Raw genomic sequence first — 144179 nt, forward strand, 5'->3', positions numbered from 1 at the left:
CCAGCTATGCCTTGCTGGAGCTCAGAGTCAGCTCTGCAGGAGGAAATCCTTAAACAACATAGACAGAGAACATAAAATCAACACATGGTGATAGGATGGGTAGGGAGCTACCTGGGAAGAGCTGAGCCCTTTGCAGACACATCCAGTGACCGAATACTGTGTGAGAAACTGGCAGCTGTGGTGCATGAAGTGAACAATGGGCTGACATACAAGTACTGATACAGTTCCAGTTCTGAGGTACTCACGGTGACTGCCCTGTCCCCAGCCAGCCCCTGCCTAACAAAATCAAACCAAGTGTAACTTGGCACATGGGGCTGCATTTAGAAAGCTGCAGCAGCTCTGGGGTATTTCAGATATCTGCAGTGAGGACAGGAGAGACAGCTGGGGTGGGAGTCTTGTTAGCTAACCTGATATAAATTGTCTCTTCTCATGAATCACAGATGTCAGGCACCAATGGGATTTGAGAGCCTCTTGGGTGAGGCTGCAAGGAGAAACTGAATATTATGATTTTGGATCCAGAAATCTAGATTTTAGAAATATTTCAGAAATTTAGGAATAGAATGCATGTCTCCATCTTTTTATGTGGGCCTAGTCTTTGAAGTATATGTTACACCATCCTTTAGCCTGCCACACTTCCACACAGAGCTGATGATATTTGCCTCCTAAAAATTACATTCAAGGGACCCTTTATGAACTGGCTATGGGTTTATGTGTTGTTTAGTATCCAATAATTCCTGAGATCTAAGCCCAGATCTTGTCATCTATCTGTTCCATTGCTCTGAAAGGAGTTCATAAAAATAGCACCCGGGAGCTCTGTATCTATTGGAATTCAATATTTCAGTCTGGCAGCCTTGAAACCGAGAGTGAAGCATTGCTCTTTTAGCCAGTACATTGTTGCCAGCTTCTGGGTCAGCAACAGGGAATGGGCACATTCCATATAGTTCAGGTGGTGACCTGACTCTCCTAGGTCAGTACTGCTTCAGCAGTGCAAGGAGAAAGTGTTATTGAAATCAGTGGAATTATGTGCAAGAATAAGAATAAGCAACTTTGCAGGAGTTTACATTTTTTTCCCTTTCTTTTTCTTTCTTATTGTACAGTCAAACATCCAGGGGACTAGTCACCATCCTGCTGAAAATTACAGCCTGTCTGGTCTTTAATGTCTGTTTTCAAAGATGATCCCATCCACCTGTTCATTTTCCTACAATCCTCATTCTTCACTCTGAGTGCATCCTAGTCTTTTCCTTATGTCCTATATGACGCAGGCAATAATACCAACAATGAGGCAAACTGGTTTATGGATCTGCCGGTGCGGTTTGTGCTACTTCCAACAAGCGCTGCTAGGTGGCAATATGTTACCTGGAAAATCACGAGCTTCCAGCCGCCGTCGCCTTCCTCTGCTTCTGGCCGAGCTGGGACGTGCCTGGGCATCGCTCCGCTCCAAAGAGGGGACAAGCCCTTGGAGCAGGACCTGGTGAGAGCAGCTTCACTCACACAGATCTTTATTGAGGTTTTCCAGACACAACTGCAGGGCTGAATCCTACTGGAAAAATTCTTTGTGAACCCAAGAGGAAAAACAAGAGGCAAGCCTGCTTGTTGCAGAAAGTGTTGTAAAAAGGAAATGTATCCTTCTGTTGTATAAAGATAGCACTGCCTGGAACTAGACTATGTCATATTCTCGAGTCTCTGAATAATACAAAGTTGAAAGCACTTGTTCAGCGTGTAAAACTTTTGTTTTCCCCACATAAATGAATAATTGGAATCCCTACATATTCAATCATAATTTTTAATGAACTAGGCCAATTTTGGAACATTTGTATTGACAGTTGGGTTGAAAAACAGCTTTAATAAAGATGAAGAAGATATATTTCCAGTTACATATTTCAGCCATGCTACAAATACTTAAAACTGAGTTGTCTTATGTATATGTCTCAACAAGGACACAGAAAGATTGGCTCATATTTGCATAATGTTTTGAATTTGCAAAGCACTATGCAATCTTCATTGAAACCATTTATTTCCCTTGATCTGGCTGCTGGCAAAACCGAGGGCAGGGTTGTGTGTGACAGTGCCATTTTATGCCAGCCTCAAGTTTACACAATTCCAGTTTGATGCCAGGGTAGCTTGCGGCTTGCTCAGCACTTTGGCCCAGCTGTCAGAGCTGGGTACAGGTGAGCGGCACCTGAAGCCGGAGAGACACAGCGGCCAGGAGCAGGACAGCTGGAAAGAGCTCCCACTTAGGCTGACAGGTAAAACAGATGGATGTGAAAATGGGGAGCCCAAGTCTCTCCTTGTGGCGACGTGGACAGGGAGCTGACATCTCTGCTGCCTGCTGCGCACCCCAGGCACAGCAGGTGGGGGCCCCGCCGCTCCAGGCTGGATGCTCCCGGCAGCGATTCCTATCCTCGGGCGAGACCTTGTCCTGAGCCAGCGGAGAAACAAGGATCTCCAATTCCCCGACTAGGATAGAAACACGGGGCTTCGTTTTCAGAGATGGAGGCGATTGGTGCAGAAAAAAACAATAATGACGACCTGCTTAAGTAGTATTTAGCAACCTTGGAGCTGACAAGTATCGTCTGCTTCAAAATTGCTTAAATTCGGGCAGAGTTCTCGCTGCTCGGAGTCACGGCCTCTATGGACGCGGTGTGAAGCCCTCTCCTGCCGGCCCCAAGTCAGTCCCAGCTCCCGGGGGCTCAGTCGGCTTTTGATGCGCTTTGGTCGGCCCGGGGCTGCCCCGACACCGCCGGGCCCGGGGCTGCCCCGACACCGCCGGGCCCGGCCCGGAGGCCGCGGCCGCGGTTCCCGGCGGGGCCCTTTCCCCGCAGCACCACCCGCCTCCGCTGCTCCGCCGGCGTCGGGGCCGGTCAGTGCCGGGCCCAGGTCAGTGCCGGCCGCGGGGCTCCGCTGCCCCGGCCGCCCGCGGCCCTCGGGGGGAAAAGGGGCCTCTGCGGGCGAACGGGGCCGCCGAGGCGGCGCTGCCAGGGCGGGGCAGGCGCGGGGCGTCCCGGTCCCCGCGAGGCCTCGGGACGCCCCCGGCTGAGGCGAGGTGGCTCCTTCGGTGCGGGAGAGGCCGGCGGTGCTTCTACTCAGCCCTGATACCTCGGGTCCCGCTTTGGGAACAGCCGGTCACCGCCCACTTCGGCCCTGCTCGGCACTGAGCCCTGCCTTGGCGGTTGATTTAACATAAAGTCATTTTGTTAAAAAAAAAAAAAAAAAAAAAAAAGTGTCAGAAAAGCTTCCCTAGGTCAGACCGCGTGCATCAGCGCGCTGCTCGGGATTTTGGCATCGCAGGTTAGCAGCAAGAAATGTCCGCTGGGGAAGTAGCTTCCACCCCTCGGTCTCTTGAATCTTGACATCTTCCCAGGGTGCAGGGAGGCTGCCATTGCTTCCCGGGACTCAGTGTGTGGAGCCAAGGAAGCCGGGGACGGGCCGTCCCGGTGTGGTGCTGCTGGTCACCACTGCTGTGACAGGGGTACAGGAGAATCGTGGCTGCGTGGTCGGTTCGGACCTCGGTATATGTTTTTTTTGGAGTTGGCAGGAGCATTTATGGGTGGTGGTGGTGGTAAGGTGAGAACAGTAAAGAACAGTGAATTAAGTGGAATTCAGAATACTTCTTGACTATAAAAGTTACATTTTTCAAGGAAATACTTGAAATACTTTCATTGGGAAAGCATCAGTATTTGCGATTACAGCAAGAATTGAATTCATGCATTTATGGTTCAGGATTTGGTGACTGAAAGGCAAATGATGAGTTGGTTGTGGTTGTTTGCATTCGTGTAAAGTTGTGCATCTGCCCTTCTTAAAGGTCTCTAAAACACACCTAGTGGGCAGTGAACTTAAAAGACTTTTCTGTCATTGTTAAAAAAACTCCTTTGATGACAAGTGTGAAGAGAACCTCTTTGGATCAAAGCATTAAAAAATAAAGGACCCGAGTGCCTTTTGCAGAAGATAACAGATTCTTGCTCTCTGCTATGAAACTCAAAATATTTCACTCACCATCAGACCAAAATCAAATGTTTTTAGGTAGCGTCATCTGTATTTATGGAACGCTTTCTTTGTCAGCTGTTTTGCATCCTTAAATACGATTGTTTTTCAGTATGTATCTTTGTGATTTGTTTACTATTCTTCAAAATAATTAAGATGTAATTAAGAGAGAATGTAATTGTTTAGCTATAGAAGGACAGTTCACATCTAAACTCTACCCTACAGGGATCATTAAAAAACTAAACGACGAACACATAATTTGGAAAGCCATAGCTTACTATGCCCAGAATTGAACTGCTCAGAAACGATGAAATAACAAGAAAAAAAGAGAGAGAAAACCAGAAATGAGGTGTAAATGGTCAGCCAGCTTAAAACTGAATCTACAGAGAAGGTTTTTTTTTTCCTTAAAGGGTTAAAAGTTTTTTCTTCCTCCAGTTAGTTTTTATTTCCCTTGCACATTATTTGATGCTATTTCAGTTAGTTAATTTGGACATCGTCTCATTTCTTGTTTTCTCAGCTTCTGGATGGATAAACTTTGTTTCTAATGCTGACATCTAGAAAGTAGCAGGCCCAAATCTTTTGTTCTCTCAACAGTAATACAGAAGATACAGAATTGTCCTTTAAAATACCAGCCACTTTTAAAGCCTGTTTTTAGAGGAGTCGTAAGGCTTTTCAAGTAACTTGATGAACTGGAGAGATTGTTGATCCCATCTAATTTGTCTACAGTGCAGGTACCAGAGAGAATGTAGTGAAATTTTGAACAGGGCTCAGCAAGTTTGAGAGCCATGACATTTTGAGAAAGACATGAGGGATCTGTTCCCTAGTTGGGGAGGCAGAATCTCCTCAGCTTCTGTATTTGCAAATTATGTTTTGTCAGTAGGTTTTCTGCTGCTGATCCTTTAGTATGCTTATGATCTGCTCACTGATTGCTTTCAGCAGTGAGGAAGCCAGCTGGAGAAGTGACTGCCCTCAGCTTGCTTCATCTGGTAATTATTAGAGTGGGAGAACCTGTTGAACAAGGTGTTTAAGTTAACCTAACCCACGCATCATGGAAGGAAAGTAGAGAGATGGATAAGTGGATGGATAAGTGGTGGAGGGCTCTGTAACCTTCAGGTGAGGGGTGGTGGTGACAAGCAACTGGCAACAGAGGAATCCGATGTGTGAGTCCACCCTACTACACCTTTCTTGTGTCTGAAGGCAGGGTCTACTGACTCCTTGTCACTGTGAGACCAAGCTGGCTTCTTTTTGTGTTTGAGTCTCTTCTCTTTGTCCAACACCATAATTTCTTTTTTTTTTTTATTCCATATAATCACCCACCAGCCTACTTCCTAGGGTTACAGACAATTGTTATTTTCACTCATTTTCAACCTACTTTTTTTTTCCCTACAAATTGGCTATCTTCATGCTTTGTTTCTCCATCACTCTGCCTTTTCATCTGCTTTCATGCTTTAGGGTCAGTTGTGCCAGCCCTCAGTACTGGGCCACCACTTGCTTTCCATTAATTGGCCACTGCAGGAACCTGTTGAAGCATCTGCCAGTCTTGGTGACTGCTCTCTAGTACAGGTTAATGCCTTTTAAATGACTGGTAAGCCATCCACAGGGTTGATTTGTGAGTCATCTCATCATTATCCTCAATTCACATCTTCTAACCTTCCTTCTCTTCTTTGCACTTCTGTGCTTCTTGCTGAAATTGCAACTGCCAAAGGTCTTCATCAAGTCAGATTTTCTTCTTGACCAAGTGCCCTTGATACCTTTGGTAGTCTTACAAAAGTGCCTAATTGTTTTTTTAATGCCATTTGAATATTTTCTCCTCCCTGAGATTTATTTTGTGGATTTTGTCTGTTGAATCCCTTTATTTGTGTTATGCTTAATCTCAGTATACCTTCATCCAAACCCAGAAATTCAGTTGATGGGTTTTTTTTCCAGGGCCTATATCTGCTCATCACACCTGTCACATCCTGCCCCAGATGAAAGGGCATGCTTGTTTCTCTGATGTATTGAAAACACATCCCTGTATCTTTTTTTCCCCATTTTCTTTTTCCCTGACTTGTGTCAATAATTCAGGCACCATTTTTGAACTGGAATTTTCCTTGCTCATGTATTTTAACTTGCTGATTTAGCTTGCTATGTAGTGCAGTGTTTCTTGTTTGAGCATACAGCTCCTAAGATTCAGTTCTCTGGTTTGTATTAGCTCTTCTGCCCTTTCTTCCAGAAACTTGCTACATACAGCCCTTACCTCTTACTTTGGCCAGGTGTCTTAATGTTCAGTGATGATTGCAACTGGCAGCATTGCTGGAGGTTGCTGTTTGATACATCATGTGTTAGGAGACATTTGGGTTGCAACAGAGTAGTGGTAATGGCTAGGGCAAATACCCTTGTTCAAGAGTTACAAATTTCCCAAAGAATCTACTCAGAGAGTATTGATGTTGGTGTTACCCCTAGTATTCCTATGTTTTATTAACATTGTAAGGTCTGAATTTTACCTAGACAGTTGCCAGAGGCTGTCAGAAGGCCTCTGATAATCTGCACGCACAAAAATACATAGATTGTGGGTGCCTGCATGTAGATACATGTACTGCTCTTGTAGATACATGTGCTGCTCTTGCATAATGTGTGCTGGTCCTTTGTACCGAAGTGCTGGCACTGGATGTGTTTATATTAACCCACAGTCTGCTGCCCCACAGGCAAGGGTGTTACAATATCACTTGAGTGTCCAATGGGATTTAAACTGTTGGCATGTAAGAGGTAAAATAAATATGGAATGAACAACTATTGATGTTCATACTGTTGGCTTCTCTCTTAGTTGTCACCAGTGATATATAAAGCTGTAGCACTTAAAACATATGAAAGATGCTAATTGACCACTGTTATTCATATACTGTCAGGTTGGGCTTTTTTCATTGTAGGAACTGTGAATAAATTACCTTTGCTACAGAGGCTAATGGGTATAGCATGTTGCCTGTTTAAAATTAGACTAAGACTCCATTTCTGTAAGTATGTATAAATAGATGTGATTATGCTAAACTGAAAATCTGAAAATTTTAGTGTTACTAATATCTCTTGGCTGGTCCTACAACATTGTAAGTGTTATTGCAACATCTTTCTTTCGCTGCTTTCATGCAAAATACAGAAATAATCTCAGTCATGCAGTGGATTGTGAGCTCTCTGTACTGATTGAAATTCTGGGTGTTGTTTGTCAGATATCACAGAAATCCCTTTAGACTGAGAGAGCTCTAGCTCTTCCTATCATACTTTTCTTGAGTGGTTAGCTCAGTCAGACTGAACTATTAAAATAATCTTATTTTTATTAAAAAATTGCATTGGTCACTGACCGGTACTGTAGGAGATGGTTGTAAGGAAAATAATTCAAAGATTATACCTTGCATGAGTCATTAATCATGAGTCATGATCAGCAGGCAGTGGTATCCAATTTGTTTTCTAATCCTGCACTTGCTGCTGTTCTTTATTACCATAGTGATAATATTAAAGAGCTGTTAATGCATATAACCACGCAGCTGAAAATGACAGACTCTTTTTTCATTGGAATAAAATTTCCATATCTTAAGTTTGTTTTGCTCAGTATATTTCTTGTCATGAGAAATTCAGTAGTGTATAAAAGCCATAAAAAAAGTTTAAGTCAGCAAGTGGTTAAGTTAGCAGAAAAGCCTTTTTCCCCCCCTCCTTTTTGCTTTCAAGCCAGTCATTGGGGCTTCCTAGAGAATTCGAGCTAGTCTGTTTTAGTATGAGAGCTGGGGACACTTTGTATTCATTAAAAATTGGGAGTTGGTTGTTCAAGGTACACTTTACAAGGAAAGGCTGCACTGTCCATGTATTTCATGTTTGTTCTCTCCTGAGCAAAAGCTAGCAGCTGGATGGAAAGTTTTATTGCTTTAATATGCTGAGGAATGACTACTGAGGTTTTAGAGAAATGGGGAAGGCTGTCTCTCTCTTGAGAGACTGAATATAAAAAGAATCAATTAGGAGAAATGAGCTTTAGAAACCCATTTTCACTCTTTAAATAAAATTTTAAAAGCTCTGAAAGGTGGTAGCAGAAGTGTTGCTGACTCTTAGAATGTGCATAGATGGAGAGTGTTTGGGTGCAGCAGCAGTCAGGGAATGTTTTTTAATGAAGTAATGAATCTTGTATTCAATTTGATTTTAAACTTGATCAAACTTTGTAATTAGTTTTATTAGTTTACACTTTGGAAAAGTTCATCATGACAGATTAAAGCCTTGTTTGCCAACAGATATTAAAAAATCATCCCTTTAAGTTTTCTTGTGCAGATGATTTTATAATGCATAGATTTGTGCAGGCCTTACTAGTTTCTTTGTGTTGAGCTTGTGAGATCCTGTGGTATTGCTGGGTGCAGTTTGGCAGGACAGGTACGAATCTACTGGCATAGATGGCTCTTCACAGTTGCCTGGTATTGCTGCATGTACCTTCACATCCCATAGTGTGGTTGCTCTGCAAACTCCTCCCCCCTTTGAATGAGGACTATACCTGCACCAACAGAAGCATTTTCAAGTTTAGTGTAGAATGGTACAGCCAGTGACAAGATAAGTGTTCACCTGACAGGGCTGTTCACTTGTTTCATTAGGAGCTAATTGTCTGTAGTTTTTAATGTGCATTTACTTGATCATGTGTAAATAATAAAGGTTTTCAAAAATGTTGAGTCTGTAAGATACCCTGAACAGAGCATACAATATAGCTGTCACCAAATTCTGTCTCAATTAATGTGTTTGTATTCTGAGTTCACCTTAGAAAAACTTACCAACACCTGCTTGTCAATATTGAACGTATCTTGTTTCTGCCAAATATGATTCTGAAACAAAGAAGGTCTTTTCCCAGTTATCAAAAAAATGAGCATCTACCATGTCTTCTGAATGGCCAAGCCCATTAAAAAGTAGGCCAGGGCAAAGGTAGGACTACTCTATCAAATTGCAAAATAACAAGCATTTCTTTTCCCATGTCCCGTGGGGATTCTTTTGATTCCCATTCTGATTGGTGTCTAAGATGGCTTTATTTCCAGATCAGCTGTTTTCAGTTCAGGCTTTACCCAGTTTCTTTTAAGTCACTTCTAAACTGCTTTCTCCAGTAGACCCATTTCCAGAGTAAATAAATTAAGGCAGAGATGCAGATCAAGTGATAATTACTTTCTTGTTATTTCTTGCTCTACAGTCGTACACTGTAGAGTGGAAATAGCAGAGGAATAAGCCATGGGTATACTGGTACACAGAAATACTTTACCAGTGTTATTACCTGTATAAAAGGCAAGTATGGCGCTCAATGCATAATACTGATGTACACTTCTCATCCTTTGGAGCACTGCACAGACTCTGTGCCCAAATGAGATTAACTCAAGGTGCTACTGGGATGACTGGGAAAAGCACATAGCAATCAAAGGCTAGGCAGACTAATTAGTTTTAAGATAAGTTGTGACAATTGTGTTAATGGAATTAGGTGACAGGGAGCAGACTTCGATACAAGAATGATTTTCAGTTCTTAATTTTTAAGTTCCTCAGGTATTTCTCTGGGTAAGGTCTTGCTCTAATAGTTGCTTACAGAAAAGCAGGACATCCAGATCTTGAGAGTTGTGGGATTTGATAGGATTTTTCCTCCATTATAGGTGTGTTTGGGGGTCTTGGTATTTTTTTTTGAGCAAAGGGTGAGGGAGGATTTGGAAGAGTAATACAGAATAAATTGGTCTAGTGGAATATGTAGATTTTTCTGTAGTTTTTGATCCTCTTTTGCTTTCTGCACACAATAACTTTTTTGGTAAATTTTAAAAGGAAATATTTTTAAAGGTGCTAATACCTGGCTTAACTACTAAAATCACTCTGTAAAACAACTTCTGTTTACTTGTGACGGTAGATTCAAATGAAGAATTTTGCTAATATAGTTTGCAGTGATTTCTGTCAACTGTTATGGTTGTACCACCTTTATATTAGTTGCTGCTGTCATACTTCCCTCTTTCTCAGAGGACTGAAGTGGATTTCAAAAGAAGTTTCCTAATTTTTTTTTCCCCTCACTCCTTGTATTTCCAGAAATGGCCCTTGCTCTGTGGAAGAACTTTCTTCAGATTACAATGAAAAGGATACTACAGCAAAGAAGGTTGTCACTGTATAATGGTGCTCATGGCTATGAGGAAGAATTGATAAAGAAGAAACTTCAGCAGTTTTCTGGTGGATCTATCAGCCTTTCGAAAGAAGACAATGGCATTGCAATACTTACTTTGAATAACCCAAAGTTAATGAATGCCTTTACAGGTATTAATTAGTTGAGGGGATTGCTGTTTGGTTTTGGTCTTTCTCTTGTTCAGTTACCTATTTTGACATTTTGCCTAAAGAAAGAGAAACACTCTGCTTTACCACGCCTTAGTTAAAAGAGTAAATGTGTTTATTCTGATGTGCAGCAAATGTGTCCAGTGTTTTGTAGTAACTTTGCTGTACATGTCATAAGAATCTAAGAAATTCTCAATGACACAAGGACTGTCTTGCAGAAGGTGCTTCTCCCCATGTTGTTTAAGTGTTAGCACAATTCTGCCACTGAGCTCTTTCTTGCATCTCCTCTCATTTTGTCATCACTGCTCTGGAAATATGGAAGGCATTTCTGTGGGTATGAGACAATGCCACCTCCCTTTTGTAGGTGATATAGAAAGAAAGACTGAGTTTATTGCTTGGTTCTTTACCTAAAGCCTTCCCTGTACATTAAACTTCTGTAGTTTGGTCTTTTCCACTTACCCAAACTGGCTTCCATTTGTTCTTCATTTGCCTTATGTCTTAAATATCAGTGACTGGTTAATTAAAGATCAGATGAGCTGCGTATTCTCAGCTGTTGCAGGTCAGTGATCTATTTAATATGCTTTTACACTGGGGAATACTTAGCTATCAAAACCAAGTGCCCTATTTTATTAATCTTGTATTATGAGAGGGTTTTGTTCTCCAAGTTGAGTATATTTGCTGTCTCTTCTTAATTATCTAGATTATTCCAATTTATGCCACTCTCTTCAGATATGAGTGGCACAGGTCCAGGGTGTGAACCTGCTTGAGCTGGAGCTGTGCATAAGCCTTTACTGTAAGAATTATTTTGTCTGTTAATATTTTGATGTGGATGCATTTGTGTCATTTTGCTAATTTCTTTGTTGCTGTTCTGTCTTCCTGCCCAGTTCTCACTGTTCCTTTGCTGTGAGCAAACATTTTGCAACATACTAGCAAAGTGTGCCCTTTAGATGCAGAGTGCCAATCTAGTCTTTCCACTAGTGATTGTTATCTGAAAGGAACCTAAGAGAGCAGCAGAATTGGTGGTAATGCACCCAGGTGTTTCTGCATTCTCTTTTTGTTTTGCTTAAAAAACTCATGTATAAAATCATTACCTAACTTAAGAAATTGTAGCTAAAAGATGTTAGCATAGGGATTGTCCTTCTGCATGCCTCCCTGTCAGCATACATGCTGCTATACAATCATAATTACATGGTTGTTTCTCCTTTTTCTACAGATTGGTTTCTATTTTTGACTCAAAACTGTGCAAAGTACACCCTGTAGACTGAATGCTTTTAGCTTATTTGCTGTGGAAGTTGAAAGGGGCATGCAAAGTGAGCTGTAACAGCAAAAGGAGAGAGCAGACTAGGTTTTTCTGCTCTTTGAAGATCAGGAGTAATAAAAGTAAAATTGCTTAACCCAAACTTCCATAGAAAGTGGCAAATATGCTCTCTGTTTTCTATGTGCTTGCCAGGAGGGGCTCAGAAGTGATTGATTGGTAGCCATGCTGAGCAGATGCAGCTGCCATTTAGGCAACTGATAGCTGTTCTTTGCCTATACAATGTTCTGTGTAATGTTAATGTGCTGAAATCATATCACACATCTGGAGATGACCACCCAAAATTAGCAGACATTTTCTCTCTGGCTCAGTTAGTTGTCTGTAAAATAATCTCTCCTTACAGGACTGCTGTGGAAATAACTTATTAGTGTGTGTCAATTAGATGTTCTAGTAGCAAAGACCTACAAAAACCACGGAGGAAATTAATAACTCTGTCTTTGTTACAGATCCTCATTAGCATATAACAAATGAGCCATGGGATCAGGCAGTTCTGTTTTAAAGTAGTGTGTAGAGAGCTGTACTCTATTTTGCTAGGCAATAGCTACAAAAAATTCCTCAGGCAGATCTTGCTGTCAATTCAAGAGATGCTGCTTCTTTCTGCTGTACACCTCTGCTAGAGACCTTTGTTTTCAAGGGAGGGAGAGTAGAAGCAAAATCAGGCTGATCCCTTTGCTGCTGCAGTGAATGGTATGGCATCTTAATTTATACTGATCTTAATTTCATTTTTAACATTATTATTTGTAAAATGTAGTTGCTGAGAAACTACCAGGAACTTAATCCTTTGCCTTCAGTTGTGTATCAAATAATGCTCTTCAAGGGGCAGGATGGGGTGTGCTACCCCTGAATTGCCTCAGCAGAACTTGGTTGACTTCATCAGCCAGAGCCTGCAGATACAGCTACCTCCCCATCAAATTCTGTTGATTCTGTGTCTCAGAGCTTCTGAATAGTGGCAGATGTGAATTTATATATCCATGCATGCTCCCTCTAGAAAGCTGCAAAACATTATTAAACTGTTGAGGGAAATTCTATTTTCCAGGCATTTCCTTTACACAGCAGTTTTTTATCTCAAAGGAATTATGTTTATTCTAAGCTTGAGCAACTCCTGAAATCAAAAACAGAACAGAATTGTTGGCAAATTGCTAATGGGCGATATGGAGATTGTTATGCCTTTTTTCTCTTCTTAATTGGAATCTAATAGCCACCTGTTTGAAATGGCCTCTCTGGAAACAAATGCTAATATGTCAGTTTAAGTCTGATAGAGCCAATTTCAGCAACTCAGCCTCTCACTGAACTAAACTTGAATGTAGTTTAAAAGAGAAGAAAGCTGGCCTGTAGGAATTAGAAAATAATGATGATAGTTTTTATTTTCTAGAATTTACTTGAAAACATTTATGCTCAGATTATAATTAAAATGCAAACAAATTATTTATTATTAATTCTGTAAAGAGCATGAACTTAGTGGTATCACATACTGAAAGACTAAGATTGGCAGAATGAGGATTTGCTTTAGTGTTGTGCCTTCTTCATTATGTCAAACATCAGGAAATATACCTGTTGGTAAAATACTAGTTCAGTGTTGTCCGGAATAGAAAAGAGCCTCTCACAGGAGGGTAGAACAGGCTCTGGCCAGTGTCTTTTATCCCCTGCTATTGCATGTAACAAGCTCATATGGATCCTGCATTTTTTCAGTTAACTTGATTTTTTTCTTGGAATACTCTGTGGAAAGACTCTTCAATACCTCACTGCTTTGCCTATTAAAAGAACCACAAACAGTGGTTCTGCTGTATTTGACTCTAGCAATGCTTGGATGCCATCCCAAATGCCTTTCTGTTAAGAAGATTTAAGAAGGAAAATATGCAAGAAGTGCAATCCACAGAGTTAATGCACACCTGTTTGAATGGCAGCATTTGCAGAAAAGTTGAGTGTGCCACCAGGCTGGAAAAGCATTTCAAGTGAAGACCCACAAAAATCTCATCTAGGCCGAGTTCTGCTCAGTATTTTCATTCTTGGCTTGGATGATGAAACAGAACGTGAACTGCTGAAATGGTCACATGACCCCATATTAGGAGAGCTTGCAGAATTATTTTTTGGAGTAGAGGAGAGGCATTCAGTGATCTTGATTAGCTGCTGCAAAGAGCTCAAGATCAACAGGGTGAAATTCAGTGAAAACAAATGTAATGTGCAACATACAAAAAGCATGACCAAGTTATAAATACAGAAGGGAAAGCAACTGGCAAAACTGCTGGGATTTTTTAGAGGATCATAGTAGGGACTTGACAGTGGGTACAAAAAAACCCAACTCTATGCTATTCTGGTATATAATATGTAATATATATAATATGTAATGTCCACTTGATTATTGGCTACCTCAGAAACATTGTCAAACTGTGTTATTGTAGTGTCTGACACCAAGCCTAAGGGATAAATACTTGACTGAGTGCTCACTCTTGATGTGGGACTGGGAAGCTTACTTCATAATGTACTGTAAGGAAAAAAAACATAAGAAAGAAAACATAAATGTCCCCTAGACTAGCTGCTAATGGGAGATTTCAGAAGAGGATGAGTCATGTGCATGCATGCATAGGGTTAAAAAAGCAGCACTGTTGGCAGAGGAGAGAGTCCTTGAAAGTATTAATCAAAAGCACATTTCTTTCTGAAGAATGTAGCCATGTCCATCTGAATTCTTGTCAAAGAAGGGTAAAGCTGAGAGTGTCATCAGCCCGTACTCTGCTTTCTGAAATTAGTTTCTGTACATGTTTTCTCTTAAGTATATAACTGGACAGAGTCATAGGCATTCAGAGAGGAAGAGCTTTGAATTAATGCAGGTACATTCCATCACTGTGGAAGATGCTGCTGTCTAGGATGAGCTCTAGAAACAGGAGTTTGTAGAGTTCCATGTCAGGAAGGGTACTTAAGCAAATGTGATGTTTATGACATTTTATGATGAATTGGATGTTTAAACAAGGAATAAAAATCTAGTACTGTATGATGATATGCTCTATAAAGAGAGTCTTTTTAGAAGGGAACCTTTGTTAACATTGACTGGTTGTGCCTTGAGTCCACCTGGACACGATTCTTTTCTATTCTCTGTCAATTGTTTGGGCAGAGAAGAATGTCAGTAACTTCAATATGACTAGTTGGACAGATCTGGATGGATAAATATAAATTCATCTGTCCTGAATGTATGCAATTGCAAGCAGAAATAAATGAGGCAGAGGATTTTGTTTGTTGGTTTTGTTTGGTTTTGTTTTGGAGCTTTCTTGAGTATAACACAAATATCCTTCATATAGAATATCCTTTGGAATTTTGGGAACTGCATACTTGGAGAACAAATATATGCCAGTGATTGTGTGCAGGATTTAAGATGATACTTTCTGTTGTGATTTTAAGCCCATCACTTATTAACTGTATTTACTGTACCTGCATTAACTGTAACTTGGTTTTGCTAGTGGAAAATGTAACAAAAAAACATGATGGTGATAATAATTTCCTGTTAAAAATTTTGTTTCTCCCCTCTTGTGGCAGGCACTATGATGGTAGAACTCCAGGAGAGGGTAACTGAACTGGAAAACTGGAAGGATGGCAAAGGTCTTATAATCCATGGTGCAGGAAATACTTTTTGCTCAGGATCTGATTTGAATGTTGTCAAAGAAATATCCAATTCCCAGGCAAGTATTAATACGCATTAAGGTTTTGGAGAAAATTAATTTTTTGAGATTCTTTTTAGACAGAAATGTTGCACTACACTTCTGCAACTTTACATACAGGTCACAGAATGGAGTTTTAATGGTCAAAAAAAATGCTGTCAGCTCCTTCAAGCTGTGATTTAAATGTTATTGTAAATGATTCATAACTCTAAATTCCTACACTAGATATTAATTTTAGCCTTTTCTTTTAAAAGTGTCATTTCAGTTTCTCACAGCAGTATATGGTGAATTTTCATGTCAGATAAAATGTGCTTCTGTAGTTTGACCTTTAGAAACAGATGAAAGTAATAATTTCTCATATTCTAAAGTAAAAAAAAGAAATTTAGAATGGCTGCTATTAGAGAAAGGTTTCTATTTTATCAAAACTGTGCTTGGACCTGCATGAAATGGAAGAACAGATGCAGTTCTTGTGCTGTACTTGAGTCATGTGAGTCTTGTGTGTATCTATGAAGTTGCAGAGCTTGGGGTTTGATGGCAATTTTTTGCTCATGCCACCCATTGGACAACTGTCACAGTTCCAACTGTGCTACAGTTCTTTCTGTGGGTTAGTATGTGGATTTGGCAATGTGTGTAATAGGACTTTGCCAACTGCCAGGGAAGAGGGTCTTCCTGTGCTGCTCTTAGACCTGGTTTGCAGTTGTGGTAAGTGCCAATCCTGGTGCTTTTTTGTGGCCACTGCAAGTTTCAGGGTTTAACCATGTAAATGAAACATTTAATTGGCCCTTCCAGTATGACTATCAACACAAAAACTGGTTAATCTGATATTTGTCTTTAGTGATGATTTTTTTTTTCTGTTGATAAAACTAAATATCATAAACCCCACAATGTCTTAGATTTTATTTTTGGCCTTGTAAAATAAAAAGGACAGTCCAGTTTTCAAAGGGTATAGGACACTTTGTTTCCTTTTGGGAACACCATAAGAGAGATGCTTTTCTTAATACAGAAATGTCATGCTTTATAGTTAGTTAGTTAATCCACAGTTAATGGATTTGGGGGACGTTTTCATCTGGATATGTTATAAAAACTGGCAATTTAAAAAATATAGATGTAGATGTGATTTTTTTCTGAATTGATCTTTTTTTGATCTGCAATTTTTAACTTCTTTGAGCATTATACCAACAGAAAAGGAGGTGAAGCCAAGCAAGGTCAGTTCTTTCCTTATTTGCAGTCTAGACTTTCCTTCAGAGTTCTGCATTCAGTAAATCTCAGTGATTCTGCTTCCGTACATTTCGTATTCTCTCTTTATGCTTATACAAATTACTTGGAGCCACTGCAGTGGCAGAGAGGGCTCTTGCAAGGACTAGGTTTGATAACAGATACACTGGACAGAATGAAGTGTGTATGTGTTATAACTTTGTTGAGAATTCTCTACACATTATTTAGATCTCATGCTAGTATTGAAATTAAAGCCTGAGTCACCAGAAATGCTCCAAGAATAGTTAAACATAGTTGCTTTTCTATTTCCATTGGAGAGTTCAAGCTATTTATCTTTTACTGAGAGTTTCTTTATAGTAGCTCCTAAAGCATCTGTTTGGTGGGATTTAATAGTCTTTATTAAATAAAGCTTTACTAGAATATAGAATAGCATTTGCTGTTCTTCAGTCTTACAGAACTCTTCTCTCTAACTTGACGCAGATGAGAGTGTTTGTCTGGTTTCAGGTTTAAGTTTTCTGTCCATAGGCATCTTCAAGGCAAAATCATAAAAAAAAAGGGTGAATAGCTTCATGCCTGAACTGGTATGTCTTTCACAGTATCACAGAATATTCTGAGTTGGAAGGGACCCACAGGGATGATCGAGTCCAACTTTTAAGTGAACGGATTGGACCCACAACCTGTCGTTATTAGCACCACGCTCAAACAACTGAGCTGTCCTTTACAATTTTTTCCAAGGCTGCTTTAGCCCATATCTTTTAGTAATTGCAGAAAACACTTTAATTTTATCCAACCGGTTGGTTGAGGGAGGACTGTGTTTTTCATAATTTTCGGTACAGTTTGCTTTTCCCTGTGGTGCAGAATCGGCAGAATAATGGCCAAGAATGCTGAAGGATTTTCGTGCCCCCTAGTGGCTCTTTGTCCTCCTCTCCCATTTCATTCCTTTCCTCTTTCTTTGTCCACCTTCTCCCATGTTCAATTGTTCCTAACTCTGAAGCAAACCTAGGTCCCCTGCCTGTTTTTCTTTTTTGAGTGCTAACAGTACACCACCAAATCACAAAAGGTAAATGAATAGTGGAATTTAAAATAAAAAATATTTTTTCCTTCTGTCTTTATAAGGCTTTGTAAGCTGTTCCCAGAGCAAGAACCTCATTCTGGAGTGAGACTTGAAAAGTTGCCTAGCTGAAAAGCAAGAATAGCTCTTAAAGCAACAGCTCACAGGAAGAAGCACAAAGGATAATTTTGCTTTCCTTGTCCCTGTCTAGAAGCCCTAGGACAGAGGTTCCCAAACATAAGCTGTGGAGGGAGGACTTTGGAGCAGTTGGAGATAATATGTAAATTATGTTCTGTCTGTAGTGCAAATGGATTCAAAGCTCTTGCAGCAATAAGAGTCAGCATTACAGTTTTCTACTTTATGAAGGTGACTTTCTTCTTCCCTGCCTCTCCTAGGCCCACACCAAACTATTAATCTTTTTCTTCCATGTGTAGTGCATTTTACTGCATTTTACCTCCCTTTCTGCTAGTTAGATATCTTCTTATTTCAAGGACAGCATTAGAGCTGCAAATATAATTATTCTACTAGATTGCAGTGAACACTCTTAGTCAGAGAATTTTATCTGAATAGTAGCCTTATTTTTCTTGTCAGGAAGGTTTGAAGGGTTTATTTGCCAGGACTCAAGCAATTGCTTTTTTTTTTTTCCCTTGGTTTGTTTTTTTTTTTTTTTTAAGGAGTGTTTTCTGTGCAGTCATTTTTTCCATGGGATACACAGTAATCTCTCTACCACCTGAGAGAATGAAGACTTTATTTTTGTCTGCTCAGACATAAATGCATTTTTCAAGTTTGTCAGTTTGTCTGTTCTGGAATTAATCTTTAATTACCATTTTGGATTTTGTCATGAGTTGAGAAGGCCAGTTTGAATGCAAGGATTCTGCTGTGATGAAGTGAAAAATTGTGTTCTCTGAAGAGCTTTTGTGCAACTTCATCCTGACAGTTGTAATATGGGAATTGTGCAAGTCTGTGTCTGAGAATGGGTACCTTGTATGTTTGTGTGGCATTTGAACTTAGCTACTAAGGCAGCTATCACAAAGGGTTTGAATGTTCTTTAATTTGAAATAGAAATATTGCAACTGTTCTTAGGGGGTGTAGGCGATGGCTACAGTGATAAGTAAAAGCCTTTTTATAAATCGACAGGTGCTAAAATTTTCAAGCAGCCCTTTAGTGCAGTAAAACTAACTACACTGGTTCTTGTGTAACAATTGTCATGGCACTCACATCTGCCAGAGATGTGCACCTAAACATCATAATGCTGGTTGGCTTTGGGCAGAGTAGCTCTTGGGAATACACAACTAAATGGATAGTAAATCACCTGAAATTGGCCTACTGTTATTTCAAGGTTCTATTCCAAAGATGTACTGAAGACTTACTGCATATATTTTCTTTCCCTGAGTCAGAGGCTTTTAATTTAGGCAGGTTCTCTACATTGCCAGCTTTTGTAAAACTGTGTTTTAGAAATTAGTAAATTCTGGTAAAGAGATGTTTGGTTTGGTTTGTTTGGATTTTTTTTCTTTATTATCTGAAAGATGTGCTGAAATTTTTACCTACTGGTTTTTTATTTCTGCAGTGTCCAAGCATAATGTTTTCCTTTTATCTGGGATAAATAATATGTGTTGTTCAGTTCAGTATGTGTATGAACATGGTGCTTCTAGATTATTTAGCCCAGTTACTTGTCAAGTTCCTGATTAATTCTAGATGTCTGAGAAAGAGCATAACAACAGAGAGGGCAGATAGATAATGATTTTGTCTCAAAATATTTTCTTAGCTCCCAGCAACTTGTGACTAAGACTTCTAGAGCTGGAGGTGTTGCCTTCTATGTAGAAATCTTTTGTTGATGTTCCTGTTATGAGTTTATGCAGTTGTTCTTGAAATCATGTGGAGGGTGCTGTCAAGTGTTCCACATTTTAACTACGTGTTGTAGGAATAAATATTTGTTATGAACGTATTTTTTTTGGAGCTCTTTAGTTCTTGTACTAGATGAAAAGTAAATGATTGTATTTTTTTCACTGTTGATTGCAAGGAAGTGTAAAACACAAAGGATGTGAGACATAAGAAGAATCTTCTTTCTGGTTTGTTTTTTAATTTGTTTCAGTGTTTTGTGGTTTGGTGTTTTTAGTTTCCTTTTTTTAGCTGAAATGCTTTTGGCCCAAACAATAAAATATTAAATTGGTAAATTGTATCTTGTCTAAAACTTTATGGATTTGGGACAGTAAAAAGTATGTAGTGCACTGTGACTTTGTACAGAATTTAAAAACTCATATTTATGTGTGTTCAACTTGAAGTGAGAAGAGGAAATTAAGAGGAAACACAAAAGTTTCACAACATAGAAATTCAGTATTGCAATTACTTTAACAGTGGCTTGATTTTAACTGAAATTTATATAAGTCAGTTGAGTTCTGATTTTTTTTTTTAACCTGATTTATACTAGGTTTTCTATTTGTGCATAGCAGGGTTGGGCTAGAATTTGGGCAATATGAACCAGAGACAAAACCCAGCTGAAGTAAATATAAAGAATGCTTACTCCTGTTTGCTTTGTCTGTGTGTTTAATTGCTTCACATTAGGATCACATAACATTTTTTAATTTCCTATTCATTGTAGGATGGGATGAATATGTGCATGTTTATGCAAAACACCTTAACCAGGCTTATGAGGTAATATATTTTATTTACCCATTTATGAAGTAATTATAAGTATCAGAATGTATTTTGGCTAATTCTTTAATGAGATGTTTAAAGATAAATATGTATGTATGTATGTAAATATGTATGTTATATATGTAATTTTGAATCCCAGACCTTGTATTCACACATGTTAATCAGGTAGGTATTTATGGATTTAAATTAGACCTTAACATTTTGCAACTATTGCACTTTCCAGAGATTGGAACAGGAAAAAAAAAAAAACCCAGGCTTATATGTGTAGATACCAAGAATTAAGGAAATACCAAGGAGAAATACCAAGAAAATATTAGGAAATACTAGGAGATACCCAGAATTAAAGAAATCTAAGCCTTCACATTTTCTGAAACTCAACCTCTCTAACTCATTGGAAATCGGTAGCTCTTAAATAACAAGCAGTAACAGGTTATGCAGCCTACATAGGTAACATTTATTTGATATATTTATTAAATCTTCCCACTTCACAAGAGGAGTGTGTCAGTTCTACCATCTGGTAATTCTGAAAACAACACCCTTTCCTTTAGACTTAGCTTCCCTTTAGAAGTCACGTTTCCATTAAATCCATTTGTGGTAGAGTCTATGTTTTTTCTGCTTAGAGCTCTTTGAAGATGAATATTCTTTATTTTCAAATATTCATTCTTTTCAAATAATCTGTATGAGAAAATGTTATGAATTAACATTTTTTCTGTAAAATTACCCAGGAGACTGGAAACTTACATTAGTAGTATTGTAAGGAATCCTCAGGAAGGATTGGAAGCCATTTGCATAAGCTTGTCTCCATATAATCGATATTGATGGGGCAAAGCTAAGAGGAGGAAGATGTGTGAAGATTAAGTCCCCACCTCAGGTGTGTAGACTTAGTGTATCTTTAAGCCATGGTTCAGGGGGAGCACTGAGCTGCTGTCCAGAGACATCTGTTGTAGATAGGATTAGTCTCCCTCAGAGCTGAGGCTGACTGATCCTGAGAGAGGTGCCTCGAATGGATTAGAGTGTGGATGTAGCAATCTTGGACCCACATCTTCTGCTTTCTCATAAAGCACAGGAAAAATGACATTGCCCTCTTCCAGTGGGTTCTCTTGTGTCATGTATTGTATGAACTGTGCTGCAGCTTGTAAGGGAACTTGGGAACTTGTAAGGGATGTCAGAAAGTGTTGGTGCTTCTGTTGAAGGAGAACTAAAACCAAACATGTGGTTATGATTAGGATGCTGACTTCTGAATGTGGTTTGTAAACTGCTCAAAAAGCTAAATGTCTCTTCATAGTAAAAGATGAAACAGCTGTATTAATGTGCAAATTCTGTGAGTAACCAGCTGCCTTCATTTCTTAAAGAACTTGCCTTATCCTAAGTCACTGCTCATTAGTATTCATTTCACATCAGCAGTGGGGAAACTTTTCCTTTCCTCTGTCCTTTGAATTACCTTGAACATGATTAAATACCTTGAACATGATTAAATACAACACCAACAAAGGTAACAGATTGCTGCTTTCCTCAAAAGGTTTTGTCTGCAAAAAAAGTTTTGTTGATGACTGAGATAGTAGCACTGTTTGAAGAAGCTGCTGAAGCTGTCATGGCAAATCTCATTAATTTTAGATAACTCAGCCCTTCAGTTCTTTCTGTCTTTCTGCTGCTTTCTGTGGTGCAGTGGCATAGAGTAGAATCTTGTGTTGCTATCCTGTCACTCCTCACAGGTAGTCGTTTTAGATATATTCTAGAGCAGGTATTTTTCATAACATGTGTTTTTCAGTACATGATCTTTATTTTGATTCCATTTAAAATATCTGGGATTCTGTATCAATTATGCAATTGTAATTTTGACATAAGTGGAATTGGTGTTGTGCCAATTGCCCACAAAAATGTAGTTATTTGATTAAATTGAAACAGTATATTTTTCTCAACTTTTACTGTAGAAATGGTTTTGTTGAATTGTTTTTTTTTAATTTCTGAAAGGCTAAAAGCATGAATTTTGCTTACTGAGGTCTCTTGTGCAGGTTGCCTTTGATCAGTGTTGCACTAGTTCAAGGAAAAGCTTTTGGAGGAGGAGCAGAACTTACCACAGCATGTGATTTCAGGTAAGGCTGACAAGTGTGTAGCTGTTATGTTCAGTCAGTGATTTAATGACTGTACCATGAGGTAGCACTTCTACCAGGAGTAACTTTCCTGGGTTCCAAGGCATTTGCAACAAGATTTTGTCATCAGACTTCACAGGAAGAGTTGTGGTTTCTGTCAGGTTATGTGGTTTGAATCACTGTGTAAAACAAGAGCAGTAGGGAACTTTAGCAACTGACTGTTCTACACACCAAGTGTGTCCAACTCACCCCTGAATGAGAGGTAGGAGGCTTGCAAAATTGTGTATCTCCCTGTGTCTCTTTTTGTGAATGTCGTAAATAAAAATAAATAAATATGTTCATTACTCTTGTATTTCTTGTTCTTTGTTTATTATTTGTAACGTAATTTTGTGCTGCGCAGCTGTTTAAACAAGAATTTGAGGTGCAGAGTAAACAAATGAGGTTTCATCCCTGGTTTTTTTTACATGCAGGTGCAGGGATTTGTTAGCAGAAACAACTGGCAAAAAAAGGAGTGCTTTAATTAAACAGGCAGAACAGGAATGGGAAGACACTAAAGTAATAAAATGTCACTTTATATAAACCATTGCTAATGTGTAAATAGCCTACAGATGTAGCAGGATAAGCACAGTGGGCAGCATCTCTGAAAATGAGAAGCTTTTAGTGAGGTTTTCATCTAAGGAAAGGAAATGTGCTTTTGAAGAGGGCCTTAGTGCCTGAAGTGGGAAAGGAATTGCCCCAAACAAGCTGAAAAAAGGTACACTCAAAAGTAAAGTAAACTAGAATATTACAGTGCTGTTCCAGGTATCAAGACCAGGCTTTGGATAGAGGAGATGGTATCTGCATTGTCTGAGCCACTTGGAAGCAATCTTCCTTTGCTTTGAAAGTAGATGTGGCTGGATCTTTCTTCATCTCTGCTCAGCACACAGTGAGCTGAAGCCCTAGCTGTGATGTGAGTCCAGACTGTGTTACAAATAGCAGAGAGGCTCTGTGTTTGACAGCTGCAGTGCTGGCAGGAGAATGCACCTGGGAGACTCAGCAGACCTTTCTGTATCTGTGAGCCTGTCGACAGAAAGTGTTTCTTGTTATCGCTAAATAGGCATTTAGGGAATGGGAATATAATGAAATGGAAATCTTTTGGCTTTTTAAAATATGTACTCTCTACTTACACTCCAGCTATGCTGTTTTGACATGCTGTGTAATTATAGGCATTATCAAGTAGCTCTTATTTGCATGAATTGAGCAGCTGCAATTCCTCTCATGCAGTGCCATAATTTTCATAATAACTACAGCTGTTGATCCATCTTCCATTACTTTCTACACACCCATCCAGTGCAACTAAATAACAGCCATTCAGGAGCAGCAAATGGGACTTAATTAATAACAGCAACAAGACAGAGAAACATACTCTGTGCTGTTAATGCTCTTGAATTTGAGAATTTTGATACTGGTGGACAAAATTCCAGGGTTTTTTTGAGGACTGTAAGTAGATATTAGTGGAATAGGTATTCTTTCCACAGTCACTAGATGACAAAAGATGAACATGAGACAGAAATCAGAGATTTGTTTTCTTCATTGAATAATCTGTTTGAACGTTTTATTTTTAAAAAACAAAAATGAGTTTGTTGTGGTTGCTTTTAATTCTAGATTTTCAAATACAGTTCTGTTTTTCACAGTCTCTGTTTAAACTACCAAACTGCTTGGTTTTGGCCTGAAATATTTTCTTATTTTTATCTCTTTCACTTTGTACTACATTAACTATACTGATATAGTTTGAGCAACTCACTTAAACCAAAATGATCTAGGTTCCTCCTCTGAAATGTGGTCTGGCAGCATGATACATATCTCTACTAAAGTAGAGGTGTGGACAAGTCCAATTTTAAGATAGCTGAGGTGGTTTAAGATATTACTGATACATTCTTCCTGTAGCAGTTCTTGTGGCTAATTGTCTCAGTCTGTTTTAAGCTGGCTCTTTTTAAATTGGATTGGGGCTTGTGTGAACTTCGGCATGTTTATTGCTGAAATAAGGACAATGATAAAAAGTGAAAGCATCTGACACCTTTAATCTAGAGGAAGAGGTTTTCTCCAAACATCTTCTTCAGTCTTAGCTGTTTTATGTGTTGCTGCAGTATGGCTCTCCAGAAAAGCAGTATCCTTATAAAGATCATAAACATGTTACTGGAGGAAAAAAAAATCAGACCAGTCCAGACAAGGGCAAGGTAATTTATTTCCTTTCAGACTTTTTCTGATATGAAAATTGGAAAGATAAAGCTTCTGACACTAGAATTATTCATCTCAATTATTACTACATTACTCAATTAAAACTGGGTAATGTAGAAGGGTGCAAGTATGAAACTTGTTCAGACAGCTAAGCATTTTAGTAATATTTTCAAGAAATACTGACTTTTTCAATGTGCCACAGTTGAGCACATGAAGGTGGCTCGCGTTTTCTGCTGCCAGATGTTAATGTATTTTACAGCTCTGCATGACACTGTAGCCATTTCAGTAAAGTGCAGAAGTGAATGTGATGTCGGATTTACTGATGGAATTTCACAAATAATTGATGTGTCTGCTTTGGGTTCCTTTATGCAGAAACTTGAAATGTGTCTTGTACTTACACAATGTGCCAAGGCAAGGAGAGCAGATTTGGCAGGATTGGTTGAGGACTTTGGACAGGAAAACAGGAATGGTCTTGGATTGTTGGACAATAAGCTGACAGATACGGGCAAGAGACAGTTAGTAATTAATCCTTTTGTGCAATTAGCAGATCACAATAATCTCTGAGTGCAGTCACTGCAATGCGCTACCAGATAATAGCCAGAATAACTAACTTTGAATTCTGAGCTGTCTTGTCTTCTATTGCTTGTTGGTGCCTTTGAGAAATCTCGCTGGGACAATGTCTGTGTAGGTCTTCTACACACAAAAATTTGGTCCTACCTCGCCTGGCAAATGGACTTCCATTGTATCTGAGTGCTTCTGAGACACAGAGTCTCTTTCCCCCTACCTCTTTTTTCCTCTCTAATGCTGCTGCAGTCCAAGTAGAGGTGTGTCTGTGTCCCTGCCATGTAAATCAAATTTAAAAGTTGGTGTCTTGAGGCAGAGGTTGAGAGTGCAGAGATGGAAAACTGCCCATTTCTCATATCATTGATCTCAGAATGGGCTTGTAGATAGAGACAGTAGTGATTTCCTTTTCTTCTTTAGAAAATAAATTCATGAACTATAGTTTCTTCAGCTGTAGTTGATGTTGCACAGTTAAATTGCAAAGGGCCAGTTTCATTACTGTTATAAGTGCTGAGCTAACTATTAGCTAATGCTAATAATATTGTATTTATCAAATTGGCCTTCTTTCATTTTAGCAGTGTGTTTTCTGTATTTCTGTGAAATATGTAGGCATGCTTAGTATTACATTTTAAAGTGTTAAATATGTTCCATGAAACACTTAGTAAGAGAAGAAATGAAATGTTATTAAATAGCTTTTGGTGTGTGTGTTCCTGTGATAATTTATGTTTATTTGATTCTACAAGTTGTATTTAGAGCATTAAATGCAACATATAGGAAGTCAAAGCAACAGAAGATAATCTAGTCTCTGCATAGATGTAGCTACACTATGACCAACTTTTCAGTTGTTTCACCTTTCAAAAAGGAGAAGTGGAGGAAGCCATAAAGACTTTCGTTTTCTGCTGTAAACTTTTTCAAAAATAGGTTTCAGAACATCAGAGCACAGCACATGAGCTTCTTTGGAAATCTTTTACTCTGTACAAGGACTTGTGCTTTTAATTTTATCAGGAGGAACATTTAGGTGCACAAGATACCACTGTTTGAAATAAGGGTGCTTCAGGACATAGTAACATTTTTTATTGGGTAGAGCCTGATAGGATGTAGCAACATGGGGTTCACATATTCATGAATTATTGCAGAGTCCAGGCTCACAAAGCACTTTTCATTCATATGACTGTAACATTGCTACATATCATCAGAGAAGAGTCAGTAGCCAAATCTGAGTGGTTTCTCTGTAGAAGCCTAAAAGATAAGGGACTTAAATGTGTGTGGTTCAAAAACTGATAGCTGGATATCCATGGAACCAACCAAGAATTGTTGGTAATAACACACTGTGAGAAAGAACAGGATGTGGGTGGAGAAGAGGCCCATATAGAGTTAGAGCAGCACTTTTCTGGGACAGATGTCTTTGTTCTGGCGCAACAGAATAAGCACAACACAGTACAGGGCAAGTGCAGCAATGAGATTGAGAAATGGACATGCACTACAGATTATGACCATCAAAGACCCTTAAAGCCTCCAACCTATTTCCAGAAAGATCTAGAAGAAAGAACTGTGCATGATAACTAATTTGCATAGAAAGTGAGAAGCTTACCTCCAGAACAGGGTTAACATATCTATAAGAAGGTATCCCCACAAAGCCTGGGCATGTGTGCGGCCCAGGGCCCTGGATACTCCAGCTGGATCAGTGCTGGGGCTAGAACAGGTGATCTCTCTAATTCTCTTTCTTCCTTCCTTTCTCTCTCACACTCTTTAATTCATATCTGTCTCTCTCTTCCCTTTCACTCTACCCCTTATCCAAAACCCAGTGCTATATGCTTATGCTGGGAAGTCAGGGACTTGAATAACAATGTCCTTGCCAAGTGTGTAAATTATTAATAAAACTCTATAAGCTTTTGCAGAACCTCTGACTTTTGCCATTCCTTTCAACCACAAGCATCTATGAATCTTGGGTCTCCCTTCTCCTTAAGGGTGGGACACCACATTCTCACACCTTCAAGTGCTTGCTGTGTGGCATAGATCACTATTCTAAACTATATAAATTTTGGTCTCATATGTATATGTGTATATATATATGTGTGTGTGTGTGTGTGTGTGTGTATTTAAAATCTCCTGCAAATCAGTTGGCAATTTTAGAATTCCAGTGCAGTTCTACATCACTTCCCACTTTTAGAGCCCTGGGGGTTTGTTACTACAAGTGTCTGCTTATGATTTTAAAAGTCTCACATTGCCTACCTTTAAGAAGGCTGTTTTTATTTTTGACATGGTACATTTGACATCTGGTTAAGTTAAGCACTGCCAGAAATGGGCTCAAGAGCTTGCGTTATTTGCCTTGTATTTATGGGCTGCTGTTGGGGGTCTTTTACCAATTTTCATTTGGGATTGAATTTTGTGTGTTTACATTCTTTCAGGAAGAGGATTTGTAGATGTAGTCTACAATTAAAATTTACCACTGTTTGATTTTAGTAGAAATTTAAATAACATCAGCAAAGCATGAATTTGAGTTGATGCTTTCTTTCTGAAGTTGTCTTTTTGCAGGGATTTACTTCATTCTAGGTTTTTAAATTTGTTTTGGGTTTGGTTAGTTGTTGGGGTTTTTTTTTGCCTTTGGGAGGCAAAACTATCTTATCCTGGGTAAGTGAATTTTTTCTTATCAGCATGTGTCTATGTTTTAGACCACTTGTACCATGCAATCTTACATCCTTTCTGTTGAACAGTCCTGCCTGCAGCTGATAAAATGTACTGCATGATAATAATAAACAGAGATAGTCCAGATAATGGAAAACTTAGATAAGGCATATTTTAGAGAATATAGGTCTAGACCCATTCTGATACTTGCTGATACCCTGAGCTGTTAATTCATCATAGAGAAGTATTTAAGTGTCAAAGAATTTGAGGAAAAGAGTACAAATGCACTGGAATTCTCCATTCTGCTTTCATCTGCAAAGTGACTAATTCTCAGTAGGGGTAAACTGGCCTTTGAGATTTTTGAGTTTGATGCATAATTTCTGATCTTCACTACTATTTATATATATATAGATATTATCAGATAGCTCCACAAATTTGATGATATAAAGTGTGAGAAGCACTTATATATTCCAGTCTGTTGGTTTTGAGGTGAGGTTATACTGAGCTGTGGCTTCATGAGGACAGTGTCTGAACAGCTTCCTTGGATATGGGACGAGGGTGTCCCTGTTACATATTCTCAGCTCACTTCTTACCTCTGGTTTGCCAAGCACCAGTGAAGATGCCTGTATGAGTCAATTATCTCACTGAAAAGTAACAGGAAGCCTGGATTTTTCTGTTTTGAAGTTAACTAGAGTGACTTGTAAGGTCATATAATATTGGCTGGAGCCAGTGTAAGGGAGGAGTTAAGTCTCTAGGAGATGGCAAAGAACCCAGGGGGTGAGAATACAATCTACTCCTTTTGGCTCAAGGGAGATGTTAAATACCCTCAGTTTCCCTTGAAGCCACAGCTTTCAAGTGCCTAATTTTGCACTGGATCAGCTTCCAGAGAATGTCTTCCTGACTCCTTCTTAGCTCTTTCATATTTCAGCCCTGTCATGTGCTATTGAAGGACTACAAGAAAGAACTCTTCCTCTCTGTATCACTCCAAGGAGCAGTATAGTTAACCTTGTAGATCTCTGAAGGGCAATCATCCACATCAGGGTTACTGTGCATTGAAATGGCCCATGTTCCCAAAATAACTCCATTTCCCTGGGTGTAAGCAGGCGTTGTATAGATCTCAACCTACTTTCACTGTAAACATTGCCTTCAAAATTGCAATTTCCAGTCTTCCTCTTTAGCCTCCGGTTTTATTTTTGTCTCTGATCCAAAGCAACCCAAGGTCTTAGTGAAGACTTGGAGCCCTGCAGGCTGGACCTCTGTGTTCCTCTTCCTTCCAGATTTATGCAAAATTGTATGAAACAAGTCTGTAAACTGCTTGAACTTGTTAACCTTGGTGGCTTCAGCTTCCTACTTCCTGGATTCTCTAGTCAGTAAGAAATTAATTACTCTGTTGTGACTTGGAAGTCTCAGTAAGAATAAATCAAATAGTAAATTCTTATGTTAAATAGATTCCTATTTTGCTTAAAGTTGTGTGTATAAGAACTTCTGCTGTGTCCATGGTCTGTTATTAGGTGTTATATTCCAGTCCTGTTTTGTGTTCTAATGATTCATATTCATAAACAAAAAGCAAATATATAGACTGAGGAAATGCCAATAATTTAAATCAGCATGGATTTGCATATGTGTGAAAGAGACAATGATTAGAAATAAAAACATAGTAGGGGAAATTATAATTTTGGCAATAATTGGTCACACTCTTAGGCATATCTGTGGGATTTGTTACAGTTTGCTGAAAATTTGCCTGCTTCTAGTCCAGGTAGTCTGAACATGGCATCAGTGATCTGAAGTTGGTTTGAGATCAGTATAATTAATACTCTATATTAAAAAGTAAAGAGGAGAAGCAGCAGATCCCTGTGTCAATAAATTATCTATCTCATTTTTGCCTTTTTGAGTTATATCATTGCGCTCTTCCCCTCTCTCCCAAACAAATCTCTGAAGACGTGTATCATATCTGGAGAACTTAGGTCACAGTCACTGCGATAATTTAAAAAACCCAAACCACAACAGTCAGTATTTTTTTGTTTGAAATTAACATGGTATCCTGACAAAGTGGCAACATTCCATTATAATTGAATCACCAGTGATTTCAACTAAGTATGTGATCTCTCTCTTTGCTTTAGTCAGAAATTGTGTAGGAAGTGCAAATGCAGCACTGTGTGCAGAGAGAGCTGAATTTCAAAGCGTGTCTTGTTATCCTGTGTCTTGTGAAGGGTTGCTAGTGTGATGTTACGTTGTATTTTAAGTTCTTTAGTGCTGTGAGTTGCAGAAACCTGATACATCAAATCCATCATAAAGTATTAGAACAGCTTGAAGGTTGCATCTCTCATGACTGATGTCAAGAAATGCTGTTCCTTTCCAGTCAGCTGAATTCAGGCAGCTGAGGTGATCCTTGTGTTTTTTGACATTTTAGATGCCAAGCTCAGCCACTGTTGGGAAGCTCCTCCTCTCCTTTGTGTATCAGCAGTAGAGATTAGCAGAAAATGTGATTGAAATGTTCCTGCCTTAAGAGACTCATGAATTTGGTCTGGGAGAATTTTTTTCTGCACTCTATGGTTTTGTTAAACATACATGATGAAAATAAAGATGTGGGAAGCCTAAGTTATAAACATGGTTTGCATATGCTGCATGAAAGTGTGCACATAATTTTAGAAAATAATCTTTCCTCTTTGAAAAAAGCTCCACTTTTTAATTTCTAGTGGAATACTGTCATTTAAATTTGACTAAAAATTTATAATCAAACACCTTTGCCTCCAGGTGGTCTTTTTCATCAGAGAATCTGGTAAAATATCACTGGATCTTTCCTGACAGAAATTTTTACTTTAGTCTAAAAGGCATATCTGTTGTTGAAAATGTTTGCTTGAACAGAATCCAAATAGCTCTAGTTTCTTTTTTAGGAAGGAAAGACTCATGTAACATTTCAGATTTCTAGCATGAGTAATATTTCTGTGAGCATTATTTTGGCATTCACTCACTTGTGTACAGAGACTTTGGCAGCCTCTAAAGAATAGCTTAAACCTGCTTCATGGGTAAGGCCCAAGTGCTATGACAAGATGAAAACTGCTCTGAAAATAATTGTATGGTAACTGAGGTACCTGGGACCCACTGACACCAGGGTAATTCAAATGTAGTCATAACTGGGTATTAGAAGAGAGTGTTAATGAGATATTGGTCATTAACAGGGGAGGAGAAATAGGGCAGTAGCCCATGGATTGCTGTTGTCATCTGCAGGTAGTAAGGAGGATCCAGGCACTGCCTCTTGAATGATGGGACATCAGTCCAACTTTATGGCTCTGGGTGATTCATGCCATTTTTAGAGTTTATACTGCACACTTCAGGGGAATTAGAGCTCCCCAGTGTAACTATCTGTTTTATTCTCAAGGCTCTATGTGTTCTTAAATTGTGATCTGAGCCCTGTGTGTGTTCAACAAGCCTTTGTAAACCCATGCTGCTCCTCGCCAGTGTGCACACAGGGGGTGTTGCCCAGGTCCAAGGCAGCACCTGTGGACAGGGCAGTCTTTATTGCTGTCTGTGTAATTGGAAAGATTTGTCTCTCCTGCCTAAGAAAGACCTTTTAATTTACTTTTCCTGCTGTTTTCTGAAACTACACAGCTCACTTGGATGCTTAGGCACAAGATGGAAACAGGGATTGATGTTTGGCTCACACAGCGTTTATGTCACACTGCAGATTGAGAAGTGTGTGTGTGTGCAGCACACAGGGCCTGGCTGCATGAGCCCTCTGGCCAGCCCTATCCCCATCTCCACCAAGTCCTCCTGCATGGTGCTGCCCACCCCCAGCACTGTGGTGGGGATGGAACCTGTGGGCATTGCATGGGAGCCTAAAGAAGTGTCATCTTAGAATATGGGGCAGATTCACCTGGTGGTTTGGCCAAATAATTTTCTTTCCTGTCAGTTTATTGAAAAATGACTGGGAAGAGGAAAACAAAATAAAAAAGCTCATCTTACTTCTTTTAATACTGCTAGTGGAGTTTAATCAGTCATGCTTTTTTTGGGCCCTTATTTCTTGCCTTGTGATCTGCTGTCTAATTCAATTTTTCATTCCTGCTGCAGAAAATGTCTTTCTGCAGTTTCCAATACCCAGCTTCATTTATCCCTTTTAGAAGAAATGTAGCTTTTCATGGCATGCTTTTTTCTCTCTGGCTTCTGTGAAGCCATGGGTGAGAAAGTGTCAAGCCTGAGGTAACAAATTCAATTGAAACCCCCTAATCAAGGTCTGCTGTGTGAGCCTCCATCTGTACCTGACTCTTGGGAGATCGGGTCCAGAATGAGATTGAAAGTCTGTGTGGATGGCAGCCTGTGTGACAGCAGACATGACCTGCAGGAGACTTTGGGGGGACCTTACCTACCTTGTCTTGATTGAGACCGTGCTACTCGCCTAGCAAGGTATTAGCAGCAGTCTTTCCCTGTATTTCATTCTTTTTATTATCCCTCTCTCAAACTAATGATCTTTCTGGCCTTTTTTTAGCCCCTCTCCTTAGATCAGGGAAGTGTTTAAGGAATAGACCCTATTTTACTTCTCTGGTTGTTCTTACACAATCATGTCTAGACCAGTTTTAATCTGGGTCTTGCCAGGGCACTCTCCCAGAGGGTCTTCTCTGCTGCCTTACTGAGCTCCTTCATGCCGCTGATAGGATTTTTCTTTTCTCTTTCCTTGATTTTTGTCAGTACAGACTTTGCTTCTGATGAGATGCTCTTTTTTCAGGGACATGCAGTTCTCTGTGTCTGTCTATTATTATTTAATTCTGGTTATCCAAGGGATCTTTTTCTAGTAACAGTGTATTTTTTGTGCTTCCTCCCTGGAATGGCTTCCTTTAGAATTGATAGTCTTGCAGCCCTTTTGAGTTGACTTTGTAGGTTTTGGAGGCTCCTCTTACATTGAATATCCCAATATTTGGGCAATAGGTGGTGGTTATCCACACTTTAAATTCCTGTTTATTCCTAGAGACCACATTCCTCTTAAAATGGCTTATGTCCATTTAGCAATTTCTGCCCTGATATCCCAGTGTTCCAACTCTTCCTCCAACCCTTGATGTTGCTACATATTCCATTTTTCAGATTCAGGACTCCTCTTTTCAGAACTTTAGCATCAGCCAGATCTTTTGGGCTTATACATGAAAGTGTGACTTTGTCATTCATTCTTCTGCATTTCATTTGACTCTGGGTGATGTGAGAAAGCGTGATAGAATTACATTAAAAATGGCTGGTTTAAGGTCTCCTTTGAAGAATGCAATTCTCATTGTTTAGGTCCCCTTGCTTCCCTCTGGGAAGTGCCCTCAGGTTTCCCAGGCAACTCAGAAGAATATTAACTCTTATTTTATAAAAATACTTCTGTAATTAGGAGTCTGTTTACTTGATCTGATTTTTATCCTGATCCTTAGAGTTGGAAAGTCTGACTGGAGGACAGCAAAGGTAGGGGGTAAAGGCAGTATGTGCTAGGGAGACACGAGAGATTTTTCTGGGCTACTTAATGTAAAGTTTGATTCTTAGCTTTTGTGGTGAGCGGGGGGAAAATGGATGCACCAAGAGTGTTACAAAATAATTCAGTAACTAAAAATAAAAGTCCATACAGGCTCTGTAAAGCAATTTGAGAAAAGCTGTGAGAAAAGCAAGCTTTTGTGTTGGTGAAATTTCTTAGGATGGCATCAAGCCTACTCCTTTGACATTGCGATTTAGAGTGTGCCTAGAACACTCTGTGCTTGGGAGGCTTGATAGGATTTTTTTTGTTGTTTTGCTTCTTGGGGATCATTTAAATTTATTTAAACCTCAAATAAAGAAGATATACTGTTTTGTGATTTTAATTGGTGGAGTGTTTTTAAATCAAGGGAAAGGATTTGAGTGGGGTGACTTTCTGATGGGCTTGTTAAAATAGTAGCTGGACCTACTTCTTTCCATTGCTTTCTTGTAGAAAAGGTTATGGATTAAAGCTGATAAACAGGAAAGATTATTAGTTTGCACAGTCTTCTTTTAGCCTATTGAAACTTAGAATTGCAGGGCATCTTTTAGCAACTGTATCTAAGATAAGCATAAGGCATGCAGTTCCCCCAGACTATCTTTAAACTATTTTGTCTTCATTTTTATGTTCTTTAGTAGTTACCATTTAGTCATCTGTCAGGTGAATATCTGTGACTAAAGGACTTTCAGAAAGAGCAAACATTTGGGAGGGTTTGCTTTTATGATGCCATAGTGGTCTGCATAGACCATCACCACAAGCATGTAATATAAATCTGTACTTTCATCAGTTTTACAGTATTTTCACTTTGGAAGTCTCATTCGTGCTGTTGCAGGTCTGAAGTAGCAACTGCTGCAATATCTAATTGCCTTATTATTTCTCTGCATAGGACAGGAACATGAGAAGCTCTCAGTGAGAAAGAAGATATGGGAGAGATGCAGAGGGAATTAATACTAGCAAGCTGTGTTGGGAAAGCATGTAACTATTATGGCTTGCCAATATTCAGTGCATTGCTCCAGTTCAAAAATCTGCTAAATCGAATTAGCAAGGAGTTTTTGATTAAATGTTTAATCTGTGTCTTTTTGATTCTTTAAAGCCTATCTAATTAATCAAGTGAGATTGAAAGATAAGTGAAATTATTACTAACCCTTCTCAGGATTAATCCACTTGTTAACATTTTTAGAGAACTAGGGTGGGTTTTTTGGTAAGAGGGTGTAGTAATATGACTTCCAGAAAAATCTGTAGCCATTTTGTGTAGATAATCCCCTCACAGAGTATCTAGATAATTATTTGATGGTGTAGTGATAAAGAGGCTGCCAAGACACTCCACTGGATAGGCAGAGAGGGATCATTTAGTCCCAGCTTGCTTTTTGGAGGAGGCTGTCTTATTCTTAAGGGTCTAATTCTCAAAACATCTGTCATGAAAATTGAAGTAAGGACTGGAAGCTGCTAATCAGCAACTTTGCTGACTGGTTAAATTATTTTAGTGTAGTACTGCATATTTCTTCTGCTGAATATTCTTCCCACAGTACCTTGCTCCTTCAAAATTTATTTTTAGTGAAAAAAAATGACTGGTTCATACATTTGTTGTTTTAAATGGGTTTCTGTAATAACTGTGGAAGGCTTGTGTATTGGAATATTGAACAAGACTTACAGAAGACAAGATGTCACTACCAGAACACAATGTTGTCATGTAATTAACTTTTTGGTGTTTAGGTTTCCAGGTCAGGTCTCTGCAGGCACAGACTGTAGCCTTACCTGTAGTCATTTCAGGCTTTCTGTGGCTTTGTGAAAATATCAATGCAGTAGTTCATATTCAGATAGTGTTTTCAAGGTTGTACTCAGGAATTACGTCTGTTGTAAAACATTCTGGAGAAGGTAAGGATTGGTTTTGCAGCAATTGCCAAGGAGCATTCATTTATAATGCGTGAAGAATTTGTATCTTATTGCTAAGGAAGTTCTGTAGTTTCTTACACATGCTTTAATATCTGTCTTTCCATGGTGGGGAGAAGAGGTATAGGACATATTAAATGGGAAGGTGCATGATATCTGGTGTATCTTTCTGACTCTGAGATTTGGACAGATACCAAAGGTGGATTGAGCACCAGGTACAAGTTAAACCTTGCAAATCCAAATGACATGCTAAAGAAAACTTGGAGAAGGCAGTGAGCTTGGAGGATTCCAAACCGCTTGATATGTGCTACATGAACTATTTAAAGTAGTGTGAAATTCCACAGTGCTTGACTGCTTATCTTTGTGATTATCTTTGCCCAGACCTCAGGCTGACAGCATTTGCAGTCCCAATTAATTGCTCCTTATGGTCCAGCTTTCAGAGCTACCACTTGCCCGTGGCATCATCCCTTAGTATCCCTGCCTGAGCCAAGGAACTGAAGATACAGAATTATCTGGGTGCATTTACAGCAAACGTGATGTTTCTCTCTTATGGAATTGCTTTCACATCCAACTACCCACTTCTGCCTTATCCAAATAGTTATTGCATTTCAGCCATTCACTTTAAAGCTGCTTTTTTTTTCCTATTTAAGAAGCTTAAAATGCAGCCTAGAAAAGATTACTTGATTTATGTGGTGCACTGAACCAACCTGAAATAAAGGACTTCTGTTTAATCCAAAATCAAGGTTTTGCTGTACAGATAAAAGAACAGGTAGTTTATTTCTTGCTCTGATGCTACAAATTCAGCAATCACAACTCTCTCTTGCTTTGTTTTAATGTATTGTAACAGTTTAATTGACTAAAAACATACCATCACTGCATATGTTCAGCAGCACTTTGTATGTAAGAGAACACTTTATTTTTGCTGGATTTTTTGTGCCTCAGCAAGAGAATTGAGATCAGATTTCAGATAGTACCTGTGTAACTTCTGCCTGAGTCCCATTCACTTGCTTCAGGAACCCACCATCAATACTGGGACCTGCTGTGTCTGTGTGCTGGGATGCTGAGGACAATGGAATGAGATTGAGGTGCAATTTGCCAGTGAAGTGGTGGGACAGGGATTGTATTTTTAGTGTTGAGAAGGTGCAACTGGAAAACAGGGAAGAAGTGGACAGTGGACTGGCTTTCTTGCTCACTTAAGGTCCAGCATACATGTGAGAGCTGCTGCAGTCGTGAATTGTGCTACTAGCACTCACCAAGAAGAGTTACAAAATCCTAAACCAGTTACACATGAGCTTTTGTCCACTTGCCAGCAAGATCATTAAATTTTCATGTCCACCTGGCAAAGGAAGTTCAATTTGTATGATAAACACCATCTGCAGATAATGTCATACCTGACCTCTCAACAAACTCTTTAACTTGCACTCCCCAGCAGTGTGTATTTTAAAAAGCTCTTTTGGCCATGTGTCAGCATAACACTGTTGTTACTTAAAAAGAGTTTAATTAAGCTGATGCCATATTGATGAGTGTATTAGAAAGGCATACATGTTGGGCAGAGTATGGCAGCATTGTACATCAACTTTGTTCTTCTGTTCTTTGCTGGTTAAAACAAGTGTTTGACTCTTGATAACCTTCCTTCTGTTACCATTTTCCTGGTAGTTTCCTTTTTTTCTTTAATAGCTCTCTTTTCCTGTGCCTGCAATAGTTGTGCATGTGGTTTCGGTGATATTTTGGTTTCATACAGCCAGGTTTTGGTAGCAGGGGGGCTACAGGGGTAGCTGTAGGTAACAACTTCTATGAGAAGCTGCCAGAATCTTCCCCCATGTTGGATAGAGCCAATGCCAGCTGGCTCCAAGAAGGACATGCTGCTGGCCAAGGCTGAGCCAAACAGGAATGATAGTAATGCCTCTGTGATAGCATATCTGAAAAGGAGAGAAAAGTTACTGTACAGTTGAAATGGTGGCCAGAAAAGAGCAGGGTGAGAACATGTCAGAGGAACTGCCCTGCAGACACCAAGGTCAGTGCAGAAGGAGGAGGAAGAGGGAAGGAAGTGCTTCAGGTGCCAGAGCTGAGACTCCTCTTCAGACCATGGTGAGGCAGCTGTGCCCCTGTAGCCCATGGAGGACCATGGGGATGCAAAGCTCTACCTGCAGCCCCTGGAGAAGACCCACATCAGAACAGGTGAATCCCTAAGAGAGGGTTGTGAACCTGCGAGAGGCTCATGCTGGAGCAGGGTCCTGCAGGCACCTGTACACCTGTGGAGAGAGGAGCCCATGCTGGAGCAGGTTTTCTGGTAGGACTTGTGGACCCACACTGGAACAGACTGCTCTTGAACAGCATCCTGTGGAAGAGTGAATCACACTGGAGAAGTTTGCAGAGAACTGTCTGTGTGTGAGGGGCCCCACCTTGGAGCAGAGGAAGGAGTCCTCTCCCTGAGCAGTGGCAGAAACAGCACTTGATGAACTGACCATAACCCCCACTTCCCATCTCCCTGTGCCAAAGTGGGTGTGTGGCTGACCACAGACATTGTTTTTTATCTGTCTGGGTATCCTGCATCTATGTTTTGCAAAATATGTAGTTCTTCTTGAAGATTTATTATTACTTCTGTAACTTTTGCTCTACAGCATGCTAAAATCATGGATGTCTTTTAATTGTATCCCAAGGCCTTTGACTCTTGTTTTTGGAGAAGTTTCCATTTTGTGTTGATTCAATCACCTTGCAGATAGGCATAAATGAAATTTATGAAAGAAAGTAGCAGATTTGGTGAGCGAACTTTCTGTCACCCTAAGACACAAGCTCTGTTTATTACTTATATTAATATTGGTGGTTTGAGAGCAGGATGCCAAAGTATTTGTGGGGGAGATAAAAGTCATCTCCTGCAGTTCTGGCTGCCGTGTCAGGGCACAGTCATAGCTGGGGACCAGGTGCTGCACTGGGTGATGCCAGCTGCCTCCCTCCGTGGAGTGCCAGTCCACGCCAGCTAAAAGGGGAGGATGGGAAGTCAGGAGCTATGTCCTTATGTGACACTGGGAGTTAAGCAGGGAATGGGAGCAAAATTCAGGTTGCTGACAACACATATAATGTTTTAGATGTCTTTTTTCCCTATAGTGGCTTTCAAAAGCATAGATGTAGGAGCTTTTATAAAGCATAAAATAGAGGATGGTATCTGTCCCTCCCTAGTAAACTTGACTAATACCTTTGCCTTGTCAAAATGCTGAATATAACTCAAACCTTGAAGTCCAGGAAATGATGAGGTAAGGGCCAGCACAGATCTTAATATAATCTTAGTTATGCCAAGGAACTGCTCAGTAACATTAATATTTATAATAAGCAGGTATGAAAAATTGAGAAAGTATATTTTTGTTTGCATTTTCAGCTTTTATTGTATATGCTGTGGCTTCAAGTAGCTGGGAAATACTTTAGCAAAGGAAAGCATAGCTGTTAGCTCACAGAAGTGCTGCCTTTGGGGAGCAAGTGCACCTTTATAAGGGTGGGATTTGTTAGGCTGCAATGTTAATGACAAGCAAGGTTTCTTCTCACGTGCATTGCCAATGATGTGATGAGATGCGATGTGACAGTCAGTTGTTTGTGGGTGCAATGAGATGTCACAGAATGGAGAAATCCTCAGATCAAAGGGGGAGGATTTGTAACATTTAGTGCAGCTGAGAACATTTTAAAATGTACAGCAGCAACATTTGCTGTAGCTCGTTTGCTTTAGATGACTAATGCAAAATTGGATGTGGCCCATGGTGACTGTACTTTCTTCCTAGGGGGGTTGTAGTGTTTGTAACATGGAAATAAAAGGTTCTCAAAGAAGGTTTCAACTGCACTTTGGGGCTTAAATCACCTTAACCTCTTATTTCCAACTTAAATTGTGAGGATTTTGCTACCCTTCACATTTCTGAAGGATGTTCCCCTGCTTACTGTAAGGTCTTCTGACACTTTGTACATTAATTACATTGAATAAATATTTTTTTCAGTACTGTCATGCAACAGATTTTCTTTATTAGGGCAGGGAAGGCATATGTGTAGGAGTTTAGCAATGTGACCTTCCCTTGTGATACAGGGGACCCAGATTTTAATTCCTTCAATATGAAAAACAAAAACGGGCATAGTGTTGAAATCAGGGTTAATTTTGTATTCATCTGCTACTCTGTCTCAGGCAGGGCCAGTACTAGTTGAATAACGTATAAACAGCTCCGCAATAGTGCTGTGGTCTTTCCAGCTTTTTCCTGTCTGCCTCTTTATGTTAAGTAATGCTTGATGTGCCTTTCTTACATAAATTCTTTTAATGGGAGATCAGATCTGTCATGTCTCAGAAGGTAGACTCAATTCCTTTCATACAATAAAAGGGGAAATATGTATGTGAGGCTGCAGCTGGTGGTGTTCAGAGGCTGATCCCAGGCTGGCTTGGCAGCTGCTTCCTCCTCTTCAGACATGAGCTCAGGTCTCCATTGCTTCCTGGGGCATGGGGACTGCAAGTGAGTGATAAATCTAACAGAGAGTATGATGGCTGCTTTCTGTAATGGTGTGACTTCAGGAGAGGATTCATTGTTGAAAAGTCTGAAAAAACAAAAATACCTTTCATAAGCCTGAAGGCAGTCCAATACTGCAGTTACACCTTCCACTGACTACCACTTATCACAGTATTTTCTGTGGAGCTTGTTCAAAGGAGCCTTGTGGGAAGAGGTGAATCCCAGTGAGGTTCTGGAAGCTGCAGCCTCACAGTCTCTCTGTGAGTTAAGCTGTCAGTGGTTTACTTTCATTGTGTTTGGTTCAGTTTTCTCTGACGGGAGTGAAGACTTCAGGGAAACAGAGCCCTTCCCACATACTAAACATTGTCTGAAACAATCTCAGATTCAAGGTACAAGTGCAACTTGGCCTCCCTGACCTGTGGTGGCTGTCCTACAGGTTGTCTAGCATCAGATGCACACCTGCCTATGACCCTTTCTTTTCTAGTGCCTGACATTGCTCAGCACAGCTAGAATTAAATCCTTAATAATGCTTTCATTAGTGCTTTTCCAGTAAGACACTGGGTGTGAGCAAATTGCAGAGTAAGCTGAGCCAGTAAAGGAGTTCTGGAATACTTGCAAAATCATTCTTTTGAGAAAAGAGACCTGAGCTCCCTGGGATTTGCTGGGTCTGGAAGCACTTGATAATGTTAGCTTAAAGCCTTTCCTCCCCTGCAATACTCTGCTTTCTTCCTTTTGTCACACAACCTTCCCCTGTTATCTCTACAAAAAGGCTTTCATGCAATCTGGCCTGTCAGCTGTTGCTTTTGTGCATTGTGCTGGATCTGGGATAAAGCGTAAGCTCTTCAATTCTGATGCTGTACAGTGTGGCATGAATGCTGATGGTGCTCGGTTAAGAATAAGGCAACCAAGCAAATGTACAATTAACAATAACTAAGCAGATGTGAGAACAGTGAGTTCCTAGAAGTAATTGCATTTTCCTTTTCTTTCCCCTTTCAAAGCTGCTCAGCTCGGTATTTTCACTATCAAAAACTGCATGGGGTTAGGAAATAGACTTGTGTGTAGACATCAGTATTACAAGATTTGTCTTCAAAAAGCCAATTAGTGCTTGAAGTAGAAGCTAATCTACTTCACAAATGTAATTCCCATCCTTTGCCTTACAATCAGCAGCAAGCAAACACACTGCTGAACATCACTTTGAGAAAGAGCAAGCACTGGTCTGTTTCTGTACATCTTTTCTGTGTGTTTCTATTTCTAGAGGTTTTTTCCATTAACCTCACGTGTGTCAGTGTGACCACTGTGTGAAGACAGAACAATCTGCTGCAGCAGAGCTCCTCCGGGGAGATAGCTTAATGAGCCCTAGGATGAGTTCTTAAGTAAAGGAGGTGAGAAAAGAAGCATAGAAAAGAAAGATGTGACATCTTTGGAAAGAGGAATATTACTTACCTTGTAGAGAGGAGCAATCCTATTACACACTGCAGACATAAATAGAAAGCAATTCTATTGTGCAGTGTGAGACAGAAGTTGAGCATCCATCCTGATTTCCCTTTCTGTAATGAGCAATTAGAAATCAAACTCACATGGATCTCTAAAATACAGAACCAAAAAACCCCACCCATGCTGTAATCACCATGGTGCTGACAGAACCTCCCCAGTTCAGATCAGCACTACGACCACATCTACCCTCTTGAGAAATGTTTTGTACGTTAGTTCGCTTGGGTTTTACCCAATACCCGTTTGGTTTATGGATGAATTAGCAAGGCCGTGTGGCTCTGTAAATAAATGTAACATGTCCTCTGCAGCTCTGTTTTCAACACTTTTTTAGAACGGACTAGATGTATCAGTATGGGCACTAAGAATCTTTACTTGTAGCAGCATCTGTATCTAATTTTGAGAAGGGCCGAAAGCTGCAGTTAGGACACCATGTGATGTAAAAATTGAGATACTCCAGCTCCAGCTGTAATGAGCACGCTGTCAAGTTGTATCCACCTCTGGAAGCAGAGGGGAGGAGAAAATAGAAAATTAGGGGCTATCGAGCTGAAAACAAAAGGCAGTGCATGCATGGATTGACCTCTGTGTGTTCTTCATTGACAGGTTGATGACGCCTGGAAGTGAGATTCGGTTTGTCCACAAGCACATGGGCCTGGTGCCAGGCTGGGGAGGCGGTGCCCGGCTGGTGCGGATCGTGGGCAGCGGGGCAGCGCTGCAGCTGCTGGGCGGCGCTGCGCGGGTGGGCCCCGAGAGAGCGCTGGGCCTGGGGCTCGCCGAGCTCACCCTGCCCTCCGCCGATGAAAGCAGAGCGCTGGGAGAGGCCCGCGCCTGGCTGAGTCAGTACACAGAGGGTCCGGCCCCTGTCGTTCGGGCTGTGAAAAAGGTGGTGACAGCAGGAAGAGAGCTCCCACTGGAAGATGCCCTAAGGACAGAGAAGGACATTTTTGGAACTGTATGGGGTGGGCCTGCCAATTTGCAGGCATTGGTTAGAAGACCAAAACATAAATGATGGTTTATGCATAAGAAATGGGCTTGACTTTTTTGCAAACAAAGCTTTCAGTAAAGCAGCCGTTAAGCTGAATCATTTAAGGACTTGTCCATTTAAAATGGCATTAACATTCCTGCCATTTAGGTCAGGCAGGCATATTTGGTGTGCAACCACAGAGAAATCCCAGGCAGATTCTCTGCTGTCCTAATCACCCACTGAATCGAGATTAGTGAAATTACTATGTAAAGGTAAATACTGTGCTGAAAATAGAACTATAATTCATTTGGAATGAGGCTGAAGATTATTTTATTTGGTGTTTTGTTTTGGTTTTTAACTAGTATGGAAATTAATTACTTGAAAGATATGTTTATTCATTTGCAGAACAGGTGCATCTAAAGCTGCAAAATATGAGTTCCCCAACCAGTGTCTTTAAGCAGCTTGGAAAAGATGATTACTAGTGGGAGGATAGCTTTTATTTTTTCATTCTAGTTAGTTCTTTGGGCAATTGCTGAGAAAGTATCCTTCAATTTTAATGGTGCTTTTACAGGAGAAGCTTTGAGTTACTGAGAAACTTTTAGCACTCATTCGCTATCACTGATTCAGGCTTTAAAATGTATTTTGGTGTCTTCTCACTGCTCAAGGAATCAACTACCCACACATGCATCTGCACATTCCCATATCTTGTACCTGTGCAAAGCTGCTGGCCTGGTTCTTTACACAGAATCTGGTTGAAATCTTGGAAGGCAATGATGTATCATGCCCCAAAAAGGTTTGTCCTTAGGTGACTGGGTGATGTGAGTTCTTCAGCACTCTGGTAAGATGTGAGTGGATATGTCTATGTCTTTCTTCAATGCATTTTTACTGGTAGGGTATATTTGGGCTTACTAGATGGTTTGGAACTCAGCCACCCCTTTATGCCAGTGACTCTACACATAATTGGATAACTCAGTGGGGAAAGTCTTCCCTTTAGAAATTAGAAACTGACACAGAGTGCCTGCTTTAAAAATAAACATCTGTGAGAGCAAAACCATACCGACATATCAGTGACTGAGAGTTTCCTGCACTGTTGGTTAGGATGCACTTGTCTCTAAATCCAGCAGGGACTGAGATCTGAGCCAAGGACCTAAGTACTTTGTGGGAACATGTAAAGAAGGAAGCTCTGGGCTTTGTGCCACTGACATGCCTTCTTGCTCTGACCAGGCATAACTAGCTCAAGATCATGGAACGAGCTCCCTTAAGAAAGTAAGGCAGTATCTTGGATGGAAATTCATGTTACAATTTCTAGTGTGGCAGGAGTCCTGAGTTTCAGACAGTGAGGTAACTGCATATGTTTGAGGACTTGGGGAAAAATCAATGTTGGGAATTAGGCTTGGATTGCCTGTTAAGATTCTGCAAGTTTCGAGCAGATTCTGTGATCTGCTGGGGATGTTTTACTGTGTGGTTTTCACAGCAATGAATATAGTGTGAAGCAACCAAGAGAAATGCTGAGGAAAGGGATGTGTTTTGAGTTGGCATCTCAGAGAAAATAAGAAAGTTACCTCCACCCTGTTGATCCTGCACCTTTGCCTTAATATCTGGAGCACTAATGGAGGAAGATTTAACATCTCTCTTCCCTAAAAATAAAGTTCAATTTTTCCTTTCAGGTTAGAGAAGACACAGGAATGAGAACATGGGGAAGAGAGTTTTGGTTTGTGCCTTTCTCCCCCTGGCTCCTTTTTATCCAGTAGCCCAGTGGTTTCTCCTGTGTAGCCAGATTCTCTCCCATGCCCTAAAGCACTTCAAAACTATTACCTCAGAAGAGTGAATGCTTTAGTATAATCAGGCAGCACTTGACTGTTTAGTAGTGAAGCTGTTCTGCTTTTCATGAAGTTTCTCAAGACTCATGAGGGATTCCAGACTGCAGCATCACTGAACCTTAAGGCACACTCCAGTCCATACTCATCCAGCTTTTTGAAGCAATAGCACATAATGTTGTTATGAGTCAAAAAAAATGTTGTAAAGGGCAACTGATTATGTCTTTGCTTTTAGCAAGAACGAATGTGCCATTACTAATACTGTTATTGTTTTTAAAATCGATGTGAAAATTACTTAGAACCTGAGTAAGAGCCTTGAATCTTTTTTCTCTGGCATATTAGGCTCGTAAGTGTATTCAGTGTACTGGGTTATAGAAATTTGAGAGGGAAGAAATTGTAGGACAAAGGCAGAATCTGGTTTCTTTCACATTTTGAACCAGATCTGTGCTGGCAGTTAGTGAATGGTAAGTACACATCTGGGAGATCTCTTTCCATTTTGATTTATAGACAATGAGCTTAATTCTCCTTTCAGCAAATGTATTTCCCCAGCCACCCTCTCTGATTTGTATCAAAGGCTAATGTTTGCTTCTAAAAAAACAGGACAAATAATTAACTATTACATACCAAGATACACTCAGAACAGTTTCAGAGAGGGTTATGGAAACCCATATTGCTAGTATCATAATCGTACCAAGCATAGGTACAGGACATTCTGAAGAACATTAGGATCAAGGATTGTGTGAGTAGTGTTATACCATATTCTCTTACTCTAAAAGTAAGTAGAGCCCTTCATACAAAAACCAGCCTAGCTAAATTACCATGAGTGCTAGGATGAAAGTTCCAGACTGAGATGAAATGGAATCCCATTTTACCCATTTGAAAGCTAAATGCTTTATTTCACAGAATACTTTCTTATCATCTTAAAGTGGGAAATATCTTTAACCAGCAGTTGTTAAATGTTTATATTTTCTTTACAACTGTTAAAGATGTCAAGCTTCATCTCAGGGTTTTTTTTCCCTTCTGAAATGGTTTAAAAACAAACAAGTACTAAATGCGCAAAATAAATTAGAAACATCAAAATTGATAGTCCCAGTCTCCTAATTAAACAGCATGCCAGCTTTTGTATTTCCTAGGGGCTAGTTTGCCAGCTTCCTCCTCAGCAAACTAAGCTTCCCATTGCACTGTGAAATGTCTGTCTTATTTTTCTTCTGTGTACTGGGCCAACCCAAGGGCTTAATGGGAGTGTGGATTCTGTACCAAGCCTGTAGGGGTTGGATACTGGAGATCACTTTTAGCAATACAGATACTTCTATCTTATTTGCTACTGATAGAAATATATTTACCAGATGGTCAATCTAGATAAGCATGGTGTTCTTGCAGAATGCTTGGGTCCCTATCTGATTTATATCTTTTTTAGCCATGAAATAGGATTCCTTATCTGTGGTTATCTGTTCTGGAAATGATGAAATGCTATAGATTTTAAAGTATTTAAATTTCCTTTCTCATTTTCCCTTCTGCTTCATTGTGCATTTCTCTGGCTATGCTGCACAAGTTCAAAATCATTTAGTGCATGGAATTACAGTCAACCACATAATGCAGTGTGGCTGTGGCTTTGCTAAAAGGGACAGAGAACATTTCCTACTCAAAATAATGGTTTAAATATAAGATGGGAATTACCAGCTACTACTTTTCCCTAGCTTGATCTGGGGAGTGCATTTGCTGCTCTGATGGCTGGCTATTAAGGTCTTACCAGCCTTACTTTAACTAATTTTAGTGTTTCACAGCTGCAGTCAGCCAGCAGGAGCCAAAAGCAGCATCACAGGTGTGAGGCTGAACTCTCTACTTGGGTCAAAAACCCCAAGGATAATCACCGATAGAATTATTTGTAGACTGTTTGGGCTGTAAATCCTAAAGCATATAGTGAGTCCTGTTCTTTATTTTCTTTCTTGCTTTTTCAACCCATACTCTCACATGAAGTGTGTGTACATAGCTGAAGTGTTCTTAGTGAAGGCTTTTGCAGTACTAAGTCATACGTTGGTTAGAGCCACTGTATACTAACTCAAATCAGAGAATTAAGACAGGTAGCAACTAACAGAGAAAAAGCATTCCATCCAGTTTCCTTCCTGAAGTCCAGGTAATTGGCATATTTCCTTATGGGACTGGAAGATGATAGTGAAAATCTCTGATTAAGAGCATTTATTCCTGAGAATGGAAGAAAACTTCCTTATTCCATCCTAGTCTCACCTGCATTTTTGTGACCCACTGATCACAGCTGTAGGCAGCAGAAGAGGGGCACAACTTTCTCCAAGATCAGACATGTCATCCATCATTACAGTAAGAATATTATAAGATGTTCAAGTCTACCATTTTTAAAAGTCAGCCTTTTAATTCCCTTCAAATCATTGTTTCCTTAAAGCAACTTCTGTCTTAAGATCAGTAGTACCTATGTATCAACTACTGTCCCTTTCTATTCTGAGATACAGATACTAAGAATTGGAGTTTAATTAGCTTTATTTTAAAATGAAGTCCAGAATCTGCTAATGCTGTTTCTCAGTCTGAAAAAAAAATGTTAAAGAACTGCCAGAGAGATAAAAGACAAGCTGTGTTTCTCAAGATCTGGCTTCTAACATTCAGAAGTCTGTTGAAATGCAGCTCCTACACTGCTAATACAAGCACAAAACTACAATTTCTGTGCTGCCACCATAGTTTTTCTATGAACAGAAAAACAGCTGTAATATCCCTGTCCTTTGTTATAGGGTCAACTTGATAACTTACCCTCTTTTATGAACATTTCTGCTGTTAAAATAATTCTGCCTGCCATCAGCAGTCAAGTGAGTTAATCAGCTCTTCAGATGTCTGTGTGAGAACTAAGCTTGCAACTGAAGATTGTTCAGTAAAAGATGAGACGCCTACGGCCGTTGTGTTTGAGAGACAGCCAGTCAGGGATGGAAGGATGTCAGGATGCCACTCAGAACTAGTCCTCCCCTGTGGTAAACTTGGGAAGCTGTTTTACGATCATTTTCTTTGAAATTCCTTCAGTGAAGTTCAATTAAACTGGAAACTTATCTGAGATTGTTACTGATAAAATGTAGTTTTATTAAATTATAAATTCTGTAACAAAACAAGACAGATCAAGAAAGATCTCAATAAACAAAACCACAAGGACTAGATGGCAAAGCCAGTGAAAAAGCCATGGAGAGTGTAAAGGTAAGGATTTCCAACACAAGTTAACAGCATTTTTACATTTCCATTGAAAGAAGGTAAATGATTGCTCTTGTCTAGTAAAAACACATTTTAACTCCAAACTCACATCTATTTTCTCATGTTAAATTAAGCATCCTGCTCACACCCAACACCTTGCCTGATTCCACATAGCTTTAGTGTTCTTTTCATACATCAATCCATGCAGAAAGTAGTAAGACACTTAATGCAACAGTCAGATAATGAAGACAATTCAAGTTGTACAGTAGATATACATTGGCCAAAAAGGGATAGGGTATCTTCAAGGGGAAAATGCTACAAAATAAACACAAGACATTTTCAAGAAAACTGGGCATTGCTAAACAGCTTTCAAACCATTAACAGGACAACCCAGTTTCCTAGAGTTAAAGAGTCTTCCAGCTGAGACATGTTAAGAGACTTAAGTTAAAACAGGCCAAATCTGTTTTCTCCCCTTCACCCCACCCTCCCACCAAACACGCTGCTAGGTTTGAGTGCAATGCCAATGTGGACAGAAAATTTACAGAAAATTACAACTGAGTATTTTTTTTCGCATGGCTCTAGATTTAAACTTCAGTGACTGTGCACTGTCCATCTGGCCTTCTAGATCTTACACTTGTGTTTGCCACCCCACCCCCTGCCCCTGGTCTGTCTGCTCCTGCCTGGCTTGCACCAGCACTCAAGTGTCTCTGCTGACCAGAGGACAGGTGTTGCTGAAGGTGGGCAGACACATCCTCGCTGTCACTGCTGGCATCCGATTCGGTCTCCTCCACAGAGGTGTCGGGGGCTGGCACCCTACCAGAAGATGATGATTCGTGGTCTTCTTCTCCCTCTCCCCTGTGACTCCTTTCAGCCATACTGTCTCCATTTATTTGCAACTGGGCAAAAGAGTTCTCTAGAGAATTGCTTGCATCAGGTGACGGCGTCGAAGGGCTCACGAGCTGACCATCTAGTGCTGGTAGGGGCCTCACAGAAATGGATGCTAGAGGCTGCACAGCTGCAGCCCCTGGAGTCATTGTGCTGTCCGCACCGTCAGCGGAGCTCTCTCGTGCCAGGTTGACAGTGTTGGTGTCACAGTCCAGCCTCAGCCCAGCCACTCCCTTCTTTGGTATATCTATTATGTCCCGTTTTATTTTTCTGCGACGTCCATGCTCATTTCTCCTATACTGAACCATGTTCTCAAGGTCTGCCACGTATAAAAAACCAGCAATTAGCATTTCAGTGCTCTTTTTACCCTTGGAAAAGGCATCTTCCAGCTCTCTGCTGGTACGTTCATCGTACTGCCACCAGCCATTTCTACCTTCATAGTACCAAGCATATTCTCCATTGCCTCTGCTTGCTGCTTTGAGTTCTTCAGGTGACAATAAGGTTGGCTTGTCAAGGAAATCCTCAGGAATCTCTTGCCGGCAGAGTGCGCATCGTTTCCCAAGCCAAGAAGCGCCCTTAACACACAGATAGCAGAAAACATGTTTACAGGGCAGACTTACTGGATGGACACACGTTTGCAGACAGATAGCACATTCAGGGACTTGCAGGGAAGGTGCTGCATTGGTACATGACTCATTTGTCTTCCTGTTTGTGGGAAGCATGTTGATCGAATGATCTATTTCGCCACAGCCAGCCATCCTGCAGAGGATCAAAGAAATTTAAATCAGTTTATTATGTCAACTTAAACTAGCACCTCGCATCACATTTCACTCAACAATCCACACAATGAGATGTTTACTTCAAATTAAGATAAGTTACTGTTTCCTGAGATGATGGACTACACTGAGATTTCTTTTGCTGATTACCAACCTTTTATCTGTTTAATTTGCAGCATGTTAACATACCAAGTCAGAAAACAAACTTTGGAATTCCCTCTGTTCACTCCCTGAAGTAGAGTTGATTAATGGACCATAAGCCAACCAGTTACTTTGGTACCTCCTCAGGAAATTTAAAGAAATTTTGGATCTTTCCTCAAGAGGTGACATAGCTGCAAACTGAACTTAAACAATCTCTCTTCAGACTATAGGTGATCATCTGTTTGATTAAGGGACTCCCTGAACAGTATCTCAGACTAGGTTTACACAATAGAAAATAAGCCTGACAGCAGCACCCAGCTGAAGAGTTCCCCCACTCTGTTTCTCAGTCCCCTTCCACCATGGTACACTACCCTCAAACTGAGCTCAGAGCAACCACAGGGATGCAGAAAGAACCAGATTTGAAAACTGAGGTGGCCTTTTCAGAAGATACCTTGGACTCCTTTTCCTTAAACATCAAGTGAACTCCCTGATATACAAGTACCTCTGAAAAGGAATCACTGCAGACCAGCAGAAGCAGCAGTGTATTAAAGACACACAACTCTGATTTGACTGGCTTGTGAAGTAATTGCCTTTAATTTTTCTGGCCATATCTTATTTCTGTTACTAAAGATGATTTTGTAACTGTAAGAGAATAGGGAATGCAAAACTGCATCACTTTGGCATCATGTAGGATTTAAGTAGTTGAAAAATTCTAGCCTAAATATGCAAATGCCTTCTCAACTACATTTTTGCCATGGCAATCTTTCACGGTCTGTTTCATGGTAATTTTTCTTTTATTTATTAACAATCAAAACCAAATACCAGATACCAAATGAGGGAGGAGAACAGGCTTTGGGGAATGGGGCCTAAAAAGGTGCCTTTTTTATTTAAAATCCCCAAGAAACTTCAAGACTGATATTCAACAAAACAGCCTTTCAGTGAAAGTAGTCTTTGTTGTATGGGCAGCTAGGAATAGTTAATGCAAAATTACCACAAGCATGTGGGCCAAAAGGGACCTTTAGAGTCACCTAGTCCAGTCTCCTGCTCCACATGGCACCAACACCAATACTAGATGAGACCAGCTGTGGCTTTGTCTAGCTGGTTTTTTTGAAATCTGCAAGGATGGAAATACCACAGGCTCCCTGGACAGCCGGTTCTAATGTTATACACATTTCTAACAAAATGTGTAGCCTCAAGAGAAAATGCCTAGTATTACTGTAAAAGCTTCCACTGATATATGCTGGGATTAAACAAAAACCTATGCCTCAGTATCTATATTTATCTTTACAATAATGTATCATGTGCTATTTACTTAAAACATTTTTCTGTATGCCGTCTCCTTCTATCACAAAAATTTCCTCTTCAAAGACCAATGCCTCTTTAATCCTTTTTTATCAAATAATTATTTTAAAAGCTCTACAGCTCAAGTACTTTTTCCTGAAGCAGCACAAAATTGTATCCATCTACGTTTCAGTTTCATATCTGAATTTCTTTTTCTGAGATTAATGACCAATCTGCCTAAGAGTTCTTAAATCAGCATGCCAGATACACACACGGCATTACCTACCAGCTGGCAACTGTGGTTTTACTGCACAGCACACATCTGTGAGATCCATTTTAACAATGTTGTGAACAAGTTGCTTTTTGGAAGCCGCACACTTCTGAGGACGTATTTTACGACAGATTTTTATAGCCAATGTTGGGGTTTATACCAAGAAACTTATCAGAAAACGGGAGAACAAAGTCTGTTGAGATTTCAGAATACCACAAACACAACCCAACCATCATTTCGCAACAGAAGAGCTGAAAGAGAAATCCATTTATTGATTGATTTTTGCTAACCATGGCTGAGGGAAAGGATCTTAATTTTCAAATGCCCCCACAATGAGATAGTAGAATGCAAAAAAGCACAGCAGCAGAGCTTTTGACTTCCATGCTACAGTTTTACAAAAGGATGCTTCTCCCTGAATATGCTTTATAAAATTATCCTTTTCAGAGTGAAAGAAAAGATTAAAACAACCTGTAGGTAAGTAACTTCTACACAAGTCACCTATCATAATTAAGATTTTGGAGGTGATTAAAATGCAATAAAGGGATCAAAAAGGCAATGCACTTTGACAAACCAAATTGTGATACCATGAGCGAAACTAAAGAGTTTACCCTGAGGTAAACTAAAAGAAGGATTAAAAGTTCTCACCCGTTTACTGAAGGCAAAAAATGCTAACATTTGAACTGTGCTCAATAGGTCACCCATTAATTTGAGGGATCTTTGGGGTCCCTTACTAGATCAAGATAATACTGCAGGATATGAAAAGGAGTAAATGCTTTTTCTTGAAATTCTTATTTGATTTTTAATGACTCTAAGGAAAATGTTATGTATAAAATGAATAGAGCTGGAGGAGCAAACCCTTATCTCTAAAAGTGCTATGCAGGAACATAAAACTCTGATACGATAAGCACAACTGCAGTTGCATGTGCTCAGAATGCAGGACAATTATGCACTTGAAGATTTATATCAGCTACATAGATTCTGTCTCACTTTTTGTTTTTAATGCATGATGCTGATGATGCTGGTTTTTTTTGTGGGTTTTTTTTTTTTTTATTTACCTTCTTAATACCAAATCTAGGTCATGGAGTTTGTTTATAAGCTGGTAGGAGGACGTACATGTAGGTTTTTACTGAAGAGGTAATCCTTCAGAACCGAGGACAAACATCTTGGACTGCTATTCTGCTATGTTATGGCTGTGGAAGCACTTCCACTGCAACTTCATGGTACTAAGAATTAAACAAAAACTGACCACACAGTGTTTTTCCTGAAATTAGAAGTAATATTTTGTAACAAGGTTCAATCAAAACAGGCTTTATATCAGAACTGTTATCAAATAAGAAAGCTCTATTTTTGGGAGGATTGGGTTCCCTTTAAAACACTCCTGGCATCACAGAAATTCATATTCTTGACTACTGACTACTTGACTAAGAATTAACTAAATACAAGGAATAATTCTAAAAATAATTTTATTTTAAGTATTTAGATCCTCAATTCAGGTATAAAAAAGGGACCAAAAAGAACCTGAACTCTGCATTTTAACAAGTACAGCCTAAAACCGATGGAGACAGTATGGAATTAGGCCAAAATCTTACTCTTGTGGTTTTTATTGGTAATATTTAATAATACAGGTAATTTCTAAGCTATGGGTCCTTCATCAATACATGAAGTATGGAAGAGGTGATGTGTAACAATTACATGAAAAGACCCCAGGCCTTCTTGGACTCTAATGGAAGAAAATGTAAATTCCCACAAAATCACTTCAAATTCCAGGTCAAATTATAACTGCAACTAAGCAGTCCATCAAGGAGCTGACATGTTTAAGTTCATTAACAAAACAACAGCTTACTTTTTCTTAGTAATTTCTACTGAAGCATGAAGACTGAAATGTCCTCTCTTCAGACGTCTCCAGCTAGGATGGCAGGTCCTCCTTCCCAAGGCTGGCTCATTCCTGACTTGTCCCACTCAGTGGTACACTACAGCGTTTCAGCTTCTCTGCAAACTAATAGAAAGCAAATAATACCACCATTACAATGTTGTCCAGAGGTACGAGCAAGCAAAGTACAATGCCATGGTTCTGTTACAAAAAGGAAATTACAATGCTTTTATTTACTTGATGTATTTTATTTTCAATAAAACTATCACCGGACTTCTGTTTAATTTTTTGTAACCATCAATTTTGATCCACAGTTTTTATTTTGATGTCTGTTTCAAAAAAAATCATCATTTTTTAAGCATTATAAAAGGAAATTATTTTTTACAACAGTAAGTTAATTGCTCATTTCCAAACAGTGACCTCAAAAAAGGAGTAAAAGACCAAAGTTTGGAGCATGTTATGTTTATGCAAATTTAACCTCTAATAAATGATCCCTTATATTTAGGAAATTTAGAAAGTCACAATGGCTTCCTAAAGCTTTTTATAAAACTATCTGTTTGATACCATCCCACAGGACCATCTAGCTCTGTGTGTTATCCTGACATAGACTAGTATCAGATGCTTGAGGAAAAGCAGTGCGCACGAACAGCTGATTTCCCCCAAGTCTTCCCCATATTTCAATCAGAAATTTGCCTCTTCGAATTTCAAGGCTCAGAGCTTTGAATCCTCATCCTCTTTTACAGAGATCATTGCATCATTAATGAATGAACCTCAGAACATTCAGCACTTTCTTCTTTATAAACCTACAATTGTATGTCCTCATACAATTTATTGTCCTCATCCAAGCTCATACCAGCTTATAAACAAACTCTATGAACTATATTTGATACCTACCAAGGTAAATAAACAACAAAAATTAATTAGGACCTTCCTCTATTTCTTTAAAATGTCCTGATGGGCTCCAAGGTTCAACAATGGAAAGAGATTCTAAAAAAGAGGACAAGGATGCAACTCAGCCTCCACACCTCAGAGGTAATATACCCCTCTTCAGGCTAGCAGATGATGTCAGTAGCAATATATTTGGTGAATGCCACCAACCAGAATCTGAGCAAAGTCACTTCACACAAACCTAATAATTACTAAGTGCCACTAAGTGCCTAACAAATACCTTAAAAGTTCCTACAGCAGGAATCTGCAAACTCAGAAGGGGAAGAGAGACCATCACTCTTGCATTCTCACAACCTAATCATGAAAGTCTTGACCTAGGAGAACCACCTTCAGTGAATCTTCTGTAAAAAGACTGATGAGCTACAGAATCACCTCTTCCTTTTGGTCTGTAGCTTTCTGGATGATTGTCAAACATCTTCAACTACAGTTTCCAGTTGCTGCAGAACATTATATATAGGAATGATTTGAAGTAGACCTGAGAATGTCACCTCTTTGATTTCAATTTGTTCAAGGAAAGAATCATTTCAGCATAAATACAGTGCAGAGCAGACATGTAAGAGTCAAGTATTAAGTCAGGAAGTGATAAGTCCCTGAAAGAAGATGGAGCACTACAGTGTTCTGTGCTATAGCCCTTTATCAAATGATCGAATATTTATCATTAATATCAGAGTGTTCAGATGACTTCAGTGCATGAAGCATTACTCAAATATGTTATTTTCTTTATAGCTGAGCTCCATGTAACATTTTGTACAGCTATTTTTAGAATGAGCTCCAAAGGAAAAATGCAAAAATTAACAAGCCTATCCACACCTTTTCTCCCCTCATAGTTCTAGCAGATTTCCTTTCTTCACACATCACTCTGAAACCAAGCGCAGCAATCGTGTTAGAATTGTGGCTCTACTAATCCACTGAGACAAGATACTATATTTTCTATGATCAAAGAGACAGCTGCAACAAGCTTGATGCTCTGGGTGTGGTATTCAGTCCTTCATCTTGGAGCTGGCTTTCTGTTACTTCAATAGGTATCACCTGAAGCCTTTTATCTACTCCCTCTCCTAATGCACTACTAGAGGTAGCACATCATAAAACCAAATGCTATGTGGAGATGGCAGAAAAAGGCTGGGTCAGTTCTCAGAGATTTCTTAGTAAATAAAAATGCATACACATATTCAAGATATGTAATTATACCTAGAAGAATCCAAGGAAGGCATAATTACAGGATTGCGATAAGGCAACCTTCCAACTGCAGCAAAGGTCTTGAAAAGAACTAGTTCACACACTGACATCAAATAACCTCTCTATTTCATGTCATTGCTACTTATTTAATAAGCCAGTATTGAAAATTCTACTAAATGGACTGACAAACACTTGTGGTTACACACACGCCCCTTCTTGGATGATGACTCCTTCTTTGAAGTCACCTGGGTAAGGGCTATGTTCTATACTTAGCAATTCATTTTCTCTTTTTCCTGTACTATGAGGAGTTATGCTATCTGCAGCAATCCCTTCCTAAACGCCTGCATCCTACCACATACTGGTTTTGAAACTTTGAAGATGAAACAGACAGAAGGACAGTGTCACTGGTCAGGACCATCCCCATCCAAACTGAGGCTCAGCCAGCATGGAACTGTTCTCTTTGTCCCCTTGAAAGTCTCTCAGGATGTTTACTGGGAGGAGTCATGTCCACTTCTTCCACGCTTTAAGAATTTGAAGTGGTGGACTTCCCACCAGACCTATCTCCCAAAATGACTTCAGGGTCTCCTTAAGAACAATATTAAGCTTTTAGTAGGTCAAGATAGATAGAATGAAACCATTTCTAGTCAGTTCAGCCAACTGTGCTCATTAAATTATGAGACCCAGTAAATTATCAGCCCCAGCACAGTTTTTCCACCCTTATTCCTTCAGGAAAAAAAAAAATCAACAATTACAAACCCTCACCCCAACTAACAACTAACCAACCCACTGAAACTAAAATCAGAAGCATACATATTTAGGAAGCCAGCTCCTATATATTGACGAAGAGTTACCCATAGTCTTAAGCTTTCTCTGTAAGTAAAATCTTAGCTTTCTAAAAACACACAAGTGCAACACTGGTGAATTCAACAAACATCAGCCTACTATTGAGTCCTACTTCAAATAATAGAAATCTAGGAATATTGCAACTCCATACAGATTATTTTAAAATAGCTATCACAAATTCATCATTTCCTCCCTTGAAAACTCAGCAGAGTAACAGTATTCTTTCACAAGAATAAATACACTTCTGTAATTAAATACTTGGATTTTTTTTCCATCAAGCTCCCCAACTTTTAACTCCATTGGTGGGTAGGAGGGGAAAATGATCCCCGGAATTTTGTCCTTCCCCACAAGCAACCATAAACCAGACAGTGTAGGAAGAAAGAAGGCAGCTGTTTTATTTAATAAAAAAAAAATCACTCTCCTGTCTGATGGTCTGCTAGTGTCAATACACTACCAGCTCAAGGTACTGAGTCTCATCAGATATGTTTAAAACTGTCCCTGGTACTAGATAGCACAACAGATAAATAACTTCACTGTTTCCTGTGCTTGCCTACTTTTTTCTACCTGTTTCTTAAACCTGGAATATTCTCAGGAATTGCCAGTTGTGATGAGGCTTCAGGTTGCCCATCGTTCCTTATCACTGGCTACTGCATATTAGTAAACTCCAATATTTGTATCTACACTTGGAATTGAATCATAGAAGAATAGTCATGTGCAGAACAGTCAGCCATTTCAGTATTAAAATTCTACATGTATTGAAAATGAGGTTGTTCCCTATGCAACAACTGGAGCACTGACCTTGAATTTTGAGCATATATCCTGTTTCAATCTATTTAACTAAGAAAAATGTTAATTTCTCACTCAAAAGCAAAAGTGTGCAACAATGAAGCAGAAACCGGTTCATCTTAAGTTACCAATGCTTCAGAAACTCAAATAAGTACAGGAACATCTCTTCATGTATATATAAAGACTTGATTAACATGCACAGAAGAGAGGAAAAAAAATCAATTTCAATATGAAGACTTTTCCAGGGGCTCACTACTCAATAGGCTATAAAAATACTGCAGTTCCAGCTCTTTAAATAAATGACAATTCAATTACATCTAAATTGATGCAATATATTTTGAAGGAAACAAGAACTTTTTTTTTCACTCACCACAGATTTTGTATTATAGCAATTTAAACAACTGGCACTTCATCAGACTTGGAAAGAAACTACACTATTAAACACACAAGGCTATAAAGCAAGTTCTTGCAAAAACGTTCAATATTTAAGATTTACTCAAAATTAGTAAATGAAGATTCAGATTTCAGCATGTCTTCAATACTATTTCACGCTGTAATTTTTGGTACCGCGTGTCTAGAGATGCTTCAGAATCTATTTTTGAGTAGCCCACCGTCCAGAGGCAGCAGCTAACAAAGGAAGAAGGATCAGAATTTTAGTATTACAAACCTGACAGAGGCAAAACGTTTTAAAGCTCTGCTCCCTACACCTCCTTGTAATTGCTAATACATAACTGCATATTACACACCAGTAACAAAACCTACAGCGTTTCTCAGGCATATCACTGAAAAGCTGTACTAAGATTAAAATCCCCCACAGTTTCAGTTTAACTATTTCACCATTCCGATCGTCTTATTCGCACAAAACCCTCGTATTCAGTTAATGTTTTTCAGTGGCGGCAACACGTACCGCGCCGAAAGCGGGACCCGCTTTCACATTTCACGTCCCCTTTCAACATTCCGAAGGGATGCAAAGCAAACACTTGAGCCGAGGCGGTCAAGCACAAAGAAACAAAAGCACTTCCATCAGGAACACTTAGCTACTTCTGTCTGGGTGCTCCGCGCTGTGCTCCCGTGCCCGCCCGAGCCGCTCCGCTGACGCCGCCGGCGGCAGTGACCGAGGCCGGCCGGGCACAGCGGGGACACCGCAGGGGTAAAGCCACACACACTGGAGCGCTGCACACCGCCCTGGGAACTGGAGCGCTGCGCCGGCTCGGCCAGGGCATTCCGCCACGCGTGACGCCGCCACGGCTCATGCTCCTGACCTATTTTACTGCCCAGCACAACGAAACCCCCGACTCACAGAACCACAGAACCGATACGGTTGGAAGCGACCTCCGGCCATCGAGTCCAGCCTAAACCCGGGCCCGGTCAGGCACTCTGCGCGCACCTCGCTCCGCGCCGGCGTCGGGACACCGCCTCCTGCAGGGACACGGCTCCGCGGAAGGGGGCCTGGCCCTGCAGGAGGGACCGGGAGGCTTTGCCGGCGGTCCCGGCTCTCCCTCCCAGCCTCTCGGTGCGAGGCCTTGGGAAGGGCTCCCGACAGGGCTCCGCGGCCCCGGCACCCGGCACGTGACCCCGCGGGCGGGGCGGCGCCGGGCGACACCCCGCACCCGCCCCGCCGCCAAAACAATACCGGGCAGGGCTCTGCCCGCCGGGCGGCCGCCCCTCGCTCCGCTCGGCTCAGCCCAGCTCAGCCAGCCTTTTGTTCAGGGAAGGCCGCGGCGCCCGCTCTAGCTCGGCCGGCGGCGGAGGGGCCGGGGGAGGCAGCACCGCCTCGGCCCCAGGCGGCCGTGGAGGGGGCGCTGTCGGAGCGGCCTTTGGTGGCCGAGACCTCTGCCGCCGTCTCCCCCCGACCACTCCAGCTCGGGCGCGCCCGCGGCGCCGCGGGGACTCACCCGCCGGGCCGGCCCGCGCCGCTCGGCTCAGCTCCGCTCGGGCCCACTCCGCTCCGCACCGCCCGCCGCCACCTGCCGCTCCCTCCGGCCCCGCCGCCGGGACCGCGGGACGCGCCGACGTCACGCGCGGGCCGGGGCGGCCGAACGCGCCAGTGTGACGCCGCCGCGGCGGGGGCGGGGCCAGGGGCGGGGCCGAGCGCGTGATGCCGCGGGGAGGCCGCGCCCTGGCCCCGCGGCGGTGCCATGGCGGCCCCGCGCGGCTCGGGCCGCGCCCGCGCTGAGGGGAAGTGGAAGGGCCCGGCGCCGGCGTGTGCCCTGTGGGGGAAGGTGCCGGGCGGTCGGGAGGGCCCCGCCTCCACACATGGGGGTCCCTTTCCCGGCCCCCCTGCCCAAGTCGTGCCGCCTTCTGGCGCGTTGACCGTGGCTGGACGCCAGGCGCCCTCTAAAGCCGCCCTGGCACTGCCCTCCGCAGCTGGGCAGGGGAGGGGCTGTATAACGAGAGGCTCGTGGGTCGAGATCAGGACAGGATGAGATCATTCACGAATTGCCGTCATGGGCAAAGGAACCTTGACCTGGGAAAATTAATTTAATACCAGTTAAATCAGAGCAGGATCATGAGACATAAAACCAAATCTAAAAACACTACCCTTGCCTTCCTTTTTTCCAAGCTGATTTTTGGCTTCCCACTCTTGATTTTTTGGGACGCAGTCCTTCAGGAGCAGCCTGCTCCAGTGGGTGCCCCCGCAGGGTCACAAGTCCTGCCAGCAACCCTGCTCTGGTGTGGGCTCCTCTCTCCATGAGGCCACAGATCCTTACAGGAGCCTGCTCCAGCACAGGCTCCCCACAGGGTCACAGCCTCCTTTGGGCACCCACCTGCTCTGCCCTGGGGTCCTGCATGGGCTGTGGTGGATCTCTGCTCCCCCATGGCCCTCCCTGGGCTGCAGGGGCACAGCTCCTCACCGTGGTCTGCACCAGGGGCTGCAGGGGGATCTCTGCTTCAGTGCCTGGAGCAGCTCTTCCTCCTCCATTGGTCTTGAGGTCTGCAGAGTTGTTGCTCTCACTCCCATTCCACTCTTCAACTGAAATTGTTGTGCAGATTTTTTCCCCTTCTTAAATCTGTTATCCCACAGGCACTACCCCTGTCACTGATAGGCTGAGCCTTGGCCAGCAGTAGGTCCATCTTGGAGCCGTCTGACATTGGCTCTGTCAGACATAGGGGAGCCTTCGGGGCGCTTCTCACTGTAGCCCCCTCCCCAAGCCCCTGCCACCACCAAAACCTTGCCACACAAACCAAATACACCAGAGATGGAGGGGAGCCTCAGTTGTGTGTATTCCCTGGAGCTTTCTGACCAGAAAAAGTAGGCAGGCATGCTTCCTTAGGATTCATTGTTCCTGGGGCAGTGCTAAGGAGGATGAACTTGCACAGCTCTGTCATACGCTTGATTAATGCGAAGGCAGGTTGCAGTTGCCCTTGTTCCCACTGATAAGGGCAGATAGTGGATTCAACGGGAGGTATGAAGAGTTGCTGGCCTTTCCAGGAGCATATTCTGCAGCTCAGAGAAACTGCAGCTTATTTTTTGCCTGAAAATTTAGGTGGCTTGATAGTCAACCATGTCCCTCATGCTTCTGTGCATTGCCCAGCCATGCTTGGGTGGCTGCAGAGGTTTGGCTGTTTTGGCAGTCACCCATATGTGGAGATGGACCTCAGCAAGACCCAGGTGTAATTTTGGGGGCTCAGACTATCCCAAAGCTGAGCTGCTCCTGTAGGTGAGGTGCAGGAGGCGACCTGTGCTGCCCGCTGTTGTCAATTGAGAAGCCTGCTGTATTAATATTTTAATAAAGCAGGATGGGAAACAATAATCCACACATCATTTAGGCTGGAATGGTATTTAGATGGGGAAAGGGACTGTGTGTCCAGGTACTCATTGCACCTAAATGGAAAACTAAATGCTTCAAGGTGCAGACTGTCTACCCAGGGGCTTGTTAAAACTAAAACTACTGTTTGGCTGCTTTTTTTGATTTTTAAACCCATGGAAATCACAAGCATCAGAAAACATAAGAGAACAGCTCAAAAAATACTAAATTATAAGTGTAATCAGGAATACCAAAAGAAATGTTGCAGTCTAGACAGCCATAATATACAGAGTAAGTACCATACAATTTCAGAAAGCTTTAACATTCACCCCTACAGAGTAACACCATACAACATCAGACAGCTTCAGGTATCTGCCCACACAGCATAACATTATAACACCTCAGAAGGCTGCAAGTGTCTGCCCTTCTTGTTCTTTAGCCCAACCTTTTATACCCCTCATGTTCATGCATTGCACCTGTGTGCCCTCTGTTCCCTTTGGTGGTTGGTCAGTGCACCTGGGCACTCCATTGATTTCAATGCTGCTCACCTGCTTTTCACAGTTGTAGCCCATTGGGGATGAGGCTCGGCTGCAGCTCCACTCCCAATTAGCACAAACTGTGTACCTACAAATAAATGCATTTCATTAAATCACTTATTATTTTCTAAAAGTTCAGAAACGCCTACCCAAAATTTGCACTGGTTTTAAAAAATGTGACATGTTTGCATCCAAGAACAAGCATTTACCTGGTGACCTATGTTCTATTTAGATAGTTCTGTGTGAGGCTGAGTCAAAGAATAGAGATTTGGGAAAAGGAAAGGTCTCTTACTGGCAGTGTGTGCTCAGCAACAATAGCCCTAATCCTTTACTGAACCAGACCTTGATCCTGTGGAAGCTATTGAGGCCAAATTCCTGTCAGTTTCTGTTAGAACATGACCTAAAAAAAGAAAGCAGGCTTGTGCTCTTACGGGATCTAAAGAGTTCACAGAGTAGCAAAGCTACTCTGACTGTGTGCAGCTTTGTAAGAAAGGCAACACCTTGGGAAAACTGTACTTAGTAAAAAAAGAAGTCTGTGGCTGTGTATGGTTAGGCTTGTGAGTTTCACTGCAGCTGCAGATGGACTGAGAAAATGTGTTTGTGAATGAAAAATTTTATTTTACAGTCCATGAGTTATGGAGTAAGTATGGCAATCAAAGGAATGTCAGACAGTGTCGAAGGTAGTAATGAAAGAATTAAATGCATTGTACCTTACTAGACTAAGGGAATAAGGAGCATGAAGGGGTATCTAGTTGAATAGATTACAATAAGGGGATCAGTTCTAGTAATATACCTTCTAAAATGTTCCCTACATGGTTATCAATCCATATTACCAGCTCCTATTTCAGTCAGAACAGATATTATTTAAACATCTTTTTTTGTGTTTCTGTTTTTGGCATGGACACAACCTATTCATTCCACTGATGGCTTTCTTTATGCCTATTACTTTGTACCTGTCTGTTACAATTGAAGCCACCTCGATTGTACCTTTTCTACATCTACTTGCTTCACATTTCTGTTGTCTGTATGTTTCTCCTTGTGTATTTTATTGTGGTCTACAATGTCATCATTGTGAAATTTATGTCTTTTGCTCACCACTAAATTATTAATTAATACAGTGGTTTGAAAAGTAAAGATTCACCAGACTATTTCTTAAAGAACACCACTTTCTCTGCTAAGTGTCTACAGTCCCACTATTAATATTTTGCTGTGACAGTGGAAAACTATTAATTCAATATATGTGAAACTTTTTTTCTGCTTCTTCAAATCTATGTGATACTATATAAACCTTTGCAGATCTGTCAATGTCTTATATTCCTCAAGAGCTCAATCCATGCTGCACTTGGTGCAGCTGAGATGAGAGGGGAGAAAAGCAGTTTCCTTCTGCTGTGGTTTTGAGTCAGTTTATATCAAAGCAGTTTGGGAAGTTGGTGTGGGGTACCTCTAAACTGCTGCAAGTTAACACTATCAGCAGAAGAGTGGATGATGTGTGGTATCGTGCCAATTCCATGCTCCTGCACCTTCAGCAAACCCTCTGTAACGTCCAAAGAAAGTGTAAAGTTGGCAGTGCCCTGCACTTGTCTGTTCCTTGCAAGGAGCCAGAGAGGGGCTGAGAATCGAGTTACAATGTGTAAAAGTGCTAAAGACAAATCTTGATTTTGCTTGAGTGGCAGATTCCTTTCTGACCCCCCTGTTGCTTATCACTCCCTGCATTCCTTTTCCTCTAAGCTGTCCTACAGCAGGCGATCCCCATGTTGCAGTGCCATTTTCATTGAAGTAATAAATGTTATACTGTCATCAAAAACTAACATACACAAATTTTCCAGGATTACTTCTTTTTACAAATGATGTTTATAGTTTTTCACAGTCCAAGACACAAGCTTATCCTTGTGCTATGAGTGTTTTAAGATGGTGTCAGTGAGACAAAATGACATTCACTTGAACTCTCTTGAAATGCAATTGCAGTTGTGCCAACGATATATGAAATGCAAGCTGATTGATGGAAATCCAAAGCCCCTTTGGGTTTGCAAGTGTTTTTTTCATTTTGACTCTCTAGAAACTGCTGAGGTTTATGCCTGTTTCAGCAATCTGCATTTACAGTCCTGCTGAACTGTAGCTAAACTGATTTACAGTTGCTCTTTGTACATTCAGAACAAAGTGTCAGTTAAAGGCCGAATTGGTGTATGGAAATGCAACCACTGTACCTCATGGAATATCTGTATTTTGCTTACATAATCTAGGTATGTAGTAACTTCTGCCAAAAATGCTGTTATTTAACAGTTTTGGAAGGATTGTGCTGGTTAGTCATGAGAACAATCCCATTTTGCTTTAAAAACAGGAAGCTGAATGATGCTGAGGAGGAGGAGTGGGAGAAGAGGAGCTCAGGGTGAGTTCTTTTTCTCAGTTCTCTCAATCTGTTACTTTTGCTGTATCTGTACCCGTTCTGTCTGTGAACTCCCAAGGAGAGATCCTGATTCTTTTGTTTTCATTTAGTGGCATTAAAAAATTCCACACAGCATACAAAACAAATTTATTTTGTTGCCCCAGTTGGCAGGCAAGGTAACATTTTCTTCTCCCAATAAGTAAACATTGACTTTTTCCATTATCCCAGCTGTCAAATTCATATCACAGTATATGTTGCTGTGGAATTGAAGTCATCCATATGGTGATGCAGACAAGCAGAAAAATCCCACCACAAAACAGTTATTGCATTACAATACAGTGTGTTTAAATCTTTTAGTTTTCCAGGCAGCGAGTTTGCAGGATTAAAGCCTTCTTTTCCCAAAAGAAAATCTTGTGCCTTAGTCTCATCATCATTTGAATCCCTTTCTCTTTGACTTCTTCCCTATCAACCAGTGACTAAACTCATTAAAAAAAATTTTTTTGGGATCTTCAAAATCATGATGCTTACAAAATTTACAAGGTTAGATTTTGGTTTTTGTTTTTTTTTTTTTTTAATTTGGCCTCAAGTTTTACATCTGTAGGACTTAGCAGTAACTTATAACTGCACATAAAATATCCATCTGTAGCTATAAGGCAGACTTTATTTTAGTTTTATTGAAGCTGAAATTCTTGCAGAATCATACATCTTCAGGAATGAAATCCTGAAAACTAGCTGGAGTCACAAGATTCTTGATATATGGAAAAACAGTTCATCACAAGGAGGATGTAGTGTACTCATACTATATTTTATTTTAGTGAAAGGAAAGCAAAGTATTAAAAAATGTTGTCCTCTTCATCTTTAATTTTAAAAAACAGTGAATGAGCAATTGCAATTTCCTTTTGTATCACTAGATGGTATGTGGTAACTGTGGGGAAGCTGAGCTCTTAAAAAAATTGATATAGTATAGGTACTGCTGTGTCTCCTGATCCAGATGTTGCACTGACCAGACTCCTTGCTTACAGAGGGAATGCCTGCAATGCTGTTCCTGACACCTAAAACTTCTCCTTGTAGTTCCAAACTCCTGGCTCTGCTGTAGGCAATGGCAAAACTTACTGAGTGATTCGGTGCTCATGTTTTCTGGGAAACTGCACAGTACTTAGGCCTCAAACTCAGATTTACATTTTTGAAAAGGGGAAATGTTTGAAAACACCCACACTTTATTGGAAAGTTAGCAAAGTCTTCAAACATTGTGGATCAGACCCTCTGAACTACCTGCTGGTGAGTGCTCAGGAGGTTAAAAGTCCATATGGAGACAGAATCAATGGAAGTTTAGGTTTGTAATTTTAGTTACAACAATATGAGCTACCAGTTTCCATGCAAGGACCTACTTTTACACTAGAGGGCATATTTTTATTTTCTCAGGTAATATTTTTGAATGCTACATTATCACAATCAAAACAGCATCTCCTATAGTAATTATATATATTTTTTAAAATATGCTAGTATAAAATGTTTGCTAGAATTTCTAAAAGAACCAAGAACATTTTCTGCTGTTCTATTTGGATTAACAGTTCAGCAGCTTAAATGGAGCTGTTTCTATGTAGTTGCTGTAGTAGTCCATGACATTGTAGTTCGAAAATTATCAGTTCAAAATTAAAACTTTCTCGGATGACTCTGTCCTCTGGACTTTAGTTGTGTGATAAGGGTGTCATAAGTAAAATTTTTAGACACAATTCCACAGTTAAAACTTATTTCTCCTGTTCCATAGGACCCAAAAATTTCTTAGTGCTTTTTAGAAAAAAAAAAGGTGTCCAGTTTTCAGAAGAAAAAGGTGTCCAGCTGCTTTGCTATTTGGTGGCCTGTGCTTTTTGCATTCCCTTGGTCTCTCGTATGCTTAGACTCTGTGGCTTTCTGGGTGAGAGACCCATTATGATGGGCAGTATCATCTGAAGCTTTCATAACTGTTTCTTATTGTGTCACCAGATTCCCCAGCAGCAGGAAATGCTGTGGAGAAGGACTCAGAGTGCAGGGCTCTGTTCTTCACAGCCTGACCCTGCTGGGCTCTTGCTCCCCTTGGTCATCTCTGCAGTGTGTGGCAGGTTCCTCGGGAGGGAAGGGAGTGGGGAACAGAGCCGCGATGTGTGCTGTGTAACCCCCCAGCACTGCACCAAGGGGAACGAGGAGAGAGTGTCTTTCTATGGCTTCACCACACCTTTCTCCAAAAAGAGCAAAAAGAAGAGGGAGTTGTTATGGTAAAATCTTGGAAGGAAAGTAATTTCAATCAATGCTTAAATAATAATTCTAAGTGCAGTTTTGATGACTGTCACCTTTTGGAGCCATGGAGAGTGAGACAGTTAATAGAAAGGTAATAGTGCAGATGAAAGAAACAGTATCAATTGCTTTTGCATCTGTCTAATAAAGTGTTCTGAGACAGTATAACAGCATTGCACAGAAATTTCTTAGTGGCATGAAACTTTGAGGTGACAGGAGTTCGTTGAGGATTTGATGCATACATTAATCAGTAATGCTGTACTGCCTGTTTTAATTTGGAGTTTAATTAACAAATTCAGTAAGGGAAAATAACATCCATAAGCTGTTAAAGGGACATTCAGCATAGATTGCAAAATAAATAATACAGTCAAAAATTAATAATTCTGATAACCCACATAGTCCCCAGGCCAGTACTTACACACTTTACATTTTGCAAGTTAGTTTCATTAGATCCATCAGGATAGATTGCCCATATGTCTGTGAATATCAGTGTATGAATATCAGTGTGTGTTTAACTGCCTGCTACCTGCAACCCGCTTGGGTTGGCCCAGGGTGCATGTGGAAAATTTTATGCCTTCTCCTGTAGAATGGAATGGTTTGAAAGCATGACAGTGCAATTAACCCCTCTGTAGATCTTCTCTGAGGGGCTGAGAGTGACAAATTTACATCCTGGTTTAATTTGCTGCCAGACTGGTTTAGAAATGCCATGAGCAGGCTGCCCTGATAGCACCATTTATCAGAAAGAGGTGCTCCAAGAGAAGATAAATGACTTGTAATCTCAAAAGAGAAGGGGTGTATTTTCTGCAGCCTAGAGTGCAAAGCCCTTTCCTTCTGTATGCTAATCCCTTAACTTCAGCCATTTCCTGCTCATTTGGTTAGCTCTAATAGTCCTGGCTGTGCTGATTGAGTTCATATCAGTTCTGTGGATTTCACAGGATGGCAAAAATTAGCTGCAGCAATACTGTATTCTCTCTCTAGACCCAAATGAAGACAGTAAGCAAAGGAAAATGGAAAGCATGAAAGAAAAGTTCACAAAATTATCACAGTACTTTTGGGATCCCAAATTTTCCAGATCGGTAGTCATTTTAACTAGCTATGAAATGAACTATAATACTGACCTGTTTCACTGGGATCTTACCAGGATTCATTAGATACAGTCCTTTGAAGACAGAAACTACAAAGTGATAGTATTCTGCTGATCCCAAAATCCTCTCCAGGTTCCTAAGTGTCAGTAGACAACTCTCTGGGTAAAGCAGCTGTTTTCAATCTGCAGTTACATATAATTTATTGTGAATACAATAAATTATTGTATCTATTATGTATGCTTGAGTTTATATCTGCTTGGGTTTTCTTTGATGCATTTTTCCTTCTCTTTAGTTTGGTTGATATGATCTCAAGATGAAATTAATTTCTTCAGCTCATGGTGAGGCTACCCTGGGGATGACTGACTTGAGCCTTTGTGTGCACTGGTGCATAATTACTGATCTCAGTGGAATTTTAAAAAGTGCTGTTCCAGGGCTTCTTGTTGGGTGAATTAGGTCTCTTGGTACATCTGTAATGTTAGCTTGGAGTTTGTTTGTGGCTTAGGTATGTTTTATAATCCTGAAAAGCTTCTGATGTATTAATGCATCATTAATTTTCAAGAGTATGTATTCTGTTAAAGGGCTAAGGTAAGTAGAGCAGGCATTTTGTTATTACATTTGAAGTCTTCACATGACCTGCATTTCTAGAACTGTTCTAATTATGGAGGGCATTGAGAAGCAAAGGAAGGAAAAGCAATGGAGTAAGATGTTCTTGCTTCTTGGCTTCTCACAGTGCTGATAAAAGCCCATGAGGGGTTCATATTAGAAACAGATGAGGAGTCTCAGTTCCACCACTCTGGTTTTGGGTAGGATGCCACTTTGGGCTCAATTCTGCCCATTTTTCTTGCTGAGTAGCACTTAACTCTAGAATTATTTTCACTGATTTCAATTAACTCATTCAGCTGTATGATGATCACTTCTTTCACTGTTGTTCTCTCTCCATGGAATTTCTGTTAGGCTTTTAAAAATTCGGGTAAAGGAAATGGCTACACTATTTCAAGTAACTTTGAAATGAGCTCTGAAAAATCTCACTTTTGCATTTCTCCATTTTGTGGCACCACTGAGCACCACTGCCTTTAGCTGTGTATTGCCTAATGTCACAGGAACTCGCAGCCAGCAGAGCTCAGTGCCATTCTGTGGAGTTAGCAAAGTTTCAGCTACTCACATCAGCAATGAGTAATGTGTAGCTTTTAAAGTACACACGTATGTGATCAGCAAGATGAGTAGGTTGTATCTTCTAATTGTATAAATTCCTGGATTTATATGACAGCTGAATTTATGACATCTATTTACCTGGGGCCTCAAGGCTGCCCCCATTATTCATTTTTACCAGGATGCTGGAGTTATGTAATTCGACCAATCCTGGACTGAATTCACTGCTGTTGTAAGAGGATATAACTAACTCCTTGAGTTCCAGTGAAGTGACACTGATTTATACCATCCACAGATGGTGTAAATACTCACTTGTGTGATTTCACCCAAGATTCCAGCACAGCTGGATAGTGAAACAAAGTTGAAGCATAATGTAATGGCTTAAAGAGTGAGCAGTAAGGCTAGAGAAGGTGACCAGATATGTATGAATGAGTGAATGAAATAATTAATTAATTAATTAATTTAATTGTGATTAATATTAAAGACTTTGCAAGGCTATAGATTTCAAAGATGAGGCTGTACATTTTATAGGAGGCATAGTGCTTGGTTTGAGTGGAGATGATGAATGAATCTGTACTTCCATTTGAGTTTCCATGGTGTGAAAGGTATCTAAGTGTTTTTAATGAATGTGTGCAGTTGGGTACATCTTCACATATGCAGTTGACAATACATTGTGCTTTGTGTTGTGTGGCAAATTTCTGTGATGCTTAGGCCCAGCAAAGTAGATATTCTGTGTAGGTTCAGGTTAATTAGCGCTGGTGCTTTTGGTTCAGCTTGATGTGATGTCAACTAATTATGTTGATGGAGTGATTATTTGCACCATCTAGCTTACTACACCTCATTACTCTCACCTCAGTTTCTAGTTTGCTGTAAAATAACAGCAGGAGGGATAAATTACATTACTCTGCAGGAGAAGCAGAAGGCTTTGCAAGATCTTCAGAGGAATACTCAGGACTCAGGGTATCTGGATAGGTGTGGTGGACAGTTAGTGATTGCTGGGTGTGTGCAGAAGCTGCATATTTCTGCTGAAAAGGTTAGCAGTGGTATGATTACTCCTTCTGTAATTCTAGCCTAATATTATCAGGCTTCATTCTTCGGTGAGGCACATAGTATCTATCATTGTTCCTCTTTGGTTAGCTGAAGAGCTGCTGAATCTTCTTCAGGAGCCCAGATTCTATGGCATTGTTTTTTCATTATCTCCAACAATGGGATAGAAAGCTCTTATAACTAAAATAAGTCTGGGAGAAAACTTACAGCTTTACACAGAACAAGAACTTATAAAGAAACATTCTTTGACTGATCACCCAGCTAAAATGCAGTAGCAGTCAAGATCTCTTAGGAAAAATTGAAAGTCCATATTGGAGAGGCGCCTGGGGTGATAGTAGACTGAAAAGGGCAAAGAATGGAGAACCCAGATTTTAAACTCATTTAAAATTGTTAACTTTGTTTAGAATAGACAAACAGTCCAGTTATGACAGCTTAAGAGCTGATGCTCTTAGTTGAGTGCCCCTAACTGTCTTTGTAGAAACTTTTAAACCAAAAGGAGCAGGTCAAATCTGGGTCACATTGGGAGATTCTATATGAGTATTAAATACACTTCAGCCTCTCTAAGTGTCTATGGATGTGCCACCCATTTAAATTTGTGGAAATGTAGGTAGGCTTCAGGTGTCTATGTGCATGTGTCTTGGGCCTCTTGAGGTGCTTTAGAGTTTCTGAGACACCCACTGGGGGTTGGTACATCTAACACAGTGCCTTTGGGACACCCAGGTCTGCAGTGGTGTCTGAACTCCAGGCAGGCTGTCCCAGGACATCTCAGATGTCAATCCATGAGCTGTTCAGGAAGCTGCACTGAGCTCCTGGGCAGTACAGTCAGAAGAGCCACTGGATCAACTCGGTTTGCCCCAAAGTGACTTAGAAGGCAGGTGACAGCCATGCATCATTTCGGATATGACACAAGCTTTACAGGAGACGTGCCCTTTTTGATGTTCTGTTTGGAAGTCAGCACAGGCGTTATAGGGAATGTAAAATGGCCCTGGGCACCTACCTTTGGACAACTCCATTACTCTCCAGCCTCCACTACTCTATTCACCAATTTAATGTTGACAAAAATAGGATTTTAGGCATCTTATCTGTGCAGACACCTCCGTGGAAACAGTGAAAATTGGGCATGGTAATCTCAGTGTGAACCTTGTCCTTTGCCTCAGCCCTGAAACAGAGAGGTGAGAAGGGCTGATTTGACCAATGAGTTGTGCTCCAGCAGGTCACTGACTCCTGCACCAGAAGCTGCTCTTTCTTGCTGGGGATTGCTCTTGCCTGTACCCAGGCATCCATGTGTTGGTAGAAGCCAAGGGTTTTAAGGGCAGCTGTGAGCAAAAGAGAGGCTGTTGCACTGGTCAAAGCTGCAAAGGCTTTTGTGTCCTCATGGCAGATGATGAAGAATTGGATCCCAAGAGCTTGCACTTGTGTTCTTTTTAAAATATGAGATATACATAGAAATTCCCACTGTGTGATGGCAGCAAAGAGACAACATATTCAAGGGGCACCAAAGTTTTCATCTTTCTACTGTCCATGTGTGAGTAGCAAGATGGAGTAATGCCATAATAAAATAATTACCATAATATTCTTTAACAATGGGAGTCTCACTGATAGCTGAGCATACTTAAATTATGTCATTTCTCATGATGCAGTGAAAGGCAGCACCATTGTCTGTCAGTATCCATAACTTTACAGGTAATTGCAGCTATGTATGAGCCATGCTCTTGGCTGATTAAATTTGTTTACCCAATAATTGAAGGCTTATTGTAGTATAATTGTAATTGTAGTATACTGTGTTATTTCTGAACAATGGAAAAGTAAAGGCTAAAGGGTATCCAGTGGAACAAACTACCTCCTGAATGCAAATAAATTGTCCAGTTGCTGTTACAAACAAGAAGCATTGTGTTCTGCCAGACTTGCAACAAAGAAATCATTATATGTCTGGCCTGTTTGTTGAAGAACAATGATTTCTATTTCCAAAATTAAAACCATAATTAACCTATTATTATGAGTCCACAACACAAGAATGAAGAAAATGATAGTGTTAGGCCCCTCTGAGTCTCATATTCCCAATTAGCAACCCCTGAATCAGTGGTTCAGATTTTTCCCACATGAAGATTGCTTCATGCCTGACTCTCTGTTGGTTATGGAGGCATCGCCCCATGGTCTGAGTCACTGAAATGCTTCTCTCATTACCTACCTGCTATGCAGGACATTGCTAAGAAAGGCAAAGTCTCATAGGGATATACCTCAAACACCTTAGGAAGCAACTTAGGCTCTGTTAGTTACTGGAAACCAGAAAATTATATAGGAGGCCTCTCACTGGTTAACAGTTGTCACAGAATTATTTTTTTTAGCTAATAAAAATAAGCTGAAATCCCTTCTTATGCCCTTTTTCAGGCCTGCATTTCACTTTCCTTTGGGTATTGCTGGGAGTCTTGGTCTTGATCATTCTGTCTTAATAGAATTGTGGGAAATACAGTAAAAAAACCACAAAGGTAGCATTTCAAGATTTCTACTACAAAACAAGCTCTCTAAATTACAGGTGAGAATATACTGTGTGTGTACGTAAGTATTTGTTCACATCCTTATTACTGTCAGATGTTAAGGCCAAGATCTTCATAAGTCTTATGTTTCTTATGTGTTGTTAATGTGTCATTGAATTTAAAATGAAGACATTGTTCAGGTCATCTGGACACAGTGACAAATAGTAAAAGTCAGTAAAAAAAGTCTCCGGGTATATCTTAAGTATCGCCTAAGCTTCTGTGGAAAATGAGTGAGAACATTGCAGCTAAAGAATTTGCTACATTATTTAAACTGGCTGACAGTGCAAAAGTGACTTCAAATTTTGAAATACAAAACTGCAGTGAGTCAGAAAAGAAAAAGAACAATTTTAATGTGACTCACCCACTCCCATCCTATCTCCAGGTTTAAGGCTGCAACCAGCTGTGCAGTCTGGAATACCCTGCATGTGTAGGGTCAAAACTAAAAGCAGATGACTTGTTCTTTTCTTTTTGTAATGAAAACTGTTCCTGGTAAAATAGGTTTTAATGACTTAATATTATGGTCAGATTTCCTATCCCATCAGTTGTTCATGTAGCTTCATTCTTCTTCTACACTTCTGTTTTTCTACCTCCTGTAGTGCCTTTGGAGGGACTCCTTAAACCACTGCTTTCCTCAAACAGATCCTTCCTTGTGCTCACATCAGTTCAGCAGCCACATCACTTTCTTCCCTGCACACCCATCTTTTGCTGGTGAGCAGATGTAACTCTGCTCAGCCACTGAGGCCGGTGTCAGAGATCTCAAACCAGGTCTTCTTTTAGTGGATGTTGCTTTGCTTCCAGGCCATGTGATCCTAGCTGCCTTAGCATGCATGGCCTGAATTGGAACAGTCACACAGTAGGAACACTGCTCTGCCTGGATGTCTGCTCCAAAGTGGGACACTCAGCTGTGAGCCCACCTGTCTGCTAGTCCAGTGAAATATCACTGTCCTGGATCTGGGTATTTGGAGTATAGGACTCTCCCTGTCCCCTTCCTTGCATGTGCTTGTTTTACTTGCAGGTCACTGCATATGCATGAAATAAATCACTTGCTTGGGTAGACATAGACACTGATGCACACACCTGGGGATCCAAGAATTCACATTGTAATTCTGACTACATTAGATAGCTCTTTGCTCTGCTTTCTGATGAAAGCTGTACTGGATCTTTGTTTTCAGGATACACTTGGAGTGGGAGGACAATTTCAATATCAGGAAGTCTGAACATGCTGACTGGTAGGTCAGGATCTGTCTGTTGAACACCTGCTTTGCACACACTTAATTTTTTTTTCTCCCCAAATTAGGGTGAAACTGGCCATCAAGGTGCAGATTTGCTAGGCCAGCTCACTACCAGTTTTCCAGCATTGTAGCACAAGTTTTTTTTTCCTCTAAGAAAGATAATAACTTATGTTTTGCATTTTTCTTCCAAATTAGGAGGCTCCAGCGTTTCTTTGAATCACTGGGAAACAAGGAGAGTAAATTTTATTTGGAAAAGAGTAGGAAAGGTATTATTCTTTTCTAAAATAATGAATGAGGGAGCTAGGAATGCAAACATGCACATCCTGAGAAAGAGTAAAATTAGGTACTGGCTACAGATGGGATGGAAGAGATATGTTAGTTTTAGTGCTGGGAATCTTGTGTTTTGCTTTCTCTTTTGCTAAATGCTCTTAGTGAGTTATATTGTTTAGTTTATCCAGAAGGGGAGAAATTTGTACAGATAAAGAATAATTTATTTCTGTTTCCTTCAGCTGAGTCCCATTTGTGGCCATATCCCTTTCATCCTTGGCGGTGCTGCTGTATGGCTATTATCTCCTTCATAGGTAGGTAGGTGTGGGAACACTTTTCTGAAGCTTTTTTTTTTAAGCTTTGATCATTCTCAATGCTTTTGCCTGAACAATTTCTAGTTATACTACTTCTTTCTTCAACTGTGGTACCTTAAGGGGACATTGAGGTTCAACTGATACTTCTGAGTAGAACAGAATTGTTTCATTTATATTACAGGCTACATTTCTGCATGTGTATCCCAGTATGATGTTTGCTTTCATTGTGATATGACACTATTTACATTCAGCTGTGAATTACCACTGCTGCCTAAGGGGCCTTTTCTTCTTACTCTCGGCATTTGTATGCTCCTACCTTCATGTGGTGCTCTGCATTCTTCCCTTTGATTTTCATCTTGCTGGTTTACAGAAGCCCTGAGGAACCTTCTCAGCCTTTGCCCACAGCCTTCTGAGAGATTTGTTCTTGTGCTTAGCTGAGGAAAGAGACTGTGGGAGCTTCAGACCAGCTTCAGCAGAGCTTGTGCAAGGGAACTCATGTTTGTTCAGCCAGCCTTATACAGAATTGTAAGTCACTGTTACTGCTTGCAAAAATCACGTGGAAAGACACCTTGACTACAGATCTGTGTCACTGTATTAAAAAAATCAAGGTAAAAGCTGTTTAAAACAATACACAGTGCTGTCAATGCATGCTTTAAGTAATCCTCTGAGCACTTTGCATCACCTGTTGCCTTATAGCAAGCACAGAATGTCCACTTATCAAATTAATACAGAAATTCCTTTTGATACTGTCAACTGTTCTTCAAAACATGGCAGTTATTGCTCTCCCACAGGGGGAGATGGCTGAACCGTGAGGAGGATGCTTCTGCAGCTCCCCCATGTAGCAATAAATAACACAATGCATGGTGCTGCTACTGTGATTTTTTTATGAAATAACATTTCAGTAAAACTGGTTATAAAACACATTAACTATGATTTATAGGCCTGAAATGATGACTATCCAGAATTCCTGAGTGATGGATTATTTATTCTTGTAGTCAGAAGACAAAGCTTTCTATATTGAAAAATAGCTGAGACCTCTTTAATTACAGCCTAGGTACAATGTGCACATTGTGCTTCTTAACCACCCACTGACAGACACTAAAGTGCAGTGGACCTGCATTTCCTAATGTAAGAAATTGCTCCTAGGATCCTGCAGGACACATGAGAAAATTGCAAAGAATTCCTACTTATCCTTGAGCAAGTCTGTCTCAGCTGAATAAAACTTCTAAGTCTTTCTAAAACCTTCATTCTTAGGATCTTATATAGAGATGGCCCCCTAATGGTGCACCAGAATTTCAGCTTAAGGTGCCCAGCTGACTTTCAAATAGTTACTTCTAATTATCATTCTTTTCTTTCCCCTGGGATTAATTTTGAAAATGTCTCTGGGTGCATGTGCTTAAAGAATTTTCTTCTGTTGGCATTTCTCTCTTGTATAAAAAAAGGAAAACAAACCAAAACAAGAATTTGATATCTCAAGCAAGATTTCTACTGCCATGAGAATACTTGGTTTTCTTTTTCTTTTCCTCTAAGCAGCAAGTACAATATGTTTAGACTTCAGTAATGCATTTGGCACAGCAAATGTAAGGTTGTAGGAAACAGGCTGTGAAAAGAAACCACAGATGCAGGATGCTAATTACATCGTTTGATACACTACTGGAGCTCAGATAACGCCAGCAAGGTAAAAGGATTCATAAGGAGTAGAATATGTGCTCTTGCTCAAGATTATCTGGGAAGCTATCACCAAAAGGTACTCCAAAGAGGATTTATCAGGATGGAGAGTAGCAGGTGGCTCAGCCCTCACTATGCATTAACTATAATGTAAGCAACTTAATTAACATTCAAGAAGACTGTTCATTTGTTATAAATCCCATTAGGAAGTGAGCTGAGCATCCGTAGTGAGGAGAATAATACAGAAATAGCACAGCATATTCCAAAGGTGTAGAAATGGGCCAAAGCTGTAGCCCATGAGGTCAGGCTTTCCCCTTGGGATTCATCTCAAAGATGACTACAAGAGACTAAAGTGTCTGAATGGTCTCCCACAGGCTTTCAAGGTGTTTTAAAGTATAATTTTGGCTCATCTAATATTCTCCCTCTTTTAGAGGTGTTTGATCCAAAGCACAGGCTTGTTGTCATTATATAGCAAAGGTTCCATATTGTTGTCTCCTTATTGCAAGAGTTTCACACCTCCTTGATGTTTCTTGTAGGCAGCTCCTCTAAGCACTGACTCTTCCTTGTCCTCACCATAGCCAACTGATTCCACTTCTCCTTCAACCAACCAATCCACTCTTTTATAACACTCTTCTGATTGGCTACAGCTGTGGCCTGGTAAAGTCAGGCCTGCTCCTAATCTTTAGTAATTAGCCCAGCTGCAACTCTTTAGGGGTGAGATTACTTTCTATACTACCTTTATTTTCGTATAATCTATCCCCTTACACAGGCTTCACCAGTCCTTCTGTCCCTGACTCCAGTCACACACATAGGCACATGAGACATCCAAACCACTCAGTTGTGTTCTCAGTAGAATTGGGTTAGTTATTCTACATGGGGCACATCCACAGAACAGAAGGCAGGGCCTGGGGGGTATGTTTTAGAAAGAAGTAGCTACCATCTGGAAAAAATAAAAGCTCCTTACACTCTGTGAATGGTCAAAGCCACTCTTTAATGGAAGTAACACACAAGGAGAGAGTAATATCTCAGGTATTTTTACTGAACAGAGTGACAGCAGGACATAAACCTCTGACATGGGAGACATTATCACCAAACATGACAGAATTGTGCTCTTCGAACACTGTTCAAAAAATCTCCTTGTTTAAAAACAGGCTGACACCTCCTTGCTTGTTATTTGGTCTCTGGCTTGCAAAACCAGATTTTTTTTATCAGCTAGTTTAGGAGTAATGGCAGGGGGGCTGTGGGGGGTGAAAGGGCTGATAAAAGGATGACCGTGAGTTTATTATTTTGGATATTACTTTTCCAGTAACTAGCAGGAATACACAGTTATCCATCAGAGTCTTGTGGACATAGTTTACTCATTTTTAGTTCCCTCCTGCTGTGTGAAACTGTCAGAGAACAAAATTATTAGAGTAGCTATAGGACAGATTCTGTTGTAATTTACTTACTGGAGGTTTATTTTATGAACAAAGCATCGCTGTGAAGAATAACCTCCTTTACCATTTGAAATTGTGCTTTTGCTCTGAGATGTTTTTTAGTTTCTACCATTGTTCAACTTTGACAGCAGACTAAACCAATACATCATTTCTTATGAAAAAGGAACACAGCCCTGAGCAGATTATGCTGATTTCCATAAGAAATATTACCCACATTTTCCTTTCTCATGGCAGCTTCCTTTATGAACTGCTAAGTATTTAAACAGTACATGGATGATATAGTAAAGATTGAATCATTTGTAGAACCAGCTATTTCATGCTATAGCCTAAAGTAGGACTGGAACTACCCTCCTGTTTTTCAGTCACAAAAATTACCTCAAAATCACAAAAGCAGTTCCTTAATATCATGTTCTGGGAAAACACAGATTTTTACTAGAGCAAGGTATTAGTTCCTGTACTGCTTCCCCCTGGACAATGTCTGTATGAACATCTGTAGAACTTTAATAACCTGTTTAGACACAGGAGTACTGGAGTAGACTGTAAATGAGTAGAGATTACTTAATGCATAGATTAAATAATAGTGACAACATCCTGCTTATCTGCAGCCAGCCAGCACTCTGTTCCCTTCTTTGCATTAATTTGTCTCATCTCTGGTTTCCTTCTATATGCACATTGAGAACTAAATTAATTTAATCCCATTGGTTTCATTCTGGGATCATTTATCCTAGTGCTTTATTCCCTTTAGAAAATAAAATGTAGCTGCTGTTACTAGTTTAATTTTGTTCATATCATCCTTTTAAAGGTGGCAGACCAACTTTTTTCTCTCCTGCCCTTACTATATGGCCTCATATTTTGGTGGCACCTGCAGGACTTGTTCTGCTTCCACAGTAGTGACTACAGAAGAAGTTGTGCTGCCAATTTTATCCAAGAGAGCCTGCTTACCCTACCCTTCTTTCCCCTAGCAGAGATTCCATGATTACAGGTGAGTCTGCTAGTAAGACTGTTTGGTTTCACTTTATTTATATGGACACTGTTAGCACTCCGAAACACTCTATAGAACACTATCAACAAGAATTTGCACAGGAAAATACAGAAATTTATGTGTCAAACCAATCAATGGGTAATCTTACTTTTTAAATGCAATTAGCATTCCAGATCTGAAAGGGCAGGCCTAACCCACTAGGAGTATCACAGTGAAGTTAGGAGAGGAAGATGTAATGGGTAGATGCTTTATTAAAATGGTGAACAAACATGCTGACTTCACTTCTCTTTAAATTATGCCAAATTATTGCAAAACACTAGGAAAAATCCAAACCCTATTAACAAGAGGCCACATGAGAAAATTATTTGTGGATGTGTAACAACAGAGTGTGCTTGCTTGTAAGAGTGCAAGGTCTTTAATGAGTAAGTTTTGTGCTGATTAACAGCAGTGGAGTAGCAGATCTGAGCCTGCAATTATGACCAAGCCCTTATTGATGGACTCAGGAAAGACTGAAGCTGCAGCTGATGCTTGCAGAATGTCACTTTGAAGAGCAGCTCCCATGATCAGCTGTTATGTCATCCTGTGCAGAGGTTTTTGTTTGAATTTGTGCAACTTCATGTGAACCATGTAAACTAAACCCAGTGCCGTCTCTGCAAATAACAATGCATAGCAAGTAAGTACAAGTGTCATGGTAAATTTGTGCTGCATCAGAAAGCTCAGCCTTCAATAAGTTGCAGAGGCTAAAGCCACAGAAACAAAAAATAATTATAGTGACTCCTGAGGGCTGTAGAGGAATTCTTCTGAATTAATAACAATATTCATGTGCTGCTTTCTTGTCAGCACATCAACCACAAGCACACAGAGGCTGTTGGTAGTGACACTGATGGGTTCTTCTGCTGCCACTTTGCTACAGGGTACAGAAAAACCTGTGATTTATTTAGTGCATTGGTCAGCCTGACAACTCTGCTGTGGTGGCTCAGAATAAAGCTTCTGGGACAAATTCAGTGAAGGGTTCAGCAGTTCAGCACTTAAACTCTTTAACATTGGGTTCCTTTATTCGGATCTTCAGGTGAGAGAACAAGATACAGCTTGGTCAGACAGGTCTGAAGCCTGGGACATAACAGTTGTTTGGTTTTCTGTCTCTTTGCTACTGATGACAATTCCTTGAGCAGCTTAACTGTCAGAAATAGCACTCAATGGGTGTTTATCTACTGGCCTTAACTGATATTTAGTATTTTATTTCAGATATATTCTTTAATAATTAGCACACTATGAATTTGGCTTATAATTAATGTCCGTTCAATTTAGGTTCCATTTTAAGAAAAGCTGTTCATAATTCTCTGGGAATCACTTCAAATCAATTCTTAAGATTTTGAGGTATATTTTAATTGGAAAGCAATTGTCAGGGAAGAAGTTTTGCACCGATTGAGTCACAGCTACTCCTATTACCTAATCAAATCTTCTCCAGTAAGGTCCTATGAGTTCTCCCTAGCTCTTCCTAGCATGTAAGATCATTGACTCCTGATTTTACACATTTATTACTGGATGGGCAAAAGGTGTTATTGCAATACACTTGGCCTCCAAAGGTCCATATTCTCCCTCAGTTTCTTGGGAGTCCCAATTGAGTAGTTCACCTACCAGCAGGGTGGTCTACATTCTGCGCAAGGACTTGAGAAAATTTTGCCCAGGTGACTTGGATATGCTTCTTAGTGCTTCACCATGGCTATAGGCAATATTATCAAACATTTTTCTGTGTGGGAGGAAGCAACATGACAGCAACTTCCTTGTTCATCTCCAGGAAAGAGGTAGCATGTTTTTTCAGGTACTAATGCTATAAATTATTACTGGCAGGGGCCAAATTCTGTTTACATTTTTATTTCTTGCTGAAAGGTAACAGCATTCCAAGTTCTGCTTTTGGTAAAACAGACTTGTCATTGCCTCTTATGTAAGCAGGCGATTTATAATAAAGGTTTTTGTGATAGTGTATAACAGAGCTCACATTTGTATCCTAAATTACTTTCTTTTCCTTTCTCCCTCTTTCTTTTCCCTCAGTCCATAATTCTTGAAGTACTTGATACTGCTTTTCCAGTCTTCTGTTTATCTTTGCCAGATAAATGGCATTCCTTTGACTCCTCCAAGTGTTGTAGTAGAGAATAACTGAGATCAGGGACATTTTGGTATAGTATCTAGTTTTGCTTTTTCTTTTTTTCTTTTTTAAATTCCTCTCTGAACACTCATGTTCATTTTTATGGATTTTGTTTTTGCTTCTATCAAAAGCAATTCCATACCAAACACCCTTGCCCTTTAGCTCCTATATTTAATCAAGGCAGGGAAAAAACAATCCTACTGGTTAGTTTTAAGAGTTGCAGACAAATCTTCCCTGAGTGCAACTATTCATGTGGTCCAGCTGCTGACCTAGTTTGCTGAATCCAAGTAGGGATGCTTCATCTGGCCAAAAACCTGTCTTTGGAGGAAGTAAATTGAACAGTAAATTCTTTCCGAGCAGCTGAACATCCCTGTTTGCCCACCAGCACTGCAGACAGATGAATGACTGCAGCTGTAGGAGAGAGTTTGAAGCACTGGGTTCCCCTTTCTGTTGTGATACCAATACCTCTCAGCCCAGAACTGCTACTTGCACCTCCTCTGGTGCCAGCTTCTGAATCTGGCAGCATGAGGATTTCTCCTTTCCTCTCTCTCCTTCAGCATCACCCAGAGCCTCAGTGATGCACACAGGTTCTGCACCTTCTGCTCTAAGACCAGGTCCTCCTCAGCCACTGCTGCCAACAAGGTGGGAAGATGTTCATGGAGGGATTTGACTGCAGCTGCTTGGGTCAGTAGTGGGAGACTGAGACCAGACCACTCCGGAGGAGGGTATAAACAAGTTATGCAATGGACTTGGGAGCTCACAAATAGTCACCCCTGCTCCAGCCTCCCACTGCTAGGTGCCTCTCACAGGCATTCAGCACACCCTGCTTTGCTCTCTTACCCATTCAGACTCAATTGTGTGTGAGGAGCATTACATTATGCTCATCTCTGTAAAATTCAGCCTTTCAGTCTTCTGTAAGACTGAAAAAAATATAATAAATGCATAAAATCAGGGACTGGTTACCAAAAGTTTTCATTAATTCTCATGAATGTAGGAGGCAAACTGTGGAAGCCTTAAACACCATGTGGTTAGACTACTGCATCTACATGTATCATTAGAGACAAAGCTCTTACAAAGCAAACTGTAGGAGACCATCCCACATTGCTGTCTGGATGATTAGGATATTACTTGGAAAGTCACTGGCACCTGTGACTCAGGTGTCCTCAGCCTGAGAAACAGGCTTCAGTGTTGGACAGAATATTTTTTAAAGTCAAACTCACTGTGAGAAACAGAAATAGTGAACAGGGAGGGGAACTGACTCCTGCCACCTGTTCTAGTCCACGCTCCACAGCGAGTAGGCTGCTACCCCTGTGACAGCTGTCATTGGGCAAAACATGGCAACAGAACACAAATTGTGAGGTATGTTGGTTCCTCAACATGTTTCTGGAAAGGGTAACTCCATTTCTGAGCAGCAATCAGTGTGCAGCATAACCTGTGTTTCACTGATGGGCTGCTCTAACCTCTAACAAACCTGAATGGTACCACAGGATTTGGTTTGTCCTCTGAGCAGTGGAGACTTTCACTTCTGCTGTGTCAGAGAGAAGAACCAGAATAGGAATTTAAGTAAAATTGGGCAGAAGTTTGTAATTTGTCTACGTTTGTAAATTTATTTTCGTGGATACTCTTTTGCTAGATGCACAGTGTGGGTGTAAGTTGTGTCCTCTTCAGTCTGTGAAGCTATGAAATTATTCCCTTCCCCAGCAGAAAAAGTGACACCATCACTGTGAAAAACACATACTTACATGATCTACTTTTCTGGTTTTTATTAACTCAACGTTGTCTCCTACAAATACGATTTGTCATTCACCAGAAGATTTGAAATGTAGACTTAAGTTACACATAGGTATAAAAAGCATAAAACAGCACACGGTACCACTGTTTACACCAGAAAACATTGTGTTGTCCACAGATAAGAGCGTTATTCGAGCTCAGCTCAGTTTCCTTCTGCCTCAGGGATTCAGTCTTCAAAGCTGCAGATGCTTCTGCTTCTTATCCCTCAGCAGCTGAAGCCCTGCTGTCTTTCTCCTGATGTTTCTCACCTGGAGCATGGACCGGGAAAACACAGAGCAATCCCATCCTGCTCCACCAGAGGTTGTAAAACCTTGGGCTCCTACTGGCTCTTCGGAAATGTTTTCCTCCTTCTCTTAATTATGTACAATATATGAAGGGATACAATTTTCATCTTTGATTTAGACATATCTCTTGCCTCATACTTAAACAATAACTTGAAAAATATTTTACAAAGAAAAAGAACATTGTTCATCTGAAAGTCATTCATTATTATATTGCTATATTTTATACCCTATTATTATTATATACAAAATTTCTTAATTGCCTTTTACAGATGCATGGAAGCATATAATATAACAGTTTTAAAGGATCCCATCTTTAGATTTTTTTTTCCTTGGCTCATGTCAATCTCTTTAATAAACTATGGTTGCTTGGAGAATATAGGAAGTATTTGGAATGTTGTTTAAAGTTTAATAATAACTGGTAGCATTGTCCATTTGTGGCCTGAATGGTTGGAACACCTGTCAGGGCGATCTGGTAGAGATAGCAGCATCATAAGACTTAAACAATCATGGAGGGCCATTAATGTGCAGTGTCAGCTGGTGCCAGGTCCTGTTCTTTGTTTGGGGCTTTCCTTTTCTTCGGCTGTGTTTTGTTGTTGCTTTCCCTCTGTTCTCGGTTTTGTCTTCGGGCTGCTCGCCCTTTGCTTTCCTGTCTTGTCTCCTTGCTTTCATCTTTGTTGGATTTTTTCCTTTTTTCCTCCCTATTTTTTTTCCCTGAAAAGAAATTATGGCACATTAGAAGATTTGCTCAGACTATTGAAATTTCTGAGTCCCTCACTTTTCCATGACCCGTGAAACCAGCCCTGGTTTAGCACCTCCCATTAGGAGCTGGACACTAGTATTTTGAAATGTCTGATCACCACACCCACATCCCAGGGGATTCTTGGTATTGCAACATGAATCCCATTGCAGAGTGTCTGCTCCAGCACAGGTGTGTGATGGTCTTCAGGCTAAAATGTGTCTCAAATCAAACTCTAGACCATTGTCACATAATTAGGTATTCAACTACTTTATTGCTTTAAATCAGGTGAGATGTTGAGGAATTTGTTGCTGCTACAGACCTCTCCCATAAAGCATCCTGTCCCCTTAGGAACATTAAAACTTTGTATATTGGCTGTGGAGATGATATAATAGAGTACATTTATGCTTGCACGTGAGAAAGAAAATTTTTATGCTGAGTGTGGTGCAGCACTGGAACAGGCTGCCCACAGAAGCTATGGATACCTCATCACTGGATCTCTTCAAGGTCAGACTGGATTGGGCTCTGAGCAACCTGATCTAGTGAAAGATGCCGCTACCCATGGCAGAGGTGATCTTCAAAGATCCCTTCCAACCAAAACATTTCTGTGATTCTATGATTCTTTACAAACCAGTGCAGGAATCACATTAGCTTGAACTTGTAAGTCCACATGAGCCTAAAGCAGATTAGGTTTCTGTCTGTGTAGAACTACTGAGCTATGCAGCTGAAATTCACCTGCAGTTAGATGGATCTCAATGGTATCTTCAAAGGCAACTTCTCTGGAGACTTTCCTGATAGAATGTCATACTGACCCCTATGCCTTCTTACATGGAGAAATTTCTGGACAAGTATTGAAAAACAACTGGCTAAACTCTCTTTTATGATATCTCAATAATGATACTAGTAATCTAGCCTTCTTTGTTACAGAGTGAATATTTTTTTGGTTTTAAATTTTAGCATAGATAATCCAGGCTTTCCTACACCAGTGTGGGGGGAGTTACACAAACCTGGCAGTAGCTCTTGCTGTTGAGGGTGCTAAATTTTTATCAATTTTGCCCATTCCTGCCTCAAAACCAAAGTCAGTGGTTTTTGATACCTCACTGAGCTCTGTGGGAATATGTCACAATGAGGGAGTAGCTGCAGGGGAAGTGGCTTTGTTCTGAGAACAGATAACCATCCAAGGAGGTTCAGGGCGCAGGTCAGATAAAGGAATAGAGATTCCGAGGAGGTGAAGAGAATGCAGAAAGAAAGGAGCAAGATCAAGATGTGAAAATATGCTCTTCTTGTTGTGTAGCTCTGTGGGGATATTTTACACCTTCTCCATTCTTTACCACCACTGCCTAGGACTGAAGACCAAGGGAAAGTTTGGATACACACGTTAGTGACCAATATCTGCCTTTATCATTTATTGTTTCTGGAACAGTAAAAATTTAAATGTAAAAGAACACCTTAAACTTCAGGGAACCAGTTAGAGATTACCTGAATATACATCCACACACCTGCTGAATCCCTCTCTGAATTTGTGAACACCCTCTAAGATGCCCAGACGTGACCAGGGGAGACCTGCAGAACTGGTGTGGGAGGCTCAGAAAGAGCTACCACCACTGGGAGAACTGGGAGACTTCCATGCAGAAGTAAGGCTATATCTTACCCAGCTGTAATGCTGTCTCTTACTAATGGATAAATGACAGTATGGGATTTCATTCCAGTGGTTTGTAAATACTATTGGCCCAAGATGAAATGTTATTTGAATGGAAACTGTCCAGACATTCAGTGTTTGACATTACTCACTTGGTGATTAGCCAAAATCATTCAGCTGTGACTTCCCAGCCACAGTTCTTTAAGTGTGTTGGAATGACATGTAATGGTTTCCCATTCAGTCATGGACCAGGATATATGTATTTATATGTGTGTGGATATACTAAGAATAAGATATCTTTGTCTAACTAGAGACTTATCTAGGCACAGCTTTACTGTTTCTGTTTTAATCAAGCTGGTATCTTAACAAATGACAAGGAAAACTGATCTCTGGAAAATACTTAAAACCAAGTCGTAATTCTCTTCTACTCTGAGGATAGCTAGTTTGGAGTCCTCTGTGCAGTTTGTACATGGTTTAATGTTACCATCTCCATTCTGCTGCCATTTGTGAAAAGATCTGCCCTCCAGACCTATAATATTATGGTAATGCAATATAGCATAGAAGGGTCATCTTTGCTTGTTCTTTTGTTCCTTTCACTACTATTTTTAAAAATGAAAATTTTTATGTGACAGTGTAATGTTACTCCTAGTCAGTTTGTGTTTCAGTTTAGACCCAAGAGAAGATTCTACCAGCAGTTCTCTGCTAGCATTGGGATATATTTTTGTGTACATCACCCTCCCTGCTCATATCCCTTCTCTCTTCTTCCCAGAGATTTGTTCCTGAATATTTTTTCTTCTTTCTTCTACTTGCTGAAACTCTCTTCATCACAGCACATTGAACTGGGTACCAGATATCATGGAAATTCATTGAAAATTTGGGCATTTGGCTATCTGTGAAATGAAAAGTGCGAAAATTACATGGGCCATTATGTTTACAAGTTCATCTCTGAATACAAGTTGGCCTTTCAGTACTTAAAGAGAGTGTATAAAAAAAAGATGGAGAATGATTCTTTATATGGACAGATAGTGATAGGACAAGGGGGAGAGGTTTTAAACTAAAAGAGAAGATTTTTAGATTAGATGTTAGGAGGAAATTCTTTATTGTGAGGGTGGTGAGACACTGAAACAAGTTGTCCGGATAAGCTGTGGCTGCCCCATCCCCAGAAGTGTTCGTGGCCAGTTTGGATGGGGCTTGGAGCAAACTGGTCTTGTGGAAGGTGTTCCTGCCCACGGCAGGGGTGCTGGAACTAATGACGTTTAAGGCCCCTTCCAACCCAAACCATTCAATATTTCTATGACCTACTTTGCCTTTGAAGAAGATGACAAGGCAAGGCCATTATTAAAACTATGTTGGAACTCAGTGAAGAAGTAAACGATGCAACAATATGACCTGGAGGAATAGATTCTCCTGGAATTTCAATTCCATTTACGAAGAATGCTCTTGTTAGAACGTTCTCCTGGGCTGCAGCATGAGTCTCTCTCTCTCTCTCACTCTCTCTAGCTCTCTCTCTATCTCTCTCTCCCTCTCCATCTCTGCAGTGCTGCAGTGCCCGTGCCGCCCGCGCGGGGGCGCCGCGGCTCCGCGCCAGGCGGGGCTGGGGCGGGGGCGGCTCCCGCAGGTTCCTTCCTTCCCTGTCCCCTCCGGTCGTGTCCTAAAGCTCCCGCCCGTACTCTTCCTGTCCCGCCCGTACCGCTCTACCGCCTGTCTTGGCTTTATTTTGCCTGCGGGTGAACTTTCCCGATGAGTCACGGAATTCTTGCTATGATGCACTAACGTTACAAACGCTTATTTCTTCTTAGAGATTCAACACAACCCTTCAAAATTAAAAATAAAAAACAAAATAGGCTAAGTATTTTTAGACAGGAGATGAAATATTTTCCAATAGAGTGTTTTGCTAATGAATAGAATATATATAATATCAGAGAAGTATTCGTGAGAATCTAATACATCTCTGACATTATTGTACTATTGTATAACGAATGTAATATATTAATAACAATTGTATTACGAATGTATAATACTTGCAATAGATATTACAATACAGTAATTAATTGGTGTTAAAATAGCTTTTATGTTGGAACTAAAGCTTTGTACAGACTACTGTACTGGAAGAATTGATCTGCAGGCACTGTGAGTTTTCTGGTACACAGGAGATACCTTGCTGCTTCTAATAATAGCAAATTCCTATATTGATGAAAATCTAGTGACTTGCTATAATTTTTAGAAGTGCAGTAGTTCAAATTAAATGCAGACATGAAATTAGTTTGGATAACAATATAATTACATGTCTAATCAGATTCAAGGTGCTGAGTTCTTGGTAATATATTTTATAGCCCCGGGTCAAAGAAATTCCTGAGTCTGTATTTACGCAATCCATGTCTGAATACATCTATTTAAACAAGCCAGGGTATTTCAGAGAAGCCTGTGCATTATCTCCTCAGATGTGGTATTTCCACTAGATCTGTAGCAGTATTTTATGGATTAGTGGGAGGATGCGTTGGCCCTGACTTGGGAGGCCTTGTTGCTCAAAAGCACACTATGACAGACAGTTACTTAGGAAATCATGGCTGACATGGATTAACCAACACAGGTTACAGATTTCCTATGCTTTAAGCATTGTCACCTAGTTCCACCTATTATATTCAGCTGAAATTATTACAGGAGACTTGGGTGCTGAAATCCCAAACCACCATAGGAAGACATAAAATGTGATTGTGCAAACTGCTTCACTTTGATGGGGGGGGGGAAGTATTACAGGGTAGGCTTCATGGAAATCCCAGAGGGATGAGAATCTAGCCTCAGACATTTGTGATGATAGTATTTCTTTCATCCCTCCCATGAAGACATTTACTATGGGAGAGAAAAAGGAGCAAGAGGGTCATGGAATTGCTCCTGTTGGGATTACAGGCACTGATGTAACAGGCCCCTCTTTGGAAGGGTCCCACTGCTTCTACTGTGACTGTCACCACGGACCACAAATCCTCCCCACTACACTGTAATAAGCTGAAAAGCTGCAATTAAAGACCACAAGCCACTGCTGTAATGTGCCACAGTGTTCTTTCACACCCCTCACAGCCTTGTCTGACCTCTTGGTGCTTCCTGGCTACTGGAGCACTGTCAGCACTGGTGCTGCAGTACCAGTGCCCCAATCCCTTTGTACCCCATGAGGCACAGGGACAAAACCTAAAGGTTGAGTGCCACTACACTGTATTGCTCTCCACCTCTCCACACCCTTCTCAGAGGCATTTTTAGTCCTCTTAGACTAAAAGTCTGTCATGCTTTCCTCATCATGTGGCCTGGACAACAACAGCATGACGCAAAGAAACCATGCTGAGCAAAGAAGCCAGGAAGAGAAGCATGCCCCAGGCTCTGAACTCCCTTACTCTAGCTCTGTCAACAATACAGTCATGCCATATTATGCAAATGAGCAGATCATTCTCATTTTCAAGAAAAGTGACACATTTTTTTTCTGGAACATAGCCTGTAGCATGTACTCATACTACTTGCCAAGATAACATCCCTCCAAACCCCCGGCTGCCCAGTGATGCAATGGACTTTCTCCTTTCATTCCCAAGCCACAAGTGGCTGATTCATCTGGTATGTCTTTTTGAAGTTTAAACAGCATAACTGCATAACTTTTTTCACAGCAGTCTTTTTTTTTTCTTTTCTTTTTTTCCTTAGCTATTGTGGCCCTATTTTATAATCACTAGATTTCCGGGAAACCAGAGTGTGAGGGTCAACAACTTCAGAACAATCTAGATGCTACATGACAGTGCATTTCCTGGCCTGCCTTACTGCTGCAGTTGTTCCAAAATGCTGAAGAGAATATAGGTGAAAAATTTAACAGAGCTAAGGTCTACAAAGACATTCAAGGAGCAAGTAACTTGGCCAAACCTTGGTTCTTCTGCTGTTGAGATGCATAATGGTAGCCTACCTGGTTTCCATACCAGTCTAGATGGATACAGAGCTTAAGGCGTGTGTCATATCCATAGTTCTTTGTAGTGATCTTTGATAATCCAAGATGCCTGGACAAGCTCAAAAGCCCTTGGGAATCTCATGAGGTTTAACAAGACCAAGTTCAAGGTGCTGCACCTGTGTTGGCACAACTCGCAGTGCCAGTACAAGCTGGGCAGATGGAGAGCAGCCTTGCTGAGAAGGACTTGGGAATGGTGATGGATGAGACTGGGCATAACCCAGCAATGTGCTTCTGCAGCTCAGAAAGCCAATGGTATGCTGGATTGCATCCAAAGCAACGTGGCCAGCAGGGTGAGGGAGGGGATTCTGCCCCTCCTCTCTTGTAAGACCCCGCCTGGAACACTGCATCCAGCTCTGGGGTCCCAGGCAGAGGAAGGAAACTGACTTTTTAGAGCAAGTCTAGGGGAGGGACACCAGTATGATTAGAGGGATGAAGCCCCTCTCCTATGAGGAAAGACTGAGAAAATTGGGATTGTTCAGCCTGGAAAAGAGATGGCTTTGGTGTGACCTAATTGTGGCCTTGCAGTACCTAAAGGGAGCCTAGAAGAAAAATGGAAAGGGGCTTTTGACAAAGGCAGGTAGTGACAGGACAAGGAAGAATGTCTTTAAAATGAAAAACAGTAGGTTTTCATTAAATCTGAGGAAGATATTCTAGAACAGGTTGCCCAGAGAAGCTGTAGCTGCCCCATTCCTGGAAATGTTCAAGACCAGGTTGGGTAGAGCTTGGTCTAGTGTAAAGTGTCCCTGCCTATGGCAGGGGATTGGAGTTAGATTATCTTTAAGGCCCATTCTAGTCCAAACCATCTTGTGATTCTATGATGTTGCTCTAACTCAAAAGCTATTGATACTTATCGTTGAGCAGCTGCATTATGGGACTTGGTGACTAACTTGTTCTTATGTGTCCCATCTCCTCTGAAGAGTGGAAATACTTCTCTAGATGTAGACTTCAGATGTCTTTGTATGAGGATCCTTAAGGTTTGTTTGCCTCTGAAAATAGGATCTGGGCTACTAGATTGCATTCACTTGAAAAATGTTCTTATTTACATTGTGTGCGCTAGCTTGTCCTTGCAAGAACAGTGCTGAAGGAGGCACATTAGCAGGAATGAGAATGTTGTTTCCAAATACAGAAATAGCTGGGGCCTGCACCACAGCCATTGGCATGAAGCAGGCAGAGAGGAATGGGAGGAGGCTGACCCAGTTATTTACACCAAGACAGGAGATGTCGGGTTTTTCACTGCTGTAGGAGATAAGGAGAAAGTCGTATCCTGTTAGGTGTATGGGAAGTCAGGAGATATAATTTCTTCCGTGGATGGTGAGAAATGACACTTCTACACTCATGAGCTCATAAGCAAGGTTTATGGAAAGTCCCTGGCTTGTGATGACCTCTTGCAATAGAAACTGGTTTGTGCCAGGATGTGCCTTGCCAGTGCCATAGAAAAGATATTGCCAGTGCCTGAAAATAGAATATCCTTCAGTCAAAGAAGCAGGCAGAGAAGGAGGATTACTATAATGAGTTCTGTTTGCTGTTTGTGGAGACATTTACTGTTGCCTTTTCAAACAAATGCTTGTGGGGATTTATTCCCTTCATGCTTGTCTGTTGGGACTAAGGGAATTTGCTAGCAGCCTTGTTTTAATCAGGATTAATGTGCTAACAACATCAATTTTGTAATTACATAACAGTTTTCATCTTATAAGAACCCGCAGCTTATAAAGTCTGAACACAGCTTCCAAAGACAGGAAAGTAATGGCAATTTAGCAGAGCAGAAAATCACTCTCCATTCCTTAGGACAGGAAATTACCTAGACCATGCTGGTACTTAGGAAGCTGGCATTTTCTTCTTCTGAGATTTTAATGGGGACTTCTGAATGGGATTGGGTTTTTACAGCTCTCCTTAAAGAGGGAAAAAGGTCCATGAGTGTCCAAATCCACTTGATGGGCCTCTTTTAAGACAAGAGAATCAGGAACCAGTAGAAATATTGGGAATACTAGTAATTGGTACCAAAAACCCTTGCCCTGTTGTTAGAGCATCAGGATATAATAGCCTGTTTTCCTTTTAGTCACCAATAATCCAAGCTCTCCTGTTAGCTTGGATTGAGGTCATAAATATAGTCTTTTTTAGAGACTTATTTCAGCTGGTGCAGTCTTTTGAACAAACCAGAAATAAAAATGTGATGCTGCATTATGTCAGAGTTGCATGTTTAGTCTGCCGCTCTAGAAATAATCAAGAAAAGTTATACATGATAAGAGACAGATGCTAGTGCCTCAGCAGGCATTTAAACTCTTTCTAGTGCAATAGCAAAATGGAGAAAACCCCCAAAGAAACTTGTTTCTTTAGTTCTCAAATTTGTGCTCAGTGTGCTATGAAGGGAGGGATGAGTGAGAAAAGATGTTTTCCTTGGCTTTATTTGAACTGATTGCCTCAATGGAACCCAGTAATTCAGATGATACTTATATGACCCCAATATCTGGGTGCATCCCAAGGAATGCCTTTTTCCATTATCGACCGTGGCTCAGAGCGGGGCTATACTGGTGATTGGGTACAGATCCTGGAGACATTTTGTAAGTGCTGATTCCAACACTTGAATCAAGCCAGCAGTTCCTGCCCTGGTACTATACACCAGAACCAAGGAGCCTGGGCATCTTCCACCATTTCATTTGCTGGTATAGGTGCACCTATACCCTCCTCCTCAAGTCCCCTCCTTACATTTTCTTAAGTTTTCTGACATGCCAGGAAGGTAAAGGAAGATGAGGAGTCAACAGGATGTCCCTCTGGCCTCTCTTGGCACGGTTGACTTGTCCCCTCCACTCTGAGCATTATTTGTTTGCATTTCTACCTGGGGTGACGCCTGTGCTGACAGGTAAACAGGAGTCCCTGTGCACCTCAGGCCAGCTGAACAGCTGGATCAGCCTGTCAGCAGCAGGTAACATACAGGGGGACAGCAGCTCCTGATGGATCCTCTCAGCAAATCCATCAGCACAGAAGCAGGCTGTTTTTACCAAAATTCACCAGAGGTCTGATTCTGACCTCTGTGTTGTACTTGCTCAAACACACAGAGGTCACCAAGGTTGGTGTTTGGTGTAACTGAAGGGAGAATTTGTTTTCAAGGATACTTTTCAAGTCAAGGTGTTGAAAATTGACTGTCTCTTTCTGTTTTGTGTCTCCAGTTTGTGTGTACTGTTTCAGCTGACCAAAGCATTGATCCTCCCCTCTCTAAGTAGTGCCAATATTTCCAAATACATTTTCACATTGATTAAAGTGACAGGTCAGGCTTCTAAATTTCATGTGGATCAGAGACTCCAAAAGTTCCCTATCTAAAAGGCTGACATGAGATTTAACTTTGGCCATCTCAATGTGTTTCTGAAGGATTCTTCTTACCTGTTGAGAGAACACCTGGCAGTTTACCAGGTGGAGAGAAGCTTATGGAAAAGGACGTTGGGATCACCAAGACTCATGGACTGCCTCTGAAAAAGGCTCGGGGAATTTATATGCCAGAAAGATTCAGAATTTAGCCCAGTGAAGCCTAGGAATCTTGGACCAAGTTGCCAAAGGGATCTCAGGTTTTCAGGCTGTTGAGTCTTTGTCAGCCTTCCAGGTGGGCTGCCAGAGGCCAACCCAATGGACAAGCTGAAAGGATACTGGGCAGAAACCTAACACAAAGGCAAGGTTGTTTCAAAAACCTGCTGACTTTCAACTGGGACTTCATTGAAATCAGTAAGTTTCTGGGAAATGTGATGACTCTGGTAATCTGGTATTTTCCATTTCTTTGGAAAATCAATGCCTATAAAGTATTAAAAAAAGTATTTCTAAGTGGGGTTCGTGGTGGATATGCACAAAAGGAACTTGAATGCCAGTATTTTAACATTGCTCGTAATTCTTCAATTTCACATGAATCACAGATAGGAGTTGTCCATGTGAATTTTATCCAGGCTGTCTTTTCTTCTTTTATTTTTTTTTCTTCCCCAAGAATGTGATAAGTTTATTCTTTTTAAATTCCTCTGAGGATGAACTTTGCATTTAGAGCTTTTTGTAGTAACATAGCTTTGCACACTGAAGTGAGCAGCCAGCTTTATGAGTAGCTGGAAGTGGAATGTGAAGAATGATTTTGCCATGTGACAGTGCATCACTGGAGCCCACTTCACTTAGGATACTTCACAAACTGACTGCCATGCTCTTGAGATGGATGCAGGCAAGCCCATGTGGCCCAAAGGCTGGAGGGGATGCAGCCCCCACTAAGATGAGAATGCAGCCTCTCATGGCAGATCACCCTCAAGTGCTAAGGAAGGTCTGGAACCTCCACCAGGAGATCTACCCCATGTCCTGTCTCACACAGATCTTGCCAGCAGTGCACAATGGCCACTCAGCACAACTTGCATGTTTTATTTTTCAACTTGGCAGGTACCTTAGGAGTCTTACAGCAGTGCTGGTAAAATGGTAACACCCCTCTGTGTTCCTGTGGTGTGTGTGCAGCCTGTACAGCAAGGCTGGCTATGGGAGCTGAACTGCTGGAATGCAAGAAAGGTTCTAAGGAACCTGACTCAAAAGTTCAGCAAGTGATATTTTCGGTACAATGATGTATTGCACAAAGTCAGGATCCTCTCTAGCCTCTCTGGGAAAAATTGGGACTGTGGGGATCAACAGCCTCTCTCTTCAGCTGCCTCCTTCCTCCAGGTGAAGAAGTCCACTGTACAGTAGTCACCAAATATGTTCATGCTTCTCTTTCAATCTGAGTAACTAATCATTTTCTTTCCTGCTCCAAGAAATTCTGCTTCAGCCAAAAGCAGAAATTGCTCACTATTTCTACAGATTTAAGCACCATCTGCTTTTGTTAGCAACTCATTTGGCACTCTTTTATAAGACCTGAGACCAACCCTGTAGCCACTAAACCAAATAATATTTTGCAAGGATATGGAATGGCATACTCAGAAACAGTTCACAGACTGTGTAAAAATCTCAGGAGCAAGAAAACAGCAAATAATTGGTACACACATACTGTAGCAAGATACTATATGGAGCAGGATGCTTTGTCCAAGGGATTCAGAACAAATAGACACTCCAACCTCAACCAGAAACTCTAAGTTACTTGAAATTATTGTACTTTTGAAAATGTTACCCAAGATGTCTCTATGTCCAGGAAGTTAATTTATGTGCTGTAAGAGTTTTTTTCAGATCAAAACCAGAGACTCCATCAGCCTTAAGTATTCACAGAGACAAGACTCTTCCATCTCCATGTTACATCTTCCATTGTGTCACATTTAACTTGAAAGATTTATGCATCATAGCTTTAGTTTAATTTAAGACCACTATGGAAAAAAAATCCAGCAAGAAAAATATACTGTGTCTGGGATTGCAATCCTTTTTCTCAGTGACAAAGCCTTTTTTTTCTTTATAATACTATATTTAAATTACTTTCTCAGGTTCCAGAAGTGTAAAGCAGAGGTAAGAGTTCCTTAATTTTGGTGCTTTAGACTCTATGGATAAAAGCCACTACTGCTGCAAATCAGAGCTGCCAAAGTGCACAGAGAATTCTCCTTACTTCAGTTAATGTTTTGCAGGACCAAATGTCATACTTCAAATAGAGGGCTCAGGATTCTTTTTTAAAGAATTATTCTTTCCATGCTCATGCTTAAAGGTAGCAAGGGCTGGATCACCCACTGGAATTCCCCACCACCAGCCCACATCCATACAAGAAATAAAGTCAGTTCCTCTGGATTTAAACTAAATACTTCTGGTTTAGCAATGCACGTTTCTGCTTAGGCAATAAACATCTGTCATCTGCCATTCATTAATATTAATTATAAATGGTCACTAGCTCATGGGATCCAAGTCCACCAGCTGAGATTTTTCCAACTTTGACCTTGTGAGGGTTTGTATAAAAAGTGCTCAGAAGGGTTCTTCGACGCTCGAAGCCAGCAATAAGTGCAATTTGCAGAGTGTAGCATTTAGATTGTGCACTTAGAAAAAGGGCAGTCACAAGGGGTTGATGGGGAGTGGGGGAGGGAGGGGAGGAGGGAATACAGAGCCTGAAATGGAGCTCCTTTAAATGCTTAAGAGTTTTAGCCCTTTCTGCAGGCTAATGACAGGGAGAGGCATTGTCCATAATGAAACCAGCCCATCCATTAAACATTACTGTAAATGAAAGGTTGCATGAATTAAAGGTTGTTCATCTCATGTTTCAGGAATGTAGCTGTGTTTCATGTCTGAGGCCTGTTTTCCTTTTAAATGGAGTTCTTCAGATGACAAATGAGAGAAAATTTCAGAAAGCAAATGGGCAGAAGTAAATACATGCTCAAGAACAAAGCAGAGACATAACTGTAGCTGTAAATCTTTACACTGGGGCTACTGTTTGCTGTAGATATTGGGGAGGATTAGATTAGAATTGAGAAATTTCGTTACTGGGTCATTTTGCTTGTAAAACAAAACAACAATAGAAGATCCCCACAGTTAATTGTCAAATTCTGACAATGTTAGCTGTATATGTTTCTCTCATGGAACAACAGTTAATTTTTTGCTACCATTTTGAATTTCAAAGAACTAAGAATAGAAGATTTAGAAAATGCTTTTTCTGAATCTTGCATGGCCACCACATTTTTAAATGAAGAATGTTGGTTTTTTTCTTCCAATAATTTGTCACTGCAAAATTACTTCAACAAAAAATTACTGGAAAAGAATTTTTGTTTGCATCCGTCCATATTTTATTTTTTTCCAGGCCTAATCATACAGCAATATGCCCCTCATGGACCATATCTTCATCTGCTCTTAAAAATGACACATTTTCATTGGCAGAGAGTTGCTACCTTATATCTCTCGTAAATTAGCAAGAAAATCCAGCCCTCTACTCTTCCTGTAGCAATTATTCAAAGCTGGTGAATGCAAAGAGAAACATCAACAGATATCTCTGCAATGCAAATGACTAAACTGGACAAAAATGATGAAAAGTTGATTTCAGTTTTTTGACTCAGCCCCAACTAAAAGTCTGAGCTTGGTAAATGACAGCAGGAGGCCTTATACTGATGTCAGTGGACAGGGATACTTGGATTTGTGCTCTGTAAATAGGCAGTGTGGTGTCTTTTTGTGGGAGTTTTGCAGAAAGCAACAGGCAAGAAAAAAATTTTGTGGAAATTTTGTCGCCATTTTATAAATGCTTATTAAAGAATTATCTAGTCCCTTACTAGTCTATGAATCTGAACTGCTATACTTAGGCTGGCTCTGATGATTGTTTGTCTAACCTCCTTAAAAATCTTCCATAGAGATTCCCACAACCTCTCTCCTAGTCTTTAGGATCTCTGAGAATAACACTGGCTGTTATCATCTAATTGGGAATGTTCTGAAGCTTCCTTGGACCTTTATAACACGAGGTTATGGCAGCAAGTCTTTAACTTCATACCCTTTTCAAAGTTATGAAGGTTAAAGAGAGCTTGAGGTGGCAGCCAAAGCAGACCAAAGGCTACATCAGGTGTCAGAGCTGGCTGGGAGAGGGAGCTGAGAAGAGACAATGAGGCTGGAGATGCAGAGATCTGGGTGGGGAAAAACAAACAGAGCTGCCTGGGTGGGGAAGAAAAGGCAAATATCCAGAGAGATGAGGAGAAGCAGCGGCCAAAAAAGTGCTCCTTTGTTTTCACTTTGTTACAGAGGAATGCTGAAAATCCCTGCTTTATGGTTAGATCCACAGTACTCTGAAAGTCAATGGGATTTCAGTGGGTCTTGGATCAGGCCCTTTAAAATGAGGGCAGCTGTAACAGAATAATGAATGAGTGCCATGCTGCCCATGACTGCAGTGTTATAACAGCATTGCTATACATGGAAGTGTTCCATAGCCCAGGATTTAGCTGATTAAACAGTGCTGGATGTGTCGCCATTAGACTTGAAACAGCCACAGCCTGATTTACTCTGTAGCTCACATACCCCAAATGTTTTGCATTCTTGGACTAAATTTGATAGATGCCCTATCAAACTTCTCTCTTGCATTTGTTCCTCTTTCCAGGACACTCAGGTCAAAATAGTGAAGGGTTTAGGTCTCCAGGTGGTGAGAGCCTGCTCCCAGCAGCCACATCCCTGCACATTTACTTTGTAGCAAGATTGTCCAAAAGTGAGAAAACAGCTTGATATGGGGTCTGCTAAGCATCAACAGAAAGAAGTTGTAATGGTAACCCACTGTGGCACACATCCTGGAGGAGCCTCATTTCCTCTTCCAGCAGTGACAAACGTATCCCTTCCTCAGAAAGTGCTCCTTGCATCACTAGGAGTTAGGGGAAGGACTTCAGCAGCATTAACTGTGAGTTGTGATAGAAGGCCAGCAGGGTATGCAAGGATGTTCTGGCAGAGGAAGGAAGGGATGAGGCGTAGGAGAGAATGGCATGCTGCTCTTTTGCTCATTGCCTCTGCCCTGCAGCCCTGCAGAGAGGGGAGAGTGGTTGCAGTTTCCTGTGTTCCTCTCCCTGAAACGATGGGAAGTCACTGAAGGTGCCATGAATAAGTTGTGCCACATTTGCTCCCAGCTGTGCCAGGGAGGAAGATCAGAGACTAGGCAGACTCTTGCATGTCTACATAACATAACTGGGAGTTTGTTTAAGGACTCTGTTTGATCTGCCCTCTTCCCCAGTCATATCTGCTATGGAGGGAATAGCCCCAGCTGGTTTGCTGGCAAGCCAGAAGGTGGACCTGGACTTGGTGGGCAAGGAGCAGACCTCTGCCTTCTTTTCTTTCGTGGAATAGACACAGATGTGGGTTTCACTTTCTGAAGCTAGAGCTTTCAATCCCAAACATTTTTATTCAAGAGGGAAGAGTTTAGGCAGGTGCTAGAAATTTAGTGCTGAATGAATAACAGATAGATACTTTGCAAGGGGGAGGAGGAAGGGTTCTTGAGGGGCTTGTATTCCCTTCAGATTTTCCTACAAAGCTCAGGCATCTAAAATATAGTTAGCTAGCCAATTCTGGAGCACAAGGAGGCACCAAAAGGGAAGATTAGAAGAGAAAAAGAGCTGATTTCTATCCCTTATTTGGTTTAGTGATCTGAGGAGGACAGCTCTCACATTGTTCACATTTTAATAAAAGAATGCAATAAACTTTTTTTCTGATTCACTTCCCTTACAAGAACAATTGACCACATACTTCTGTCTCAGCTTTGACACTATTCCTGTTAATATGAGGTTGATGCTTTTTACCAACAGCATGTCCAGCACATTTTTTATAGCATGCTCCAGAGGAGCTCAGGGCATCTGAGTCACCTCCCCACTGCTCCCAGGGTCCCCAGGACAGGGAGGAGGCAGAAGGTGGCAAGAGAGGAGCTAGTAGCAGGAAAGGAGAGCATCTTCCAAGGAGCACCGAGACAGAGCCAGCCCAGCACCCTGCGGGGCTTAAAATAATTTTGATATCTGAGGGCACAACTCAAATTTTCACCTGACTGTACATCAAGATGCATGTTATTCAGAGATCACAACCTTGGCTTGGTGCACATGTACAGAGGGTGCATTCATGTGTAGTACCATAAATATACAGGGTCACACAGCATGGATGTAGTACCTGCTTGTGTGGTTCATGTGTGTCTGTCATAACTGGGAGGTTTGATGAGAATTTAACGTTCACAGTAGCACAAACAAAATAACTTGTCATGAAATTAAACATTACTAGTAATTAGTTCAGATTTCAATGTCTCTGTTTGCAGGTAGTAACTTAGTAAAACTTTTAAAACTGCTTATGATCAAATCTTGAAAATGCTACAAGGTTAAAAATAGTTTTTTCCAGCCTTTTCAGCCCCTGTTTTCTAGTCACTGTATCCTCTACTATTAGCTATTTTGGATTCACAAATCATTTTGACTCATTTTGGCCTTATTTTTCCCTCTGAAGCCTGCTCTCCAGATCTCTTTTCTAGGTTGTGCCCATGTTTTCTGGCCAGTGGCAGTGGCAGCTGGGTGCTGACTGTGCTCTGCCTCGCTTGGGGTATCCCCAGGATGCCATTTCCCTTCGTGTTGCAGCTAGTGGATTCCCAGTCTCAGCAGCCCTACTATTGGAGGCTGGAAATGTGTTAAAGTTAAAGAGTCAAAACCCTTGCAAGGAAAGGAAATGAGAAGCCCTCTTGGCAGCAACAAATGGAAAATAAACAACCAAACTCTTCACAAGACAGATTCCTCAATTATAGTAACTCAGGCTCGCAAAGGCCAGAGCTAGGGCCCATTGGCATATGCAATATGTAAACACAGGGATGCAGTAATTAGCTTCGTGCTCATTTTGAGGTTTCAGAAGTCCTGTGACCTGCCATGGAGTAAGGTCATTAACCATAACCACACTAGTGACCTTCACACAGGACACCCCATCTCTCACAGTTACATGAGTGAACTGTGTACTGGGATGTCTCCCTGGCTCACATGCTCCAGCCCTCTTGTTTTAAATGCCACTGAGCTTTAGATGAGTGAGAGGATGTGACTTGTGGAATGGACTGTGATAGGAATATCTTACTTTCCCACATAGCCATGCTTAGGACTTAAATTTGATTAAGTAAAAGTAGTCAATACCAGAAACATTTAAAACTGTAGTCTTTTTATTTTAATCAGAAAAATATTTGCTTAAAAATAGTACTCTGAGGAATTACTGAAGTGGTGTGGACCTCCATAGCCTTGGGAAGAGAATTTATCTTTGGAGTATGGAGTGTATAGAGATAGACTCTTCATTTGAATAAGTAGATGTACAGCCATTATTACACATTTATCAACACAACAAAACACTGCTCTGACCCAATTTTGCTGAGACTAGGTAAAATTAGTATTGAACATGAGTATTTTTCAAATCCAATTTTTGTTTTACTGTGGCTGACCTGTGGCTCCCCTGAAATGCACTCATCCTGCTTGGAGTCCCTCCTCCCACCACAGCCAATTGAAGGCCTCTTCAGACATTATCTGATTAATGTGTTTGGAAGCATTATGTGGGCATATAAGAGGTGGAAGAACTAGTACAAAGAAACAACAGAAATGAGCTGAGTCTCAGTTCTCTAGGCTATTTAATGGAACCTGCAGTTTTATACTCACATGTATGTCATACAATATAGAAGTTATTATTTTAATTTATTTACCCAAAATTTATGCACTTCGTCATTAAAATTCCTCAGCAACAAATCTTGTTCCCTTAGTTCCCTTCTGTTCACCAGTCTCTGTCTAGAATTCAGCTCCTCACCTCAAAGGCATTTCTCTCTCTCTTATTTCTGCTGTAAACGTAAGAAGAATCATAGCATAGTCTCCATTCTCCTTAGAGTTTAAACCATTAGCTGACAAGCTACCTCACCTCCAGGGGGTTGTAGTCTTTTAAATTTTGACTAAAGTTATCCCTCTTCCTCTCATAACTGTATCCTGCTTTCAGACTGTACAAGGTGACAACTGCTACATTCCACAGTGGAAAAGAAACATGCTATTCTACATTCACCCTCCCATGTCTTCATGTCTAATGCTTGAAATTTTGCCTGTCAGGACTAGGAACTTTGTTTGGTTTGTATTGGCACAGAATGGGACACAGTTAAGTTAATACTGCTTCTGTCTTCTGAACATCAAAACACCACCAGCGTGCAAAAATTCAATATAAGAACGAGAAACAATTGAAATGTATTTATTTGCTTACAATAATGCATCTATGTAACCAATGTCATCTATCTATTGGCTTGCATAATACCCAGATTTCTAAGGTGTCTTTCTTGTTCATAATTTTGATGAGTTCTTTTATTATCTTCAGACTGATCAAAACATATTCTCTGAAAGTGCTTGAAATTGTCTGATCAATGGGGGGTTTAGTTGGGACTCAACAGAAAGTCATATGGTGAATATTCTCTTCTTGGCAGAATTAGTCATGAAAATATGCAATTCTTTCCCCACAAATACTTTTGTATGCAGAATATAGGAATTTCAGAATATTTGTCTTTCATCCAATAAAGTCAATCTCATTTGCAGACAGTACTCCAAAGGGAGTTGTGTTAGGCAAGAGCACATTTATTCAGGCAAAGAAATAATATTGATGGATAATTTGCAGTGTTTGAGGAGCTGTGAAAGCTCTTTTGCTTTTCCAGGACATCTATTTGCCATTAACAGACATGGTTACAGGAAACATGTGTCTCAATTTTTATCTGTCAATGAAGGGTAGGAGCCAAGAACATGTTACGTGTGGGAAGGTAAAAGTTACAGTATACTGCACTGGGTGAACAAGACAAAAAGCGTGAGGAAAATAAAGGAAGAAGAAAAAACTGGAACTTAATATTATATAGTCATGCAGACTAAAAAGAACACAACATCATGGGATTAAAAGAGGAGAATGATGAAATAAATTACTGTGAGGTTTGCATGAGATTGAACTACAAAAGGAGCCTGTATGCGAAACAAATGGGAATTACCATGTCAGATTACACTGGGATCAACTAATTTAGTGCTAAAATAAGTTGAAAGAATCTTTTAGGCTAATTGAGCTATTTGTATCCTCATTATTCCCATTTGTTTGCATCCATTCTGAAAATATTATCATCTTCTCACAGTAAAACATCATTGCATAGCCAGTGAAGGGGAAATGAAGGGTTGCAAGACATCTTGTCAGCTCCAGTGACACACCAGCAGATGGAAACAAAGAAAAAAAGCCCCCTTCATCTGCTTTATCTCGTTTTGCGTGGTTGTTCCAGAGACGTGTCCTTGCTGCTGTGCGATAGCAGCGCCTTCACTGAGTAACATCCTGTCGCTGACCTCAACGTCTCCAGCAAAGTCACTGAGGCCTCTGTGACGAGCACACCCCGTCATCATGTGGTCTTTGACCTAAATCCCTCAGCCACAGACATCCATCTAACATGGAAACAGCCAAGAGTGACTGAGCTGACCCTCTCTCCATGGTCATGGAGAAAAGATTAGCAGCACTGCTGGTCACTGCCGGCTCTGCTACACTTCAAAAGCCAATGCCATGGAAGTTCAACTCTAAAACAATGCCGAGTGGCCACAGGGAGTTGTACAATACAAAACAGCCTTTTCAATATTTCTCAACAGTAAATACAAACTTACTGACTTTCCCTTTCCTTTCAAGTGTTTCTGTTGTCACCTCCTTCTCCACTCACTGACAGGGCACAGCTAGCCTTAAGAACAGAGCCTGGCTTGCTTTCTTGGGCAATCATTCTATTGTTCAAAGAGGAATAGAAATTTCTTTTTGTGTAATAAGGGACAGTAGCAGTAGGGAAGATATGTTGCCTGGAGATTAAGTTGGAAAGCTTTGTTTCCCCATTTCAACAGGAATAGAAGGACAACTTATAGCTTAATTCTTACCTTCCTAGCCTGTCACCATAATTCATCTCTAAATCATGCTCTTTTAACCTGATGTTTCATGTGTGATATTCCTCAGTTTTGTTAAGAATTATCTTTCTTTAAAAAAAAAAAAAGGTTCATCTCCCTGAAGCGATGAATGTGAAGGGGAAAGACTTCTGTGAATACTGAGAATGTAAATGTCAGAACAAAACAAAAAAATAAGGAGTCTCAGACACAGGCATACAAATCCCAAAGGCAGAGACAGAGTGGGAACACAGGTTCCTCATTTGAAGGAATTATCTACTGAACACAAGACAGGCTAGAATATAGACTGTGACTTGCTCTAAAGAAGGAAAAAAGCCTACCTTTATGCATATTGCAGAAGAAAAGGGAAGAAAAAGATTCATGATTGTGAACAAATTCTTGTGGTGCACAGTATTTTTCAAGTATGGTTTGGCTCAAATCCCATAAAATAAGAATGGATAGGAAAATACGTGAATAGTTTCTTCTAAAGTTCTTATTACACAGGAACAGCAGGCATTTCTCAAAGAGAAATGTCTTGTCCAATCTGAAGTGTTTGCCAAATTGCTATAAGCAAACACATAATATCATCGCCTCAAAAAAAAACCTAGTTTCATAGTCCAAAATTACAGTTCAGTCCTATATTTTCATCTCTGTCAAGATTAGGCTTTGGTAGGGGAAAAAAATGGACTCTTTCCCCAGTTACAGTGGGCTAATGAGAGGCTGTTTCAAGTTGTGCCACTGTGTAGAAACAGAACCAAGCACGGACATTTTGAACACAGAAATCTGTAGGATTTCTAAACGGAATCAGTAAATAGGTTGTCTTGACTGTGACCTTGACACAGGTACAGTTCTCTGCCTCTTCAGGACACTGCCTGACCCAAGGAGCAGGAGGTGACATCTATGCCCTATAGATCAGTAGATCTACCCAATTCTTGGGTGAGGAAGAGTCACCTGTAGCTATCTGGTCCATAAGATCCTCCCTCTAACTACAGAATCACAGAATCAGAGAATATGCTGAGTTGGAAGGGACCCTCAAGGATCATCAAGTCCAACTCCTGGCCTTGAGCAGGACACCCCAAGAGTCACACCATGTGCTTGAGAGCATTGTCGAAATGCTTCTTGAACTCTGTCAGGCTTGTTGCTGTGACCACTTCTCTAGGGAGCCTGTTCCAGTGACCAGTCACCCTCTGGCTGAAGAATCTTTTCCTGATAGCCAACGTAAACCTCTCCTGACACAACTTCAGGTCATTCCCTTTGGTCCTGTCACTGGTCAGCACAGAGAAGAGATCAGTGTCTGCATCTTCTCTTCCCCTCACAAGGAAGCTGTAGACAGCAAGGGGATCTCCCCTCAATCTCCTCCTCTTCAGTCTGAGCAGATCAAGTGACCTCAGCTGCTCCCCATATGGCTTCTCCTCAAGGCCCTTCAACATCTTTGTGGCCCTTATTTGGACTCTCTCTAATAATATTATTGCCCTTCTCATGAGGTGCATCCCCAGGGAATGAGCTAACCTTCAAAAGGGTTACAAGATCCAAGCCCCTTGAGCGTTTCCCTAAGTCATCTGCAGCAAGCCTGGCCATCATTTGACAGTGGAATAGGGGGTTGTTACTTGGTACCAGCAGCTACTGCTGCCTCACAGATGTTCACATGGAGGGGCAGCTGCTCCACCTCTTCCACTCAACCTCAGAAGGGGTGGGAGGAAAGAGAAATAGATGAGATGGGGAAATGGGAGGAATGGAGAAAAGGAAATAGTCTATAGTTACACCTGTGTCAACCAGAGTAACTTCACTGAGGACAGATCAAGTAATTTCCCCTCTGCAAGAAGGGGAGAATAATCAAACTACAGTATCTACTGAGTGGAATTTATGTAAATTATTATTTCATAAACTTTTTAAGCATCTCCCAGTCTTAACATATGTGATGCCATTCCCTCACTGCCATGCTGGGGAGTAAGTCTCACAAGCTGCCTTGCATGGAGGGACAGTTCTGCTGGCAGCCTTGCTTCTTGGGTGAAACCAAGTGGAGTTTCCCTTGTCTGCCATGCCATGCTGTGATCTTTCTCCCATGCTGGGACTCGATGACCCAGATGCAGATGTCAGGGTCAGGTTATGTTGTTCAGCCAGAGCTAGTAAAGAGTTCAGGCTGGGAGAGAGGCCACAGCACTGCATTTACATGAGTTAAAATCTTGTAGGGAAGCATGAAATAGGAATTGGTTTGGAGGAATCCCTCTGTTGAAGCACGAAACTTGGCTGCCTGATACCCAACAGACAACACCCACCCTGACATGTTTTATGATGGATCTGTTTGTTCTGAGCGCTACAATGCAACTTTTCATCTTGGCAACTCTTTCAGCAGACAGAATTGGGAGACAAAGTGCCTTCCCTTCCGGCCCACCCTGTCCTCTCTAGATCACACAAAGCACATTTTTTGAGCAGTGTTAGGATTTTATTTACTGCAGGCAAAGGCACAATTCTCTCTGGCCCAAAAACCACCACATCAACAGCAGCTTTGATGAAGCCTGAAATTGAGGCCTAAGAATTCAGGTGCGAATTATTAAAACAACACAATATCAATCTCATATTATTATGATGATAACTTGGTACCTTTTCCTTCCTTCTGACATCTCTTTCTTTGTACAATACATTTTCTGCTCTCGGTTGTAGCTGGGCAAGGATTTCCCCTTGCTGATGGATGCTGTATGATCTCTTTGACCCTCACTTCATTTCCTCTTTTGAAACCACAAGTTTTTCCTTTCTTCATGCAAGGGCTCCACGGACTCCACTCACTAGTTTCACAGTGCACTGCAATAAACATAAAATAAACTTAGCCCGACCAATATGTTTTTTGTATACAGAATACATATGGTACATTATTTTCATTCTGCATCAGCCAAAAGGTGGCAAAAACTAATGGAATTAATCAGTTGTGAGTTGCAGCAATGAATTGACAGAAATTGTATTGTTAAGGATATGCAGCACAAAATAATGTCAAATGATTATAACAGTTACTATTTTCTACTCACTGTTTTGTAATTACATTCCTGAAGCAAGGCAATAACAGTGCTACTGGTCTCAGTGGAATCAGTTACTGGGGTTTGTTCTGACTTTTCTTTGGTTTGATGGAGGTGTAAACCCTTTTAGCTTTGGTGGAATAAACTTTGGTCATGCCTGTGTGAAAGGTGAGTGAAGCCATTGGGTCAAGCTGCTGCAGCTCATCTCAAAGGTGGAAATTGGGAAATTGATAGTTATAAAGGACCAACTGATATCAAAAGATGTTACACTGGAAGTCAAGTGTCTTTGGCCACCTAAAGACCCATCATCTGTAGAATACAGAAGCTAGAAACAGGCAAAGCAGAGGAGAATTTGGGTCAGTGTGAGGCTTCGAGCTCTTCAGAATGGTGCAGATTACCCTTTCTAAACCAGAGTGATGTGAATGTGCATCCTGTGCTGTTTGGAGGTCAGAAGGTGTGACATTTCACGCTTATCCAAAGAGTGTAAACAAAACATGGGAATAAACTTGGAAGGCTAACAATATGCTTTTAATAGCAATCCTTCTCTTCTGCCATCTTGCTATCTTTCTCTTGAAAAAAGATAGTAAATGTATGTATTTACTTTAAGTCCAACTGCATGCTTAAGATTATAAGTCACCACTGAAGAAGGAAAGACTTCCTGCTCCTCTATAAAGACAAATTAGCAAGTCAACATTTTTCCAGATCCAGAATTTACTTCTAAATTTTCTGAAACCTAGAAATATAACAGACTTTAGGCAATCTCTGAACCTTCCTCCAGTGGGTTGTCATATGGGTCATTTTTTTCATGTTACACTGGGGCTCTTCTGCTAAAATAATTGGCTTTCACATGCACAAAAAGGTTCTGGTTTTACTCCATAGCTTTAAATGGCTTTTCCTCTTTGAGACTGACTCACTGTTAAAGCAGCTGAGTCTACAGCAGTTGGAAACAGCCATCAAGAAACAAAAATGATCCCTTGAATTTCTTTCAAAGATGAAATTCTTGAAAATAAAACCATAAAAGCCTACACTACCACCTGAACTAATATATATTTGAGAAGGAGAATGCCAAACTACTGCACATTATTTTTATTCCTGCATTACTTCCCCTCCAAAACACTCGATGCCAGAGAGAGCTATGTGCATGACACTGTGGAGAAGATTTCCATCACGGCCAGACTGTGCCTAAGTGCTCTCTCTCTGGTTGCTGGTGGCTGAAGAGGTTACGGCTTGCACTGCAGCTCACAGCCCTCAGCCATCACAATTCACAGCCAAAGTACTAAAATAAGCTGAGCCCTGCCATAGCTTCAGTGTGCCCGTGGTGGGGGATGCTAACTGCAGCTGCTCACAGGCAAACATATCACTTGTTCTTCTTTCATTTGGAGAGATGGCTAAGGGATGGAGCAGACATTTAGGTGTGGTGACCTCTGAAATTGTCCTTGTGTGAATAATTGGAGCTTTTGAGTCAGAGGCTCAAGATACAAAAGCAAGTCTCTTCTCCACAGCCAGTGACTCACAATGACATCAATCTCACTCCTTCAGCGTCAGTGACACCCTATTTGTAATCCTCGTTTTCTGAAGTCTGGTGATTATTGCACCATTTTGGAGATTGGAGGTTTTTTGGGGGGATGTTTCCTTAATATATTAGTTTTTAGCCTTCACCTTTGAAAAGGTAAGCTTCAAAGTGTTGTTGCATACATGCTTTGAAGGCTCAGGTGGTACAAGGGAGCAAAAGTAAAGCCATTCATATTTTAATCTTTTTTAAACTACGTGTGGGATCTGACTCAGGGTTTTTGAAACTTTGCTGTTAGTGGTGCTGCATAACACAGTAACCAAGCAAGAGATGGATGTCTTGCTACCTCAGGGCAGACCAAACAGGCTGTCCTTCCTCTGGCAGAGTTGCCCTTAGCATCAAGGCTGTTTTTGCAGGACACAACCAGGTTTGTGCCTCTTGTGAAGTGGTAGACTTGGGAAATACCTTGAGTGTTTTGTGCTGGGGAATATATCTTGTTATGAAGAACATTTTAATTTCCCTGGTGTTGTAAGGATCATGCCTTCCTTAGATCCCACACCCCCTCTGAGAAAATGAGGCAGGACATGGGGAGCAGACTCACCGATGCTGGTGCACTCCATCGTGTGGTTGTTGGCTTCCAGCCCATCAGGGCACTTTTCAAGGCACTTTCCACTGTATAAGTAAAACCCACTTTTACACTTTGTACAGAAGTTTCTGGTGAAGCAGGTATCACAGTCAGCTTTACATTCTGAAATGCAAACAGTAAACAACAGCATTGTTGCTCTTAGCCATGAACTGCCATGGGCTCTCTCACACATACCAGAATCACACAATTCTAGCAATGTCAGACAATCCTCAAAGGAAACAAATTATGTTAGGTCTTCTTCCTGACCAGTACACATGGTGAAGCCAGCCACAGGTGACCCTGGCATGGGTGAGAATTTAGAAAGGATGGCCTGATGCTGAACAGCCTCACACTGCTAATCTTCTTGGAGACCTATGCAAATGGCAGGCAGAGCAGAGCACATGAGAATAACACTGTGCTGCTTCTGCCCTGCCCTGGCACCACATAGGTACTAATTGACCCCATGGGACACAGGTGCTAGGTCAGCTCCACACTCCTATCTCCTGTCTCCAGGAGATAAAAATATTCATGAAGGAGAAAAAAAATATGCCAGAATTTAGAATCTGCTTAGGAGTGGTTTTGATCAACATATCTTTCTTTTTCTTTAAATGGTTCCCTGATGTTCAAGCAGATGTTCTGTAGTATTTAATGTATTCTCTATATGACTATCCAAATTGGCATTGCTGATCCATTTCCCAGTTCTCAGAAATTTTTAAGAGAAATGCATAAAACCTTATGTATGGCACAGCTCATGTTTGATATGCAAGGCCACACACTGCTAAAAAGCGAGAAAATACTTTGCAGTGTCAAATTACTCTGTAAGAGTTTACTCCGGGGTCCATTCATTAAATAACTTTTATTACCAGGTAGAAACTGGGAGAGTTTCTTGGCCATCACTCTTATGTTTTTATATCACCTGTGGGATTAAAAACAGTGAATTCAACAACATAAGAGTAAGAGGAGTGGGGAGGACATTGTGATCTTTTCCAGTTCATTTATGGTTCAAAAATCCATAGTGGGGTCAAAATGTTGCCTGAGCAGTAGAGAATAGAGTTGGCTTCTCTGTCCCCCAGCCTGGAAACAACACAAACCAGTAAATTCCCCCAAATCAGGCTGAAATCTGGCCAGCTGAAACCTGGCCAGCTTCTAGAGGCATTCAGAGGACTACAGTGAGCTTGAGACAAGCTATAAAGAGACCAGGGCAAACCACATCTCCAAAGCATGCCACCTGCCACCTTATTTCCTTGTTGCAGGGCTCAGGCGAGTAAGGGCAGTGGGTTAGACAGCTCCAGTACCAAGATTCAGCATTCCTCAGTCCCCTCTCTCTCTTCAGAGCTGCTGGCGTTCTCTTGCTTCTGGAGGGCACTGGTGCCCACCAGCTCTTCCCCTTCACATGGGGATGTAGAGGAGGAGGACAAGGCCATCACCTGGGTTCTAGGCAGGTCATTCATGCAAAGCCAGGATCCCTGAGCTTTAGGCCATTTTTGTGGTCTTCAACTTCTTGCTTAGGTTAATATTTACTGCACTACTACAAAGAACTGAGCAAATAAGGACAAGCCTATCCATCTCCTTCTCTATTGACTTGACTCCTAAGGAGACACAGAATTCAAGAGAGAACAAACCCACGTGCTTCCCCTTTCCCCAGCACTTACTTGCACACTTATTAATGTCGGGATACCGTGTCCCATAGTATCCGCTTGGACACGAGGAAAGACACACTCCAATCTGTTTCATGCCAATCCTCTCCAGAACAAAGAAGAGCCTGGGCTTACATGACAGGCATCCGTTGTAGTCAGAGCATGTAGCACACCCTCCTTGGCAACCCTGGCTCACATTAGGATGCACTGAGAAGAAAAGAATTAAAAAAAAAAAAAAACAAACTGTGAGAAAACAATACCTTAAATAAGACCATGAAATAATGGTTCCTCTGCACTTGGAAGGGTGGACCATCCATCTCTCTGACAGCTCTTAAAGATTGCTTCATTTTTTCTTGTGTCTCTTATGACCTGACTTGTCATTTCAGAAATTATTTCATCTGCATAAAAATGAGAAGCTCAGCCGACATCTTTGCATCTTGCAGAAATAGCCAACAGTAAATGATCTTTGAAATAGATGATATGGAACAGCAGCATTCTAGAGAACATTCATTTTTCTTTTCCTTATTTTCAGGGGCTTTTCTGCCTTGTGTGCACTTGTCTCAGCAGAAAAATTCATGTTCACTTATTCTTTCTTTTCCTAGTTGGATGATTAAAAATCGATCTAGTGTATAATTTCCTTTGTTGACTAAATACCATTTTATTTGAGTTCTGCTGTGCAGGAATATGCCCTTGTAAGATCTGATGATACTTTGCCTTAAAAAAAAGACACAGGAGAGCCATTCTTCTCACCCTCCTTCTTTCCCTGGAATGTTCTCTCTGGCATGTTTTTAATCTCTAACAATTACAACCTGATGTTTAGACTTAACTGTGGCATTTATCCTGCTCCAGTCTCAGCATATAGCATAGGTAGGATTATATTTGCTTTTCAATTGAATTGTTCTAATTCTTCAGACGAGGAAAACGAAATTTATTACACACACTGCCTAACTTCTTTAGGGGCTTGGGGATAGCAGGAAAGAGGATGCTGTTGCAGACTATCTTTTCAGTAGCAGACATTAATCTGCTGTGTGATACAATGAAGTGTATTACTTCTCAGTGGTAGAGAATAAAGTTTTGCATCCTCCTGTACTTGGGAAGTTGTTACCTTACCTACTTTTAATTCCTTCTTGCTTGCTTTCTTAAATAAACTGAAACTAAAAAAATAATGGACCATCAACTAACACCAGACCCTGTGTGCCCTCTTGTTTTGGCCTTGTCTTGCATGAAAAATAGTAATTTTTTAAAGTGCAAGCTTTAATCTCTCAGCCTAACACACTTGGTTATATTTCATATATAGAAAAAATATAGTCCTCATTTACATTTGTAACTTGTATTTCTAAATACTATTGGCTTCCTGTTCTGCCTTCTCCTCAGGCCAATGATGATTTTATAAATGTGCACATGCATGGTGTGATTGCCTATTTTAGTGCTTTGATTTTATTTTGATCTGCTGACACTGCTAAATAGCTTGCACACAAAATTAACTTATTTTTTTCCACTCCTTTCTGTGGAGCCCTTGGAGGCAGACCAGGAGTCCGTATGAATCCATGGCTTGTATGTTGAGAGGCACCACTGCCTGCTGCTCAGGGCAGGGTTACCTGGCAGGGAAGTTCAGCAACACCTCTGTACTTTGCTCACTTACACTCTCAGCAGAAAAGACATGTCCCATGAATGGGAAAAGCACTTTGCTGGGCTCTGAGGTTTCAATGACAAGTCCTGTGACCTGAAGAACCTCAAAGGGAATTCAAGTTCATTCTTCCTCTTTCATTAAAAAAATGAGGAATGAGGGTTATTTCTCTCAGTAGGGCTGGACATACATGAAATGTACAAACTTTGGCCTTGCTGTGCACAAACAATTTCAGTAAGAATACAAGAACTCAATTCTCTGTGTGTACTGAGACATTCATTTTGTAGCATAACCTAGAGGAAAGTGTGTTTACAATGAGTACATGACACCACTCTGAGAATAAATGACATTCAGCAGTGAGAAGTTGCAACCCCAATTCAGTTATCATACTTGCTTTCACTAGACTCTCAAAATACTGAGTACTTAATAAATAGAACACTTTTTTTTTTTCTGAAAATATTCTAAAGGCACAGAGCTTATTGATTTTGAAATTAAGAGCCTGGAAAATTTTTTCTTTCTAAAGTTAAGTAAATGAAAACATCCTTATCTCTCTCTCTCCTCTGTCTTGTGGCCCTTGTATGAAACAGCTTTAAAAGGCAGACACAGTAATGTGATCTAAGAAGCTGACATTATTTAAAAACTATCTGTGACTTTCCTTCATTAAGTCTGACAGTTGGATGAAAAAGCAGCTGAAGGACAAAATATTTGTCATCAAAGCTGCTGTATAATATATGGATGATCACTTTTGACGGGAAACATATTATGTGTGAGCACCTGTGACACATCATTATGAATAGATTCTCTTGACAGAGAAAACATTATGTGCAACTGCTCTGAGGTCAAGATGTGTGTGCGAGCTGAGACAGGGAATACTTTACTATTGAAATATGATAATGCTCTATAGCTAAGATCCATTACATGGCCAATTTCATCTCCCCTTTAACTCCAGAAGTACTAAGTATAAAATAAAATGTACTCCTAGCCATTTTCACAATTTCTCCCTCTTCTCCTGCATTCCAGATACATCTCATACAAATAACACAGCAAAAAAGGAAGGCATAGTTCCAAATGGAGAATGTTATTGCTAGTGTTATGGAGCAAGGAATAGGAAAAAATATGAAAGTCAAGCTCCGCTGATTTCATGTCATGTTATAACTAAATGTATGAAGCACAATAAGCTCCAGTTCTTGGAAATTCTTAAAGAAAAATATCACTGAAAAGTCAGAATCAACATTTTACATGAAACATGGGCTTTTTCTCTTAAAAACTATTAAAGAGATGCGCTTTTTTGATTATCTCTTACTGCATCTGACATTTCTTTCAGTCTTGTACCTGTGTAATAAAATAGTTTCTCATTTGTCTTGCAATAAGGGTAGAACCTTATTCTGGCCTAGGCAAGAATCAAAGCAGAGAGGGACAAGCCACATGCTCCAGAAACTGGCATTCTTTGAAAGCACTGGGCTTTGTCATTGAACCTGGAAGAAAAAAAAAAAAGTGGAACAAAAATATCTGTGCCTAGAGGATGAGATAATGTGTTTGAAGTTAAGCATCTCCAAGCTCCAGCTGAAAATCTCACTCTTGTTACCTCTCAGCCTCTTCCCTCTCTGGTTCAGATCCAGATGCTTGCCATATCCTTGCAATGTATGGGCCAGTCCTTCCCCTGCTGCAAAAGCTGGGTGGGATTGAAGGGATTCCAGAATCCATTCAATCTTCTGGGTAAAGAACTCACCCTTACTCTTCCTCTCTCATTGCAGCAAATTGTTAGTACATGCTGATCTCAAGTGCTTCACCAGCTCTAACCATAACCCCAAAGAAGCAACCAGTAGTTTTACCTCTTTTTTTAACTAGTATCAGACAGAGCTCAGAGTTTAAGTGGTGTGCCACAGGAAGCTGTAAACATAAACCCCACCTAGTGAAATCCAGTCACAGTACACCAGGTGTAAGCATTGCTTCAAATTTTTTTACTAAGGTAAACAGTAGAAATGGGTAAGTAATGTATATTCACAATGAGGAACACTTTGAAGTGAAAAAGCAGGTGATAAAGCACTAGGAGAGGACAGACCACTCCTGTTAGCCACAAATTATAGATGTGGTAAGAGGGATGAAGAGAGATTCAGTGCCTTGGCAGAGGATTGGGCATTGTGGCCTTGTGGGTTAGACACTGGCTGCAGAACCAGGAGGTATGGAGTAGCATAGCTACTGTCTTGGACAGTAGCAAATATGTCCAAGACATGCTCTTGATAAGTACACTTTCTTGAAACCACTTGGTCTTTGGTGCAGCCTGCTCCATTACAAAGACAAAAAAAATGAAATGTAAAAAATTCTCACCAACTTTCAGAACTGACTCAATGGGGATGAAATATTCTATGCATGACCCTGCTAACCATTGAGTGCTCCGCCCTCTTGTATCCAAACACTTTTTGAGCACAGTGAAATCGGAGACTCTCAGGGATGGAAAATACAGCATAGCAGTGGGCAAAGCAAATGGTGGGAGCACAGAGACCCACAGACAAGTTCTTTCTCAGCTCTTACACAAACATCAGCCAGAAGTGATACAAACTACTCACTTGCAGACTGATGACTGGCTATAGGTCCAAAATCTACCCCTTCTTTTTTTTTTTTTTTTTTTTTGTAAAACCGAAATACTGGAGATTAGAGAAGACCCTAAACGGATGTTGAACTATTCCCTTCTCCTGTCTGACTTTAAGCTCTTTTTTTCTCAGAGGCCTCTTTTTGCCACTTGACCAGATATCAGTTAAGTCTCATTAGCAAATGAAATCTCAGAATATTTTCCAAAGCCCTACTCTGGAAACAATGAGTTGTAGTCCCTGTTAAAAGTAGAAAGTTAAGGATAAGGAGCTGAATTTGAATCTGAACTTTTGTGGACAAGAAGCTAAATTTTGACCGTGTGCAGCAAATAAATTCTAAACATTTGAGATTATATTTTTCAATCAATTTCACTCCATGTATAGATTAAAACTCAGGGGATCAAAAAACCATGGAAATAAGAAAATGCAGGAGAAATCCAGCTGGGCATACATTCTGACACCCGGGAGAAAGCACGGGGTAGAAGAATATTCTTTGCCCATTTGCTGCAGCTGAGGTGCAGTGTCTCATCACCACTCCAACAACAAGATATCCCTTCAGAGGTTTGCTCTTGAAATGGATGTGCTAGGCAAATGGAATCCATCCCTGCTGCTGCTCCTGGTTTCTCAGGCTTGCGTGTTCTCACAGGAAATATTTTCACAGCAGAGCTGCTCTGGAATTCGGTCTTCCCAGCTGGGCTGCCCCTTGCCAGGAGAGCCAGACCCCACCTCAGCTTTTACCACCACACAGCGCCCACACGAACATGAGCCCTTGTGGTGGTGTGGACTTGGGATGGGAAATCCCATGGGTTCTCGTGTCATTCAATTGCTCTGTGTGCTCACTCACGTTCCTTGCTCTTTCCCTTGCCTAGTGAGAAGCAGCTGCCTGTGGTGGTGGCCTGAAAACAATACTTCATGTAAAGCAGAGCTACTCTCAGTCATGCAGACTGTCCTTTAGGCAAGCGCAAACAGCATTTGGCAGTCAGCTCTTCTAATGAAAAAGTCATTAAGGAATTCAGTTTGCAAACCACAGCCTATTTCCTCAGACTCTTTCTTGGACAGTGTTTCTTTGTGTGGAAAAGCACTAGAGGTGGGACACACAATGGTGAGGAAAAAAGCTGAACTGTCCTGCAGGCAACAGGCAGTGCAAAGCAGGGGACAAAGCCCAGGAGTGGTAGGACAGCCCTGGGAGAGCCACTACGCGTGGGTTTGATAAATGTGCATTATCAGTGCTAAACAGATTGTCAGCCTGGGCCAAGGTGAAACCTGAGTTCAGTCTTGCAGGCTAAAGCTCTGCTTGATCACTAGGCCTTAAATCACCTGCAGGGAGCCAAGGGACTGGATGTGCTGCCATGGGGGAGCAGCTGGGGAAGATAAACCTGTACATGGCAATTCCTACTCTGGATTGGCAATAAGTTTTCTGGGATGCAACTGAATCAGTGGTGATAGCTGAGGAATGTGTACTCTCTGTTCAGCCCCCTCTGGGTCTGCAGGAATCTGAGGCACCCGCAAAAGAGGCAAAGAGGGAAAATCAGTCTAAAAGTCAACTAAAGGCTTAATGTCTTCTGCTTCTCTTTGTGATTTGATCTTCACAAATATTTTAGGATTTCTTTCTGAGAGGGTGGTAACTCCTCCAGAGATTTGCCTGACTTCTATTTTATTTCAGAGTATTGCTGCCATCTGATACAAAGCATGTAGCAAGGAAGATTCCCAAGTGTCTTCCTATGTTTTGAAGGGAAAAGATCTTATACAAAACAAAAGAAAATTCCCCAAACATCTGCCTGGCTTGACAATATTTTTCTCTTCAAGAGGCACTTCATGTCTGAGGTAAAAGAAACCAACTTATTTTACTCACCAAATGTCAAGAGTTCTAAAAAGCAACAGAAATGTGAGTATGGGACTGTTCCACAGTCTCAGGGAGTATCCATAACTGTTTTGTAGTGGTGTCTATGAGCAAGGAGGCCCTTGGCCCAAATGGCCAAGACCTCACTGGGGATTGCCTCATCATTATTAAACACATGTCTGGCAGGGTGATCCTGAAAATTAAGTATACTGGCAGCCAGAATGCATTTCCCCTGAATTCGGTTAGAAAGAGCATCAACAGGCTGAAAAATCTCACCAGGGGTGCAGAGTTTTAGGCAGTCTCCTAGCATCTTCAGCACAACAGAAATCAGCCACAACAACCACAAATGGCTCCTTGTCATTCCAGAGAGTTTTGTAAATAAACTGAAAAATTCTTTTCATGGAGAGAGAAGGGAAATTGACTTTTTTTTTTCCCACATACTATGGAGCACCAACAACATTCAGGCATCCAGGAAGTTTAACCAGTATAGGAACCAAAGAGGATCCCTGAGAAAATTGCCTTAAACAATCTGATAGTGATGGTGAAGGCAATACTTTCTCACATCACGTTCTAAATCCTGTAAGCAACTACAGATATTACTTTTAGAGTCAGCTGTAGTTGCTTCCAAATACCCAGCCTTCAAGACTATACATTATGAATTTTTTCTAAAATGTAAACTCAATTACATAATCTCTATCTTATTGCCTAGATAAAAAAAAGCTGTTATAGAAGAGTAAGTATGTGATCTATTAAAAGTAGTAACCCAGTAATTGTAGTAACCTAATAATTCTATAACCAGCTGTGTTATGACAGTTGTCAGATTCAGCTACTTGCAAATAAAGCATCTGTGCTCAGATAAAAAAGGAGGTGTGACTTTTGGAAAGAGATTATATTTGATGCACATATAGACAGTATTTTAATAATCGAGTCCTGCAAGTTGCTGTCATGAAGATCCCCAGCTGATTTTATAGGGTTCATATGGACACAGAGCTCTAAAAACAAAGTTGTCAACATCACTGTGACTCCCTTGATTCTCCAGTCTCTCCCCTACAAGTGATGCATGCTTCTACTGAGTAAAGAAGTAAAAATGTATAGTGTACAGGCTCATTCTTTGAAATGTGTGGTCTTTCTGTTTGCTGGTAACTTTCCATCTCCCATTTTTGTGTTTCTAACAAAGGTTGTGAATGCTCAGGCTATCCTGGTGGCAGCAGAGCCTGTACCCCCCACACCCCATTTGCTTCTCCTGTTTTGTTCTCTTAACATACTGGAGACTTTGATTGTTGCATATTACGCAGATGCTCATGTACTTCCAATCTGTATAAGGATCACTCAGCTCATACTGTCAACATTACACAACTACAGTAGCATTTGCAAGTTTCTCATTTCCCACAGGGTCTTTTGAGACCAGAGTTTTTCTCTCAAAGTTTTGTTTCAGAAACCACAGAAAGAACAGCAGGATGTAACAGATTTTACTTTCCATGCTGGGGACTAGGGAGAAGGGTTTAGACAGCAAAAGCCTGTAATCCCATGTCGAAACTATGATTTTCTACTACCATGTTTACAGCATTAAAAAATTAATAAGCCAGACAGCAAGCCAACCCGCTGCCTTGGCGGTGCTCAGATGTGCCTTTGGTCAATTACTTAATATCCTCTCGATTTAATATATTTTCCTAAGTGGAACTGATCAAAAGTTTGTACTGAATGAAATTATTTTTTTCTGTGTAATGATTAAATTCATACCATACTGAAGCTCACTGGAAGCTCCAAATATGTTGCTTGCAGTGGAACTGTTCTGGACTGATGCCTGCAAACATTGAAATGGAACATGTCTCTTTAAATTCAAGACTCACATCAAGATGTCAAGTCATAGTATAGTTATTAAGGAGTATCACAGTGCTAGAAGATCCCTAAAAATTGTGTTCTACAACTTGTAACAAGGAAAAGCTCTGATCTCACATTTTCATGAAGGAAAAAGGCTAGCTTCTCCAGGCTGACTGGACCATCCATCTACTAGTGACACAAAATACTGTCCAGAATTCCAAGTTGAAATTAATTATTAAAATAGTGCTTGTAGTGGCACTCAGCAAATAACGATCCAACTGTTTTCACCTTTCCCTCATGCCACTGGGACTCATGCTAGTCTAAAAGAGAAAGAAGTCAAAAGTTTCTGACTGCAAAACATGAACAGTAGGATATGAAATCAGATTAAACTCTGGTGGAAAATAGACAAGAGTCATCATCACCAGTCAGCTTGGACTCATTGACATAAGTTCTGGGCCCCTAAAGTCAATGGTAAAACTCCTGTGAAAAAAACGGGGTGAGTATAATTTGTTAATCAGCATTAGCATAGTCCATAGTTTGGAGCGTAGTTATCTGATTTTTAGAGGGCAGTGTGATTGGATGGCCTGTTTAAATTGGGATTAAGTAATAGGATGGGTGAGATTTAAGTAGGCATTCAAATCCTGAGAAACTGACTCAGTTCAACAGCTCTGTGTGCCTGGATTTCCTAGTGAAGTAACTATGAATGGCACGTAGTTAGGGCTTGCTTTATCACCGCTTCTGCGTGCTGCCCTCCCTTTGAAGTCTGAGCCTTTCCCTCCCGAGCAGCTTCGCTGCCGCACACACTGACCCACATGAAAGCAAGTCAGCGCTCACACCGAGCATCGCTCACTTCCCCAAACCGTGATGCATCTGACATCACTGCAGTGACACACAGCAGGCAGGTCCCTGTGGAGCTACAGCTGTGCTACAAAGTGTTTGAGCTGAATTATTGGGGTGCTGGTGATGAAATCAAGGCTATCGTCCGTTTTGTGCTAAAGCAGAGAAACAGTTCATTTTCTTTGTGGTAGTATGCCAGCAATTCCCTGAGGACTTGCACACCAGTCAGGTCAGTTGATTGGAAGAAAAAAATGAATTAAAATTAATTAAAACTTCTGTTTGGTTTTTGGTTTTGGTTTTGGTGGTTGTTTTTTTTTTTAATTGATGTAACATCTGTAAGAGCGTGTTTGTTATCCCAAATCCAATTAGCATTATAATGCCAGCACATCAAACTTTGTCAAAATATTTGAAATATTTGAAAATATTTCTATTTTTGAAGAGTGTCATATTCTAATGGAATTTTATTCCATTAATAATTGTCTGAGCGGCTTTAATTTAAAATAGCAATAGCAACATTTCAAAGGTGATAAAGAATTATAAGATACAGAATTTCAATTTAAAAGCAAAAAGAAATTCTACAGTAAAAAAATAAACTGAGGCCACCTATTGACAATATTAGGTAAAGAAAAACAAAACCTCATAGCCCAATAATTATATATAAAATCAAGAATTAAATATCTAGGAAACTTTGGGTTAGTGTTATGAGTCTTATTAAACATTTTATAGTAAGAGCTGAAAAGTCAATAGTTTTGAAGCCATTTTAATGTTTCTGTACAATAGCAAAAAATATGAAAAAAGTCTAATTTGTATTTAAAATTTGTCTGTAGCCTAAACAGAAAAAAACCCCTCATATTTGGAAAGATTAATGGGCAAACAATGAACTATAAAATTTAATGATGACTTTTTTATTTGTCTAATATATTGTGTAATATCACTGATGCACATCAAAAGTGACATCTGACATTTTTTATGCACAATTGAAGAAGTGGTCGTAAAAACATACTTTTGTTGAAGTATTTCATTGGTAACAATGGTAGGACTCACATCATTTAGGCTGGCTCAGAGCAGAATCCTGGGGGTGCATGTTTAACCTTGTTCTGTACATTCAAGTACAAATTTGTAAGACACATCTTCCTAACCAAGCTCCTTACACCAGAAAATTAACCATTTACTATTTCATGGTCTGCTTTTTCAGGTGCCAGATGCCTTAACCAGCTTATAAAATATCTTTAGCACTTTGCAACATGCTCTGTTGAAGAACATTTTTCTAATAAGTCCAGTAATGAGGAAGAAAGAACTGTTCTGTTCTGTTCTGTTCTGTTCTGTTCTGTTCTGTCATGCTGTAACTTAATTAAGCTGATGCAGAATGATGGAAATATAACCCATTATTGCAAATAGAACTGCCTAATATAAGTTATACCAACAATTAGTTAGGCTACAGTGAAAACCCAACATCCCCTAGATATTAGAAAAACATGAAATCACAGCAGTTATTTTTAAAGTATCCAACATGATGAATATTTGGCAGCTCAGCTGGTGGCTAGTGGCTTGCCACCACGTTGGGCTGCCATGAGACAGGGCTCGTATGTGAGATGACCGCAACAACACCACTCAAAATGCTGGGCTGCTGCAGAAAAATTGTGCTAAAAAATGTCACAAGCAGATGCCAAAATGGAATAAGTGAAAGGAAAGACTGAACTGTGCCCTAGAATGAAAATATCCTCCTAGACTGGCTTCTTGGCCTCCTGGACTTGCACGAAGAAAGTCAAGCTGTTTGTCTCACAGAGGTAGCAAACTGCTACCCCAAGTACCCGAAAAGCACGTGGCTCCTGGTGACTGCAATCAAAATCATCCATGAAGGGATCTAGGCCTGAGGTAGAATGATGGACCCAGTTATCAGCTTGTAATCAGTACACCACCAGAGCTCCGCATGATGTTCAAAATCAGCAAAAAATATTATGATGGTGTCAGTTCCACATCTCCAAAGCAAAAATATACACAGCCCAGCAGACATGAAAAAGAACCCATGTGGGAAAAGGTAAAAGGTACAGGTTAACTTTCAGCATCTAGTTACTTTTCTTTTGCTAACAATACCACTGAGTTATGTGCCTTTGAAGAAAGTTAGGGGTACTTGGGTTTGAAGGTTGATAAAGTTGGCTAGTGAAGGTCCCTTTCTACCATTGTAAAGTACTAGAATCTATATTTTCAAATCTAGAGCCTCCAGGGAGACAACTAATCTCCTGCTTCATTCCTGTGTATAAACCCTCATTTTCAGAAGATGCAGGTGGTCAGAGGTCTGAAATTGAAGCTATTTATTCAGGAGTCCAATCAAAGAATTGCTATTTCATTTCTAGAGCCAAACTTAAAAATTTTGGCTTTATCTTCTTTGGGCTTCAATTTTCTTCATCTGCAAAGGAGAAACGATATTTATCTCTTAGGATTGTGAGGTTTAATTCATGGATATTTACAATATGTCCTCAGCTTTGGCTGAAATTTCTGGCTTCTTTGCACAAGAAAGCCTTCATGAGAGAGTCTGTTTCTGGCACCACATTAAACCTTGCTTTATAGAGGGTTCTCTCATATACATCAGATTATTATGGGCACAACTATTGAGTCATGGGTGCAAGTGTGGTAACAATTTATTGTAGTTATTCACACAACAATTCCATGCACAGATTTCAAAGGTGGACTGAGACAAGTTGAGAAGCCATTTCTTTTAACTTTCTGATTTCTGCTCTGTGACTGAAGAGATTAGATTATTGGAAAACATGCTATTAGCACTGGCTTGCAGCCAAAGGGTCTGCTATGGATTCTGCAGGGGGTGCTGTGCTCACTGTAAATTAAGGAAAAGAGCTGGGTAAGTTACTCCGGTGAGGAATGTTCCCTTTGGGAATTGTCCACAGCAAATGAGAGCTGTGATTGGTGAGCAAAGAGCAACAGGGAGAGGAAAAATAACAAAAAAGGTCAGAAGTTTCAGGGAAATAAAAGGCTCTTTTTCTCCTCTACACTGAGCACTAAGTTAACAAGCCTTAATGTTTCTTGATCCCTTTTATGCCACTTTCTGCCTACCCAGACCAAACTGGGAAAAAACCCCTTCAATTACCATGTAAGCCCATGATTAAATTCCTCTCCATTCCAAAAAACACATCAGCATATGGTTACCTGCACGCATATGTTACAGACCCCTTGACTTCGATTAGACTTGAATACCTGATTAAAATTAAGGACTCATTCTTAATGGAAGCTCTTGTGCTTGGAGCAGACACTTATCCTCCTGAAGTAGGCAAAAGCCTAACTCCTAACATGCTAGTTTTGAAAATAACACCTTGAACTTCTCAGTCATTAACTAAGTCAAAGTTAAACATTTCTATTTTTTAGCTCCTTACCCAATAGTTCTGGGGAATTTTGTATTGGCAAAAAAAAAAAAAATCAAATCCTTTCAACATAATAACCATGTTTTCGTGGTGTCTCAGAGAGTAAAGCCATTATTCTTTTCTCCTTATTTTTAGAAGATTGGAAAAAAAAATCTCTTCCCTAATACTGCAGAGAAAAGCATAGCTGTGTGAATTCAAAAGACTTATGTAAGGCTTCTAGCACTACTTTATTAACTTTTTTAAATTAATGTTCATGCATTTTAAATCCCTGCCATTATATTTGGGAGTAAGATTCCTACAGTGCTTGGAGTCAGCAGCCCTGTTCCTTTGTGTGTCAGCAAGGGACTCAACAAAGATAATAATTTCAGTGCTTTTTTAATATAAAAGTGTTTGACTTTTAGATTACTAAGTAGTTTTATAAGGGGCTACTAAGCTATATCCTCACAGGAAAGCAAACAGATTGTTTTGATTTCAGTAAGACTCAAAGCAGTGTCCTATAAAAGGAGAGACTCAAAACCTGTTCATTAATCTCCAAAGTATCTTTTTCAGCTTAAATCTCCTGTTTGACTTATAATATTTTCCATACCAACATCATATGTAACACTCCATATGGAAAAAAGCCAGTACCACAAAGGTGTTCTCACAGAAAATTAGAAAGAGGTGTTCAAAGGCAAGCTAAATAAAAAGGAGGCCAAATGACTGGGGAAAACATTTATGAAGTTTATCACATACTTGGGAAAAATAGAATAAGTATAATTAATGCAAACTATCTTGATTTCAACCATCCTTAAAACCCCTGAGAAAATTATATAATCACATAGCAACAGCATCAGTAAGACTCCAAATATATGTGCAGTTATGTAGGACTTTTCACCCTGTGGTCCTCAAAGCACTTTACAGCAATCAAATGAGATGCAGCTCCATGATGTAAGTAAATGCTTTAGGGGCCATGTTACCTTTACCAACACATTTTTGGAGAAGAATGGGAAATGCAGTGCCTGTCTGTTGGTTGCTATAATCACTCTGTGCTGAGACATTTGGGGAACCCCTCGGGTTGAAGCTGTGACTCTTGCCAGCAAATCCAGATTGGCTGCTATTACTCAGCTTTGTATTGCAAGGAGGAGGCACAGCCATCCCAAAGCCCATGCCAAAGCAATAGTTCAGTACCAAGGATTCAGAAGGGACAGTGCATCCCCTCACTGCTACTTTTCCACCTATGAAGATCTTTAAGTTTTGAAGGGTCCTGTTGCTTCATAACCCTTGAGAGCTGCTGGTGGCAGGCAGGGCACAGCAATGAGGGAAATTGGGATGTCCTCATGTCTTCACTTCCAGCAGGAACACAGTTTCTTGGTCACAACATAGGGACAGCTCACTATTAGACCCTGCCTCAATTCTCCCATAACAATTTCATAAGCAAAGAACAAGTACATGAATTTACCATACATATTTACCACCAAAAGGCTTTCACTGGCATAGAACAGGGCTGAGCTCAGACATGCTGAGACCTCAGTCAAGCCTGCTCTTAGAGATAAAAAAGCATAGTAAAATCTGCAACTAGTTTAGGGGACAGTTTTCTCAAAAACAAGCCTTGTCTGAGCACACTTCACAACAGCAGTTCTTTGTCTAGGCAGTTAAAAAATAAAGGCAGTCTGTAACAAAGCATTGCCCCTAAAATATCTATGCTATAATGATACTGGAAGTAAGGATATAACCAATCAATGGTTGGAAATAGGCATCAGTGAGACTGCATTAATTAAGATAAAATTCAGAAAGCCTTGGTAGATAAAATCATTGCAGCAGTCTCAGGGAGGCAGTATAATCTCAGTCACAGGTATGTTTCAAATCAGAGGTGACATATCTTTTAAAAAGCATTCTGTAGCTTAGCCATAAATTATTGTGCCTGGGAAAGGAATTGAGTGGATCCAAGAGTTTATGCTGAGCACATTCTGACATCCCTTGCCGCTGTGCCCCTCTCTAGGGGCACATGCTGGCAAGATAGCCTTTTGTTAGCATTTTGCATTTTGATGGTATCAGCTATATCACAGTTTTCTTACTCACAGTGGGTTTTGTTATGCTTATCAATCTAATCCTAATTTTTTTAAGAGAATGAATAATAGTAGATAAAAGCAAATAAAAGTGCCATATTTCTAATATAAGGTGATGATCCAATATTTTCTTTGTGATTTGAGCACTAGTTGTTTCACAGGAGATTTCAGAAATTAAATAAACTTCAATTTCCTTATAACAAACTCCACATTGTTGCCTTATTAAGAAAACTGGAATTTTATGTCTAGTAAGGTTTCTATGTAGCATATCTGCTGAATGAGGCATCAGTGTAGGCAAACAGATGGTAGGAGACTTGTTGATGTTACCATTATATATTTGTGCAGGATGGAGAATGGGAGAATATCAAGAAAGTATCTTTTTGTTTTCACATAATTTTCTCTTGTTGTGTCTTAGCCACTTGTCTAATCCACTAGCTTTCTAAAGTTCCTGTTTCTTGAAGAGACCACTGCAGCTTTTCTAGAGCATGATTACCTTTTCTGCTTGGCCTTCTGAAACTCTTATAATATGCACACACAGAGATACAGAAGATAAATTGCCTTACATGCTACATTCTTCTCTGCTGTGACACAGAAGCCACCAACTCTGTAAGCCACCATGATCAGAGATGGGAGTACCCACCAAGTCAGCACGTTCCTGCTCAGTAGCTCATGCCCAACCCTCCCAGTTGTCCAGGCTGCTTTTATTGATTCCTCCAGCTAAGATCTAAAGTCACTTACAAAAAATGTTGACAAATTTTGAAATGTTGGATATGACTATGAAACTGAGTTGAAAGAATGAGCACAGATTGATGTATAGAATAATCCAGACAGATTATCCAGGCATTTTATTTAAGGTAAGAGGATAAGGAATGGGAAGGAGACTGGTAGTTTCAAAAACTAGACATGATGCAAAGAGGTCTGCCTTTCATGCATTATTTGTGAGTACCAGACATTTCCACCATGGGAAAGCATCATAAGCAATCTGGATAAGCTCCAGGCCTTTGTCTTGCAGGACTTAACCAGTTCAAGGTGGACACTGGAGTCAAATTTTGTATCCAATTTTTACCCTTTCTCTACTGGAACTAGCACACTCTACTCAATGATCACTGACAATAAATAGAGTAATTAAAATTTTAAAAATCTGTATCACCAACCTCTGCTATGGTGTGCCCATGCATAGACATATACCTGCTGTTGACTGCATTCCTAGAACACCATTTATTTTTTAAGCAAACAAATTGGCTAACATGTAGGTGTGTTTATACATCTTCATTCATCTCAGTTGGTTGCAAAAGCAGCATTTTTTATTCTCAAAATTATGTCCATGGGAAAGAGACTTCTGCTAGAATAATTTCTTAAGTATTTCATAATAAGATCCAGAACAGTGTTAGTGTTCATTCTTTCTCTGCCACTAATATCCTACTACACAAGGAACATCTAAGATACTGTATAAACAGGATAATTTTGGAATACAAGAGGGGTTAAAAAAAAAATCCACCAGACCAGTACTTGTCTTTTCCCCTGTAACACATGACAATTCTTGATACACTTTGAGGTGGAAGGGGACTTGGTGCTTGGTGGTTTCTTTGATTTTGGTTTTGGTTTTTTTTTTTTTTTTTTTGGTGGGGTTTTTTGGGGGGGTGGCTTTTTGTTTCTTTTGGTGGGGGGAGGTTATATTTTTGGGGCAGACCAAAGAATAGCAAAGGTGTCTTAACAGAGACTCTGAGTGCTCTTGTGGCTTTATACGGATCATTTAAAATACATTGGTCAGGGTAACACACTCTGCCTGTTGCTGTCTGGAAGATTTGCAAGCATGGTACACACTCTATAGAATGCTGTCTCTGTGCTGATATTTGTAATGATAACACACTGACACTCAAATTACACTGTGTTCTGGTTGCTGCCTTCTGTCTTACAAGCAGCCTAGAGGTAGGACTTTCATATGCATTTGTAAAGAGTCTGTATCTACAAACATTAATAAGAGCTATCACTTAGGAGCAGTTACTTACACTTTGTTTAATCTCTAATGGATTCTTCTAAATATTTACAGTAGAACAGTTTTCAGACCAAATGCTGGACATTACTGGCAACTTCCCAGCAGCCAAAAAGGAAAGAGAAAAGAGAAAAGAGAAAAGAGAAAAGAGAAAAGAGAAAAGAGAAAAGAGAAAAGAGAAGAGAAGAGAAGAGAAGAGAAGAGAAGAGAAGAGAAGAGAAGAGAAGAGAAGAGAAGAGAAGAGAAGAGAAGAGAAGAGAAGAGAAGAGAAGAGAAGAGAAGAGAACCTACTTGTTGCATTCTTCTGTGGGGCTTTAGTGAGACAGGTTCTGCATTGAGTAGCTTGGTGGCACTGAGCAAAATGGTCCAGAGGATTGTGCAAACCCCAGCATCAAGTTGTGGTTCAGTCATGTAAAACTGCCTATATTCTTGTTTATCTTGGGGAAAATTACTGTCTGACTGTTTGCTTTGCAGACACTGAAGTAAATAAACTGTGTGAAAGGCCAGTGGCTGCTACAAGAGGTGGAGGAGCTCCAAATTGTTTGAGGTTGCCAGCATAGCACCTGCTGTTCTCTTGGACAATCTCTTGGCTGGTAGATCTGGAACTTGCAATATTTCCCTGTTGTTGTGGCTCCCTGACACAGGTTGATATGGACTGTAAAATAAATAAAGTTAATACTCTGAGGCTGAAAGAAAGCCCTTGGTGGGCCTCATCTCCTCGGGCTCTGAAGTTACCTTGGCTCTGATAAGACCAGGGTGTGTGGTGTGAAGCAGGTGTGGAGGAGTAACAAGAGGATGGGCACCAGTAGGAGCCTGTGGCTACTGTGAGGGACCTCTGTGCCAGCAGATCACCCACCAGGCTGTCCAGCTGTGTCCAACAAGTGGGGTTTTGGGCAGGCAGGAGGAGGGGACAGTGGCTGCATCACTGCTTTACAGCTGGCAGAAGTGCTGCTACATGGGAGGGGGGCCTGAGACACGAGGTACTTGTGTGTCTCGCTCTCCCCCACTGTGACACAGCAGGTCTGTACTTACACAAAAAGGCACCGAGGATTGTTATCTTTCTTTGGAAAAATTTCCATTGACTTGAAAATGAGAGCCTTGCATGAATAAGAATCTATGAATTTACCCAGATATATAAGTTTTATGTAACATTTGCTATTGTAAAGGCCTGTCCTAATTTTGAGATGTCTGTGTGTGTCTGTGTGTGTGTGTATGAATGCATGTATGAGAAGGAGAGAACTCTCACTGCCTACAACTGTTCTGCCAAGATAAACTTTGGAGCATTTTATAAATTAACTCTGCTCTGTGTGTTTATTTTTCTTTTGGAGATTCTAAAAAGAGACTGTTCAACCCATCTTATTAGGGGCAGCACATTTTTTTAAAGAGAAAAATAAGTTCCGACTCTGCACTGGAAAGTATTTGCTATTTTCAGCAAAAAGTATTCTTTCCTTCTGAACTGGCATATTAGATAAGATTTATATTTCTGACCTGACATTAGGTAGTTAAGATTTATTCTTCTATATTAACTTTACTGAGCTTGCAAGCTATTCATTTACAGCATAGAGAATATATTTATGGCAGAAGCAAAGAAAGTTCACTACAAAGTAGTAAAATATGTTATTAGGAGTGTCCTGCAGACTGATGAAAATTGTGAGTACCCTTGCAGCTGGCTCCCTTCTGACTCTTTTTTCCTTCTTTGTTATTTCAACTTTAAAACTTGAATTTGAAGTCAGTTTCAATGGCAAATAACTTAAAAGAGTCCAGATGATTCCAATATATCCACATATATGTACATACATTTATGTGTGATTGAGAGGTGTGGGGAAGGGGATAACAAGTGACTTGAATTCTCTCCGTGTTCTGCTGGCAATGACTCAGGCATAAGTAACACTGGACCTCGCTCTCCTGCCAATATAAATCAGGAGGAACTCCACTGGGGTATAAAGCTGGTGTGTGAGTGAGCGCTGAATCAGATCTGGAGCTTTTCTCTATCCAAAGGTGTGGACCCAGGCAATCTGTTAATGTCCAATTGACTTAAAGAGGGGAACCGCAGACTATGATGGAAACCTGGAAGTACTTCAAGACTCTATAGGCAGGTTGGAAAGGTTGGAAAGTTAGAGGCCTCCTATTGAAATCAGTGGCAAAACCTCCCATTGACTTCAATAGGAAAATAATCAGGCCCTAGAAATGTCTGGAAGCCGGAGAATTGCATGGCTCAAGAAAAAGGTAATAGGAGCTGATGACTTGCACCAATAAATCACCAATGCAAACCTGGCCATGCTTGGTTTAGGCTCAAAATTGCTTTCATCTGATGTTTGTTTGAAACTTGTTCATTGTAAAACCTTAAAGAAGAACTGGCAGCTGAGAGAGCTGTCTGAGCACGAGGCCGCCGGCTGGACAGGGTGTGGTACCTCCTCTGCCCCAGCATCATCGGAGTGAGTCCATCTTAAAGAAAAGCAAGAAGCACTGGCCTGCTTGTGGAGACAGCAGTGCTCACACTCTCCTCTGAACCAGAGGATTTCTAATTCAGAAACTTTCAGACTAACTCTGTAAATCCACTTATACTGAATATTTTGAGGGAGGGGGATTATGGCTCCACAGCAAGCCAAGAGGAGGAGTAGCTATTTCCATTTGTGGACATTATTTAACTCCTGTCACTAGAGAGAATAGAGATATGCACAGCTTTGAGGAATTAAATGTGTTTGAGAAAGGGCTTGGCATAGGGAAAGTTGGGACCATCAAGCATTACAAGAGCTGGGAATTGCTTGTAGAGTGCAGTGAGCAGAGCTGCACATTGCAGTTCAGCTGAGGAACTCTGCTGCTCATCCTGTCTGCATCAATGCAGCTGAGGAGGATTCTACTTCTGAACAAACTCCTAATTGTAAGTTGTACTGAGTCGAGGCCAACTGCCCTGCCACACATCTTGACCATCCCTGACAGAGTGGTGGGGAAAAGCACAGTGTTATGGAGGGGGCTTTCCTCCCTCCTCAGTATTTTTGCAAACAAGGCATTTTTTCTGCTGGTCCCTGAAGGGGAGAGCAGTAGACAAACTGGATGGATAGTTTGGTATCTGTGCTTGGTCAAACAGCCATGGACATGTTTGATGTCAGCTGACACATTCAGAATAGTTCACCACTTTACAAACTTCACACTTCCTGTTCTTGCATTTGATAGACCTCAGGACTACATTCTCTGTTACTCTACGCAAACCTTCCTATCCTTCTTTATATCTGTCATAGGCTCCAAGGATTCACATCTTTCTGTATATGCAGAGATTCATGGCTTGTTTTTACAATCTGTCTCTGTAAATCAAAGTTTTTCACTGCTTCTTGTCTCTCACCAAGAAACCCACTGCTATCATCAAGTCATTACACCACAGCTCAAGGGCATCCTTTCTCTTTCCACCATTTCTCCCCAAAACCCTGGTCTCAGCAATGCAAGTTGCAATAATTTGTAATTGAAAGAGAAAACTACGTCGAGGAAGAAACTTGCTTGCAGAGACAAACAGGGGGGTGAGGATGAGAGAACACTAAAAACATGTTTCTTTAGGGTGACACTAAGGAAAAATAGAAGTTTCTAAGAGTATGAGAAAATAAATATTTTAAAATTTGATTTGACAAAAGAAAACATTATTGTACATCCTGTATGTTGTATGTATGATTGCATGTGAATTCTGGTGTCTGTTCTGGTTCAATGCATTCACCTGCTAGTTCTCATTTCCAGTAGGCTTGGGCTGGGTTCATGTGTTGAGTAGATTATGAGAAGGACAAGGATCATACATGTATTAAATCTGGCAGGCTAATGGAGCTGATCTAGACTTATTACTTCCTCTACCATTTGCCACTTCAGAAAATGCAACATTTTGTGTCCGTTCCTGTGCTCACTTATTTAGCTAGTCTCTTCTGGTGAATGTTCTCATTTTGTGAATTACTTCAGGCACTACTTTGAGAGATAGTGCTCAGGTTCAATATCTGAGGAAGGGAGGGAAGGCAAAGAAGGAAAATGCTCAGGAATACACAGCGCTAGGCAGGGTGAATAAGTACAGCACAGAGAAAGCCATAGAATATTTCTTCTACACTTTTAATTGGCAAATTGCACCGGTTCTCTGACAAAAGACAGTGGAATACCCTCATGTTCTATACCAGCAACTCACAAAGCGAATTACAGGCTGCATTTCTGCTCCTTTTCTTGGTGATTGGCAACAAAAACCTCCCACTTATCCATGTTTTTTTAGTAGCCTTTATAAACACTTAGGCTGGATTCAGTGCACATGCAAATTTTATGCTTGCAGGGCTCTGTGAAATACTTGCTTCCTGATATGAGTTGTAGCTAGAAGCAGAATCAGTCCCTTAAACTTTGTGACATGTTTATTCTGCCTAAACCATGTCCCATTAAAAACAATGCAGAGGCTCTAATTGAAAACTTTGGGTTAGTATGGCATGTGCCTTATGATTGTGACATTTCTGTTTGCTGGTAAAAGAGAGGAATATTGTCTTTCCTTGCACGTGCACCAGATGCAGTTACAGAAGTGTACCCATTTGCATGGCCAACCCCAGGAACATCAGCAGCAGTGCTGCTGCATTGTCACAGTGGCAAGGAAAGACCCTTTTCACTGGAACCACCAATTTTCCCTGCCTAGAGCATAATGTCAGGAGCATCATCTTCCTTCCAAGTGGTTAAGTAAAATTCCCTGCCTAGTGATGCAGGTCATTTGAAAAGCAAGGAAGGTTTCATAACCTAAAAGGGAAGGGTCCATATCACTTTCTAGTACAGTTTTAAACATGACAAGCTAATCAGAAAGAAAAGAGGATCCCCTACCAAGCTTCCCAGGCAATTTTTTTTGCTGTTCTTTAATTTACCATTTGGTTTAACCTACATAAAACTAATAATTTTGTTTTCCATGACCAAACAGATGATAAGAACAGTGGGAGAAGAGATGGAGTTTTCAGACAAACCAAAGGACTTCACATGGAGTCAAAAACTTCTACCTGAGGTTATTGGCATGAATTTCACCTATATTTTAAGACAATCTCAAAGTGAAGATACTTTAATTCTTGCTTGTGTTGATGTGAACTTTTGTGTATGTATGGGAATGCATACATATAGATAGATATATAGATATGAATGTGTAGGGAGAAGGGAGAGATGACAATGCATAAGCATAAGTTTTTCCAATTCTAGGACAACAACTGTGGGGTCAGGGGGTTCCAGGGAATTAACTATATAAGCCAGAGAATGTTTCTGTAGGAGTTAAGGAAGATGAGATGGAAGATTCTACTTCTGAATAAACTCTCTTATATGGAGTACTGCAATTTCTGTGACTGATCTCTTTTGAACAAGATGTGCCCAAGATCTCTGCATACTTCCAGATGAAAAACACAGGCCCTTTTTCCTGTTCCCAGAAGTAACCACAGCCAGTCATGGAACCAGACTAGAAGGCTCAACCAGCAAGTCTCATAGATGAATAACTTACTTTTCAAGAAATTATGCAAGGCTTCAAAAAGGATTATGGATTGACTTTCATAATGCTTGGTGGTCGTTTAGTGGTAGCTATGGTTAGAATCCTCCTCTATCACATAATCAAGAAAGTGTGGAAATTCAAGAGAAGGCTACTCTTTTGATTAATCTATTTTATCTGGACTCGGGTGTGATTTATCCTGTGGGAAAAATGAACTTCTCTGCTCACTGGGTAGCTGGAAATTATGTGTTTTCAGAAAGAGGTGAATAGCAGCCTGTCCTCATCTTGAACTGGTACAGTTCACAGTTTCCTTTGTGGCCAGCCAGATCCTGGCAGAGTAGTAAGATGCCCCCACTCTGATCACTCCCCACTCAGTGCTTCTAACCTCCATAAAGCTTGGGAAGACTTGTGTTTAGCAGAATATCCAGGTACAATATGTAGATACCTCATAAATGAAAACGTGTTTGAAATTTCCTCCATAATTGTTACGTTCGTAGAGTGATTGAGACAATACAACCATAAGATATGAGACAATACAACCATAATATATGTCACTGCTTGTTAAATACTGAACTCAGAGTTAGATGTGTGGCAGCTTACTTGCTCTATGTTTGAAGGAAGCTGGGGCTTTAAAGCAGTATCTTAGTTAATTACCCAGATGAATGAACATGGTACCCCTTCATGGAAAAGAATAAGCACTTTCAAATAATATTGATTTTGTAGATTTGTAGCAGAAATAAATTATGCCAGTGGAGATAAAATGCAATATTGTTGTCCACAATCTGTCTAAGGGAACTAATTTTTTATGTTTATCTGTTCCTCAAAATTACTTTCAAAAATAATTATTCTTCAGAAATAATGTATGACTTAAGCAGCAATGAGGATGCCCTTTTGCTGACATTCACTCGAAGTTGAATCCTACTGACACATTTTTACACCTCTGAAACTTCTCCTCAACCGGTAGCTTAAAAAGCACATTTAAATAATTTTATTCCTAAAGTTGGGGCCTTGATCTTAAAAATACTTGTCTGGGACATAGCACAAGTTATAAATTCTACACTCTTATACAGAATTCTACTTTCCCTTTTAATACGCCCTCAACTCTGAAACTTGTCAATTGCCCAACTCTTCGTAAAACATAAACACAAGAAACAAATGTGAGATTTCATTTTGGACTGTAAAACAGAAACTGTTGTGGGGTTTCTTTTTTTTTCTTTTGCAAAACACAAAATCATGTCATTTATTTGCCTTCCAGGCCTTCAGGATCTTGCTATTAAACATCTGTGGCCAGTATGCCCAGCATAAGAAGGTCTCATTTCAGCTGATTATTTTTAGTCCTGTGTTATACTAAAACTTCTGGAATCTTCATCCATCCCCATGTGTTTGCGAAATACTTGCACTTAATATCTTCTGACTCTCATGTTGAATAAATAGCCTTTGCTCCCACTTTTCTATTTGGGAGGGCTAGCTCTTCCCTCGGCAGTAACATCAAGTAATATAACACCAGCAACTCATTATTCAGTGGCATAGAAAAAGTGAAATTAATAATGAACATTCTAGGAAAAGGAAACAAGGTTATGAAACACTTGCCGACACTGGTTTGTGTAATCTTCATGAATAAGCAACTCAATAATGCTGGGCAAGTGTGTGTGGGAGGCTCATTCTGGAGAAACTGGCTGTTTTCCTCTCTCTGACTAGTTGAGCTGTTATGATAAAAAATGTTGTTGCTAAAGAAACCTGTAATAAATCCTTAGGGGAGTATTGCATGTGCTGATAACATACATAAACTTTGTAAACATATTAAAGTGTCGGGTTTTAGTAGCTCTGGTTCATGTGGATGTTCGTAAAAGTTTTTCAAGGAATGCAATGGAAAGCTTGTTTCACCAGCTGGTTGCTCCTATGATTCTGGTTTACATGAGGACCTTGTCTTCCTTCCCCTTGAAACACAGCCTCACCCTGTAGGAAGCTGCGTTAAAATATCTAAGCCCTACCTCTGCTGTGACTTTCCATGAAAACACTATCACCAGTGAAGCTGTGTACCCAGGGAGTTATCTGGGGAGAAGTGGGGTAGATAAGCTGATGCTTGGTAGATTTATGCTGTTCCAAAAATCCCTGCTTTGTGTCATGATGAACTCCATTGACACCTTCATCAAAGTACAGCTGGGAGCTCTGAGGAAGATATTTCAGTTGCCTTTTAGTAGGTCAGAAGAGTTGGGTGCCTACAAAAAGGAAAAAATCCATCATGCTGAACAAAGGAGCCTTAACCTGGTCTGAAAAGATGAGGTCAGAAACTATCAAATCCTGGATGTCCAGGGAATTGAGGTGCCCTGGCACTACTACACTGCACTGCAAACCAGTACATTCTTTAACAAAAGAAAGGAGAATTCACTCTTTTCTTCTGAAACATACCAAGAAGGAAGCAGCAGCCCTGCTGCCCCTTAACGCATCCAAAAGCTTAGCTGCTAAAACATTTGGCCAGGAATGGAAAACCTAAGCAAAATTCTTCCATATAGCACGACTCTAGCCTATCTGTATTGCTATGCTCTAATAAAGTGATGTTTTTCACCTGGATTTGCATGTAATCTCAGGTTGCCGCTCACACCAATTTTAGTTTGCACAGGAAAGACAAGGGCTTAAGGGCTGGGTATGGAGCAGGAATGCATGTGACTTTAGTCCAACGTCAGTAAGCAATCATCTGCAATATTATGTGCTCTGTGTGGAGGAACTTGGCATTGATATATTTATTATTTGTTGCTATTTATTCATTGCATTTTTTTAACACAGGGTTTCTTTAAGAGAAAATTTCAAAGTTGCTGCATGAAAGGATCTGAGCACAGACAGATGTTCAGTGCCAGTAAGATGAAACATCACGTTAGAAATTACAGAGCATCTGAGAAATGTCCATGTGTTGAGGGTGAGGTGGAAATTAAGCATTATTTGAAGGTGAGTGACTAATATTTAAATCCTGTCCCAGACACACCTTAGGCACCTCATGTCCAGTTCTTGGATGTGAGCCTTTCTGTGTTTGCCCTTGCCCTTTACAGGAAGCCACAGGAATCACACATCGTTACTATCCCAACATCTATCAATGACCTCCTGTTTCATTTTACAGTGCCCCAAAATCTTCTTTACCCTGCAGAATATATTAAATGTCTGAAATCCCGTTGAGGACCTTGCAATTTTAAACACGAAACCTATCAGGATGCTATACTGACACACATTAAGAAGCTTGAAAGTATAAAGTTTATAGCAGCACTGTGAGAACTTGGTGTAAACCTGTGGTTTGGAGTTTTACTTTTATTTAAAAGTACTACTACAAGCATTCCTTTATGCTCTTCCTCCTCTTGTTTGGAGCCAAGGAGCCAAAATATCAGTGCAAGCCTGGGGTGCTGCTTCAAGCTGCCAGGAGCTCAGTGGCACTGCCATAGCCAAAGGCTCTGCCAGTTCAGCTCTGATTCCCCATAGGTGAGTTCTTGCCTAGGAGCACTGGAGCAAGATGTGTTTTGTGGCTCCTTTACTTCAGTGGCTGTTATATTTGTTTACAGGAGTAAGTAACACTAACATTTTAAAATGCAAGGTCGATAGCTCATAATCTGGAAACTGAAACACACAGAAATGTTTATTAGTCAGCTGTCGGACAACCGTAGTACTATCGTTCCTTAAGAAGCATTGCTCATCGCACTGCTCTGTTCTAGCAACAAAAATAAGGTTAAAGTACTCATTAAAAAAATCTGTTGGATTTTATTATGACAAAACACCTAATTTTAATGATTCTTCTGTCACCAAAAGCTCAGTTATTCAACTATTTATAAAAGAGTTGCAGCTCTCATGTTTGTTTTTTTTTTTGAGAGCCATAGCACGTTTTGCATGAATAAATGTTCCCTGAGTACTTTCTTCTGAAGCATTGTTTGTGGTAATAGCAGACACAGTTTTGTATAAAAATGTGCATGGTTTCAGCTGCCTTTTGTCATCTGATAAGATTGCTTTGTTCAGAATTATTTTGGTAAAAACATTGACAAAGTGATTTTGAGTCGTTCAGACTCCAAAATTAGAAGTGAGACAAAAATATTTTTTATTAGCTTTTATATCTCCTCCACCAAGCTTTTGCAACTTCTACTTTAATTTCTAACGAAAGGGACAATTCACTGCAGGGGAAAATTCGGTCTTGAGAACATCATAGTTTTAATGGAGGAGTGTTGCTAGTAGTCACTGTCTATAAATGATTATGAAATGACAGACAGCTTGCTAATGTTAGTGATAAAGTGCAGTGGTGCAGCCAGTACACTTGCTCTGCAAACCAGAGAGCAAAATGAGCGTGCTAAGCAAGAGAAAATGAGTAAGTCTGTTTTTTGAGTTCTAGCTCAGATTTTATCAGGTGTAACTTCCATAGTCTCCAGTGAAAAATTTATAGCAAGAAGAAACAGCAGAATGGGGATTGGCAAAGGCTTGGTATGTTAAAGGCAAAGCTCAAAAGAAGAAATTAGTCTCAGTTAACTTGTTTGGCTTCAGTTGGCTCAATTGGTGGAAGTAGTAAAATAATGATACACATGATTAAGAAAGAGACTGCCTCCCAAGCAACTTAAGTATGATAGTTTTGAAAGGTAAGAGTCATTGTTTCAGCCTCTTTAGGGGCTTTACATATTGGAATCATGCAATTTTGCAAGTATTTTAGTATGGGATTTCTTCCAAATTCAAAACGTATCCTGAGGTCCTGCAGAAAAAAGCTCACTACAGCTGCAGCATAGTCCATAGGACTTTCTCCACTGAAAGTAAAAGAGGCATGTTCAAGCTCTAAAACCTTCTTACTAATAATAGCAATATTTTATTCTCTTTGCAGAGAGAAATAAGACTTTTCATGTATTTTCAGGTATACCATCCTACATCATTATCTTTGAGAAGTTGTAGTAACATATATTTAAAGTCTAACATGAATTTTATATAGTATAAGAAATGTCTTCAGCAGGTTATAGAAAAAAAATTAAAATTATCACCCTTTCAGATATCAGGTATGAAATGGGAACTGCTCAGCAATGTCCTTTAGTCTCTGGGGATAACAACACTTATCATTCCACATGTGCTGGTATGATCAGGCACAGATTTTACATACATACCAAGTTATTTTTTTAAAAATAACACAAGCAGTCCATCCTTATCACGCTTCAAAAGCTTTCAGAGATTGGTAGTGATTTTCTGATATTTAATTTTTTAAGATATCTCAACAATGAGATATGTTCACAGTTTACAACAACACGATGGAACAGCTTCTGTTTCCAATGACTGCAATAGGAATTTTAAATGGGCAGATTCTCATCCAAAAAATGAAAAATATTATTTCATTGCAAAAAAGAAAAGGACGCACTTCTTGCCATCAAAGTATTTACCCTCACAGTGCTAATATGAAGGGATTAGAGAAAAAATTATCAGCAGCATACAAACACTTTGAAAGAGAACTAACAGTAATTCAATCCTGCCCAAGGGGTGCTGCTTGATGGCTGCTTGCCTGGCTGACTTCTGCTTAAAACTGTTACACCAAGATACAAAATTATTTCTATTTTTAAAAATTAGTAACAATATCTATATTACATATGAACTCTGTAGTACTGCCATCTGTGATGTGCAAACCCTGAACATACGTGTAGGTATCTATAATATATATAGGTGGTGAACTATTAAAAGAATTGTTTCTACAATGAAGTGTTATTTTAATTAGTAATTTAACTCCTTTTTTCTTGCTGACATTCTACCTCCATGTGAATTACACCCTCCTCAAGAGTATAAAAAGACTGAAGAAATAATTTCACCAGTTGGTGTTTTGTCAATATTTTCCCGGTTTGTTTTAATTTATATAGCTATCTATACAAATGGGTTGTTAAACACCTCCCTAATTTTGAGTTTGTAAGTAGTTGTATGCAAACCAAACCAGAGATGCAGAGTGTTTGCAGACTGGAGCACTCCACTAGCAATTGTGACCAGAAGCAGATGCTGGAAGACCTGCAGTCCCACATCAGCAGAGGAATGGACAGAGGAGCAATGGAAGGCAGGCAGGAGGGAAGGCAGGAAGGCAGGAAGGCAGGAAGGCAGGAAGGAAGGAAGGAAGGAAGGAAGGAAGGAAGGAAGGAAGGAAGGAGCACTGGGTATCCTGGATGTGCTGTTGTAGTGAAAGGCAGGAGACAATTTGATGGGCTACCAATAATCACGGGAGCTCTACATCCAAATTGCATTTCCATAAAGTCATACATATTATTTTAGCCACAAATGTAGGAGTGTAGTAGAAATACAGAATTTTCTATCAGTCTACTTATTCTGGATTTCCAAGTTTAGTCCATGGCTCACTGCTAGTCCACAGGGTCATGGCAAATGGTCTGCCGGTCACTCACAGACCCGCAGCAAATAATACTTCATTTCCGTCTACTAGAAGGTCAGTGGGAGATGTACATAACTGTCAGTACTAAGTTTTGGGGGTTGGTAGTAGTCTGCAGAGCCAAAATATTTTGGAGCTATTGACTTGATCGTCCTTTTTTTTCTAAGCAAACTGCAATCACTGGCCAATACACAGAAATTCTTATTTATTGGTACGCTAGTCTATACTCAGCTGCATATTACTCTGTCTTGTAAGACTCAAACTAGCAACTTTGTTAATCTTGATTGCTCTTATCAGAATAAAACCACAAATTTCTCTGCTAGTGATATGTTTGCTTTTAACTTTTATTGTGTTCTATGTCTAATTCTGGACCCAATCATCTGTCTGCACTTTGTTGTTGACTTCAGAGGAGTTTTATCTCTCCACAGCTGACTATATCTTTACTACTGATCACGGGACAGAAATTCAGGACTCCCCAGCTGGAAAATTCAGTAGGAGTTTGGAGAGCAAAAGGATTGCGAACTAGATATTTCTCATAGGAAGGATACTTTGGCAATAGGTACAAAATAAGTAATGCTTCAGGACCAGATCCTTCTGATGGGATAATTTAACAAATGAACTTCAATTTATACCAGCTGGGACTCTGGCATGGTATATTCTGAATTAGCCAGTTCAGATTTTATAATTACTTTAAAATATGTAAGTCTACAATATAATACATGGAGTGGAGGACTCTGATAATAACCAAAACAAAGTAACATGGGCTTACTGACTGCTTGATGGGAACTTATTTGTATTATATTTAAAAATAAGCAGGTTAAAGAGAAATTTTAAAATATTTCCCTAGGAATGTGCTCATGATTTGTGACTAATGGAGACTATCTCAGCGAAAGAAACAGAAATCCAGGGAAAGTCTTCCACAGAGTAGATTAATTTGGCAGGTGCCGTCTTTATCTGCACACTACAATTGCAATAAAGTTGCACTATTCACTAACAGCGATTCATAGGTTTTTAAAGCCAAAGTGATTCGTGCGAGTGATCATAACCACTTTTATAATCTTTCATAAACACTCACTCTCTAATTCTTTCCTTCAAGCTAAGTAACCACTATTTATACCAAAACGTGTTTTGCAACCAGCTGGACTTGAAGACCTCGGCCAGTAGATGATGTATAGCACATCCAGGTGAGGTGTTCTGAAAGGCTTTTTGCCTTCACTGCCAAAATAACGAGCCAGATTCCCATTCTGACCCTCTAGCTGTGGTTTTCCAGCCACTTGTTCTGCTCTGAATTTATCTTAACTCCTACACTTCAACCATAAAAACTTTGTCATAAAAACTTTGAGCAAGTGCTCAGTACCTTCTCCAAGGTGTACCAATCAGCTAAATATTCGCGGCCAACCCTTCCGCCCTATTGCCCGAAAGCCGTCCCGCTGTGCAGGTTGCCTGAGGACGAGCGAGGTGGGACGGCGCTCTCCGGGAAGGGCACGGCGCCTCTGCCCCGCCGCTCGGAGGCGGCGGCCGGGGGCAGGAGGCAGACCTGCCTTCTCCCGCCGAGAGCGGGGCAGCTCCGTGCCGTGCCGAGCCGAGCCGAGCCGTGCCGTGCGGCGGGAGCCGAGCACCTGCAGCCGCGGGCTGCCCGCCGCGGCGCGGGACAGCAGAGGTCGCCGCCGGCCCGGCGCTGGCCCGGCGCGCCGCGCTCCAGGTGCCTGCCGGAGCGAGTTCGGGAGGAGGGGGCCCCGCGCTGCCCCCGAGCCCTGTCTGCTGCCCCCCGAGCCCTGCCGTGCCCCCAGCCCCGGACTGAGCCTCTGCCGAGCCCGTGGGGCAGCCCTACGGCTGGGGGTGGGGGGCAGCCGCAGCTTGCGGGCCCGCGGTCGCCAGGGGTTAAAGGAGTGGGTGGGAGGTGATGGAGGCTGCGGAGCCCTCCCTTGCCAAGGATAATAAACCGGATGCCCTGACATGTTTTACTTAGCCCTTAGTGCTCCCTCGCTGTGAGGCCGTGGGGATCGGAGGGCTGGAGCCCCGGTCTCTCTCGTCCGCAGCTCCGCTTTAGGGGCACTTTAGGTGAATCAAAACTTGTTTGCAGGAGGCAAACCATACAAAGGAGGCTTTCAAGGGCCAGCCGTGCCAAGCAGGGCAAGGGAGCGAAGGCTGAGCAGGAGAAAATTAAAATAACAGTACCTCCCCTCCCTGAGGAAGTAACTCAGTTACTTCTTGCTGATGAAGTGCAGGGGGCTGTGTTTTATGACATTTCCTCGGTGTCTGCAGCTGTCAGGGGGAACGGACAGGCATGAGCAGCCCCTCCGCGGTAGGTGCGCAGAAAACGCCTCCTCTCCCGAAGCAGCGGCGGGTCCCATTCAGACGAGGTGGCGAGGCCGGGTCGGGGGCACGTCCCGCCGGCCTCTGCCGCCGCATCCCGCCTCATCCACGGCTCCTTGCGGCAGGGTCACGGCAGGGCTCCGGCTGGCGGCACTGCCGGAGGTGTCACCGCGGATTCGAGCCCACACCGCACCACCACGCCGGAGCCAGAGACCGCCTGACCGTGGCAGCGCCCCGCGACCTGGACAGCGACTTCCCGAGGGGGCGACTCGCTGCTGCCTCCCTGTTCTTTCTTCCCCGATGACGGGGGGCTCTCCTTTCTAACACTCACGGGGAGCAGGCAGCTTCTGCCAGCACCCTGGGCGCTACACCTCGCCCTCCCGGCCCCCGCCTGCCTCTGCCCCGGACCCGGGCGGAGATGGACCGGCGCCGGTTAAATCAGAAGGGATGGACTCGCCTCATCCCATGGGATTAAAATCTAAAAATTTTTAAAAATTTAAAAAATTCAGGGGCCACGGTCCCAGGACGGTGGCAGTGGCCAGCGGAGGCTGAAAGGCAACGGGCCGGACAGAGCCTCGACATCCCCAGCCCCCCTCTGCATTGCCGGGCGCCAGGCTTAACCTATAGCGATAATCCGCTCTGCCCGCTCTTGGGAAGGGGGCTTCCTGACCGGGATGGAGAAAGGCGCTTAGGGCATACCGGCAAGAAGTTACCTGCCGTGTCATCGCCCCTTCCCTTCAGAAAGAGGGACCTAAGAAAGGACGTTCCCTTTCACCAGAAATTAAAATGTAAAGCACCAGACGCAGGTCTTCCCAGAGCCCGCGCTGCTCATCCCGGTGAGGTGAGAAAGAAGAGCAGAGAGAGGTCAAAAATCGCTTTCATCCCTTCAGTTGAATGAAACTGCCTGCAAATCCGCTCGGCCGTGCTGCTGACGCGGGATTTAGTTCCCAGCGCGCTCGCCCGGGCACCGGGGGCACGGAACCCCCCGGACAGGTGAACAGCACAACGAGAGGAACCAGAAGTTTTCAAAGTATAAATCTCTTCGCACTTACTTCTTCCCTGTCGCCGTACCCTGGAGGCGTGCTGGCTGCCAATGTATTCCATAAAGTTCAAAGTGATAAAAAACCAAGAAATCAGTCGCAATTGCATAGTAACCCTTTGAGAGTTCGACTTCTCCTTTTCGTCCTTTTTTTTCTTTCCTTAAAAAAAGAAATAATAAACCGGGGTGGTAGGCGGCAAGGGATGAACACAGCAGCAGAAATACCTGCACTGAGATCCAAAGCTGGGCTTGGCCGGCTTGATGTCTTTTGCCTTTTTTTTTTCCTCTTTTTTTTTTTTCTTCCTTTTTTTTTTTTTTTTCTCTCCCTTCCCCTTCGCTTTTCCTATTGCACTTTCCAGCAGTCTGCCCCGCTACCTGCCGCAAACCTCAGAGGGCAGTCAGCAGCGCAGAGGAGCCGAGCAGCCGCCGCCGGGGTCCATGCCGGGCCGGCGGCCGGCAGCATGTTGTGAGGGTGCCGGGGTGCGTGCGGCTGTGCGCGCCCGTGTGTGCGCCGGGCGGGCGAGGTGCCGACAGGACGGATGGATGGATGGCGGTGGGAGAGGAGTGTGCGAGGGCGGGAGCGGCGGGGGGGCAGAGGGAGGACCCAGCCCCGCCGCCGCCGATCCGGAGCAGCCGCGCTCTGCGCCGCGGGCACCGCCAGCCGCCGGGCGCAGGTGGGCCGGGCCCCCCCGGCTCTCCCGCCCGCCGACCAGGAGCCCCCGGGCTTCATGCGGGAGCTGCTCCTCAGCGGGGCCCCGGGGGAGAGGCCCCGGGGCGGGGCGCGCCGGGAGGAGGCGATCCCCAGCGCCCCGGCACGGCGGGAGGAGGCTCCCCGCCCCCGGCAGAGCCCCCTCGGGGCAGCGGCGCCCGAGCATCCTCCGGCAGCGGGGCCCGCGCCGGCAGCCCCCTCCCGCAGGTCTCCGCTCGCCTCCCCTCCGCCGCCGGCCTCGCCGGGGTCACGGCGGAGATGCCGCTGCCCCCCGCGCCCCGGCCCCGCCGTGGGGAGGGGCGCCCCCACTCGCCGGGGGGACGGGGCGGGGTGCTCAGCCCTTCCCTGCGGAGGGGCACACGGCGCGGCACCCTCTCTTCCCTGAGTTTGCCCCTTACATCCCGGCTCGCAGTGGAGGTGGGGAGATGGGAGTGGGGCGCTGCGGGGTCTCCTGCCTCTCGGGATTTTTTTTCTCCGTTGTGGCCTTTCCCCACTGGGCAGGGGTTTTCCGGGGTGGCTTCTCCGGTGGGAAGGAGCAGAGCAAACCCGCGTGTCCTGCCGGGGTCGGGGACCGTCGCCACGTCCGGGGGACGGCAGGCGACACACGGGGCTGGCCCCGGGCCGGGGTCGAGCGGAGCCGTGAGCCCGGGGTGAGCACAGCAGCCTCTCGCCCCGGGACCGCCGGGAGCCTCAGCAGAGCGCCGGCGGCAAGGGCACAGCTCGTCTGCACCTCGGTGAAGCGAGGCAGCCTGTTTGACAGAAGGGTATCGCGTTTCTTTTCTCCTGCAAGAGTTTCCTTTTGGGGTGAAGGGGAAGGCTACAGAGGGAGTGCGAGGTTGATTCAAGGTAAAACTGGCGACTTCACTGAGCCCCCTCTCGCTTGCCTTATCTCGGGTGTCTATCGCTGGGATGAGAGAGTAAGCCCTGTAAAGCAGCGCTGATCGCATCAAGAACCTCAATGGTGTGAGGAGCGGCCACTCTTATTTGTAACTGTTTTCCCCACTCTCTCCCCCCGCTGTCCCTCTCAGAGCTGTTAAATATCGGCACCATAAAATGTGGGGGATTTAAAGGTCTGTGGGAGGCTCCCTTTGAAAAAGACTCTGGGGAAAGTCTTTCTAATCCAGGATACTTGAGCCGGATGGGGTGGGATTGCCAGAGAGGCATAAAATAAAAATCATTCAGCAGATAAAACTAGGGGCTACCCTGACATGTAGAAAGTGCATTTGTCTCGATGTTTCGTTTCGTTGGAGGTTGAAACTTCTTGTGTGCTAGTGTGTAAAAATAGCTGAGCAAGCCAGGCGAGTGGCATAAATAAACAAGGCAGTGGAGAAAGGATGGGACATGTATTTGAGCCAACCTGCAGCTAGCCAGTCAACTCACTCGAGCAGCATTAGCACCACTGGGCAGAGAAAGCATGTCAAAAAATAAACGCTCTGAGAGAAACATAAGGAAAACATTAAACAAATGGGGAGTGCAACTCCCTCTCCTTGCTCTGACAAAGCACGACTGAGAAACTCTGCTCACTGTCTCTCCAGCCTCTTCCCTTCGCTGTGTCCTCGCTCCAGCAGAGATGCGTGGGACAGATGTGTTGGGAGAGAGCCCCGGGGACTGCTTGGGTCACCCAAGAGCCTCAGCAGAACCGACCTGTGGAGTGTGCACCAACCCAGGGCCAAGCAGTAGGGCAGGGCATGCATGAGTGACCAGCAGCGGGGGGAGAGGTGGTTTATTGGCTGTGGAAGAGGGGCAGAGACATAGAACGAGGAAAAAACAAAAGCTGTGCCTTGACTCAAGACAGGATCCAAAAAGCGGCAGGGTGAGAGGACGCCAGGAGCCTGGTTGCCTCCACAAACCAGCCCCATTAGGGGGGAAGAAAACCACCCAACAACAATAACAAGCTGAACCCATAAACAGTTACTGCCGTTCTGCGATAAAAGGGGAAGATTTATATTGTTGAAATGTGTGGAAGGAGCTTGTTCCAGAGCAAAACTCTGGCGTGCAATTCTCTGTTTATGTCGCTCATCCCGATGGATGAGATATCAGCGGCAAAGTTCAGGCTGACATCAGCCCTGGGGAGGCAGAGCCAGCGAGCGGGCTGGGCTGCGCAGGGCTGCACAGCTGTGCCTGGGCCTGCGCTAGGTGGACAATCAGTTTTGGGGAGATCCAGCACACAAGAAGCCTCCCTTCACCAGGCTGGGAGATGTGAGGAGCAGCAGCAGCACACACTGGGAGGGAGCTGGATGCAGTGTGCTCTCCTTGCAAGCGAAACAGATGAATCGGAAACAGTTCCCAGGGTTGTTCAATGCGCTGCTCTGTTTTGGGGTTTATTAAAGAGGGTGGGGAGGGAAAGAATGGCTGATGGTCTCTGTGCTGCCGGAAAGTCAAATACGTCTGTTTTACTGAGCTGCAATGAAGCCAGCAGCAGGAGTCTGTAAAATCAACTAGGTATTGTTTTGCTGTGGTTTGGATTTTTTTTTTCTTTTTTTAAGGAGTGTAATCCTTTCGTCAAAGAGTAATAGTGTGTGGTGTTTTCACTATTGTAATTCCTGGCCATCCCGTGCAAAATCCCACAGCTAGAAAATCTTGATTTCAGTTTTCCAAATAGCTAATACATTGTATTAGAGAAAAAGGTGGCCTCAGGATCCTCAGATTATATTGCAAATAAAATATTAATATTCAATTATTAGCTGATATTGTGTTTGCTTAAAATGGCACTCTAGTCATAAAAACTAGCCATGTGAACAGGACAGCTGAATGCTCACCCTTTGTCATTCTTCTCTAGACTGGAAATAGTTTGTGTAAGTGAACAAAAGAGTCAGTAATTTGCCTTTTCAACTTGGGAAACACAGTAAAGGAATAAAGGATTGCTTCTGATATATAACTTGAAAATGAAGCATACTGTGTCTGATACATATTCTTATTTTTCAGGTACTGATCAGGGTGTAGATGGCAGAGGTCAGACTCCACCACCAAGGATTCATTTCTGGTAGCAGCTTCCCCACAGATCTGGGTCAGTAATGTCTGAGAATGGAGGACTGAGTTGGAGGACTGGAGCAGGAGTCCTGAGTAACAGTTGCACAACTCGACGCATCTACTATTTGTTAAACACCCACAATATTCTTGGCACCACACAGGACCCCAAATCATGACAGTCTTTGCTCCAGATTTCTCTTTTCCTGTGCTAACTAAGGGCAAGCACAGTTGGCAAAGCACACGGAAAGACACCAATATATAAGAAATTACCCAGAACCCACCTACCCACCCACACACACACAGATACACACACATAGATGTATTTGTGTTTCTGTGTGTGTGTCTTTTCCGTATTTCCCAATCTGACAGTTGTTACTTCTCTCTGTATTTCCTAACATAACCCATTTGTTATTTAGTCATGTTCAATTTAGGAGGTTAATCTCCTGTAACATCATGAGTATTCTCAAAAGCTGTTAATATCACAAACAGAAGATTATACTTGAATAGTCTAAGTATACTGAAAAAAGTGAGTGATGAAAAATGCTTTACTCACAAGTTGAACTTAAGTATACTTTTTAAAAAATAAACTGATTCCGAAAAATCCAGTCCCAATATTCTTAGTAATGTCTTTATGTTTCAGATATTTAAAATATCTAATGGCAAAACACTAACAACATGTGCAGCAGAGAACAATCCTACACTGGCAACAAATAGACTAGATGACCTAATTGATTTTTCCCATCTCCGACTTGTGCAATTCTGTCATTGTAATAAAATCTCTGTGTAATCAAAGTTTACAGGATCAGGTCCTAAATTAGCATGTCGATCTGGACTACCCCTCTGTCTGGGTCAGGTCCAAAGCCTGCTGCTGTCAGCTTGACCTTTTATCACTCTGAGAGAGGTTTGGATCTGATCTTCGGGATCACACTGGAGGAGGGATGAATTGTTGTTTTATTGTATGAGGGTAAAAAAAAAGGCGTATTTGTGGGAAAAGCACACAAACAAATTTTGCAGCACAAACCTTCCAGATGCAGTTCAGTTAAGAAAGCCCAACAGGAAGGCCTCAAAATGAGAAGTTTTTGGCACAGGGGAAGTTTTAGCAGTTAATACGAGGATGATCAAACTGTGCTAAGTCATTGTTTCCCTGTATTCATCTATCAGTTGGTCTTCTCTTGGACTTGCGATCCAATTGTAAAACTCTTGGGATGCAGACCAACTTTTTGTTCTGTGTTTGCAGAATCTGTGCCTAGAGCAACTGTGTCTGCAAGAAAAAGTCTCAGCATTGCCATGGAAGTATCTGTGTATTTTGGGTGCAAATTCTCATTCTAGAACTGAAGCAATTAACATAAATGTTTTTCTAATGTATGTTAAATTGAAAGAAACCCCAAAACTTTTGGTGTAGGCTTTAACCACCCAGAAGGCAATACTAGAATAACTATATTGGCTTAAATTCATGCATCATTTTGCCCAAGTCTGCTTCTCCTGTGGTGACAGCCCATAGGGTGGAACTATCACTGGGTAAAGCTGGAGGATGTGAGTAACCAGCAACAAAGGTTCACTGCCGTCTGACACATCCATTTGTCTAGGCATTGATTTCTCTATGATTTCAGTACTTGGGAGGAGCTGTTTTCTCACTTTGGCAGTTTCCTGTGAATTTCTTTGGTGTTAATGTCCATCTAAGTAGATTCCACACTTGCCCAAGTGACTTGCTCATTCCCACTTCCTGGGCTCTGTTGGTCCAAGGGTTTGGGAAATCTGGCTGAAAAATGAAACACAAAAAAGGCTTTTTTCAGCATATTCAGTTTCCTGGTTTGGTACACCATAAGGAAATTAAAAAACCTGACATGTAAAACAGTAAGGACAGGGAGTGTCTCAAATAGGTCAGTGAAGCAATCTCAGTACTGTAGGTGAGATTACAAATGTAAGGTTCCTCGGAAAGGCAGGGACAAGGAACAAGCCCATTTCTCTGTGTGTGTGCTCACTCAGCGCACGGCGTGGGTGACG

General features: G+C 41.2%; 3 protein-coding genes across 7 annotated transcripts; 1 reads left to right on the top strand and 2 right to left on the bottom strand.

Annotated features, from left to right (window-relative positions):
• The first annotated feature begins 2816 nt into the window (after positions 1 to 2816).
• ECHDC1 (ethylmalonyl-CoA decarboxylase 1) lies at positions 2817 to 44824 on the top strand. Of its 2 annotated transcripts, XM_066545766.1 has the most exons (6): positions 2817 to 2877; positions 10027 to 10248; positions 15104 to 15246; positions 20091 to 20143; positions 22159 to 22239; positions 41563 to 44824. In XM_066545766.1, exons 2-6 carry the CDS (start codon positions 10029 to 10031, stop codon positions 41966 to 41968), a joined length of 903 nt encoding a protein of 300 aa, XP_066401863.1. In that variant the 5' UTR covers positions 2817 to 2877; positions 10027 to 10028; the 3' UTR covers positions 41969 to 44824. The 2 variants fall into 2 exon arrangements, with proteins under 2 accessions (XP_066401863.1, XP_066401865.1); XM_066545768.1 differs by lacking the exons at positions 2817 to 2877; positions 10027 to 10248 and adding an exon at positions 12182 to 12265.
• A 1988-nt stretch (positions 44825 to 46812) lies between these two features.
• RNF146 (ring finger protein 146) lies at positions 46813 to 57926 on the bottom strand. 4 transcript variants are annotated; one of them, XM_066547046.1, is made up of 3 exons: positions 57814 to 57926; positions 52139 to 52291; positions 46813 to 48585 (listed from the first exon to the last, which is right to left on the bottom strand). In XM_066547046.1, exon 3 carries the CDS (start codon positions 48582 to 48584, stop codon positions 47526 to 47528), a length of 1059 nt encoding a protein of 352 aa, XP_066403143.1. In that variant the 5' UTR covers position 48585; positions 52139 to 52291; positions 57814 to 57926; the 3' UTR covers positions 46813 to 47525. The 4 variants fall into 4 exon arrangements, with proteins under 4 accessions (XP_066403143.1, XP_066403145.1, XP_066403144.1 ...); XM_066547048.1 differs by lacking the exon at positions 57814 to 57926 and adding an exon at positions 57306 to 57411; XM_066547047.1 differs by lacking the exon at positions 57814 to 57926 and adding an exon at positions 57219 to 57343.
• A 22539-nt stretch (positions 57927 to 80465) lies between these two features.
• RSPO3 (R-spondin 3) lies at positions 80466 to 138812 on the bottom strand. Its single transcript, XM_066545769.1, has 5 exons — positions 138510 to 138812; positions 107213 to 107404; positions 105537 to 105683; positions 103019 to 103216; positions 80466 to 81503 (listed from the first exon to the last, which is right to left on the bottom strand). The coding sequence occupies exons 1-5, from the start codon at positions 138604 to 138606 to the stop codon at positions 81310 to 81312; spliced, it is 828 nt and encodes a 275-aa protein (XP_066401866.1). The 5' UTR covers positions 138607 to 138812; the 3' UTR covers positions 80466 to 81309.
• Between the last annotated feature and the right edge of the window lie 5367 nt (positions 138813 to 144179).

The sequence above is a fragment of the Molothrus aeneus genome, chromosome 3, assembly GCF_037042795.1.
Source record: "Molothrus aeneus isolate 106 chromosome 3, BPBGC_Maene_1.0, whole genome shotgun sequence".
Taxonomy (NCBI): Eukaryota; Metazoa; Chordata; class Aves; order Passeriformes; family Icteridae; genus Molothrus; species Molothrus aeneus.

What these genes read in the sequence shown, in the direction of transcription:
- ECHDC1 (XM_066545766.1), top strand. Translation starts at nt 10,029, where the DNA reads ATGGCCCTTGCTCTGTGGAAGAACTTTCTTCAGATTACAATGAAAAGG. An exon ending in GTTAATGAATGCCTTTACAG is followed by an intron (nt 10,249 to 15,103) that starts GTATTAATTAGT and finishes CTCTTGTGGCAG; the next exon opens with GCACTATGATGGTAGAACTC. An exon ending in AAGAAATATCCAATTCCCAG is followed by an intron (nt 15,247 to 20,090) that starts GCAAGTATTAAT and finishes TATTCATTGTAG; the next exon opens with GATGGGATGAATATGTGCAT.
- RNF146 (XM_066547046.1), bottom strand. Translation starts at nt 48,584, where the DNA reads ATGGCTGGCTGTGGCGAAATAGATCATTCGATCAACATGCTTCCCACA.
- RSPO3 (XM_066545769.1), bottom strand. Translation starts at nt 138,606, where the DNA reads ATGCAATTGCGACTGATTTCTTGGTTTTTTATCACTTTGAACTTTATG. An exon ending in CGACATTAATAAGTGTGCAA is followed by an intron (nt 105,684 to 107,212) that starts GTAAGTGCTGGG and finishes TTTGCATTTCAG; the next exon opens with AATGTAAAGCTGACTGTGAT. An exon ending in ATGTCAGAAGGAAGGAAAAG is followed by an intron (nt 81,504 to 103,018) that starts GTACCAAGTTAT and finishes ATTTCTTTTCAG; the next exon opens with GGAAAAAAAATAGGGAGGAA.